The sequence below is a fragment of the Anopheles funestus genome, chromosome X (assembly GCF_943734845.2).
Source record: "Anopheles funestus chromosome X, idAnoFuneDA-416_04, whole genome shotgun sequence".
Taxonomy (NCBI): domain Eukaryota; kingdom Metazoa; phylum Arthropoda; class Insecta; order Diptera; family Culicidae; genus Anopheles; species Anopheles funestus.
In genome coordinates this window covers 16,755,286-16,894,670 of record NC_064597.1, presented here as the reverse complement: position 1 = coordinate 16,894,670, position 139,385 = coordinate 16,755,286, and the positions used below count along the sequence as shown (strand labels likewise).

At 40.8% G+C, this 139,385-nt stretch overlaps 17 protein-coding genes across 30 annotated transcripts in view; 9 read left to right on the top strand and 8 right to left on the bottom strand.

The window, feature by feature from the left end:
• Positions 1-9,114, top strand: part of LOC125771877 (segmentation protein Runt-like) — a 9,166-nt gene extending 52 nt beyond the window's left edge. Inside the window, exons 1-3 of the mRNA XM_049443008.1 lie at positions 1-6,026; positions 6,123-6,305; positions 7,583-9,114. The exon at positions 1-6,026 is cut by the window's left edge and continues 52 nt beyond it. Of these exons, the coding sequence (XP_049298965.1) occupies positions 5,558-6,026; positions 6,123-6,305; positions 7,583-8,745 (1,815 nt within the window). The 5' untranslated portion in view covers positions 1-5,557 and the 3' untranslated portion in view covers positions 8,746-9,114. The remainder of the gene's footprint in view (positions 6,027-6,122; positions 6,306-7,582) is intronic.
• A 29,572-nt stretch (positions 9,115-38,686) lies between these two features.
• On the bottom strand, positions 38,687-49,937 carry LOC125764669 (homeotic protein female sterile). 2 transcript variants are annotated; one of them, XM_049429176.1, is made up of 11 exons: positions 49,726-49,937; positions 49,464-49,647; positions 48,704-49,216; positions 48,383-48,623; positions 46,803-47,242; positions 46,197-46,689; positions 44,420-44,812; positions 42,556-42,940; positions 41,427-42,012; positions 40,486-40,691; positions 38,687-40,388 (listed from the first exon to the last, which is right to left on the bottom strand). In XM_049429176.1, the coding sequence occupies exons 1-11, from the start codon at positions 49,833-49,835 to the stop codon at positions 39,908-39,910; spliced, it is 4,032 nt and encodes a 1,343-aa protein (XP_049285133.1). In that variant the 5' UTR covers positions 49,836-49,937; the 3' UTR covers positions 38,687-39,907. The 2 variants fall into 2 exon arrangements, with proteins under 2 accessions (XP_049285133.1, XP_049285224.1); XM_049429267.1 differs by having other exon boundaries at positions 40,486-40,682.
• Positions 49,938-60,818: 10,881 nt separating this feature from the next.
• Positions 60,819-69,385, top strand: LOC125765311 (histone-lysine N-methyltransferase Suv4-20-like). 3 transcript variants are annotated; one of them, XM_049430423.1, is made up of 3 exons: positions 60,831-61,427; positions 64,593-65,273; positions 65,553-69,385. In XM_049430423.1, exons 2-3 carry the CDS (start codon positions 64,950-64,952, stop codon positions 67,965-67,967), a joined length of 2,739 nt encoding a protein of 912 aa, XP_049286380.1. In that variant the 5' UTR covers positions 60,831-61,427; positions 64,593-64,949; the 3' UTR covers positions 67,968-69,385. The 3 variants fall into 3 exon arrangements, with proteins under 3 accessions (XP_049286475.1, XP_049286380.1, XP_049286307.1); XM_049430350.1 differs by having other exon boundaries at positions 60,833-61,427; positions 64,584-65,273; XM_049430518.1 differs by lacking the exon at positions 64,593-65,273 and having other exon boundaries at positions 60,819-61,427.
• Positions 69,386-71,221: 1,836 nt separating this feature from the next.
• On the bottom strand, positions 71,222-74,055 carry LOC125766340 (surfeit locus protein 4 homolog). Of its 2 annotated transcripts, XM_049432234.1 has the most exons (4): positions 73,860-74,054; positions 73,657-73,763; positions 73,514-73,593; positions 71,222-72,634 (listed from the first exon to the last, which is right to left on the bottom strand). In XM_049432234.1, exons 3-4 carry the CDS (start codon positions 73,562-73,564, stop codon positions 71,873-71,875), a joined length of 813 nt encoding a protein of 270 aa, XP_049288191.1. In that variant the 5' UTR covers positions 73,565-73,593; positions 73,657-73,763; positions 73,860-74,054; the 3' UTR covers positions 71,222-71,872. The 2 variants fall into 2 exon arrangements, with proteins under 2 accessions (XP_049288191.1, XP_049288285.1); XM_049432328.1 differs by lacking the exon at positions 73,657-73,763 and having other exon boundaries at positions 73,860-74,055.
• A 117-nt stretch (positions 74,056-74,172) lies between these two features.
• Positions 74,173-80,071, top strand: LOC125765678 (dnaJ homolog subfamily C member 16-like). 2 transcript variants are annotated; one of them, XM_049431193.1, is made up of 7 exons: positions 74,173-74,832; positions 74,998-75,179; positions 75,277-76,642; positions 76,708-76,939; positions 77,390-77,564; positions 77,629-77,833; positions 78,161-80,071. In XM_049431193.1, exons 2-7 carry the CDS (start codon positions 75,010-75,012, stop codon positions 78,392-78,394), a joined length of 2,382 nt encoding a protein of 793 aa, XP_049287150.1. In that variant the 5' UTR covers positions 74,173-74,832; positions 74,998-75,009; the 3' UTR covers positions 78,395-80,071. The 2 variants fall into 2 exon arrangements, with proteins under 2 accessions (XP_049287150.1, XP_049287077.1); XM_049431120.1 differs by having other exon boundaries at positions 74,173-75,179.
• A 610-nt stretch (positions 80,072-80,681) lies between these two features.
• LOC125767224 (MICOS complex subunit Mic10-like) lies at positions 80,682-81,366 on the bottom strand. The gene is made up of 2 exons (XM_049433617.1): positions 81,109-81,366; positions 80,682-80,988 (listed from the first exon to the last, which is right to left on the bottom strand). The coding sequence occupies exons 1-2, from the start codon at positions 81,182-81,184 to the stop codon at positions 80,852-80,854; spliced, it is 213 nt and encodes a 70-aa protein (XP_049289574.1). The 5' UTR covers positions 81,185-81,366; the 3' UTR covers positions 80,682-80,851.
• Positions 81,367-81,665: 299 nt separating this feature from the next.
• LOC125766722 (ubiquitin-conjugating enzyme E2 H) lies at positions 81,666-85,729 on the top strand. 3 transcript variants are annotated; one of them, XM_049433013.1, is made up of 3 exons: positions 81,666-81,749; positions 81,873-81,975; positions 83,508-85,729. In XM_049433013.1, the coding sequence occupies exon 3, from the start codon at positions 83,588-83,590 to the stop codon at positions 84,134-84,136; it is 549 nt and encodes a 182-aa protein (XP_049288970.1). In that variant the 5' UTR covers positions 81,666-81,749; positions 81,873-81,975; positions 83,508-83,587; the 3' UTR covers positions 84,137-85,729. The 3 variants fall into 3 exon arrangements, with proteins under 3 accessions (XP_049288970.1, XP_049288889.1, XP_049288872.1); XM_049432932.1 differs by having other exon boundaries at positions 81,740-81,789; XM_049432915.1 differs by lacking the exon at positions 81,666-81,749 and having other exon boundaries at positions 81,756-81,975.
• A 3,185-nt stretch (positions 85,730-88,914) lies between these two features.
• On the top strand, positions 88,915-99,247 carry LOC125765055 (glutamate receptor ionotropic, NMDA 2B). Of its 2 annotated transcripts, none has more exons than XM_049429953.1 (5): positions 88,915-89,038; positions 91,404-91,921; positions 92,869-93,101; positions 93,185-93,304; positions 93,537-99,247. In XM_049429953.1, the coding sequence occupies exons 1-5, from the start codon at positions 89,019-89,021 to the stop codon at positions 95,973-95,975; spliced, it is 3,330 nt and encodes a 1,109-aa protein (XP_049285910.1). In that variant the 5' UTR covers positions 88,915-89,018; the 3' UTR covers positions 95,976-99,247. The 2 variants fall into 2 exon arrangements, with proteins under 2 accessions (XP_049285910.1, XP_049285990.1); XM_049430033.1 differs by lacking the exon at positions 88,915-89,038 and adding an exon at positions 89,046-89,207.
• On the top strand, positions 89,894-125,367 carry LOC125765799 (synaptic vesicle glycoprotein 2B-like). Of its 3 annotated transcripts, none has more exons than XM_049431476.1 (9): positions 89,894-89,905; positions 122,637-122,964; positions 123,041-123,203; positions 123,279-123,506; positions 123,576-123,714; positions 123,806-124,274; positions 124,381-124,540; positions 124,873-125,000; positions 125,067-125,367. In XM_049431476.1, the coding sequence occupies exons 2-9, from the start codon at positions 122,745-122,747 to the stop codon at positions 125,120-125,122; spliced, it is 1,563 nt and encodes a 520-aa protein (XP_049287433.1). In that variant the 5' UTR covers positions 89,894-89,905; positions 122,637-122,744; the 3' UTR covers positions 125,123-125,367. The 3 variants fall into 3 exon arrangements, with proteins under 3 accessions (XP_049287433.1, XP_049287348.1, XP_049287275.1); XM_049431391.1 differs by lacking the exon at positions 89,894-89,905 and adding an exon at positions 120,380-120,680 and having other exon boundaries at positions 122,666-122,964; XM_049431318.1 differs by lacking the exon at positions 89,894-89,905 and adding an exon at positions 120,380-120,680.
• On the bottom strand, positions 99,651-100,957 carry LOC125766580 (uncharacterized Golgi apparatus membrane protein-like protein CG5021). The gene is made up of 4 exons (XM_049432730.1): positions 100,783-100,957; positions 100,642-100,718; positions 100,217-100,574; positions 99,651-99,896 (listed from the first exon to the last, which is right to left on the bottom strand). The coding sequence occupies exons 1-4, from the start codon at positions 100,792-100,794 to the stop codon at positions 99,708-99,710; spliced, it is 636 nt and encodes a 211-aa protein (XP_049288687.1). The 5' UTR covers positions 100,795-100,957; the 3' UTR covers positions 99,651-99,707.
• On the top strand, positions 101,178-101,875 carry LOC125767162 (protein NATD1-like). The gene is made up of 2 exons (XM_049433507.1): positions 101,178-101,648; positions 101,715-101,875. The coding sequence occupies exons 1-2, from the start codon at positions 101,409-101,411 to the stop codon at positions 101,826-101,828; spliced, it is 354 nt and encodes a 117-aa protein (XP_049289464.1). The 5' UTR covers positions 101,178-101,408; the 3' UTR covers positions 101,829-101,875.
• On the bottom strand, positions 101,973-107,413 carry LOC125764906 (aminopeptidase N-like). Of its 3 annotated transcripts, none has more exons than XM_049429650.1 (7): positions 106,447-107,413; positions 105,616-106,040; positions 104,682-105,496; positions 103,972-104,617; positions 103,293-103,896; positions 102,948-103,225; positions 101,973-102,863 (listed from the first exon to the last, which is right to left on the bottom strand). In XM_049429650.1, exons 2-7 carry the CDS (start codon positions 105,904-105,906, stop codon positions 102,123-102,125), a joined length of 3,375 nt encoding a protein of 1,124 aa, XP_049285607.1. In that variant the 5' UTR covers positions 105,907-106,040; positions 106,447-107,413; the 3' UTR covers positions 101,973-102,122. The 3 variants fall into 3 exon arrangements, with proteins under 3 accessions (XP_049285607.1, XP_049285786.1, XP_049285694.1); XM_049429829.1 differs by having other exon boundaries at positions 106,352-106,451; XM_049429737.1 differs by lacking the exon at positions 106,447-107,413 and having other exon boundaries at positions 105,616-106,440.
• Positions 109,917-116,488, top strand: LOC125765197 (aminopeptidase N). 2 transcript variants are annotated; one of them, XM_049430140.1, is made up of 7 exons: positions 109,917-110,033; positions 112,854-113,953; positions 114,025-114,103; positions 114,183-114,946; positions 115,011-115,394; positions 115,466-115,780; positions 115,842-116,488. In XM_049430140.1, the coding sequence occupies exons 2-7, from the start codon at positions 112,905-112,907 to the stop codon at positions 116,104-116,106; spliced, it is 2,856 nt and encodes a 951-aa protein (XP_049286097.1). In that variant the 5' UTR covers positions 109,917-110,033; positions 112,854-112,904; the 3' UTR covers positions 116,107-116,488. The 2 variants fall into 2 exon arrangements, with proteins under 2 accessions (XP_049286097.1, XP_049286179.1); XM_049430222.1 differs by having other exon boundaries at positions 109,918-110,033; positions 112,857-113,953.
• Positions 110,027-119,749, bottom strand: LOC125764608 (uncharacterized). The gene is made up of 3 exons (XM_049429039.1): positions 116,481-119,749; positions 111,844-112,753; positions 110,027-111,773 (listed from the first exon to the last, which is right to left on the bottom strand). Exons 1-3 carry the CDS (start codon positions 118,177-118,179, stop codon positions 110,309-110,311), a joined length of 4,074 nt encoding a protein of 1,357 aa, XP_049284996.1. The 5' UTR covers positions 118,180-119,749; the 3' UTR covers positions 110,027-110,308.
• Positions 125,368-128,879: 3,512 nt separating the features above from the next.
• Positions 128,880-130,388, bottom strand: LOC125767091 (neuroparsin-A-like). Its single transcript, XM_049433384.1, has 3 exons — positions 129,733-130,388; positions 129,546-129,654; positions 128,880-129,449 (listed from the first exon to the last, which is right to left on the bottom strand). The coding sequence occupies exons 1-3, from the start codon at positions 129,801-129,803 to the stop codon at positions 129,210-129,212; spliced, it is 420 nt and encodes a 139-aa protein (XP_049289341.1). The 5' UTR covers positions 129,804-130,388; the 3' UTR covers positions 128,880-129,209.
• A 2,945-nt stretch (positions 130,389-133,333) lies between these two features.
• LOC125766961 (uncharacterized) lies at positions 133,334-135,639 on the top strand. The gene is made up of 2 exons (XM_049433137.1): positions 133,334-135,130; positions 135,213-135,639. Exons 1-2 carry the CDS (start codon positions 135,123-135,125, stop codon positions 135,637-135,639), a joined length of 435 nt encoding a protein of 144 aa, XP_049289094.1. The 5' UTR covers positions 133,334-135,122.
• Positions 135,640-136,210: 571 nt separating this feature from the next.
• Positions 136,211-137,197, bottom strand: LOC125766516 (homeobox protein rough-like). Its single transcript, XM_049432586.1, has one exon. It carries the CDS (start codon positions 136,961-136,963, stop codon positions 136,262-136,264), a length of 702 nt encoding a protein of 233 aa, XP_049288543.1. The 5' UTR covers positions 136,964-137,197; the 3' UTR covers positions 136,211-136,261.
• Between the last annotated feature and the right edge of the window lie 2,188 nt (positions 137,198-139,385).

Genomic DNA, 139,385 nt, shown 5'->3' with positions numbered 1-139,385 from the left:
TGACTAACACTAATCACGTTGGCAAAGAATCGCCCACAGTCTAGCAGTACCAACGAAAGGTGCTGTGTTGCTCTTTGTGTGTGTGAGTGTTTGTAACAAGGGAGGTTTTATCCAGAAGGGATGCTGTTAATGAGCGTACGGAGCGGCTTGAAACGTTTCGAGAGTAGTACACCGTTTGTAAATTAACAACCGAGCAGTGCCGAAGACAGTGCCTGTAATGTCATCTTGCGCTTAACAGCGAACCTTAGCCTGCCCATAGGCAAAACCTGCCCTGTGCCAGCCAGTTGTACACCCAAACACAGTTGCCAGAGCCAGTTGGTAAGCTCTTGGAATGGAACAAAACAAAAAAATGAAGAAAAAAAGGTCGCATAATTTTAGGCGCTCCTAATGTCCCTAACAAATGGGGTGCCGGAAGCGAGAAGCGACCGTACGAACAAAAAGGGGGAAATATTGCTCTTGTTAAGCTAAATAGTCACTGTTAGCACATGAAATATCACGCTTTCCTTCCCCACACGGAGGGTAATGTTGCTGTGCGGCGGTTGAGCAACTATGGGAACGGAGCGGAAAGCAGCGGAAACCATGGCGAGGGTTGAACTCGAGGGAGTGTTGGAGGGGGTAGAGGGGAGGAGAAAAAAACGAGCTGCAAGCCACTAGGCTGGGCTGGGCTGCGGTGTACGTTTTGGGGTTTGGTTAAGTTGGTTGGTCGTGGTGGTTTGGTGCGTTCCTGCTAAGGGTTGCTGCCGGGAGGGATGGTTCCGTCGTCCTGCGCTTGGAAGAAACGGACAGAGCGAATGCGAACGACTGCCGACAGCGGAGTCACAGAAGGAGTGAAAAGGAATACCACGACATAAAAATCCCGGTGACCGTGTGTTCATCGTGCGACTAGGAACGAAGAAGCGGTCCAGTCGACAGGGCCGTCCCTGTGCTGTTTTATTTTTTTTTTTCGTTAGTTCGTAAGAGGAAAGAAAGGTGGAAGTTGGGAAGAAAGGAAGGAAAACCCCTACTGTTAGGTTAGAATTGGGGTTACTGTTAGGGAACCGCCACGGCAAGAGGGATAACAAATGTTGGTTTTCCATCAAGACGAAGGCGCGTGCAGTCATAGTATATGGGTTTTTGTGTGCTCCTAGAATGACCCGAACCGAGGATGTGCGGAATGAAACATTTGGTAGTCGTGGATGACAATAAAAGCTGAGACGGAAGAAAAACCGCTAAACCAAAACGCGTGCGAGAACGAAAGCGCATGATTTTCCCCGCGTGACGGTTCTGTGGCAAAGTTGCTGGAAGGTAAGCGGTAAGCGGACCTGGCGGACCGTGCGGCAAACGTTGTGCACGGACGGTGACGCTTGGCTAAGGCGCGTACGAGAACGAAACGGTTGCAAATCGAAGTAACGAATGCAAGAAAAAACAGCACACAAAAAAGAAAACTGCTCGCGCAAAAAAAAAACCTCATTCACACATACACCAGGAAAAAAGGTGGGAAAAACAAGGGTAAAAAAACCCGAACCATCCACCCGCGCCATCCGAAGTGTGCGAACCGATGCGCGTAAAAGAGAACTCCCAAGCTGAAAGAACAAACACCATAAAGGGGCAGAGGAAAATCCGCAACCAAGACAGTGCGACAAAGAAACGCTGGCAAAAGAAAAGCGAATTCTCTGCGAGCGAAACGGGGAAAATGTGAGTGCGTGCGCTCTTCACACCCCACCTCCAACTCCCCCTCTTCCCCTGCCACCAACCCCGTCATTCACAATCGTACGAACCGAAGCGAGAAAGCCAGCTCGCTGTATGCGCCTGTACAGCAGCAAGCAGACGGCAGACGGTATGAGAAGGGTGCGCAGATTTTTTTCCCTGTTTCGCGCAATAGGAGTGTGAGGGTTGCGTGTAACGGTAAGGGATGAAACATCGGTAAAAGAAGGAAAAACGATACCCGTCCCTGTCGGGCGGATGGAACGAAACTCAGCAAAAAAAAATATAAAAAAATAAACGAAAAATAAAAAAAGGGGCAGGAAAAGCGCGTGCTGGGCGAAAAGCGAGCGAACTAAGCAGCGACATAAACGGGACACGGGTGTTGTGTTTGGCTGTGTGTGGCGGTTACCCGTTGCTGGTTGCCGATTGGAGAAATAAAAATGGAACTTTTGCACAAGCGTTCGTGTGCGTTTGTGTGTATACATCATAGCGTGCGCACATTTTTATGTACTGCAACAACCTTTTTCGTCCCAGCCGCTATTCCTTTCTTTCGTCCTTTTTCTCTTTATTTTTTTTATTTTGCTCACGTTCGCGGGTTCGACATTATTCGTTTCGTTTCTTACAATTTTTGTTGTTGTTGTTGTTGTATTTTCCTTTTATTTGGGGTACTACTAGTCTTTTTTTTGGCTCCGATTTTCCAGTTTGGGTTGTGCGCCGTTGATTTTTGATTCGCGAGAACTTTTCTTCCCGCTCGCGTTAATGTAATTTCAGTGTGTCGATTGCACTTTGCAGCTTCACGATCAGATCTCTCGTTCACGCGCGATCACACAAAACGCCTTCAATGTAGGCAGCGGAACTATGGTTCCGCGCGGATTTTTCCTTTCAGAACATTAGGGGGATCGGTGTGTGGAGATGAAAAACGTAAAGAGAAGGAAAAGAAACACGAGCACACACCTACACAGACGCATCCGGGCAAGGAAAAATTCATCTGTTTCGGTGCGTAGTCTAATATTGGCAAAACAAAAATAAATAAATGAATTTAAAAAAATGTCTCTCCTTAAGAAAATGGACTAACCGGGTAGGAAAAATGGAAAATGAGTTTAATAAATGGAAATACACACATAACATCGTCATCGTAACCTTTGCAGTTTTGTGGTACAATTCGATCTAGTGGCCAGGACGAGAGAGAAACAAAAAAAAATATTTTGATGCAGGATGCAAGCAATTGCATCCCCCCTAGTGGAAAGCAAAATGCGACGGGATTGTAGCACGTTATTGCTACCCATGCAGGGGTAAACGATACAAACATTGGAAGCGCTTTAGGGGTTGAAGGAGGGAAGAAAAAAAACGGCGCTGTACCGAAAATACACAAATGTACAGAAACAAACACACACACACACACACACTCAGTACACATGGTGGAAAAACAGGGCCACACTTTTACACACTGCCAGCGCACAGGGTCGTCAACGCCGTCGTCGTCGACGTCGTATTCGTTGGAGATCGACAACCGCTGTATGCCTTGCGCGTGAATGAGACTGCGAGCGCAAGAGAGAGAGAGAGAGGGAAAGAGCGAGCGAGCGAGAGCGTATAAGGGAAACGGTCGTTGTCGCTCTTCCCCTTTTTGCAGCAACCGTCAACCGTCAGACCCCTAGCTTTTCACTGGTTTTTCGTTCGGATCGTTTCATTTTCATGCTCCTTTGCCTCGAACCTACCTACCCAACCAATCTCCTTTATGTGGCACATTCTCACTCACACTTCAAAGCTACCCTCACGCTCTTCCCTTGCACCGCGGGGCAACCGACCTAACCAACCAACCAACCAACCGACCGACCGACCAACCGACCGACCGTCCAACCCGAAATATAGGGAGTCGAAAAGGAATCGAAAAATATTTTTTAAAAACAGTTTCGTTTGAGACATTAAGCTGGTTGCATGTCTTTTGGGAGACGAATTCAAGTCGTGTGCGGTTTTTTTGGTCAATGGCCGCTTCGTAAGCTTGGCCGGATGAAATATACGTGCGTGCCTGTGCGTGAATGTAAAGGCAAGTGAACTCCCAGTACAAAAGTACGTTCCCGCGCGTTTCCGATCAGCGAAAGCCACGCGGATTTGGGTTCCCGCTGCACCGGGTAAGGAACACGGTGGCTAGGTGTGATAGTTCATTTGTTTTTGGCAAAACTATTTGTTATAACTAATCTGCTCGCTACTAAGCAGCAAAGAAGAAAAAACAAACAAAAGAAAAGGGTAATCAACTATAACCTACATTAAGGCAACAGCAACGATCAAACTTCGGAGCACGAAGGACGAAGGTACACATCACATCCAGGAGACGTTTTTTTTTCATTTTCGGCTTGGTTAGGAAGCCTGTGTGTTTATTTGTTTACCTGGTTACGTCGTATTGCGCGAGTGTTACACGTGTGTGTGTGTGTGTTTGTTTGTGTGGAACGATATCAAACGTGCGTATGTATCTCTGCATGTGTCGTGCGTCATCGTTGGTAATGCAGCAGTAAAAGCGTACCACGATCGCGCATCAAACGCGTGTACTGCGCTCGATCAGGCTAGCAGGAAGCGTTACGCCTTTAGTAACGTCTCCCCCGGCACAACGACATCAACGTCGGAGAAGCATCAATCAAAATAAAAAAAAAGCCTCAGTGAGCCGGTTGATTGAATTAAACCAACACTCACACCCGGAATCCCGAACAACGGCGCAAAAACCCCTGTACGGACTACGTTAATTACTACGTTTCGGCAATTGTTTACCCAATCATATTGACAATCAAAATCAGCACAGCGCTACTAACAAAGCACATGTGTTTAGGATTGGCGCAGATGGTTGTGTGTCGGGCGGACGGGTTTTACCCATACGTGAGCGCTTGGCTTGATTTGCCAGGACACTATCAACTCGCAACTGCAGCAACCACGCTAGCGGTGTAAGTGTGTACGAGTGGGCTGTATATTTAGTGGTGTGTGCGTGTGCGTAGGCGCTCTTCCCTACATTGGTGTAGAACCTGTGAATGGTAATGTGTTCGATTTTAATTAGCTGCCGATTGTACGCATCGTATCCTGCCGGTGTACGGTTCGCCTTCAACCGTTATTAGCTAGCACCAGTATCAAACACCAATTTACGCCTTACGTTGTATGCGCGTGTGGGTGTGTGTGCCGTTTGCGGTGTGTATGTGTGCGTAAAAACGCGAGATCGCAAGGATTGCGGTGTGTAAGCGTGTTTCTGTGCGGATGTGCTGCTGTGTTTTTGATGGATATGTTCTACTAGCGGCTGGTTTGTTAAGCGTGAATGCATAGATTTAGATGTACATAGCCCCGGGAGCTAGCTTACCCGTTTGCCCGTGTGTATGTTGCAACAAAACGAACATTTGCCGTAAGGATTAAAAAAAAACAACACCCACGCACGCACACACACACACGCGTGCATACTGCAAATCTAGTGCGTGTGTGTGTGATGATCGTGAGCATAACGCACGGCAGCTGCAGTTTTTCACACGAGCGTGTGTTTGTGCGCGTGTCCTGCGCTTGTGTGTGTGTGTGTAAGCGCGCGCGTCGATGAATGTGTTGTGTGTGGGGTGGGTGTGTTGACTGTTGATCCCAGCATGCCCACATATCCTCGCGCATTCGATTAGTATTGGAGCGGTTAAGAAGAACGTCAGAAAAAAAGGAAGTGCACATTCACATACGTTCACGGCTTTTACTACTGCCTTGCCAATCAACCGGAACTTGTTATAAGCAACCATCAAACTCTTTTTTGCGCATTCCTCCCTTTGGGAAAAACAAGAAGCTCGAAGTATCAGCGGTAAAGCAGCATCACCACCATCTAATAACCATCACACGTGCATCACCAGCATCATATCAGCCTCATCCAATGCATCTACCGGCGGCGACTAGCAGCGACTGCCAAAGCCCATCGATGCCGACCACAATCAATGACATGTTTGCCAACCTGCACGAGATGCTGCAGGAGTATCATGGCGAGCTGGTGCAGACGGGATCGCCCGCCGTTCTTTGTTCCGCTTTGCCAACGCACTGGCGCTCGAACAAGAGCTTACCGTGCGCGTTCAAGGTGATCGCGCTGGACGACATCCAGGATGGTACGCTCGTGACGATTAAGGCCGGCAACGACGAGAACTACCATGCGGAGCTGCGGAACGCCACGGCGGTCATGAAGAACCAGGTGGCAAAGTTCAACGATTTGCGCTTCGTCGGACGGTCTGGGCGTGGCAAATCCTTCTCAATCACCATCACGATCAGTTCATATCCGTGCCAGATCGCAACCTACACCAAGGCGATCAAGGTGACAGTGGACGGGCCCCGCGAACCCCGATCTAAGCAAAGTAAGCACTAGCGCTAATATTCCTTAACTTTTACCAGGCCTCTAACGGTGCTAACGGTTACCTTACTTTCTTACTTTCAATTTTTCTTTCGACCAGATTTTGCCTACGGACATCCGGGTGCATTCAATCCTTTCATTTTAAACGCAGGCTGGCTTGATGCGGCCTACATGAACTATGCCTGGTCCGATTACTTCCGTCAACATCAGCAGCAACAAGCTATTCAGGTGCCACCCCCTTCAGCAGGTCCGCAACAGACTACGTTAGGATGCCACGACAAAGGTAGGATTCGAAAACGGTTAGATATTCTGTGTGCAATGTAATCGTTGCCAAATAATGTACAGTGCAGAATTCTCACAAACAATTCCTTTAGTAAAGCTATAATTTTTTGGGTGTCAGTAAGATGCACATGTTCGCTATAGCTGTTCACTAAATCGTCAGATTCCCTCCTTTTTAAGGCCTTTCCTCTTTGCATATCTCAAAAATCTTACGAATGTTGGTTAATTACCTCTTTTTGTTACAACATTTCAAAGCTATAATTTTAAATAACTATAATTATGGTTGTCAGTAAGGTGTCCTTGTTCGACTTTATTATGGCGAGCATTATGGCCTTTCCCCACATCGTTAACTCTACTTATGTGAAGTATTTCCTCCTATTCTAGTCTGAAAATTAAAAAAAAAATATTATTCATGAAGAACGATCGGGCCATATTGCTAATTCAAAGAATTCGTGTACTTATAATTATGTTGCCATATTTTAGCCACACAGGGCCTTTGCCCTCAATTTCTGGCTTTATTTAAACGATTACAATATTTTATATCGATACAGTTAACACGTGTTTCGCTCAAATGGCTAATCTCAAAGTACCTAATACATCTAACCAAAAACAACTCTCCTCTAGTCTTCTGCTCCTAGTTTTGGGTTATGTACAGTTGAAGCTTTAGATTGAACTACAGTGGAAAGCCGATTATCCCAGTTCCTTTTATTCGGCTGTCCCATCATCCTTGCTGCTCGGAAATGACAGTTCCAAAGGCGAATTGACATATTAATGGCAAAATCGATTAATGCCAAGTAAGAAAAGCCTCAATAGTGAAGGATACAATTTGCTCAAGTTCGACCAAACAGAACAGATTTATTTTGCAACGTGCACCTAAGAATATTATCTTGAAGCTTTAGAAAAAAAGTCCGCCCATTACCCACTAAACATTAATATTTATCAGTGAAAAGAGTTGTGCTTATTATCCGTGATATTCGCTTATTCAGCTAGGGCTGAGTCCCGACGAGCACGCATAATCGGCGTTCCACTTCAAGTTTAGCAAGACTTTTCTAGTTTTATCGAAAAAACAGTAGTGGATCAATGTAAGCATCAACTCTTTCGGAGACGACGAACATTTCACTTATCTATACATAAAGATGTAGTCTATCATGTCACGTCAGTAGAGAGTGTAGAAAATTTCGTCTGGCGTAAAGCGCAGTTTTTCTAATGTGTATGTTGAGATGGTTATTTATATTTTACATTAATCTGACTTGTATTCCAATTGTCTCTTTCGCCATTCAGTTAGCAGTGGTACAATAGGTAACGGACACATCCTTGGCAGTTCCACCACTACTGCGTCTGCTGCCGTTATAGCAGATCCGACGACCGATCTCGTGTCGCTCCGCTCGCCAACCAGCCAATCAGTGCCTGCCCCGACCGTGGCCCCAGGTGTCGTTCCGCCACCAAACGGTCTCCCTACACCGGCTCTGCTCGCCAGCCCTGCCTCCACATACCCGCCTGGAGCCATCTCCTCATTCGCGGTCCACGCGGACCAGCAGCTGGTCAAGTCACCCTTTTTGCCTTACGACATAGCCGCCTTTCGTTCGACGGCAGCAGCTGCGGCGGCTGCGGCCGCAGCCGCCAATAACGGAACACTGCGCCCTGCCCAGCTGTCTGCCACTATCACCCTGCATCAGTCGGCGAGTGTCGATTCGGCTTCGTCGCGCCTTTCGCCCGCCTCATCACGCAACTCCAACGCCAGTCCGCCTCCTGCCCTGTCGACGGCAGCAGCCGCGGCTGCTGTAGCGGCAGCCGCAGCTGCATCCCTTCCGCCTGGTCTGCTGCATGCGGCTCCGAAGGGAGGTAGTCATCCGGCGCATCACCACCACCATCAGCATCAACTACATCATCACAACCATCAACCACGGCTGACCGTGTTCGGAACGCAGCCAGGCGTGGGCCAGTCGCCACAACTGCCAGCAGGATCGATGCCCGGTGTCAGTAGCAGCAGTATCGGTAACGATACCAGCAATGGCGACCTTTCGTCCGCCAACGAGGATGAGTCGGACGACGAACAGATCGACGTGGTTAAGTCAGCCTTCATTCCGATCCTGCGGCCACCGGCTGCACCGTCTGCGGAGACGACCGCTTCCGGCAGCACCGGTACGCGGGAAAATTCGCCCGACATCTGCGATGCGGACGTGACGGTGATGCAAAAACCGGAAACGCCCGACTCCACTACGGCACCAACTACTGACGCAACGTCGCCGTCACGTTTCGGGCTCCGGTGCGATCTGAAAGCGCTCTCCACGAAAAAGCAGATCCTGCACGAATCTGCCCCCGGGCTCGTTTGCGTCAAACAACAGCAGCAACAAACTCCGCAGCTGGAATCACCGGAGCGTACCAAGCTTCGATCTCCCAATCTGATCAAACAGGCGCAAAAGACGGTATGGCGACCTTACTGAAGCCGGTGCGTAGGCGCTAAGGCGCAACTGTTGACCGGTTTAAGATTGATTTTAGGCGATCGATTGAAACCGGGCAATGAACGGTGCAGTTGGTTGCTATAACGCTGCCGAATGACTGGACCTACCGATACTCCCACTGAAAGGAAGCTTTTGTAAAATTAAAAATGGTGATATTAAAGTTAAAGAGAAGGAAGAAAATAGTATGTGGCAGGGAGATAGCAAAAAAACATGGAAGAAATTACAGGTATGAGGTGCAAGGTAAAGAGAGTTATGTATACACACAGCGAGAGAGAGAGAGAGAGAGAGAGAGAGAGAAAGAAAAAGATAGAGACAAAGAAAGAGGGATGGAGAGAAAAAGAGAGAGAGAGAGAGAGAGAGAGAGAGAGAGAGACCGAAAGAAAGATAGAGAGAGATATCTGTATTGGTGATTTAGATTTAACATATTTGTATGAACAAACAAGAAAATTATAGCAAAAACCAGAACGAGTCTTTTATGGGGATGATTGCAATCGAATCTAGTAGAAAGTGCAAAGGGATGAAATAACTGGAACGAAATCAAACACAAATCAGTACCGTGTCCAAGCGCACAGGAACACATCCTTCCCGGACCATACCCCAGCGTGACTGCAATTTGCTATAAAAGTAGCAAAAATGTACAACCTCAAATAAGCAAACCAACAGAAGAACAAAAAGAAACCAAACATCACTCCCTCTCTTTCCCTCTCTCTTTCTCTCTCTCTATCACTCCCACGCGCGCACATACACACACACACACGTACAAAGTCGTCCTATTTACATGCACACACACACACATACAGCTGTTGTGTGTCGGATAGTACAGACGGGAAAAAGGATATGGGGGATCTGTTGTACATACCGAAGTGTAGCTTACATTTTATTCAGCACCAAATGAGCACACTAGCGGCAACTGCAGCAAAACCCCAAAGCAAAATAAAGGAAAAAAAATTGACCTTAAGCTCAGCGAGTTGCAAGAATGTAAAACAGGACAATTTCTTCGGTACGCAGGTGATGTGAGGATTAGGTGATGTGAGGTGCGGGTGTGTGTGTGTGTGAAACCTGGCAGGAATGGGAAAATGCAGTGATGTGCCCACGTTGCAAACTAATCGCTTGTATGAGACAAACTGTAGCAGAAAACAAAAGTATCGCGATGTATAGAACAAATAGAAGGGATTAACGTGTTAGTAATGGAACAAGTAATTAATCTACTTAGAACAGGAATTCCAGGCATATATGATTATGAATATATTATATATACATATATATATATTATATCTAGTAAGCAAAAAAACTCGAATTATTGATCCAACGATGTGAAATGGAATGAGAAAATGGGGTTTTATGGTCGCACCAGGCGTTGTTTCGTCAAATCAAGAAAGTATTTCAAAGCAAGCGTTTGCCACCAGCGTTTTCAGTGACATCGGTACCGCATACTTACAAGGGTGTTCTGGTACTTGCCGTTGATTTATGCACATCTATATCCAAAGGTGCCCTTTTAAACGATTTCAGCCCTTTTGCCAGCAGCGGCCGCAGTAAATCATTAACACATGCAACAGCTTTCATTAAAAGGCATGCGCTATTTTCAAGTGTTGGGTGCAATATGGAACAGAATACCCGGAGCAAGGAAAGATTTCCTGTGTACGAGAGGTGAGAATTTTCATTTCTAAGATGAAAGGGGTGCACTAGCGGTATCAACATGTACAGACAGAGTTCTACCATGCTTTGACATCAGCGATGGTAACGAGGTGCCGAGAATTGCGTCGTGTTGTTTATCGACTAAGAAACCCCATTTGTTTGTCACCATTGGTGGTGATACGGTTCTGTTATTTCCCATCGTACTTTTCTACTGACAGGGGAATGGGTTGTGTTGCTAATAGTCTCATATTTATGAAAATGTGTTGTTCGTTTTTGAAAAGAAAAGCGAAGGGAACTGCTCATGGGAATACTTAAGATAATGGAAAGAAACGCTGTAGCATGATGGAAACGGTTAACCTTAGTAACGTCAACAATAAACGCGAGTACATCGCGAATTAAACGCGTTTGGGGATATAGAAATTCAAACTGATGTCACTTCAAACGTAACGTACGAATTGTAAAATGTTTTTTTTTCTCTTTGTTTCCTCGTTTCCATTTTGCAGCTTCCAAAATATGTCTTCAATACTTTTTTTTTAGTTTATTATCCCTAAAACATTTTTTTTAAATATTACTTTATGTTTTATAAATGATATAACATGGTTTGCTTTTATTTTATTCAGTTTTGCAACATTTTTTTTTTAATTTTGAATCTATCACCTTAAAAATGTGCTGTACATGCTATACTGGACGGCTATGGATGGTAGTGTAGCGTACTTTATTTCTAGGGATTTTTTTATTACGAAATTGTCTTTCTCGCTCCCCATCGACATCGAACGGACATGCGCATTTTTTCCATTTTGCCGTAGAAAAACAATCGTCCTTTTTTCCAAGTTTTTATTTTCTTCTAAGTGCTGCATCTTTTTGCTAATGTTTTTCTTTTTTTAAAGATGCAATGTTTTATGTTTTCATTTTTTTTTTGTTATTGTTAACTCGACTATTATCTTTCGTTTATTTCTCGCTACACCACCGTTCCACCGTCCATCACGCTGCCCGCACACACACCCACAGGCAAACCAAATCAAACGAATAAATGGATGGTGATTATAAAAATAGAAAATTCCTTTTACTTACAAACAGCAGACCGCGGATTTCTTCCAAGCATCACTTGATGGTTTATTTTCTTCTTTAATATCATTTTCGCATCTTCGTGACTTGCTCATACTTTTTTTAAGTAACATCTCTCTCTCTCTCTTTCCTTCTCTTTATCTCACACTTTCTTTATTTATTTAAATTTCCGCTCCGTCGCTCCACTTTTGCTGAACCCTGGTTTTTGGCGACTTGATGAAAATTGATCTTCTTTAGCTCCATTAGCTTTGCTCGGAAACCATTTTCTTAGTTGATTTCCATTTTCCACCTCACTCACGCAACTCCGTGTCCCAGATGTACCCAAATTTCATGAGATATTTTGCCCCCACTCTCACCCCCTCCGCCCTCTGGTCCCTTTCCTGCATCCGTTTTCTTTTCTTTTTTTTCGCCGAACAAGCTCACCATCTGGTACCGCTGAAATCAATACCGTAATTGTTGCAGGAAACGCCGTTGTAGGTGGGATTTATACATGGAGTGTTGGAATGGGTGGGTTGGAAGGAAAAAAAAGGAACCTAATAGCAGGACTGGTGTAACCGCGGTGGTAGCAAATTTTTAGTGAAAAAGGTCACAGCCAGGCGCTTTTGCAAACTTTGCTATTTGAATTTACAGCGAGCCAGGGTGAAAAGTATTGCCCGGGTTTCGGGCACGCCAAAAAATGCCACTCCTTTAGTCAGTCAAGCAGCACCGTAGCTGGAGGACAGAAGTAGTTACCCGTAAAAAAAAAGATAGAGAAATGTATAAAAGTAGGAAGGATACAATCTGTTTCTTCTGAGGGAGATTTAAGGATTTCGTTTTCTTTCTTGTATATGCCATCATTCGTCTCTTACCATCGGTGTCTATGTTATGTGCGAGCCTTTCCCGTTCTTTGTCGTCGAAAGGATCGTTTCTTGGGTTATTTCATCTTGTCCTCTGGTCGGGATTTTGGGAATCTAACAGATACAAAGAACATCTAGAAGTTTCCTGAATGTCCGGTTTTTTTGCGGGGTGAACCTTTTTGCATTCTGGTGCTGGTAAAATTTGATCAGATACAGTAGCGAAATGTATGTGAAGCAATGTGAACGATTCATAGTAGAAGCTGTACACTTAGCTATAGAAGTAGTTAGCATTTAGATCGTGGGGTCGGGCCAATAAGATTCGAAGCGATAATTAGCTAAATAAATTTTAAAAGCTAAATTCTGCATCCTTGTAAAAAAAGAGTTTTGTCATAGATATATGATATGCATCGTAATCGTATACTTCTCATAGCAAGAACTATTATTTCTTTTATTTTGTTTTAAATACTTGTATATTTTTATTTACATTTTGAGGGGGAGGGTCGTTCCATACGACAGAACCGGGGATTAAATCCCATCCGGATCTGTCCCTTCGTAGCAAGGACTGACTATCCGGATACGTGGTAAAAAAAGTCTAGTAAGCCGGAAATGGTCAACATGACCTTAGAAGTGTATTATCATTACGATAATATATAATGTATTGATCAACCTGGTATAGGTGGGATATATATGTATAGATATATATGTATATATTAAGTCTTACATTAGGTACAACCAAAAAATATTACAAAGTTTTATTATACTCAATATTTTGAATAAACGTGTTGAATATATTGATTGTTTCAATTTAATTGTAATTTCGAGCTGAAACAACTTTAAGCGAGAATTACGTAAATAGTATGGCGCGCATCATACTAACAGCAATACAATTAGAATTGTTTCAACTTGTCTTTTCTTAACAAAATTTTTTTGTTTGTCATCAGTTTTTTTAAAATTTTAAATATCACCAACGTGCTTGGATAAACATTTTACAGAATCATGTGATTTTTATTACCGAATAAGTAAAATTAAGGAAAGCGAGCAATAGCAGTTAATTTTCTGAGGTTGTAGTGTTATATAAGAAGACGAAATGGTTTTAAATGTTTATGTTGCCAAACATCATCAAACCCGAGCGAAGTTAAAGGAGAATAACAAACCTTTGAAATATATGTAGCTTCTTTCATGGAAACTCCCCTGGTATGTGATGTGAACCACACTTACATTTATGTACTGTGTCGTCCTGACCAAGGATCGGCAAGGCAACGAACGGCAAACTAGACAGCAATTGGAACAAGGATTGGTACCATTGTTTTGATTTTGTTGGTTTTCGTTAGCGTCCTGTCTGCTTGCGGCGGGATGGCAGTACGGTTCATATCCTTGTGCTTGACAACCACGGCGTACCGAAACCAATCGATTGATACGGGAGGCAGACGAAACATGGATAACGGGTGAATTGCAATTGTTGACTGTTGGAAAAATCAAATATCACACAACATGCAACCTATTTTTTTACGTTTTAGTGAGATGATGATGTGCTGTTTATCAGTTGCTACCGATTTTGCTACCAATGTGACGGTTGGTCCATCACCACTTCTTTCTAATGGAGCACAAGTACATAAATACATACAAAAAATACTCACAATCATGCCATCCCTTTCCATACCCTCTACACCCTCTCTCTTTCCTTCTCCACACACACACATTAAACACTCATCCTGATACAGCATTAAAAATCATTCCAGCTTGAATTGCCCTGCAATTGCTACCCCTCGTTCTGTCATGCACCCCCTTATTCTCTCTAGAAACGATCACAGACACATTCACGACACGGTTCCGACAACCTTTCACCAGGGTGTAAACCTTCGATGGTAGATAGATGAGAGTGTACATAATTTCGAATTCCCTATCCATATTTTCCGGAAAATTGTACAGTCTCTCTCTCGCTCTCTCTCTCTCCTCTCTTTTACTCTGCTTTTCGCTGTGTGTTTGTACTGAATGGGATGTGATTTCATGGCACCGAAGCAGCAGTATGAGTCCTGTGCACAATATCGCGCGAAAATACATCATTTAAAGCGCCGTTCCGATCACTTCCCTCCTGGTTACAGGGAACCACGGAAGGAAGGGAAAAACCAGTGGTGGCATAGTAATGAAGGTGGAGAAAGCTGACGAGGAGTGAACTGGGCAAGTGCCCGGACCCTGCTCTGCTTCATCCAGACTGACGCCCCCCCTTCCCCATGTCTGTTAGCGTTCTTGTAAAGGAATGAGTGGGAAAGGTGACAGACTAGGGTGACTAGTACCATGTCTACCATGCGAACAACGAGCGGTAGAAGAAGCATAGACAGGCTTATCAGTCCCGGCAACCCCCTCCAAAACAATTCTCTCTACGTCCAGGGATGGCAAACAGGATATGGTAGTTCATTTAACATATTGCCGCGGAGGTGAATGTGTGTTTGGATTCATCAAGCCTGGGGATGGACGACGAGGTTTTGCATGTACCGATGGGATGCTTTACGGGATGCTGTACGGGTAGTGACACAGACATCAGGATGACACAATTGTGCCGCGGATGACGTGATAGAAGGGGGGAGGGGGGGGGGAGGTTCGTCCTAGGATGGGGATAGATGGAGTAGTTGGCGGGGACTGTTTGCATGGTTTATGAATGCAGTAAAAGTCTCTCAGCCAGCGAAAATCAGAAATAGGGCTCCTTTCGACTAGGTCGACTAGGATTGCGTGATATAAAGGAGAAAAAAAAGATAAAATTTGTTTGCGTGTATGAGGGAAAGAGAAGATAAATAAAGTGAAATAGAAAGCTTGAGAAGCGGGGGAGAGAGTGAAAGAGAGAGAGAGAGAGAAAATATAAAGCGAAGAATAAGGCGAAGAACAAGGTAGAACGGGAATAAACTTTAATCATAGCCTGGGAAAATGACAGCATCGCCACACTAATCGCCACCGAGTGGAGTTTGGTGTATAAAAAAATACAAAAAACCTTCTTCTTGTTTCCTGTTCTGCAATTTCCTTGTTCCACACCCTTCTTTCAAAACGGTCAAAAACAAGGTGGCAATGAAAAGTGGTCGTATGCTGTGTGATGTTGCGAGGGATAGAATTGCGCTGGCGTATGAACAGTCGCTAAGGTAGTACAGCGGGTCGCAACCCTAGATACATTTTTCTGATTTTTTTTACGTATGATGGTTTTGTCATTTTGGATTCGGTGTCCTTTTTTTTATTTTTCACACCCACTACCCCCTGCTCATACAGACCCCTCCGGGAAGGCGTAAAGTTTTGATTGCTGCATACATCCAAACAAACCAGGGAGAGTTCACTAGCACAACTCGTCCCAATCCCACGTACAATATCTGAATTGCACACACGTACGTATGCTACACAACCAACGTATGACAAGCGGCATCTATCAACGCGAAACCCATCGTCGTTTGGTTTTTTTTCGGTAGCTTTTCGGTTGGTTTTTCGGGTAACCGCTTCTTTCGTGGCCTGCCTTTAATCCGTGGAAAACCGAAGCAATAGGGAGAACGTAAGGGATGATTCAACTATTACGTAACGCAAAAATTGCGAACTTTTGACCTCGTTCCACCTCCCTCCCCTGCACACTTTCGTAACAAAACGTAACGCGTTAAGCATCCCCTAAAATACCTAATAATGTGGTGAACCTTCCGTAAGTCGCTCACATCACAAGAATATAATAAAGAGTATTTTGAATAATATTTACTCCTTTAAGTCAGGGTTTTAGTTTAATTTTGATTCAAGTGGAACTTTGGTTTGACGGATTCTCTCCCTAAAAGAAAGTTAAAGCTGTTCTAAGAGTTCCCGCCAGACTGATGTTACACACGGATGCTGATTATTTAAATTTTTCTATCATTTGAAATATTTCTCATCCCATCGGTTTCAGCACTTTCTTCAGGGCCATATAGATTCCTGTTCCTCGATACTTACTAACACCAGTTCTCCCTCAGTAAATTCACGACAATTGTTTTATCTTGATGTCTGTAAGGCAACAATCGCAGCTAAACTTCACAAACTTGTCAAAGTTCTAATATAGTACAGTTTTTTTTGTTGACCTTTATCTGCCAGATCGGTTGCACCTTCTATTTACTCTTGAAATTTCATCTAAAGTTCATCTAAAATTAACTCATCTGATCTTCATTCCTTATGTTCTCGATAATGGATCTTTAGGAAGATTCTAAACTCCTGGTGTAACGCTGAAATAACTCTACCCATGGTGTGGCTGTTTACCAGTGCTTCCACTATCGAGAGGCTTCTGTTGGACGTCTCTTATCTTTCAACTGACGAAGTAATTTTTTTAAATGCTACATAAGCTATATATGAAGAACACAAAATGCATTACGATGCACTCGCTCCAATGTGGAGTTGAAAGTTCGTTATAAGAGCAATTGTCTGGCTGTTTTTGTAATATTTTTTACAAATTAACTGATATTCTGTGCGTTACAGGAAAGATATTATTTTACGATATTAGTATTCGTTTATACATTACAAATCAAGAATTTTAGAAGCACGTTATATTATGTTGTAACAAATAGTAACGCTGGCAGTAATCCTGGCGAAAGGGTTACTGCCAGCGTTGCTAATAGTTTTAGTAATAGTACTAACTTCCCTTCCCCATACTAGCGTTACGTACTAGTTGTATGATCCCTAGAGGGATTAAAAAAAAGGTACATTAGCTTTTGCTCTCGTTTTATCATACCAGAAAGCGATTTTGTAGTTTTGTTCTCGCGCGTAATGGGAAGTACGCGCTGTATAATATGACTACTTCATTCCGGAAGAGCAGAAGGCTAAGGGTGGAGGTGGGGTAGATTTATTTTCCCGTTTTGTGGGCACACCATGATAGGGACATGAACGTATGTGTGTGTTTTGGTTTTTGCCTATTTTATTTACGGGCAACCGTTTAATGCGCTTTATTCGCTGTAGTGGTATCAAAAATATGAAGCAACAAAAGCGTTTAATCTGCATGTTAGACCATCGACCGAAATCCTTCCAATCGGTTGTTTGGCTAATCCTTTCAATTACGCCTCTGCTTGGGAGTTTGGTATGCTTCGGGGTGAACGTAACGTTTGCGTTGGAAACAATGCTTTCGTCTACGGGGACAGCTCTGCACTTATATCTTTTTTTAGTACTTATATTGTTTTCAGTTTTGAAATATGTCGTCATTAGTTTATAATATCTTTATTATACTTCTTCTCTTTATTTTTGTTTGCTTTAACCCTGCTATATCCTGTTGGTTGACCCAGATAAGCATTCAAAACCGGTAAAAGAGTATCGATTTTCAAACATTAAAATAAACAATGCTAAAGTCTGGTGTTTTGCTATACCATACAACTTTTTCATTCAGTAGATGTTTTATTTATTCCAAAAATGCCCACACTCACAAATCCGAAAATCATTTATTGTTATGCTGACGAATCGAATACAAATAGTGGCAGTCGAACTGGAAATGTGATGTAAACCAAAAAGAAAAAAGAAAATTTGTCAGGTTTTAGATTTCCACCCTTTTTCCGCACTTTTTGGATTATTTTCTAGACCGATTTTTCCACTTTTTTTAAAGGTATTCATTACACCGTCTACAAAAGCAGGATCGGCATAAGCAGGGACAATTCATTCTTAACACTTGCCTTACATATCCCGTTTGGATCATTCCCCTGTAGCATGGATTGACTATCCGGCTACGTGGTATAAATAAGTCTAGAAATCGGCTCTTCTTTAGGGGGAGAAAAACGTGCCTGCAGTAGGCGTTAGGATATTCTCGATCCCTCAAGCAAACTAAACGTCCAGCTTTTGGCCGGGTGAGGAAAAATTCACATTTGCTACACATGCAGTTCACCCCAGCTAACCATGTGCTCCCCTACCTTTCCCACTCACCTTTTTCGGTATCACTTTCCACCTCGCTCTTTCTCGCCTGTATTGATACCCTTTTTTTACATTGCCGAAGGCCCAGCTGAACCGGTGAGAAACATTATCCGAAGCTAATCCTTTGCAGTAGCACTTTAGGGTACGTTTTCCACCCCCAACATCGTTCCGGGTATTGGTTGAGGAATTGATAATCTAAGGTGCGGCATACCAACTAAGCAACCGAGCAACCAACACTACACTACTATCCTACATTACGAGCACAATCAGAAGTCTCCTCAATTCCCTATTCCTTCATCGAACCATTTGCAAACGAAATACCCTTTCGTCGCATTACTAAACAAGAACTTGTTCTTCGTCTTTTTGTGTTCTTTCAGATGGAAACTTGTCCTTCTAATATCGAAATCGAATCTTATGGATTCGCTAGGATCGAAATATTACATCGAGAAGCCTCTCCGAAATGTAGCAATATAGTAGACTGCTAATTGTAGCGGAAATTAAAAAAAAAAATATTGACCCACTACATACAGGAGGAACTCTTAATATCTTCTGTCACTATCAACTGGGAGATTTTTTCCGGTCATTTCTGATTTACGTTTGTTTTCCTTTCTTTAATCCCGTGCATGGATAGTCTTGCTTACGGAAGAATGGAGCAAATGGGACAATCCATCCATCCATTTGCCCATCGAAAAAACTAAATTAAGTACAGCGATCAACAATATATTGGGAGAGTACATTTTCGTAACATTTATTTTTATTTTATAAAGGTTATAAACAAACTTTCTATGAGGCACCTTGTATGCAATGGTGAATCCAACGGTAGGTGGCCGCGTAGAGTTCCGGTGGTCAGGGGGATCTCGATGAAGGGCAATGTGAATGAATGTTGGTAGTAGAAGAAATCCTTTCTCCACACACACCAACATACACCAACTCCGTGGTATGGGGAAAGAGGTCCCCTTTCAAAATAATTCATTGCCACATGATTGAATGAACCAATGCAAATGCCCTTTTAATGCGTTTTACTACAACAATAGTATTATTAAATGTGATTAAAAATTATGTAATGTAAAAGTGTAAGATCAATTTTGATCGAGAGGAGCGAAGAGTTGTTGAATTGCTTTCTTACGGGCATTTTTTCATCCATTCCGCAAGTGTGTGCGAAAGAGCTAGATGCAAGAGATATATAAGATCGGGCGGCTGCTTCGCCACTTATAGTTGTGTTGGTGTGTCGTGATAACGAAACAGAAGATATCATGATCGTGAGATATGGAGAAATTGTGATCAGTAGCGATCGGACAGCGACGCGTTAGTGTTATGAAAAAAAACTCTCGGCATATAGAACATTCTGCAAGCGTTGTTTTTTGATGCTCAAAAAGTGATCCTCGAGGATCTTATTCCATACAAAGAATGGTTAGCACAGCAATTCATCTGTTGATGTGATGTTAAACAGTGAAGATTTTTGTTTTGTACGTCGGCTTGGGTTTGTGTCAGCGTATACTTTTCGTGATACTTGTTAGAAAGTGTAAGTGAAAGAAGAATGCCTCTGTGTAAAAGTAAGGGGGACAAAACTCACAAACAGTATAGGGTTATAAAAGTAAATACAAAATGTTCATCGCTCAATGCATTAAAAATCCGTCTGATATTTCTTTTGTAAGGAAAAGCTGGCTACAAAGCTTGAACAAACGATTAAGCAAAGAGAAGGACGTCAATCCAGAAGGTGTATTGAGGTAGTGTGTGTCGCATCCTTATTAACTCTTTTGACATTTCATAAGTCATCAACACGGCTTCGGTTCTAACGGTATCGTGTTGATCGTGGTTGAGAGATAACAAGAATTGTTCGAGGCAATGTACATACTTGCTTTCTTGCATCAACGTTAAAGTTATCATTGTGTTGACTGCGAAGCTGACTGTACGCTAACGCCGGAGAGTACGTGTGTGAGTGTAAGGAAATTAACAATCACCGCGTTTACTAAGCTTGCAAATTATTTGCATTTGTGTTGTACAGTTGTATTTTGCCATTTGGAATTAATAAAAAAAAACTTTTGGTACATGTTGTGCGAAGCGAGTCGCATCCTTTCTGCACAAAAAAAATGCAAGTGTTGGTTGTTATTTGGGGAAAAGAGTGTCTTTTGTGTAGATGTATACTTCTCAATGAGTTATTGCGTTATTGAGTTATACAATTTCGTATATTTTTAAAGTGGCCATTGTAACCGACTGTGGTGTTTTAAATGTGTGTAAAAGCAAAGGTGCCACGAAGAAGCAGTTTTGATCCGAAGAAAATGCTTTCCTGTGGTTTATGAAAGTAAAGTGTAATGCGTACAAACTATCGTTTACACGGTGTTGCTGACGGGAACAAATCGGACTGGTGTCCGCCGTATTAAGTTGACTACGCGAAGGATAGTCAACTGGAAACTTCTTGCGCAAGTTTCTTTTGCCGTTGATAGGCTATTTTCCGTAGATCGGCGATTGAGCAGTTCTGACAGTAGGCTGTGTATTGAAAACTCAATATCAATTCCTAATGTGGAGTGCCGCTCGAATCGCCTACAGAAAAGACTCGTAGGTTCCAAGTTCGGATAACAAGTGAAGTTTTATTGAAAATTATCCAGCTTATATACTAACAAAGTTTAATGGTATTAGTTCTTATTCTACACGCAGTAAGTGTGTGTTAGTTTCAAGAACGTAAGGGTAAATTCCTAGTTTACCTCCTAATGTTAGTTTAGGATTCTGTAATGCGATCCGATTCGGCCTTGTTTAGTTAATTGCACCGAGCGCATAGGCGCGTGTTTCCTTACCGCTACTGTGCGTACGTTACTCAGATGCAAGCGGCTACCCGATGGAATTGTTTTAAGGATCAAGTGCAAGTTTATTATTGCCTGCCATATGCTACGGCTTGCGGGCGTATGGCGCTTATCGCTATTTGTTTTCCTCTCGTTCGTAGATGGATGCCGTTTTACTCGCGTCGGAGCCTTACCGATATTAGCATTGCGAGATGCCCTATGCCTAACTATTTCGGGTAGTCGATTGTTTAAAATATCAAGGCTCGAACAAGCCAATCCTTGTGATGTGTTTATTACTTGCTTGCCTACCGCAACGCGGTGGCGTTAGATCGCGTTGATCTTTCCCTATTTTCTTTTGGTTTCATCCTAAATAAACACATGGCTAAGTTCTGTTTTGGTGCTCTATCCTAAACCTTTTTTGTTATTAAATGTTTATGCCATTGAAAGCAGGTCATTGTGCTGCACATGCGTTCCTTACCCTGAGTTGAACGCACTCGAGTCGGTTATTCTATTTTCCATTTTAGACCTCCTTCGCTTGACCTACGCAACGCGTGATTTAATTGCCGTAGAACAAACCTTTCCAATGTTCTTATCTATTTTGGTCTAATCCAAACCCTATGTAACATTTTTCAATGCCAGCTATTGATTAATCTTGCATGCCTCCTGCCTGGTGAAAGTGAATCTTTTTCTTTCTTACGATAGATCGAATTTTCTTACGCGTACGCTTGTGAATTTTGTCGCGTCCGTAACATTCCACCCCTGGTAAAACTACCTGTTAGTTTTACCAAATTTCGCGACATTATTCCTACTTAGTTTCACTCTTATTGAATTGATACCTGAATTGGACGCATGTTGCTGCTTTAGCTGATGAGTTGAAGAGTGGGCATACTTGTAGGATGTCGTTGCTATGATGACGCTGCTATTGAGGACTATCGATGGCGCATATGTTGGGGTATAGTTTGGTTTTGGTGTTTGGAAGACGTGGTACCTGAGTTTCTTCTTCGTCGTTCTCGTTGATTGTGACGACTTCTGGTGATTCGTTTTCATATCGCTTTTTCATCATATGGTTTCGATGCGATAACAGATTCGTCAACGAATCCCAAAATGCGGCTAAGAGCTGCCAGCCGATGCCATAGATGTCGTACAGGATTCTACCATGAATTACGGTGTCAATGATGAATTTAACGACTCGAGTGAACATGTAGATGCCAATTGCCGTAGACGTGACGTTGCCCAGCCACGTTGACCATGATACGAACTTAGACCAGTATTTATCGAACGCGCCGTGAATGATATTCTCAGGAATTAGAGTATCAAACGTGAAGCCTTGAAGGTTTGGATGCTGACCAGATATCATCTTGTGTATGACCGAAGAGGCGATCCTCTTATTGCTTTGTTCATACACCATGTCCTTCATTTGTTGTAGACTTTCATAGTCATATACACCACTTTTCATCAAACTTGGTAGTGGAGTGTAGGACCAGCTTGTTATGATGTCTGTCGTTAACTCTTGCGGTGCCGTCGTCTCTCGTAGCCCTTGATCTGTTGTATACCATCTTCCTCCGATGTTGAATTTCGCGGGAAGAATTGGCGAGCAAACTATTTGGGTGCCTTTCAGTTGTAACATTCTAGTTACTGGCGCTATGAACATCGAGCGATTGTTGTATTTTACCGGAACTTCCTGATAGCATTCATCTCTTTTCTCATAGGTGACGAACACCGGTTTGCATTCAATGATGTACAGTACCTCTGCTGCGACTACCGCCGTGTGACCTGGTCGTTTAATCAGATTGGAAACAAATTCGCTAGGGTTAAGACGTGCGAGCGTTAACTTAGTTTCCATTAAAGCCTTATCGACCTTGCACATTTCCGTCATTACTGTTGTATAGACGTCGTTTAGCTTTTGACCGAGGTAGCTTTCCACTAACGTTATTTTTGAGTTGAAATAGGTAAAGAGATCCAGGTTTCTCCCATTTACCGCCTTGCGTTTAAACGGCGATTGATAACCGTTTAACTCAAGTATAAAGATTCTCGGGTGATCTGTGTTATAGCTATCAAACCCGCAGATTTGATTAACGTCGCGAGCCCGTATGGAAAACATTTGCTCGTGTGTTATGAGAGTATACACGGCTCTTGTATCACTGCTTCCGTCGTTGTCGAAGGTCTTGTTAACTGTGCCTTCATAGATGATTTCGAAGTCGGTTCTTTCGCACAATCTTTGATGATCAACCTCCCAGGTGAGATAGCCATATTCACTATCCAAACACCAACCAACACTATATGGACATACGACGCCGTTTCGAAGCGTTACTAGATCTTCTTCGATGTCCGCTGTTGCTATGTAGTCAAACATGCTGATCTCGTACTCGTAGTACACCAAGGCGTCTTCCCATCTACCGGATGGCGTCGTGTAGAGTCCTCCGATGCAAGATGAGCCCTTGACGCTGCCGACGATTAACGCTTGCCCCCGGGTTGTTTGATTGCGACCAATTTCCCTAACCTTTCTATCAAAAGAGATTGAAACTTCGCCTACCGTTTGAGCATGTCTACATTCGTCTGACGTAAATTCCTTGATTGCATATGCAAATCCGTTTTCATATTCGGAAGTGTGAGACCAAGCTCCGCAATGCTTAATCGTGCGTTTAATTATTACTTTACATTGGTGAACGTGAGTTACTGTCTTTGGACTTCCTTGTAATACCTGTATTCTAGTCTCTACTGTTGTTATATTCTTGAATTGAGGCATACAAGAAGCTACTTTTGTGAGCGAATAACTCGTTATGTTGATATTATCGTTTGCACAGTCATATGCAATTAGACCGTTTGCCGGACTCCCGAAGGCTCTTGCTGAAATGAAAAGCAACATCATTATTACCAGGTTCCACGTATTATATTTTCCCCAACGAGGATTAGCAATATTCGATTGGTATATTTTTAAACGCTCGTTTGCTTCCTTTACAGCCGTGACATCTTTTGTGTTAGCCCTTAGGTTCTTAGCGTTCCTTGCGCAAGGTTTTATTTGACGTTTCTTTACCTTACGCTTTATTGGCAATTGATCACTTTTTTCAGTGATAGTGTCTTCTGCATGGAACCCTATGATATTTTTATCTAATGACATCGATTCTTTTTTCGACTCCTTGCCTTCTTGCTTTATAACCTCTTTTTCGTTATAAGCGCCCAAAAATGCTATCCCAGTAGCGGGTCTGCAGTATGTACCTATTGCAGTTTTTACTTGAGCGGATCTTATCTTTCCGCCTTTATGCATCGTTTCACGCATGCTATCTTTTTCTTGGACTATCATAGCATGTTCTTGCTGTAACATTTCATTGTTACCTAATTTTCCATAGACTAACCAACCTAATCTAGTTTTCATTCCAATTGGTTCCTCAGGTTTGCCATATCGATGTTTAATCCCCATTAATAAATGATTGTTGTTCAGTCCTATCAAAATTGTTGGACGAACGTTTTCAAAACTTTCTATTGGTAACCTTTTTAAGTGACGATATTTCTCACTCATCTCATCGTAACATAGCGATTGGACTGGCAATTTCAATTCTCTAATTGTTCTTACGTCCTTTAAACGAAAACCTCTTTTCGTTGCTCCTTTGATGACCAATTGGACCTTTTGGCTAGTTTCTTGAGTTGTTTCTATGCCTTGTGCCCATGTGAGCTGAAGCGGTGTTTTTGGCCCGGTTAAATTCAATTGTCGAGCGACATTCGCATCTATCATTGTCAATGATGATCCAGGGTCCAAAAATGCATAAGTATTAATGAATTTATTTCCATTAATCAATCTTACCGGTAATATTTGATAGTAAGTTTCACATGTTCCTTCCACCTCGTGGTGGTTATTTATCTGCTCCGGTTGGATTGGAACAACTTGTTTTACATGGAGCATCCTGTGATGCTTATCCTTGCACCCGGCGATCCCACATGACTTAGCTAATCTACAATTCTTGATTGTGTGTTTGTTTGTCGTCAAGCATCCAAAACACAATTGATTTTCATTTGCTATTTTCTCTCGCTGTGATGGAATTCGCTTTACCAGTGCGAAGCATTTAACCGTCTTATGCGGCTTGCTACATATCAGACAACTTCTAGTTATCTTTTTAGCCTGTTTGACAACCTTTCCTTTTTGAACAGAGGTTTGTTTCTGCGAAGTACCCTGATCATGTAAATTAACATGCCCCTTTTGAGTATGAAGACTAATCGTGCTCATCATTTCCGCCGTCTTGGCGTAGGGTTTGAGCCACCGACATAATTCTTCTAAGTTCTGCACGTCTAGTGATGACGATGCAGCCGCCATATGTTCCGCTCTTTTCACTTGAATGTGATGCGGTAACTTAGCCGTTAAATCCATAACTAATCTATGGTCATTTAGGTATGTCGGTCTTTCCATCAGGTGTACAATTTTGACGAGGTTCTCCAAAGCACTCGTCATTTCCGAGACCACGTTTCTGGATTCCTTTCGTATTTTTTGAAGATCGTTTAGCAACTCCAGGTATACTAAATCGGGTCTCCCGAAAGTCTCATTTAAACGTTTTATTATCTCGGGAACATTTTCGGCCTCCATCATTAATTGTTGAACACTTTTATAAGCTGTTCCTTGTAAAACTTGTTTGAGACGATTCAAGTTTTCTAGGTTAGAAAATTGTCCTTCTTTGGACGTGTCGTCAAACGTTTTCTTGAAGTTAGGCCATTCCTTAGGGTTGCCATCGAATTTGGGTAATTGCATCAAGGCCTGTCTCTTGATCAGGATCCCTATCTGGGTGGATTCACCACCGTTAGTTGCCAGTAGCTTAACGAACTCCTTCGTTTGCTGTTGTTGGCTAACTATTATTTGTGATACAATTTCTTCGAAGCTTTGTTTCTTCCCTAAACTTCCTTCTGGGTTATTTATTTCACTTTCTGCGAAAGTCTTGATCTCACCCTTTTGTCGATTAAGCTCGTACTTAATCTGTTGGCACTTGCCACATAGCCAGCATTCCTCTGGCAATGGTTTCTGTGTCAGTTTGACACATTTTAGGTGAAACCATCGGTCACACTCCGAACATGTGACCATTGTTTCTTCAGAGGTATCAACCTCATTACAAAGTCGGCACCTGCCGTTTGTATTTGTTGTGAACTTGTAAGGCATTTTGGACGAATCTATGATTTCCTTGCCGTGCTTATTAATAAGGATGGTTTAACTTACCCTCTTTTATCGGATCGTTTTTTACCTTCCTTTGATGCCCCGGCTGGAATCGTTGTGTGATGGTGAATGATAAAACCGCGAATGCTGAGTCTGAACTTGACACCTTTGCCCGTATATTGCTCACTTTTCACGATAGTAGAAGTTTAAGTATAGTGTTTATGAAACGATTTCTTTCGTTCGTTTAGTAACTAAATAATTGAAAACTTCTTATCAATTTTTCACCATCAGTTTTAACGTCACTTGTAACTGCATTACTGAAAGTTCTGCTTTTCTACTGACTTAGATTGTTGCGACGCTTAATCACTTTTAACCGTCTTCACTAGTCACTTGATACACAGAACTATATTGCTGTTCTTTTGGCGACAGCACACCTTTCTTGCGTGATTCGGTCACAGAGAATGCAATTTCGCGCAAGCTATTGCAAACTCCTCTCTGGAGCCACCATTTGTTGCTGACGGGAACAAATCGGACTGGTGTCCGCCGTATTAAGTTGACTACGCGAAGGATAGTCAACTGGAAACTTCTTGCGCAAGTTTCTTTTGCCGTTGATAGGCTATTTTCCGTAGATCGGCGATTGAGCAGTTCTGACAGTAGGCTGTGTATTGAAAACTCAATATCAATTCCTAATGTGGAGTGCCGCTCGAATCGCCTACAGAAAAGACTCGTAGGTTCCAAGTTCGGATAACAAGTGAAGTTTTATTGAAAATTATCCAGCTTATATACTAACAAAGTTTAATGGTATTAGTTCTTATTCTACACGCAGTAAGTGTGTGTTAGTTTCAAGAACGTAAGGGTAAATTCCTAGTTTACCTCCTAATGTTAGTTTAGGATTCTGTAATGCGATCCGATTCGGCCTTGTTTAGTTAATTGCACCGAGCGCATAGGCGCGTGTTTCCTTACCGCTACTGTGCGTACGTTACTCAGATGCAAGCGGCTACCCGATGGAATTGTTTTAAGGATCAAGTGCAAGTTTATTATTGCCTGCCATATGCTACGGCTTGCGGGCGTATGGCGCTTATCGCTATTTGTTTTCCTCTCGTTCGTAGATGGATGCCGTTTTACTCGCGTCGGAGCCTTACCGATATTAGCATTGCGAGATGCCCTATGCCTAACTATTTCGGGTAGTCGATTGTTTAAAATATCAAGGCTCGAACAAGCCAATCCTTGTGATGTGTTTATTACTTGCTTGCCTACCGCAACGCGGTGGCGTTAGATCGCGTTGATCTTTCCCTATTTTCTTTTGGTTTCATCCTAAATAAACACATGGCTAAGTTCTGTTTTGGTGCTCTATCCTAAACCTTTTTTGTTATTAAATGTTTATGCCATTGAAAGCAGGTCATTGTGCTGCACATGCGTTCCTTACCCTGAGTTGAACGCACTCGAGTCGGTTATTCTATTTTCCATTTTAGACCTCCTTCGCTTGACCTACGCAACGCGTGATTTAATTGCCGTAGAACAAACCTTTCCAATGTTCTTATCTATTTTGGTCTAATCCAAACCCTATGTAACATTTTTCAATGCCAGCTATTGATTAATCTTGCATGCCTCCTGCCTGGTGAAAGTGAATCTTTTTCTTTCTTACGATAGATCGAATTTTCTTACGCGTACGCTTGTGAATTTTGTCGCGTCCGTAACACACGGGTAAGTAAACCACATTCAACATTGAATTTATAACATTAGGCGGCGATGCAAAATGTTGTGTATTTCATTAACAAAAGTTTGTCTGAAACAAAAGTTTGTCTGAAAACTAAAGTAGAAAACTGAAAGTAAATTATTTCCCCTTACGGTCAGCAGTTTTGTATTGGTAGAGACCCCCCAATATCTATTGCGCCTAGGGCCTCCAAGGAGTTTGATCCACCACTGATTATATGCGTAGTAATCCGGTATGGAACGAATTATTTCATGTCTCATATTGAATGTTACGTCTTAGGATTAAATCACTGGAACGGATTACACTCGTTATGAGTAGGGTTAACGGCATTGTGTCAACGTTTATAAGTCGTATAAGCACAATCAAATAAAAAAGCTCTGTCAGGCTATTCATTGAACCTTACTAATTGGGATGTTTTGCTATTGCCTACTCCATCCTCAGTTTTGTTATTCGCTTAAGATGTTATTATTTTGCAATTAAATCTTGCAGCAAAGTTGTTGTTTAGTCTGGAAAACTGTTTATCCTCCGAAAACAGCCTTTATGAAGCCTATTAATTCTACATAAAATGGTTCAGTAGCCATTATTATGCCCCCCTCCCCGACCCACCCCCCTCCCCTCGAATCGCCCCCTGCCCTTTCTTTCCAAACTTCCAGAACATTGTTTATAATTGATTGCCATTTACTATACCGTAATGATTGTACAAAATCTTTGTGCCATTTCGCGATCTGGAACCGGGCAAAATTAGTATACACCGAGATATCCGATGCTATTAAGTATCAATTTCAGATAGATAGATAATCAATGGATGAAGGTGCTACACAGAGACAATAAATCTTTCCTGGTTTGGTGGACGTATTGACAATCGATGTTTGCCGATTCGCAACACGAAATGAAATATACTCCTCGTCGAGTGTTTTCTATAGGTCGAGAGGGAGGCGAAACCTAAAGAAAGGGGAAAACTTGAAGCAAAGCTATAACGAGAGCAAACGAACATAGGTCAATGGGGAAAGGTTCTCGAAAGGAAGCACTAAATTTGCCCAAATAAAAAGGACACGCGCCTCGACAAACCTCTACATACAATCCGGATGGATTGGTGTGTGGTAAAGGAAAGCGAGAGGCAGGAAATAGAAAATCAATCGCCATCCACTTCGGCCAGCGGCGGAATAGGACTACTGGCTGCGACTATGTTAAGTAGCGACCCGGTCGGCAGAGCTATCCAACTTTTATCCGATTAGGAGCCATTCGTGTTTTATGCTGTGGAGCTTTCCAGAGTTTTGTTCACCCCTCAAAACAGTGAACCGCATGCAAAAAGGGAATTGCGTAGCGCACCGTTCTGTCCCGAAATGGGAATGTGACTGAATGTTGGCACATTTTAATTGATCAATTTCATCTCTACCAACACCACGTCAGAGAGTTTAGATGTGCCATTCGCACATAGGAATTCCGCACACAGCATGCGTTGAAACATATGTTTCTTGTAATGGATATGGTGGTTCGCATGGAACTAATATAGGCGCCTATCAGTAGTGTACACACGACAGATCGTGGGTCGTCCACAAGTCACGAAGCCATACAAATTTTTTTTAAAAATAGGGCTCTATACCTGGCTGCGTCCACAAAATACCAAATGAAAGAGGAATCGGAAATTGTGCCTGACAGACGCATTTCCATTGCTTATGTTTCTATTACGATAATGCGTACGGTCTGGTCAGCAAAAGCGACAAAACGTTGTCTCACAAATCTTGGAGAATAGTATTTTTTTTTACTCGGTTAGAATGGCCTGGCCGTATCAAGCCTTATTTTACCACGTAGCAAAATAGTCAGTCCATGCTACGGGGGGACGGTCCGGATGGGATTTGAACGCGGTCCTGCCGTGTGGACGGGCGCCGTTTATCACATGCACCGCCGGGCCGCCCCTAATATTAAAATTTTTTCCCAATTGAAATAATAGTAGAATATGTTTTTGAAGATTTGCATAATACATTCATATACATGTACAATTTTTTAAATATGTTATTGTAACTCTCGATATTAGCAGATTTTCTGCTATTTGGTATCGCTAATTTTTTGTTCTCTGAGTGATATAACTCAGTTTTTAAAGGAAAAAACTCCCTCAAGAAGAAAGTTCATCTTATCTCTTATTACTTATTCTGTATGCCTAATGCTAACTTATAGTTAATCATAAAAAACAACAATCTTTAAAGTAACTTAAGATTAAACCAAACTTAAGCATAAGGTAACGTTAAGCAAAACTAACAACGATTAAATGGGAGAGATCCTGTGAGAAGAAAAAAAAGAAAATAGAACTTTAAAGAAGTGGGCAGTTAGAAGTAAACAGAGCGAAAGAGAGCAGAACGAAAAGAAGGAAAGGATATATTGAAATCGAAAGAACTCCTAAGACATTTAAGCCATGGATCGTTCTGACCATGTAGAGTGCAACGAGTGAGGATGTCAAGTGTAGGACGAGAACGAAGGGGACGAGAAGGGACATAAAAACACACAAGGGAGACGAGGCCGGTTGAGTCAATCTCACCAAGTAGAAGGCTGGTCACCAAACAGATTTGAAATCTAGCGCTGCATGAAGCCAAAGATACCAAACCCAAAAGATGCCAGCGAACCTGCAAAATACGGTGAATTGCAACTCTGGTAATGATATTTTGGATGCGTTAAAATCTCTCTCTTCTTGGCTTTTTAACGACCTCACAGGTCACGCCGGCCATTTCTGGGCTTACTAGACTTATTTTGCTACGTAGCCGGATAGTCAGTCCTTGCTACGGGGGGTCGGTCCGGATGGGATTTGAACCCGGTCCTGCCATGTGGACCGGTGCCGCTTATGCACATGCAGCACCGGGCCGCCCATTAAAATTTATTGATATTTAATTGGCTCGTAGGAGTCCAAATAACAGCACTGGACTCGATGATGGAGCGAACGAAAGAAAAACATAGAACACTCAGACAACGTGGGTAGTTAAATTCACAAGAAGTACGAATCAACAACCCGAGGATCAGCTAGCACTGTTGATGCAGTAATCAATGTGATGGACTAAGGCAAAATTTTGATTGAGAACGATCCTGGATCCCAAGGTCCCTCACACAAAAAGAAAAAATCAATGAGCGAGAAAAAGATATTACGGAATATTTATGAGTACAAATTGGTTTGATAAACACCAAGAACATAAGGAATCAAGGAACGATTATTGTTGAAAGACAATCAATTACAGCATAAATAGGAAGGAAATTTTAAATGTCGTAATTTTAATAAAAGGTGCCCATCAATAGGGAGGATATCACAGACATCATTGACAAACAAGAGAAACAAGAAAGGGGTAAGCACGCTGCTGCCGGATTCTTACCGGCTAAAACCACCACTAACCTTCACCATCATTCCAGGATCACCAATTAGGGTATTCTTTCAGAATGATAGTATAGATGTATAAGGGAGGAGTTTACAACCACCAATATTTGCCTTTCTGAGCTAATGAGACTCCAGCTAGTTTGGTGGCATACTGCCTGTAGGACTACTCGAGGAGAAGAGTATAAGAATTGCTACATTTTACTGCTGATGCAGCCGAGTCATACTGGTTGTGATTGTTTCTGCAATATTGCGCCAGCTACTGTCAGCTGCCAGCCGTGGTCTACTGTCTATAAAGTTAGTAGCGTTGAGCATCCAGATCAGTTCCTATTCCCACACGGAACCTCTTCTCTTGCGATTCGAATTCTTCTGGTGATTCCCTAACCTCTACAGTGAGCTTTTTGGAACAATATCGGTATAACAGGATGTTTTTTTTTGTTCGTTTAGCTCATTTATGCAAAATGTTCTATATTCTTCACGTAGGATGTACATTAAATGATTAAAATGTTCAAAATTCATTGCAATGTAGCGCAACTGTCGTTTGATGGTTGAGTGATTCAAACAAATGGCATTGCTTATTTAGTACCTATTATCATCTACTACCAGCAAACAAAACGTTGTTAAGCATAAGTATGAAGGCTGCCAAGTTACCTTGGCAGTATAAGTATAAAAAATGCCAGTTGCCGAGACTCAAAAAAAATTAACAACTGAAAAATGGAGTACCTAAACATGGCTGGAAAAGAAAAGATGCCTAAATATCGCAACCATACCACAATAAACTGGGTTCCGAGCGAAAGAAGACCTCAGGAACCATAAATGATGTAGACAGGATCCTGCAGATGTAGACAGGAAAAAAATCAAACCAAGACGTAATACGAAATCCAAAGCTTACACGGCTGAAAGGTTATTCTTAGAAGGCGAAATCCTAGATCTGAAGGGCGATGCGAAGGTTTTCATTTTTAGCAACAAAAAACCCATATGTCGCTAGAAACAATGGACAACATCACAGCGAAAAAATGTATGTTAGTGTTATGCTTCATCTTCAGTTACGTTTTCTTTCGTATCCTTATTGCGGTATGTGCTTACCGACTTTGCCTGCGGTGTGTAAAAAAAAAGAATAGGAGAAAAGGAATGCAGGATGTAAGTGAAAAATGAGAACACATTTCAAGAAGTGATGTGAAAACAAGATAAATTTAAATATAATCTCTACAACAAAACTGGAAAATAATAGTTATAAGTGAAAATATCATCGTTCTGCACTTTGGAACGACAATCATGTTGCTTCCCTGTGATTCCTTATCCTCACATAAACCATATCATCACGCCCAGGTAACCTCTTGATGAGGGTGTTGAAAAATACCAAATTATCATCAACGCCAATAGTGATAATGAGAGCGCGAAGTGACTAACGTACCAGCCCACAAGGGAACATTCTGTCAGTGTCGGGAAAAGTTTTCTCCTAACTCGAATTACTCCTCATAATTAATGCTTTCTTCGTAGCGTTGCTTGCAGTCAGGCATAACAGTTCGAACGAGTTCTAAAATGTTAAACCGTCCCTACGGTTTGGGAAGTAGGAACGGTTAACAGGTTCGGATGGATAAGATAAAAAATGAAATAATTTTTCTAGTTCTGGTCAGGTTTGATTTTTTTTAATTCACTATTTTTAAGGGACGGCCAGGTCGTATGACGTCGGTTTGATTTTATAATGTTGTAAAAAAATACTAATGGTTTTCCCTTTAGCTTTAGCTCTTCTTTTATATACAAAAGCATAATCCTGAAGAAATGCGTACAAAATAGAAATAACAAATAATAGAATAGGGCGTAATGTCCGCTAAACAATGAACTTGTATATAAGTTGCATACAAACTAGTTTTTGTGTAATATAATTGCATGCAATCTTGTATGCAAAAATTTGACCCAGGCAACATATCGCACACAGTGATGCCTGAACAAAACCTTATTTGGTGTTGTTTTCCTTAATTGAAAAGGATGCATATTACCTTTGCCCGCGTTAGGCAATTTGACAAATTGGCTGATTATTATTGTATAAACGGCTCGGTCGGAATGCTACGACGTGGTGTCGTAGACCCCATCTAACTCATCATCGAGAACCGACGGGACCGTTTCGTTATGGTCGAAATGCGTGGCATCGTTTTCTGCTCCGTATAAAGTTCGTCTCTCCTGAGGGAAAACAACTATGTCAACTGCCTACGACGCAACGATGCCGAGAATGCCTGCAGCACGAGGAGGACGGTGATCGGTGTACTGGGGGAACAACGAGATTGCCCAGTTACGCCGCTCATACATCGGGATGTGGAGTTGGTTCAGGAGAACCCGAATGGAGGAGCAGCGAGAGGAACGGGTTTCTTCCTACACAGCAGCGAAAGCAGCACTGGAACATGCTGGTAAAGCGGAGCAAGAAGGTGCACGGCGATGAGCTTCCTGCAACAACTGGGGGCCTGTATGTACAACTGGGGCGTCACAGATTAGGGCCCGGCTGCAAGATCAGAAAGCAGATGTTGGAAGGAATCCGCATACGGATGGAACGGAACCTAGTCAAGCTTCAGCATATCGTCGGCTAACTTTTTCCGGTGCAACCGCCTATGGCGTGGCCCACAGCAACAGGATTGGCGGACGAAGACACAACACTCACCGAGGGTGAGCTGGTAAGCATTGCAAAATCGCTCAATTCCCAGCGTTCCCCCCCCCCCCCCTTAACAACAACATTCCGAACGTGGCCTTGATAGCGGCGATGACGACCTTTCCACGCGTTTTGATGAGAACGTTCCAGCACTACATCCACTCCGGCTACTTCGCCGTCGAATGGAAGAGGCAACAATTGGTGCTGTTCTCCAAGGCCGGGATACCACCGGCCAAATCATCGTCGTACCGGCCAATCTGCATACTGAATGTCCTGGGAAAAGCATTGGAGCGACTCTTACAGTGCAGACTCTTACGCAGCATCTTGATGCAATGGGCGTTCTTGCTGTTGTCCAATGCGGTTTTCGGCAGCGACGCTCGTCTATGGATGTCATCAACAGGGTGATCGCCAACGGAAAGGTTGCGATCGAAAAGAAGCGCAAAAGCGACCGACTGCGTACGATGGTGACAATTGACGTGAAGAACGCCTTCAACACGGCCAACTGGAAAGCGATCGGAGCAGCTCTGCAGCGAAGGAATACACCACCGTACCTCCAGGCGTTGCAGCGAAATTACTTCATGAATCGCACGCTCCACTACGAGACGAATGAAGGAATGCTCTGGGTACCAGTAAAGGCAGATGTTTCCCAGGGTTCGGTTTTAGAACCAACACTATAGAGCGTCATGCACTACGACCTTCTCCGTCTGGAGTTATTGGGGACGCGTTCGGACATTATAGGGTTTGCCGATGACGTGGCGTTCCCCCTTATCGGGAGGGACCCAGAGGAAATCAGCACCCTTGCTACGAGGAATCTGGAGACGATTGAGCGTTGTATGGATGGTGTGAATCTGAAACTGGCCCATCAAAAGACCTGCTACATGATCTTCTGCACTCATCAAATCCCGCTAATAGGCCAACTACGAGCGTGGGGACACACGATCGTATCCACGGAGACGCTCTAGTAATTTGGGGTCGAGCTCGGCCGCAAACAGCAGCACGTCCGGCATCTGGAGATGGTCTGCACCAGGGCTTCACGTATCACGAACGCCTTGACCACTCTGATGCCGAATAAGTGTGGTCCAAAATGCAACAGAAGGAGATCCCTGGTTAATGTTGGGTACAGCATTGTCCGTTACGCGGCACCTGTGTGGGGACGGACGCTTCTTCAAAGAGACACTCATCGAACCACAGTTCAGACAATGCACCGCACAGGAGTTCTTCGAGTAGCCAGCAAGATCTAAACGGTCTCCTCCGACGCCGCTTGCGTGTGTGCGAGCACCATCCCGTTAGTTCTTCTAGGCAGCGAGGGGAGCTTCAGCACCATACATACGGAAGAGACCACGAGAGGAGACCATGGGACGCTGGCAACAACAGGGGACAGCCGGAGCGGAGCAGCAGAGATCGCTTAGGATGAAGACGAGAAGTCTTATGTCCTGGGATGACATTATGTCCTGGGTAAATCGTATGTACGGAGAAATTGATTTTCATTTTACTCAACTCTTTACTACAGGGCATGGGTTTCTCCGGAGCTACTTAATCGAGAAAGGCATGGTAGCATATTTATTTATTTCCTTTCAATAAAAATTCTTCTATTAAGTAAATAAAGAAGCAAATTTTTCATTTCAACTCGTCATTTTTATCAGACTATATAAAATTTGCTGATAGAGCACTAATATAGGTTATATGTCTAACCGTATCATGGCAGATTTGAAGCGCTCTGGAATTTCAACTCATTTCAGTCCCAACGATTCGGACGGTTCAGCCGGCTCCGACGGCTTCATCTGTCGACTAGCGGTTCCGGACGGCTCCGACGGCTGCGGCTGCCAACTAGCGGCTCCGGGCGGTTCCGACGACCCCGGACGGTTCCGACGGCTTCGGGCGGTTCCGACAGTTCCGACGGCTCTGGCGGCCGACTAGCGGCTCCGGACGGGTCCCTACGGCTCCAGGTGGATTCGTGGTTTTAACTTAGCCGGAATCAGAGCCCGAGTTGGTATGCTCGGAAGCGGTTCAGAGCCGTGGGTGCAATTCCGAGTACCCATCACTAGAAAACAGCATCAGCAGGAGCTAAGACCCACTCGAAGTTTCTACGTACGGGCGAAATGGCGCCGCGGCAGCAGAAGGGAGGCTCTAAGCAGCACATGCTGCAGCAGAGATAACTAGGAAGGATGACGCAGAAGCAGCCTGGAAAGCAGCAACGCCTCAACAGGATGAGCACCGCACATGCGATCCTACACGGACTACTACGTACATCAGCGCATCGGAAATGTTCGGATCAGGTCGAGGAGTGATTTAGTTAGGATCCCATTAGCTGCCGCGTCTGCTTCATGGGCCGGGTGTCACGATGAATCCCACATAACCCATCTTGGAGAGATTGGTTTGTAGCCGTAGGGCGCCCTTCTTGGTGGGTACCTTTTGAAGTTTCCCTCCCCATTAACAAAAAAAAGGTACTAAAACCGCAAGAGTTCTTGGCCTGCCATTTCTGGATATTCTTGACCTTTTTTACCGGTGACAAAATCACCAGTACTCTGTAAGTAGGTACGATCTTGAAGGAGTTTGGTATTGTTGCCGGTACATCATCACCACCTACATTGCCTTTATTATTATAGTGCCTATTAGAGATGAAAATAATCACTCTATTCAGATAATTGAAACAGAGTAAAAGAGTGGTTATAAGGAGAATAATATACTCACTCTTTTGAGATTCATAAAAAATAATACTCTAAAGTAATCCATTGATTACCCTTTTGCGTCTTAACTCACTCTCTGTACCGACTAGCGACTTTTTGTGTTTTGCGTTTCGAATCGCTCAATAAGAACGAAATCCAATTAGAGTAACAAAACACTTTTATTCATTATTTTTGAGTGATTTGAAACGCAAAAGTGTGAGTCGCTAGTCAGCGTAAAATGTGAGTGAGTTAAAACGCAAAAGAGTGAGTAAAAGATTCATACAAACACTTCATGCTGTGTTGACATCATAAATGAGATAGTGTCCTCAGCCCTTTGTTGATTGTTATTTTCATAAATGATGTCAGTGTTCTGTTTCCCAATGATTGTTTCGTGTGCTATGCAAATGATTTAAACATCTTTCATCCTGCGTACACTCGTGAAGATTGCAAATCTCTGCAAAACATCCTTGACCGTTTCTCCTTTTGGTGTGCTCGTGATTCTCTTACCCTGTCTCCCTGAAAAGTGTAGTGTTATTTCACTTAGCCGATCTCACACTCCCTTCGACCACCCCAAAGTTCTTGACGAATCAGATTGTCAATCGAGTCACGCATGTCGAAGACTTGGGAATCTGGTTGGACAAAGATCTCTCCTTTAATCTCCAAATTGATTCCGTGGTTGGGAGAGCCTGGTTTGATCAAACGTATTGCTCGCGACTTCTAAGAACCCCTTTGCTTGAAGGGGGTGATGCAGTACGCAAATCATTGTGTGGGCTTTCTTCCCCTCTCCTCTACCGCAATTAGTGCTCAGGTGTCAGTCTAGACTCGCTGGAAGCTCGCCGTTCCCAGGCGCAATCAGTCCTCATTGCCGCTCTCCTTCGCGGTCATACCGATGCTCCCGCTTTGTTATCATCAATTCCATTTCCCATCCCTTCCCGTGATCCCTTCGTAATTGTCCCCCTCTTGCGATCCCAACTCGACGGACCTATCTTTTTCCTCCCTGTCGAGGAAATAACAATGTTAGGTTTAGGTCTTAGTTAGTAAGCTATTTCTGTAAACCCGCGAGGAAATAAATTAATAATAATAACAATAATAATAATAATAAACATAACAATAATAATAATAAAAATAACATACATGATTTAACTCCCTCACGCTCTCTTACTCAGTGTTCACCCCTCTAGTACCTATACTAAAATAAAATTATATATTATAAAAGTAAAAAAACATCAATTTGTATTTGAACATTATTTTGAATACATAGAAATAATGCTAACTTTCTGTGTAGTTTTCAATAAATATAATCAATTAACATAAAAATAGATCAAGACCATAGAACAGGTCCATGGGTATTGCAAAACTTTATTACCTTTCCTAAGTCCTTTCCTTTCCTAAGTCCTTTTTCATTTTTTGTAAAAGGATGGGTAGTTGTGGCGAGGCACAACGCACCCTCTAATTCCCTTCACCAAACTATTACGTAAATAATATAGTGCTTCCAGTGTTTCATTTCGTTACGACAGGAAAAGAGGTCAACAATTTATCATTTTTACGTTACGGTATCATCGCTTGAAGGATCGCAGAAGTAAAACGAACAGCTGTATAAAGTTCTGAAATGCAGCAGTAGAGACGGAGTGTCTATGGATGATCTGTTGGTGTCCGAAATCATAAAACGAAACGGTTCGCGAAATCGATTTATTAAAATCGGTGAAGATTTCAACGCATGGCGAAGTGACGAAAATGATTTGTTCCTTCCCGCGATCAGTTGCCCCTTCGTTTTAATTTTGAGATAGTTACTCGGTTCGAGATTTTCCCAGAAATTTTACGTCTCCACTTACCCATTCCCCTTGCGTTTTCGAAAATCTGTAGAGGGTTGGCGATCTACGACAAAACGTTTATATTTAACAACGCACTTCACCAGTACTTCGATAGCCAAGAGACCAGAACTTGAGTTCTCTTAGTCGTTAAATTATTTTAGTTTTAATAATTAAATTATTTTAATGTGTCATTCACAATTGAAAGCTGTATTACTTTCCATCATTAGTGTTTCACTCCAAATGGCAAATCATCTTTGGAACTGTCATTTCCGTGCTACTCGGATAATCCCTCACCCAGTTAAATGGCAGACGGCGATTTTTTTTCATCTTTTTGATATTATATTGCGTTGTAGGAACCACCACTAGAGGAGCACACAATCTGCCAAGAACTCAGCACTCGCTAGAGCCGAAGTGTTAAAGGTAACAGCGTATACATGGAAAAAAAAGAGAAAACCCCCGAAAGTTGTGTAATTTGCATAGAGATTTATTAACTGTAGCGATATAAATTTACTATTGCCATTAAACGTAGCTAAAAGCTTTCTATAACTGATGCTTTCGCGACTATAAGTAAATATTCAGTTTTGTTGAGTATTACTTCCACCAAACAGTTTGTTTGTATTTTTTTTTTAAATATCTTTTCTCTGTTCTAACTTATCGCATCTTTACCCCAGCGTAAAGCATCCGTATCACCAAAGCATCAATCTTATCGCTCACAAATTGTACACCTTGAATTATAATTTCCACGAAAAATGGTCCGGTTTTCTACCATACGTTCTCGGTAGCTTAGTTACACAAAAAACAAAGTTGTCACCAATGCTAAACAGAACAGAAAAGTAAAGCCCAAGGCGTATATAGATTTTGCTAGCACAGGCATCGATAAACAATAAACGTGTCTGTAGTATGTTTGCAGGCGTATCATCATATAACCTCGGAAAGATTTCAACGAGCGAACAAAAAATAAATTTATGTAAAAAACAAGGAACAAAAGCAGTAACTATTCAGATGGTTTTTGTTTTTGCTTTTTTTTTCTTCTATAATATTTCCGGAGTATATCACTAAGGTAGCAATAATTATAACTGCTATTATGTTGATAGCCATACGCTTGCCATAAAACTATGTTCAGTTATTTCACGAGCTTAACACGTTCGCAACAATAGAACATCGAAAGAACCATTGTGAGTGTGCATAATCATAACAACAAATAATTAAAGTAATGATAATAGTAACAATTGTATTAATAAAAATAATATTGCAACGAAATCTTCGGCGTTTAGTTTCTCTCTTTATCTCTTTCTGTTCCCCTCTCTCTCTCATTCTTTTGTTTACTATTCTGATACTAGTTTTTGTCGTATGCATCCTTTTCACCATTTTTTTTTCTAATTCGTCTGAATGTTATACTATACAGATGAGGAGTTCGATTGTTTTTTTTATCTTCATTTTCAATTCGGTTCACAGTTTATAATGCTTTCATTGTCTTGTTGTGTGAGTTTTGTTGATGCACGCTAGAAGCAGATACTGATCAAGTGAAACATATGTGAAACCTACGATAGAATAATGTTTCCCGTACGATAACTGTCTATTCGTGTTTTGTTTTTGTTTTTGTTTCCTAGCTCTGCTCTATGTATAAATCATAGTTTAAGGCTCAGCCGATGAGAGACAGTCGGCTATTAGTTTTCCGCAGGTGGGCTCGCCACGGTATAATTTGTTCACTGTCCTCATCATCGTTGGCACACACAGATTCGCTCGGTGTGGAGGGTGCCATATCGGGCAGGTGGTAACCATGTGCCGTTCCACCTTCCAGCTTACCGTTGCTGATGTTTTCCATCGAACAGCGTGGTGCCATCGTACCGTTGCCGGACATTTGATGGCCACCGGTACCGCCCATCGGTCCGTTCGGTGTTTTGCCGGTTCCACCGTTTGTCTGCCCGAACTGAACGCCACCGGATCCATTGATGGATGGGTATTGGTACTGATTCTCCTTGTTGTAACGTAGCATACCCGGTTCCGTTTCCGACCCATACGAACTTATATTGTCGATGGACATGGCCCGTTGCGTGATCCGATTGCGCCATGTATCTGACCGACGTTGCGGTTCCTCTACTTTTGGTGTATATATGGACGATCTAAAGCGACGAAATAAAAACAGTTAAACAAACGTCATTCTTACCAAATAAAATTTCAATTATTGGGACGCTTCACAGCAGCAGCATCATGCCTTACTTTAATTTGTTTTCTGCCTCTTCCTTGCGTGCGATAAGGTCTCGTTTCCATTTCGGAATCGCGGACAGCCGACGGTCCTCCGCTTCACGAGCTAACCGCTCCTCGAACTCTTTTTTCGCCTTTTCAGCCGCCTTCTTCGCCAGCATCTGTCGCTTCCAGTCCGGTATAATATTGCCCGCGTTGTCCCGCTCCGGTACCTGAAAGATCTTATCAGCTGTATGATAAGGCTATCGAGAACAAAGACCAAAAAACACAAAATGGATGGATAGCGTGATGTGTGGATGTGCGATGGCGTGCGTATTTTGTGCATGAGAGCGATAAATGAAGACGGTGAGTGTGTTTGTGGTTAGGTATATAAAATGGACAACGATCTGGTTTGACTGCGTGTCTGCGTTATTAGACCATTTCCCGTGCGACGGTAAGGTATTGATATATAATACACTGTTCTGAAGCATTTACTAGCAGTTTTATTGCTTTCACGTGGAAAGGGTTTTTTTTTTGGAAATGGAAACTGGGTCAACGGCGTTGATTGAAAGATTGAAAGCCAATAAAAATTATACTACGAGTGATCTATTTGTAGCTATTATGAATGTTAATGAGTTCGGCATGTATTGTGTTTTAATACTGATTTTTTTTACCGTACAAAGGGGTGATAGTTTTACACGTGGAACTCATAAAAAAAACCTTAAAAAGAGAGCGTGGAAAAAAGTACCGCAAAAAAGGCAGTGAATCATTTTCCGTTAGATTTAATTCCCTGTCCAATCCAAAACTTCAACAAAAACCTCCACCATTTTCCGAAACAGATGCAAGCAAATAAATGGAAAACCATGACCAAACGATTGTTGTTTGTTTTTAGCTCAAATTTGCTTACTGCCTAAATTTAGCGTGGTGTAAAGTATGAAACAAAAACAAAAACACTTGCTAGATTCTTTTTCCCTTACCTGATCGACGTAATTCTGTGCGGTGAACTGACGCGTCACCTCCGAGTACACTTCGTTCGCCTGCCGGTCCTCGAGCTTTGCCCGTTCGACTTTCATCTTCTTCACACCGGCAATGTCTTTCGACAGCTTCAGCTCAGCTATTAGGTCGGTCTTCTGCGATAGGAACTGTTCGCTAGTGCTGGACAGACACTGCATGCTAATGCTGCGCGTCGGCGCTGAGTATGTTTTGGCGAGCATCTTATCGGTGCGACGCAGCTGCACACTGTTCAGGTCCTGTATGGAGATGGCCGACAGTGGCTGGTGCAGCTTGCGTATGTCCGTGTCCTGTGGTGGGGGTGGAGGTGGTGGATGTGCCCCACTATGCTGTCCCTTGTCGCTAGTGGACGCCGGTTCGCCCGGTCGTGTCCCACCGGCAGTGTTGTGGTGCGACAGCGCTGAATGTAGGGTTGCCGATCCCGAAAGGATCGCGTTATGCAGGTTAAGAAGTGGTGGTGCTGGTGGGGGTGGGGGCGGTTTCGGTGGTTCCGATCCCGCCTGCACAATCAAGGCCGTGTTCAATGGCATATAATCCTCCGTATCAGATGATCTGTTAACGTTAATAGTTAAAGCAAAATTTAAAAAAAAATATATTTGAGAAACTAACATCGATACACAAGATGTTGGAATGTGTTTTTTTCTTTTCTTATTATTATTATTGAAGTCTGCAAACTCTCTTGATTTATGTACTCTGTTACGCTTTCGTAATGATCGATTTTTTTTTCGACCGGTAGAAATCAGTGCATGGTATTGTAAAATCTAAATTGAAAAAGCGAGAAAAAAAACACCAAACCGAAAGAGAAGTTTTAAACTGTAAAGCTTTCTATGGCAATAAGTAAGTCGAACAAATTGGAGCACAACGAACGTCACAAAAAGCGTTGGGCGAAAGAAATATGAAATGAGGTGGGAGGCAGCAAAAGATGAAAATAACACCGAACGAAACGAAATGCGTAACGAATGCAACCACGTACGTTTGGACGTTTAGCTTTCGCATCACTAAACCAAACCGGACAAACGTTCTGGCAAGAATTTGAACTACAAACGCTAAACCGTACTACAATTTTTCACTGGTTTCGTACAACACAACACTAACCTTTGCGAGCCTGCATTGGATTTTTTGTCACTGATGCTTTTCAAATATTCCGACGGTTTGATCAGATGGTTGGAACCGTCGCCGGTACCGTTCGGGAAGCTCGGTGGGACAAACGGTAGTACGAGCTGCTTATTTACCAGATTCGGTCCGAGATGGGACTGCTGCTGCTGATGGTTGTTTGATGGTACCGGCTGGATGCTAACCAGCCGCGGTTGATGGTGATGTTGCTGATGGCAGTGCTGGTCGTCGACTGATGTTGCTGCACCGGTACCGGACGTCTTGGAGCCGTATGGTAAGCCAGTTTCCGTAGCGCACAGACTATGTAGGTTGCCGCTGCCGCCTCCAGCATTGCCGTTCGCTTGAATTAGTTTGGCTTTCTTATTCGCTGCTCGCGGAGGTTTTGCCGACACCGTTGCCAAGTCACGGTTCAGTAGACGTGCGAGAGGATGCATGCGAGTTGGTTGGTTGAACCGAGATGGTTGAAAAGCAAAGAAGAAAGTATGGATAAAGAGAGCAAAAGAAAAGCGTAAGCAATGTTTCATCCGTGCAGTTTTCTTCCAGCTTCTGTCTAGGCAAACCGTATGGGGCTGCTCTTTCCTTTCCCATATCGCACACTCACACACACTTTTCCGGCGGCACAGGAGGGATTGTTTTCATTTTACCTTCTTGCTATGGTTCCCTTCAAGAAAAGCGCCGCTCCACTGGCTTATACCTATACACACATTCGTTTATTCGATCGTTTTCTTTAATTCGTACCGTCGTCTTCGCCGTCTCATTTCTGCTCAATTCAGTGCGAAGACACGCAACGCTCGTATTCATTCGCACGCAACCAAAGTGCAGGCATGCCAATAAATTACACACACACACACACACCAAGTGTATGCATACGGATGTAAGAAAATTCAACCCATTCGTGAAAGGAACTGTATTATATACGTGGAAGCGTTACCGAGTGAAAAAACAGAAAAAAAAACAAAGGCGGAGAAAGAAACTTGTTTTCATCGATCAGCCAAGATAATAAGAAATAAGACGAGAAATATGAAAGATGAGTTTACCTTATAATTATATGAAAGAAAAATAAACATACGTAGAGTGTAAGTCCCACCGGATTATGCAGCACCGTACAACAGGCGGGGGCCGCCACCTATGTGCACATAATTTCACCAGCGCGATCTCCATCAAAGCCAATGAGTGATCAATGTTTGAAGATATGACAAGTGAAACTATAATAAATAACAAAATTAAAAAAAAAAAACAGCTCGAAACTGTACGTACATCATTTGTTGATTTGCTCCCAAAAGTGCGAGACGAGAGTGAAGAGCTTTTTTTTTTGCTGCAGAGACAATAATCTTCAACGCAGCACAATCTGCATTTCCTAATTGCGATTAAGTTGCTTCATTAAGCAAATTTGAAGCGATCGGCTCGAGTGAATGGTGCGAATCGTTCACTTTGTTTACGATATTTGTTAACAATATCCGCCATAAAGGTGAAGGAAGCGAAAATTTTCTCCCCGTTTAGCTGTTGCACTACAAATAACGCCAAAAAACATATTTTTTTACAATACCCCTGGATGGGAGTGCAGCTGATGCAAGACGTAATCGAAACTGGTTTTGCAAAAACTTGCATAAAATGGTTGTCTCAAACCAAAAATCATATAAAACCATAGAAACCATATAAATGATCCTTAGGAGACTTCAATGCTGGCAAATATTTTAGCAACTTTCAACATCGCTCAAAGACACTTCACACTTTATATGACTTGCAGGTCTACGATCAAATTCGCTATGCTTACGAAGATGTGGCTATTAAAACGTTATCCTTTAAAGAAAAACTTGTAAATCCTTCGTTCGGTGAAATGACTTACCAGAAATAATAGACATGCTGCGGTTGTGATTACCACGGATCAGATCGGACGGCTTCAGTGTGGACTCTTCCAACACCTCCAGCCCGGAGTCCGAATCCTGATGCTCGCCAGTGTTTTGCTCCACACCGTCCAAATGTCCAACGCCGTCGCGGTGCAACAGGCGCTTGTGTTGCACATTCAGGTACTGCTGCTGTTCGCCGTACGCCGTCACGGTCTGCTGATCGTACGCGTTGCGCGCATTCTTCGCGTAATCATAGCACTCGCGAGATCCACCGCTGCCAATTAGTGTTGCTGCGGCAGCGGCTGCTGCAGCCGCAGCTGGATGTGCCCCATGTCCGATATGACCGTAGTTGCTTGCCTTTAATGGTGGCGGAAGTGGTGGTGGCGGAGGACCTGCAATGAACGAATTGTTGTGCATTGTTGAAAATGATTTAAATGCTATATAAAATTGAAGCTTCTTCTTTTTATTTGAGATTGTTTACTTCATTTTTTTTTAGTTTGAAGTAATTTGAAGTTGTAATTAAACTTTTATTGAACTATCCACTTATCCGGCACTGGAGTAGCAATTAGTAGCAGAAAAGAAACAAAAAATCCCTGTATTTGGAGAAGATAGTTGTCTTCAATTTTTTCCATCTAGTCATTTAGTACATAGGAGGCAATATGTTTTTCTCTAAGAATATTGCACAAGAAATAAATGATAGAAAAACGCAAATGATAGGCGCGGCAGTTGACATCGAAACACCGAATCAGCGAATTAATATCGAACGGGCTGTTTACATATGGCCGGTTTGAAGAGTTGCTATAAAAAAATATCTTTTTACCAAAATTTTAAACAATTTTTATACAAAAATGGAACTAAAACTTCTTTTTTTAAATAACAATTATTAGTTTTTTTTCAGTTTGTTATCAAATTTAAGCTTGATGATTTGCTAACGTATTTGGTGTTTCAATATCAACTGCCATGTATGTCATATATGTTTTACGCCACTTACGACTTACGAAACAAAGAATACATTTTACACTAAAAATTTTAATTGTGATAGTAAAACTGAAATCGACCTGATAACTAGTTCATTTCTAATCACAACTCTGTAATGAGAAAGTTGATCTGATTGTTTTTTTTCTTTTTCTTTTCAGAGGTTAATTGATTGCAATAGGTGTAAAAATTTAAAAAAAAATCTGAAATACTCAAATAAAAACCAAAAATTACAAACAGACAACAGTTTAACCACCATCGACTAGTAATGCCTAATGTGAAAGGGGTTCACCCGAAGTAAATTATCAAGCTTAGTAGTGCACTAGTAGGAAAATGCATGGAAAGTAAACGGCGAAAAACAGAGATTGCATCAGTGTGCGTCGACGATAGACGAAGAGGATATTAACAACTATTCGAAATGGTTTGCGAAACAGTGGAAAAAGAAAGAATATCGTCGCCGCCCCCGTTTACATCGCAATGCTATGAGACTAGTTTAAAGTGATCCCTATACTTCTATTCCTTCTTCTCCGGCAAAACAACCCGCAACCACACTCATGCGGTTGTTCCAACAACAACAAAAAACACAAACCCCCCTCCCCCCCCACTCAGCTGGACAGGCTCATTAATATTATTTTTCGAGACGCGAGAAGCATCGGGCACGATCGCTGATGCCAGTGTGCGATTATTTCGAATCCACTTTTAATAGAGCATGAAAATCTCGTTTGGCGTGTTAAGGCTGCCGACCCCTAGCCGCCCATACCCCGTTCGGACGCAGGTATCTAGGGTAACAGCAATGCTTACCTGCATTTTCATTTTCTTCATTCAGCTGCGTCGACCCGTTTCGTTTGGCTGACGATGCCGACGTGGCTGCTGCATGAGCACCAGTACCGTTAGTGGCACCATTCGCGTTAACGGTTGTTCCATTTGCTCCCGTGGAGGTGTTGGATACGGTGCTACCACCGAGCGACTGATGCGACTTGGCGTGCGGATGCTGCTTGGCGCCAAGTCCCATCTCCGCCGTACGTTCGTACACGTCCTCGGGCGAGCAAACGCTCTCGTATGCGTTATCGACGGTGCAGGAGGAGCGTAACGTGTTACTAGAGTAGTCGTCGGCATGCTTGCGCTGCGAAACCATACCTGGATACGGCTGGTTTAAGCCTTTGGTGCCCTTGCTCATATTATAGCTAGATTTTGCCAAGGCCTTCGTTCCTTGCTGACCACGCTGCTGCTCGTATAGTAAATTGTTACGCTTCGCCAACAACATATGCTCCTTGTTGTTGTTCGCTAGCGAATGCTGACGATATAAAAACAGAGTAGTAGTAAAGTGAATATCATATGACCCAAATTAAATGATGAAAATGTTCCCTTGCACTCCCTTGCAATCGGAAGGTAATTCCCATACGTTACCTGATTGTGGCTGCTGCCAGTTAGTTGTAAAACTACGTCACTCCGGTTAGAGCTCGCGCTGGCGGAACGGCTGTGTGATCCACTGTCCCGCGAGCGACTCCGTCCGATTGCGCTTCGGTTTTGCATACCACCAACATACTGCGCTTCCTCGCGCATCAGATAGATATCCTCGTAATCATGCTCGTGGCTCGTAGTGCTACTATTCACGTTCGAGGTTTTCGTGTGGTTGCCATTGATCAGGTCGATCCCGCTTCCACCGGATCCTCCTACACCTCCACCAACTCCGTTACCACCGCCTCCACCACCACCACCACCACCACCGCCACCACCGCCGCCACCAACTCCTCCACCATCACCGCCGGAATGGGATGAAGACACAGAAAGATCCTCGTCCGAACCGCTAGCAGCTCCACTACTGCTCGAATGGACTTCAGCTTGCACTAGTTTTCAAGAGTTTGCATATAATTTGAAACGAAATAATTTATAAAGTGTCAGAAATTTTGAAGTATTTCATTAAAATTCTTTTTTAGAAAAATTCTTGTTTAGTCAGCAATAGCTAATGATCGACTCTCTTGTTGGCTTGTTGGACCACTAAGGTCACATTTCTGGCTTATTAGACTTATTTTACCAAGTAGCAGGATAGTCAGTTGCTAAGGGGGGACGGTCCGGATGGGGTTTGATCCCCGTACATCACATACACCACCGGACCGCCCCAAAATGATCGACTCTATGTGATTCGGATTGCGCATATCAAACGAATTAATTCGAAGGACGGTTGCATAATTCTGACTATCAAAAAAAACCTAATCAAACATGCTATTGTTTTCAAAGATCAAGTGACATTTCAGCCCAAACTGCGAGCGTCGAAGGAATTGGCGAATTGTTAACTTTTTTTTTGCCAATAGTTGTGTCATCGTTGGGAATGGTGCAGAAAGCCTTTGGTGATGCAGCAATGACGAAAAAAAAATACAAGTGGTATAGTGAGTTCCAAAATGGGTGTCCTGATTAACCTCAATCGACCAAGCGCACGTCCAAACAATTAAAGAATCGAAATTAAATAATCGTCGATTGAAGATTGGAGACCTAGCCGATAATATTGGAAAATCGAAAGGATCTGTAAACACAATTTTGAAGGATGTTTTTTACCTAAACCGCATGAAGTCTCGACTGGTACCAGTGAAACCACACTGCACTCGATCTCCGTGACCATTTCTACAACCTCCGTATTCTCTTGGTTTGGCACCACGCGACTTCTAGCTTTTCAACAAGCCTAAAAGACCCCATCGGGGATACCGTTTTGAGAGATCCAAACCTCAGCGAGGAAGGAACTTAAACCCAACGATGAAAAAGATTATAATAACTGTTTCGTAGATTGGAAAATTCGTTGGCAGAGGTGCATTACATCAGGATGCAATTACTTTGAAGGAGAATGCAATTGATGTACCCCAATAAATAGAGAGTTTTCTAAATAAATGCGCAATGTCACCATATTTTTTGGACACAGCAGTACATACGTCAAGAATTCGTATCTCGTTCAGGAACTTTTCATCAAAACTTTTGGATTGCTGGATTGTACCTACCTATTGATCGATTATTAACGATCTTATCATCCTTCGATGTGACATCAGCATCAAACAGATCCTTCACGCGATTGTATATAACCTCTTGTGGATCGTGCAGAAAGAAGGATTCGCCGGAAATACTACCGCTTGGACTCGGTGGTGTTGAAGAACCTCGGCGCATAGGATTGACATAGACACCATCATTCGGTAGTACCGGACCGTAGTAACTATCCGGCGACTGCCGCGCATACAAACCGTCCTATGATTTTGGAAAGAAATACCGTCAAAATCACCAGCACCAGCTCCCTTCAAACAGTGAGCACAACTTGTGACAATTACCTTCGTTTTGCGGATCGTCGGTGGATGCAAATAAAACGGTTCGGAGTCAGAACTGCCGGTGGACGATTTCGTCGACACCATTGTGTTGCTAAGGTGTGTATGGCCGTGACCACCGACGAGTGGTTTGCTGGGACGTCCATGATTTCCTGTTGAGCTTTTGCGCGAAACGCGTGCCTGTTTCGGCAATGATCCTGGCCCACCGGACAATACCTGCGTTTGATATGCGTCGTGCAGCTGATGCCGGTGCTGTTTCGGTGATGTTTGGTTTTCCGGCATCTCGCTACCACTCACTCCGTTCATGTTGCCATGCTGTACCAAAGCATTCAGACACTCCACCTGCTGGTTTTCGGCCGCATCGTTGATTGGGCTTTTGCCATACTTGTCGAGTGACAGCTTCGCACCGTGATTTAGTAACCATCGCACCACGCTAAGATGTCCTCGGGATGCTGCGAAATGCAACGGTGTTGCACCATCGCCATCACGCAGATTAGGATCTACTGCTTGATCTTCGATCTGAATTGAAAGAAAATATTTGTGACCAAATAACAACAACAAAAAACTCCTGGGGCGATTAAATATTAAAATAGAACGTGCAATCTCACTCTTACATTATACAATAATTTTTAATTGAAATTATTTCACAACATTGTATTTTACTAAAAAAAAAACAAAACCAAAGCAAGTCGTTGTAAAACTACGAAACGATACTTTCGGAATGTGGTAATATTTGTTTCATGAACTAACTACAACTACTGCTTACCATCCATTTCAGGCAATCGAGACATCCCATTTGCGAGGCTGCGTGTATTGGTGCCATACCATCGCGGGCCCGCACGTACAGCGATCCGCCCGCTTCTAGCACGAGAAACTTCAGCACCTCCAAATGACCTTCTTGCGCGGCCAAGTAAACTGGTGTCACATCGTTGTCCATTTGTGTGTTAGCGCTGAAGGTAAGTTCACATCCCCAGGTTAGCCGACAGTGGCTCAACGCAAGCATGTCGCAAAGCTCATACGCTACTTACCTAATGTCCGGTGCAGCTTCAGTGAGCAAGCGAACGCAATCGAGACAACCGCGGGCAGCCGCATAATGCAGCGCTAGAGCACCACCGGCTGGACGCTCAATCGAGGTCATCGTTTGAGCATGAGACGAATCCAGATGCAGCCGGTATCTGGATTCCTTGTAATCGACTGAGTACTCCACTTTTAGGCCGGATTTGAGCGTTTTGCCCTCGGTTTGCCAATTGCTAAAAAAAAAAAACTTTAACGTCACAATTAGTGTCGATTGCATGGTACGGGAAAGTTTCAATACTGCTCAGTTCACTAAGAAATCAAACAGTTTAGTTCAGTTCATCCTATCTAACCTCTAGTTTGTTCGAATCGTCAAATTAGAAATGATGTTTTTAGCATGCATTCATATGCAAAATATACTTCAACAACACTGATTTTTGACACTAACAATAAAAAAGAAATCTCCTTCAGAACTGAATTTCCAACAAAGAAACAAACAAAAAATGCAATTTTTAAAATGCTTTTTTATACAATTCAAAGCGCTTGCAGCAATAACAATTCAATTAAAGGCAAACACTTAAAAACTTTGACAAATAAAATCCCAATATATAATTCATCAAGGTTAAGCAAACCAACCAAACTAGCTGCACTTTGGAAGGTTTATATTAAATAGTTATTTAAACATGAAAAATATCAAGAAATATGTTTTTAATAATATAAAAAAACAAAAAAAAACTTCACATGAAATTTAGCGATCGGCGCCCCATTCATTCTGTAAATTCTCTAGTTAATGAGATCAATTGAATCGTGCTGAAATGATTGCAGTACAATTATGATATGCATGCGCTAACGTAAAATTAAAGCACCTTCCTGCTAGTACCTTTCACAACTAGCAATATACCGATGGAAAAATAAAGTTCACTTCCTTCCGTCGTTAGACTGCAGCAACGCAGCAAGCTAGCTGTATTTACTTCCCATTTTGTACGTTTTCAGTAGCTTTGCTTTCGTTCGGTGCATTTCATTATTTCCCGGAATGTTGCACATGTGCAACGGTGGTGGATGCAACCCTCACGAACCCAACGTAAGGGGATTTTGCTGCGGGGGTGAGGGGTAGGAAAATGGGCGATGGGGATGAAAAACCAAAACAAACAAACAAAAAATCGCATACCTTCAAACACTCAAGAAAAGGTGGCGAAGAACGGATTGCTTACGGAAAACATCCATGTGGCTGTTGTAACAGTAAGGAAGTAAGGTGCGCGTGGAGGCGGTAGTGAGTGGATTCATAATAAGTATGTTGTACTTTTACAAGGAAGGTAAAAAGCTCAAGGAAGACCCGGTAGTTTCGAGAAGGAGCACATTATTATTCAAAAGTGAAGCCAACGAATCCTGCTTTGTTTTTGTGAGTTTATAAACAACAATAGAAATTTAGTTATACTTATCCGTATTTTTTTAAAGTATGTTTTTAAAATTTTGTTTGGTTTGTTGTCGATTTATATCGTAATTTCGCATATTTGAAGTGTTTTTGTAATATTTAAAAAAACATTGGACTATTAGAAATCTCGTTTGGTTAAATTTATGTTGTTCGGTGTCATAGTTAGATTAGTGCAAACTGAGTAAGAGTGAGTGAGTGAGTTCAATCCCATTTGTGAATTTGTGGTTTCAACTCAGCATGAAGAATTTTCATGAATCTTTTCCTTACTCTTTTGCGCTTCAACTCACTCACTCGCTCTCTTGTGCCGACTAGCGGCTCACTCTTTTGCGCTTCAACTCACTCGCTCTCCTGCGTGGACTGACGACTCACTCTTTTGCGTTTAAAATCACTCTACAGCAGTTATTAAGTATGTTGTTACTCTATTTGGATTCTAAATCACTCTATAAGAATGAATGCTGTATTCATATCAAAATACTTACTCTTATTGAGTGATTTGAAACAAAAGAGTGAGTCATTAGTCGGCACACAGAATGTGTGAGGGAAAAACCCGAGAAGTGAGTCATTAGTAGGCATAGAGAGTGAGTGAATTAAAACGCAAAAAAATAGGCAAAGGATTATTTTAAAGTATTATTTTTTATGAATCTCAAAAGAGTGAGTAAAAAATTCAAAAATCCCTATAACCACTCATTCACTCTGTTTCACCTCTCGGAAAAAAACCGATTACTCTCATCTCTAGTAACGATACTAATTTTATTTACTAAAGTAATAATGTTAAATAATTCCTTTTTTCTACCTTCAAGTCAGTTGGACTATGGCATTTCTGCATTCTATTAATTCTCTATTAATTCATTTCTCTTGATTGTTAGATAAAACTTTTCTACTTGACAATTTTACATAAATATCAATCGTACCTATCGCCTTATTTCCTTCCACTAATTTTCCGTTTTTTATGATTTTTCCCGCCCCAACGGATACTTGTTGGGTACATTTCGCCAACGGATACTCATTTTCACTACACTCTTAAGTTACTCTTTTGCTTTGCATTTCCTCTGAGTGTGTTTATGTGTGTGTGAACGAAAGGAAAAAAAGAAGAGTGGGAGAGTTTGTTAAATTTTCTTTCACTTAAGGCCCTTGTTTCTTGGACGGTGTGTTAGCGCATATCCGTTTGTTGTTTTTTTTTCTTTCTCTTTTGGCGTCATAGCTAGTTTTCTCTTTTCATTTCTCTTTAATTGTTTCTGCGCTCCAAGGGGCGAAGTTGAAGTCAATGCACTATTAACTATCGACGAGAGCCTATTATAGCGAGCCCCATTTCCAACCCGTTCCAACTATCCGTACGCGTGGTCTACGCAAAAAACCTGCTAAATGCGCCATATAACCGCGTGTTTCGATTTTATCGCGATTAAGTTGCTGCTCGCTCGAGTATTAGCGGAGGTAAGGATAGGGAGCATAATTTGCTTTTTTATATTTTTTGACAAGTTTCAGTGCAGTTGCAAGCATTCAAGCGAGACAAAGCAAAACTGTTCGCAGCACAACCGAAATTAAAATCTTGTCGAAAGTCAATAAGTTTTGGTCAGGAACCACGAAACGAAATTAGCGTGCAGCAATTGTTTAAGGTCGTAATTCAATTTAGTGTCCGGTGGTGGCGTGAAACATTCTCTCTTTTTGTATGTTCGTTCGCATTGTTTCTGAACAGCATAATTCATTGCTTGCAGCCAATTTGTTTCCTGTTTCACGCAAACTTTTTGTCCATAACATTTAGTATTAAACTTTGTTTAACAAGATTTTCATTTTCTTTTTTCACCCACAGACACCAGTCGCCATTAAATTATTGACGTCTTTGGCAGCGCGTTATGACAAATTTCTGTAAGTATTATATTATTTTTTTGAACAAAAAAGCAATTTGACCTCTTAACGATTTTGGAGGTTCAAAAACATAATAATTATTGTCGAAAGTGTAAACTTCCTAACAAACCCACGTTTGACAATTAGCTTTGCTATAAAGTTGCTATAAAAATGATCCAATATATGTTAGCTTAAAAGATCAGATCCTTAAAGCGTGTAAATAGTTGGATATTTCATTTACCCAAAGGCGAATAATTAGTTCGGTGCAAACAGCCACATGATACACCCGAGGTTTGAAGCTTGAAGCCGGTTCAATCTGAAGCATAATGCTTTGTGTGTTTCATCATCAAACAGTACTATTTGGGCGTATTTAGCTCACACATATTTCAAGTTAGATAAACAAATGTGCGCTAAATGCGTGATGAGTGTATGAAAACCTCTCACAAACACGGTGTCAGATCTGATATTGTGCTCTTTCCATTTTAGCTAATAACGAATATGTTAACACAGTCGTCATTTATCTGAAAATTGCTCTTTCGTTATTTTGCTTGTTCCGTCTAATCGATTGCGTGGTAAGTGTACGTGAATCGTTCCGATGCCGTTCGTTCTATAAAAGCTAACCCAATAAGGAAAATCTAGCACAATTCTCATGCCGCTTCGTTTTCAGCTGCCCACAATCATCGCAGTTTACAGTTTTGCTACTTCATGTTTTGAAGAGATGAACTTCTTTCCGTTAGATGTATGTACCGTTTTCTCTCTTTTTTTTTTGCTATGTTGCTTTCCGGTTTACTCCTCGCTATTCGTACACAATTCGTGTGGTAGCGATGGTCTCACGGTGTGCTCGAAAAGATGCGATTTAACAGTTATTCACGGTCGGTTCGATGCATATGAATAAAACGCGAATCTTACTCGTTTGTGTGTGGAAGACCCGATTGCAGAAATGTAAACTTATTCTACCAGATCGCTGGACCAGTTTACTTGTTTGCAATTTATGAAGTGGTTCGAGCATAGTGGAACCATTGCGAGTTTAGGTGCAAAATTTAATACTTTCATATTGTACGTCCTTTTTTAAATACATGATTATCAATTGAACTATTTGATAAAATAGGTCGGTATTCCACTACTCAACAACTCAACGCTCAGACACAAATATTTATCCATTTTTAGAATAATACTTCTCCTTATTTCAATAACAGTTGACCGTAAAAGCAACTCAATCACAACTGTTTCAAAACTGTACGAAAGCAAAATATATTGAAAAAATATTGTATTTCTACATATTTCACTTATTATTTCAGCTCCTTAGTAAAACAAATAGTAACTAATATATTATTTAAATTTTAAATATTATAGCTAATTTTTTTATAGTAAACAAAAATTCACACGAAATAGTGCGAATCGAAATAAAATTGATAATATGTATTGTTGCACTATAGCTTCTTTCTAATTCTATGGGTTTTATTATATTTTGCTGTAAAATATGTATATACTTAAATTCACACAAAAAATATATGAACGCGAAATGCAAGTTCTTCTAAATTCTTTTTCATTGCATAATGATTATTGCCAAATTTATTTTAGCAAATTTTGCAAAAAAAACAGACAAAACACAGTGATTTTATAATTGAAGAAAAGTTTATCGCTTATTGTTTATCGCAAAGTTTATAAAGCTTATCGCATTCTTCATAACAATACTATTCAACCAAAAAACCCATTACTTCAATATTTTCTAAATATCGATTTAAAGTGTTCCAGAAAAATTCCTACAATGCTATTATTTAAAATTGTAAAAATATTTTTTGTTTATTTTTTATTCTTTGATATCGAAAACAACACACCTTATGATTCGATCGTTTAAGTCTCCAAGCTGGAGCGAAGAAGCGAATACGTTTAGCAACGTAGAAATGTTAGTTGTAAGCGGAATATTTATAAAACCTTCGCTCTTGAAAGTGTTCTCCTACTCGCCACAATACCTTCCCATACACGTTTTAAACCATTTACTCGTGTCTTTCTCGCGCAACACGCACGCACGGTACGCACCGAAAATTACCGAAACGAAAGCGAAAGCGAAGCAACCAGTAAGTTAAAATTCAACTTGTGTAGACTGTAGCGGAAAGGAGAGGTGCAAGCGGATAACAAATCACACCAAAAATTCACTTCTTCTTCCAAATGTAACTATGCATACTTTCACGAAGCAATGATATCGTTTTCGTTCAATTTTGCTGTGAGTGGGAATTTTGAAATATCAATTGGGAATAAAAAGTTTGATTAAAGTGTTTGCAATAACACGTAACGATTCTTCTCATATGTAATCTTTAAATATTGAAACCTTTATATTTGCATAATTAAATTTAGTAACCGCTGACGGAAGCCAAGCTGTCAACAGACAAGCTGTCAAAAGATAACAAACAAATTAGTGTACAGCAAAGCTAGCTTTAAAAGCAATCATGAATCTGTTGTAGAGCACGTCAATACATTCAAAAAATGTAACAGATAACAAAAATCCGAGCAGATATAGTAACGTCTAGAAGCACCAAATGATCGTTTGACAGGTTGACATTTGACAGAAAGTTTACATTTCTGGAGGAGGGAAAAGTTAAGTACACCTAATTAGATGAAAAATAAAACAAATAATAATAAATCCAGTTGTAGGCTCGAACCTAAGATGAATAATTATAAACTTATGACTGATAAGTCTGATCTGCAAGTCTAAATAGTTCGTGGTTAATGGATTTTTTCTATTTTACGTTACATCGCCTAGGTCGTTGTCGTATACTTTATAGCTGAAATGAGTATAGCTTGAAAATAGCTCACTGTTACTGAGTTTAGGGAAAACTTAAAATTTTATTTACGTAGCAAGTTAAGGTGCAAAAAGTGAACTGTATAAATTTCATTTGGAAGCTTTTTTATAAACATAAGTACTAAAAAGCTGTCTCAACATGGCATCAACAACGTTGTAAGGTATGAAAAAGATGTATAAAGATGTAACAAATCGTTAGGGATTTTTTTTCTTCTTCTTTCTATAGCATAAGCATAGTTTTTGTTACTGTTAAACAATCAACACTAAACATGTACGGATGCAATTTTCAAAACAAATTGTATTGGCCTCAGTGTTGGACCTTGTTGTGCTTGAAAATTTAGTAGTTCTGCACTTTCTTTTTTCCCCTCCCGACTCTTCTTTTCGTAATTTGGTTTTCTGTTATTCGTCTTTTTCGGTTCTTTCCTTCATTGCTTACACCACCGTCCCTGGCTTTGCACTTACATTGATCGTCCCAGCAGCGCTGCTTCCTGCTTTACAACTTTTGCCGAACAAGTTGATCTGTGCGTGATGATGTCCCTGAACACAACCAGTAGACGCTTTCTTCCACGTGTGCGATCTATCGTCACTTGATTGTTGTCATTGGTTTGTTGCTTGATGAAAACTTTGACCGAATCGAATCGTTAATACGCCATTGAATTTATCTGGTTTTGTCCACTTTCCGTTAATTCCTTTTTAATATCTGTGACCGTACACTAATCGTGAACTCACTGCATTTGAAGTTGATGCACTGCGTTCGGTATCGCAAACGAAATACCTGTTACTACGATTACGGTGTTTTTCTTTTGTCTCACGTCGGGAAAGTTGGAAACAGGTAACGGACGCGTTTCGGAAAATTGCCAACAGTACACACATACGCACACTCGAATACAAAGCAATCCACTCACGCCACTTTGCAATGCGCTTCCGAACACACACACACACAAGGCCGAATGGGAAACTCGTGCGACCACGCTACGCAATGCACTGCGTAGAGTTTTCTGCCCAAGCTTTCTTCAACATGCCACTGGATGCCTTTCCCTAATACGGAAGCACGCACCCTGAGTGTGAGGGAAACGAGCGAAGAAAACTACACTGTTACTTTGTTTCACCAATTTCCCTCGGCAAGCGATACTCTCGGGCACTGCACGCGCTTTCCAAGACTCCTACCGTTTCGGCGAACGGTCGAGACGGTTGTGAACAGTGCGCGATCTGCTACACGTTTGGGAAGCTGTCAAACGTGTAACATTCGTCGGCGGGCTTCGAGTGAAAGAGCGGGTTTCCATAAGACGCAGAGAGAAAGGTGCAATCGAATCGGGTACAGATGGTCTGCGCTGGAGCAAAATGTGGAGCTCTCTGAAGCGGATTACTTTCCCTAAATCAATCCGCTACTCTCGCGATCGCAAAGAGCGAGCTAGAAGTGTAGTGGATCATATCCAGTTCAGCACTAAGGGAATTTAGTAAACTGTTTCGTGCACTTTATGTCATAAACAATAAAAATTTATAGCTATATACTTCGTTAATTTAAAAGTTTTTTTCGGTAATATTTAAATATAATGAAAGAGTATATTCTCTTGAAAATTATTTTAAGCACAACCGAAACACAATAACTAATATGTTCAGAAAACTGATAATGATAGTTCTCTGAGTCTTAAAAATTATTTATTGATTTTATTGAACGGCCTCGAATAACACTAAGAAGTAAAACATGCCTTACTTATGGCACCTCTTTTGCTATATTAAACAACATTCACACTTCAGTTGATTTAAATTAATTGTTATGGAAAAAAAATTTAATTTCTTTCGATCAAATAAATTATTGAAGTGTTGTTTTTATTCAGGTAGAACGGCCTGGCCGTATTGATATGTTTTTTTTTTAATAATACTAAATAAGTAATAACATGACCCTGTCACAGTACAGAGTGGGAAATGTCTTTTAACTTGTTGTAACTTAGTAACTTGGAATTATTTCCTAGTTTAAGTCTCCAATAGTTGTAAGCAATAGCGCTTTGCAGTTCTTTACGAATAAAAAAAAGAGTAATAGAAAACAGTATAAAGCATAATAAATGATAGAAAACTGAATAGAACTACCAGACAAGCAATTACAAATTCATAAATATTTACTCTGAGTAAGAGTTTTGCTTGATACATATTATATCAAAGGGGTTGGAATATTATAAAACAACTTAAAAAATAATCAAACCCTAGCACCTGTAGCGTATGTATTCTCCTATAGTTCCGTAAAAATTGGATACGGCATCGAATTACTGCAGATAAGCTCCTATTTCTTTCAACTCGCACTGTTCGTCATAAATTTTCTCTCTCATTTTCTTGCGGTTTGCACGTCAAGCTAGGAGCGATCGCTAGTTTAATGTTTGACTTCATTTATCTTAAAGTTAACGAACATTCTCTTCCGTCCACTAACGGCATTGCAAAACAACCCTCTGCGTAAGGGCGTCGCAGAAGGGAAACCCACCCTAAACTTGCTGCTTGCGGGAGAAATTTTCACCACCGCAAAACTTTCTGTCCGCTCCAGTCAAAAGTGGAGTGAATCAGGTTTGTGATTGCTGATTCGTGAGTGTGAGAAGAAAGTTCCAGGAAAGTTTGCATTGTTGGGAGAGGTGTAAGAGGGAGAGATTAGTACCAACTGCGCCCGTAACATGAACGAGCAAGCAAGCGTGAGAAAGGCTTAAGTGAACGTAATACAATGTCGAAGTTCGATAGTGCTAGTGGGGTTTCTCCATTTGCAACATAGCCATTCATCTTTCTCATCCTCTTAAGCAGCCGATAAATTAGCATGAAACAAAATGAAAGTAAAGGAAATTAAGGAAAAGGAAGACAGGACGAAACAAAACTTAGCAGAACAGATAATTGTATACGAAGGCAGGAAATTTGCAACCATCTTAAGAATAACAATAACATTCCTATATTTTAATTGTTTACCAAAAACGGAATGAAGCATATACTAATTAGTACACGAACCACTGGATCGCTTTCATTATGTTGAGGAAATTTGCATATTCAAAATATTTCGTAGGATTTATCCACCACGCATCCAAAGCAGTTATTCGTCTCTGCCTCGCTTATTGTCAACGTGGACGGTTCAAAATGCAAATAGAGTAGGTGTAATTTTAAAACACGTGACCTGCTCGAAGTGATGTAATACAAAAAGGAAATCACTGCATCAATAGAGATCGTTATTTTAATCCCTGTAAACCGAATATACAATCAATCATCGGAAAACTAGTTAAAATGGGGTATCAATAACGTAGCTCGTATAGAAGCAATGGTACTTGAATTGCAAGATTGATTCGATAAGTGTTACGCGATCGTGCTAAATAATAAATGCAAAGGATATTTATCGCTTTAAGCAAAATTTTTATTATTTGACTTACGGATGCATCTACCTATGAATGATATTTTGTTGCATGACGTTCTTCTTCTTGTTGTAGTAACGATTCAACAGCCCATCATCATGCATACACGATTGACCAGTTTGGCTTACTTCTAACCACACAACTAAGTCCAGGGGTAGGCAATGTAAGTCGACAAAATCCACCACATGGGCTGAATATAAGACTATTGATCCGGTCAATTGGTATTGGTCAATTGATCCGGAATTATCCGACACAAGAACAAAATTTTGCGAGCTCAGGACCACCCGCGACCGTCTTAGTTTGCCGTTAAAGACGCCATTGCATCAAGCAATACGGCCGTTTTAAACAAATTTAAAAAAAAAACGACACTAAGCGGCATGGTAGTTGGGGCCAGAAAGCTAAAGATGGTCGCACTGTCGACAAACTAAAATTAGGAATATTTTTTAATGCATCGGTCCACTTTGACCGACCACGGGGACCAAATTTCGAAAAAAACTGACCGCTTCCTCTCTCTCTTTTTGGTTTTTAGCGACCTGTAAGGCAATGCCGGCCATTTCTGGCTTGCTAGATCTATTTTTTTACTACGTAGCCGAATAGTCAGTCTTTGCTACGGGAGGACGGTCCGGATGGGATTTGATCCTCGGTCCTGTCGTGTGAAACCGGCGCCTTTTATAACATGGTGGCAAACCGGTGCCGGTGGGGAGGGTAGGATTGGAGGGAGGGGATATGAGAGGGGGACGATTGGATGAGTGGAGCAGTGGTTGGGGGGTTGGGGATGGTGCGAAATATGCCAAATCTGTCTACACTTTTTTATCAAATTGTTCAATTGTCTCTTCCCAACTTATTGTGCTTGGTCGATCTAAAAAACTTGGTAAGGCTCATGGTCCTTTCTCGGACAAAAAACAATGTTTAAAAATTAGTATGAAAAATTTGGATTGCAGCTTTATTTTTTATGAAATGCATGCCGACCCCTGGAGTAGTCAAATCCTTGCTACGCAGAACTGTTCTTCAGGAGATTCGGTTTATAACTTTTGGTGACTTCATCGACATAGCATCACTCTTTATGATTACTAATCCGTTCTAGGTTCATTATGCTGCAACATTCATTGCAACATGCAAGTGTCATTAGTGATATTTCACTTTCGCAATTATGTTGGGAATGAGTGTAAACTCATTGGAGGTTCTAGGTCGATTGTGTATTTCAATAGATCATCTTTACAAATGTCCTACGATGCTACAAATCTTCTTACATACTATATTTCCGTATGATAAGCTGTACGGCCTTCAGCCGTTCGGACAAGATCAACAAAATGTTCGATGAAACGATGAAAAACGCAAATCAAAACTATCAATGAAAAATATTACAACATACACATTATCAAACGACCATTTTTTTAAAATATAAATACGAGTTCGATCGTGGCCATAAAATGTAATACACAGATTTCAAAACATATTATCACATAGGCCGCGCGGCGAGCAGTCACTAATTTGTCCCTTTTAATTTTGAGAGCGTGGAAAACGCACACATAAAACATGGTACACAATGGTAAACAACTTTAGAAAAAAAAGAGAAGGGATAGTTCATACACCTACACATCGATACAAATCTGCTAAGGAAATAACACCGGTGTGGCATAGCGAGATGACTGTGGATCCAGTATGTCGCTAGCAGCGTTTTGGCACTTCTGTCCGCTCTCACAACTACACTGATAGGTGAACGGCATCGCGTTGCCGTCGTTGGTACGGTGATGCATACGTACAACTGTTCAGTTTGCATGCATCGTGCTTCTCAGTCGGTGTGCAACTTGAAAGGGGAATGGCCAAGATAGAAAAAGCTGTCAAAAACGACCCCAAAAGCGATCGGTTTCATTGCAGAACGCATCTGCCTTTTACCAGCGCTTTACAAACAATTTAAAGTTGACCAGTTTCGTGAAAAAAAGCAACGGCTAGCGTCCGTGCGTGCGTAACGTGAATAAAGATAAAGTGCTCTCCGGTGGTGTGTGCGTTATATTCAGTGACACGAAACGTAGTGCGCGTGTGTATGTGTGTGTGTGTGTGTTCCGAATGGTATGGGCACAGAATTCCAGCATTCAGTATCGCCGATGTGAGATAGGGACGATCTGTATTTTACGGTAAAACGTTTCGCTGTGTGGTAACAATTCGATGAGAAATGTCCAATAAATTGTCGTGGGTGAAAACCAAGAGCCACAATCAAACTTCAGATACCACATAAGAAAATGCACCATCAAACTCAAGGACAAGTGGGTAAGTTTCAATATTTTTTTTCTCTTTCTAGTTTGTGCTACCCTCTAACAACATTCCTGTAATGATATAGAGACTTAGTTCGTAATACAAATATTATAGATACCCATAACAATATTAAGACCTAAGTGAAAAAGATATTTAAAGCAAAACAAGTCGGACGGGAAGGGATGATATTTGAGAGAAATAGAAAGAAAGAGAGAGAAAGAAGAAATTGAGAATCCAAATTGTGAAATAAGCGTGACAAAAGATAAACATTGTATTTAAAACATTAAAAAAGAAGAGGATCAAGAAGAGAGAGCAAGTGAGAGAGAAAGAAATTACAAAATATGCGAATAACCTTATTAAGTAGTAGAGGAAACATGAATCGATTCTAGCTGTCTATTGTTCCTGCTGGTGTAACCGTGCGTGGATGAAGAGCATTTTCACCCAGCTAGAGTTTTTCGTTCTTTAAAAATATTCGAACATTTTCCTAATGATCATATTAAGCTGAAAAGAATGCAATAAATTTCATTACATTCTTCAATACAATTCCCACAACGAGCAGAAACAAATTTCTTGTTTTAAGAAATTTCATTGTCTTTTGGCTTTTTTCTTCTTTTTAGCCGTACATATCTTGGACACAAATGTTGCTCGTCGTTCACAGCCAACCCTTACACAGTGAAGGGAATAAACGTGGAAAGGAAAAGCTGTGTTTGGCAAATAGCTTCCAATAAGCCACGGTTTTTTTTTTGCTGATTTACTGATGTATCTGACCAGTGAAATTTTCGCTATTACGCTTTGTTAATATAAATTAACTTAACAACATTCGGATGCTGTAACCAGTTTGTGGTTGACAGCAGATGAATTATGTTGGACAATGAATGTTTTTCCTCCCCTCCTACCCCCACACTTAACGCTTATGGATGTAAAATTGGAACCCAAAACATTAAATTATCACTGCAAGGGAGAAAGAAAAATGCGATACAAATAGAAAACGAAAAATTGAATGTGTCTCCTTTTGCCATTGCTCACAGTTAGTAAAATTGACGAACATGCACATACAGCGGAAGCATGTACACAAACAAAGAAATAATCCGCGGCACCAAGTCAATGCATTGGGCCCATTGCAGCACCTACACTTATACACGCTTTGTACACAGGCACCACACGTTCCAATTCACATTCTCGCTCCAAGCGGCAGAGACATTTTCGTTCTGTTTAGAGCATATCTGCAAGGGAAAGAATGCTGTGTAGAGCAGAAACATACATACGGATTTGCGAAAGGGGTGGTTTGGGTCCGGGCAACGTACACTAAAGTTCACTGGCGGCATCATGTGTCATAAGCTCAATTTTTTCCAATTCCCATCGCAAATGTGTGGCGGGTTTGTGTGGAATCGACAAACTATCCTGAAATGTGTGGCGGCGGTTTAGACTGGGTGACACGTGACGGTGGTGTGTGACACGGGGCACGTTGGTGCAGTATGCAAAATCCCCATATACACAGCGTAGCAGTTGCAATGGATCGTTTGCATGTATACACCTTTCCCTTTTTAACCTTCGATTGTCGTTAAGTGCATGTTTGCTCAAATGTGCGCACATCATGGAATTATTATATTTTTTTTTTCTTCTTTCCTTTTTGTGTCGTTGCATCTCTTTTTATATCTGAGTTTTTTTTCGTTTGGCATCGTTCGGGATGGAATTGGTTTTTTGCATTCCCTCTTCTTGTTTTTTCTCTTCTCTCCTTTTGTTTTAACGCTCGGTCGGTCCCCCTTACGGTTGAAGTTTTGCAACCCTAAGATTTTGTCCGACCGTTTTATGCAACTCTTGTCAGAAGGAGTTGAAGTAAAGCACAAGTCCCTTTCATCGTAATATTCGCACGAGAGGAAAAATAAAATAATTGTCCATGGAGTATTTTCATATAAAAGGGTTTCGCGCTTTCGCTAAAACTGCTAGATGAAGTTAATCAAACCAATATGACACGATCACCAACATTTTGCCGAGTGTAAATATATGTTAACGATCCTTGGATGCACGATGGAAAATGTGTGTGTGTGTGTGTGTGTGTGTGTTTTTTTTTTATCAAAGAAGCTGCCGCCACATGCTATTATCATCAGCGTATATCAGGCTGGGTGTCATTTAACAATTAAAAATGTAAAATATACAGTACAAATCCTCATTTGTATCCTCATTGGCTATGAGAGAGTGCTGTTTTTGATAATCTGGATTTCACGTAATTATTTAATAATACGACAATTTAATTGATTAATTTATTAAATAAGATCACACGTCTTTTCCCCCCGCTAGTTATTCATGAACGGCATTTTGGTATTCGTACTTTGTTTAACATAGTTTTGTCTCATAAAAACCCATAGTGTTTTGGCATTGTTGCAACGAGATCCCTGCTGTGTTACTCCTTGGGAATCTGTAGTAGTGTATATTGCACAGCACAGGAAGACAAAATTGTGAGGGAGCAAGTAAAGATAGCTATAGAACAGAATATGCACACACACAAAAACACAACACCATCGCATGCACACACGAATAACTGTGCGTGTGTGTGTGGTCTAAGGTAAGGTGGTGCGGGGAAGCGGATGCAATAATGAACCCAACGACTAATTTCGTCTCCTGAAGCCTTGTCAAAAGTACCGCCAAAGCAACCCAATCCTTCCTGCCTAAGTATAAGGGGTTCAAAAACAAAAAAGGAAGAAACCCAGGAAAACGATGCAGGAGCACAAGAAGTGATTGAAGAGCATCGTTGTACGACTATATTGGCAAATGATGGCATCGCGACAACAGTACTGTGTCCTGCCGGAGGGGAGCCACAGCCCTTTGCAATTTGGACTAACCCCTTTTGTTTTTGCGTGCGTTTTGGCTTTGTAATAATTGGCTTTTAATATTGCCTGGTTTGTTTTGTGCTTTACTCTTTAGCGATGGTGTATTTTCCTTGCTTATGTACCGCTTGCAATTAGTATTCACGCATCCAAAATATACGCGGGTTTACGAGTGTGGTTGCCTTCATATTCCTTGGGGTTTATTTAACCCTTTACTAATGTTCTTCTTTGTCTTCGTTTTGTTCCATTTGTTTTATGTTGTCGACATGAACAACTGTTCCCACGATCATTATTCTCGGCCATCGGTAATCAAACTATATCCTGTGCGTTCATCGCCAAATTAAAGGAAATATAGACTGAAACTAAAAGCCCAACACTACATGACGGGAAGTAAACCGGCAACCATGAAGATATGCATCAACGCGACGGTAAATGAAATGAATGATAATGTTATTGCACACCATTGGGAGGTCATATGGCCTCTTAGCACTAGGAACAGCGAAAAGGATTGGAAATAAAAACAAAAAGTCGATATTGTTGCAACCATCGTCGTCAAGCTACCTAGACAACAATATCGTTAGCCAATTTGTCAAAACAAGAGCACCAGTCTAAAGTACAGCAGCAGTAACAAGTAGCAATAACACTCGAAACCAGCATCAGTAGCAAAACCAAATTCCGTTGTTTTTAGTACCAATTATTGGAATCGGTAAACATGCAAAGACATCGGAAAAAAGAGCGTTCGGATCGTGTGCCGCCAACAATACAGAAGTATCTTCACAGTTCGGTTGGACTGCCCATCAGCAATAGTACTCCGGGTCCGGCTACAAACGAGAACTTGTATCAGTCTTGCGTGGGCGGAAATACGGCCAAGACCGGATTGGTTTGCTGTCGAAAAGACGATTTGATGTTTCATACTGCTTCAGCACCTGGGCGCGGATCCTATCCAGAAGATGATCCAGATTCCATTGAAGTTTATAAGGAGCATCAGCCGCAGAAGAATGACGACCAGCGTCGTATTGAAGGATCACATGCACAGGTACCTGTAATGCATAATTTGCGAGCATATTAATTATAGTTAGCAAGCATTAACAATAAAGTAGTGAAATTTTCCTTCAGCTCCTAGAACTGCCCACTATTGTTTATGTTGAATATATTAGATCAGAATATGTCAAGAGTAGCGGGTGTGACTAATAATTATTAATTCAGTTATTAAGTTATTTTTAATACGTATATGCTCCATACTTGCACTGAAACTATATTGCTTAAAACCTACCCTGTTGAAAGTGACAACTCATGGAATTTATCTGTTTTGTAGGAACAACATTTCGCCAGTAAGTTGTGTTCAGCAAACGTAACTCAGTTAGCACGGGAAGGAGGCGATATGAATATTCCACTAGGTGACGCACTGTTGCACCATCATCAGCAGGAACAGCAGCAGCAACTACTCGCCTGTCATCCAAATATTTTAGGGGGCGGAAGTGTGGAGTATTCATACGCCTATTGCGAACCGATGTTGTTGCAACGTTCCGGCGGTGATAACGCAGCCGAGCATCAGCTACACACACCGATGTCTACGTTATCGTCATCCGGATCGTCTTACTGCGTGCCTGTATATGCACATCGTCAGCTTCAACATCCACCATCACTGCCACTACTCCAGAAATCCTTCCGACAGTCATCGGCACGCAATCCATATCACCACACTTACGGACCAACGCAAGGCAGCGGAAGTGGTGGAAATAATACTACCACCACTACACTACACCACCACCACCATCACCATCATCACCATAGCAATTACACACTACCAAATGCAACGACGGGGTCAATCGCGACGACAACGACCGGTTCGTTACGTGCCTTATTTTCCAACATATTCCGTAAGTCCTCGTCGTCTGCGACACCTGCGGCAGCTGCACACTCGGCACCATTCCTAGATATGGGAGGCGGTGGTACGCTACAGCGAACCAGCTTCGGTGGTGGGACATCGCTGCTAGGTGCAGAACGTCACTCCTTTACAACCTGCTACGGGACGAAGGAAAATATTTATGAGGACATTGGCTCGCAGACCGGGCTCGGTGCACTTGGCGAAGAATCGGCAACGCGTGACCCACCCGTAACTGCTTGTGCGGGATCGCTAGCATCAGCTCCACCACCACTGCCACCAAGTGGAGCAGTTTCCCCAACCGCACCGGTGACGGGTCTTAGTGTGGCGGCTGAGTGGCGTCGTGTGCAAGTACAGCACGAGCGTGTTATCGGTGAGCTTAACCTTTCGGTTGAACGTTTAATCATGCCATCGTGCGATGATGAGTATTCGCAACAGAAAGATCAGTCACATCGCTACCATCAATATACGGAAGCTGAAAAACGTGACTGTAAACAAATGGGCCAGAAGACGTTCTGCCTTCCGTCGGTTGGATTCGATGGTGAAATTGCTGGCAGCGGTGGAACGAATGCAGCCTCGATTGGAGGTTTGCGAACAGGTTCGAAACGACTCTTTCCCGCACCAACCTCAACATCGTCGGCATCACCTACGCCACCGACTCTAGGGGTGGGTTCCGAACGTCACTCGCCTACCGTTTCTTACGGCAAGTCGTACGGTGATGTGGATAGTGGCATCAGCAGTAGCAGCACTAGCGGTACAAGCTACTCTAGCAGCATTTTGTACCGAAGCATTACCAACTACCAGCAGCAGCCGACAACAGGCAAAGAGGGGAATTTGGTTGCCAGTGGACAGCAGCATCCGCAACGGGCAAAGCATAGTTTGTTTAGTTTGCATATTGGATCAGCTGGTTCACCCGCCACCATGTTTGGCATCGGAAACAGAGCAACCTGTTGCCGTGGGCCGAAAGATCAGACGGTCGAAGCGAGACCGGAAGGATTTGAAGGTCCCGCTAGAGGTTCGACAAATGCTGCAGTGACAAATGCTCCCGATCCGCCTCCGCCACCGGATACCAGCTTGCTGACATACCGCTGTCCTACGTCCGATGCTAACTATGATCCAATGACACGTGTACCTCATTCGTCTGTGTCTTCACAAACGCTCACATCTTGTTGCTTTCTGTCGGATCATAATCTGTCGGAACGTGAACTAGCCATGCGCTCGTTCGCCTCCACGCATACATATCACCAGCAACGTAGTTCGCGTGCCGATCAGCTCGGTTCAGCACGTAATGGCAGTGGTAATTTCTGGACGCGCTTCCGAAAGTTGCGACTACCTACGGCCTCCAGCGGAAAGCTGTTTAGTGCTAACGACCGCCAGATTGATACCGAACTTCACTTGGAGGATTTCACTGGGGAGCCGATGTGGCCGGAACCGGGCCCGCGACCAGTTTATCACCATCATCTGCTTCATCCTACTGCACCTTCGCACCATCTAGCGCTATCACCACTAGATGCACACCAGATGCAATGTGCTCTGCCACCGACATCATTAAATGGGAATTTACCACTAACACCTCACCAACGCACACTGCATCCTTTCGTTGCTGCAGGGGAACCGAAAGGAGGACCAATCCATCTGCCAAATCGTGAAACCGGGGATGAAAACGACGGTTTAGCGATCCCTCAACAGCGCTCCTGCTCACCGTCAACGCCATCATCGGTTGCCTCGACCGCCTCATCCGGATCGTCATCCACTTCGTCTGCTTCACCATCTTCGCCAATGTCGCCGGTTTCAGCGTCCTCTTGCTCGTCTGGTGCGAAACACAGTAGCAATGAGAACGCCTAAGCAAATAGATTAACAGTGTAATAGAGCTAACAGATAAGGTTCTACAATTAATAGTTTCATTCCGTCCACTATAAACGGTATGCTATCGTCCAGCATAAGTTACACATTTCGGGACAACACTTTTGCAGTGATTAACTGGAATCTCGATCAATGTAAGCATTTAATGGAGCATCTAATATTCGGTGGGGTATGCTGAGAACAGGTAGCTTGTGCAAAATTGCGTTGTAAATCACAAGTTTTGTAACGGAAACGGAAATAACCATCTGTTACACATTCCATCATTTCCGGAAGAAACGTGCCAACATTTCAATTTGTATCCTCTCTGTGGCTCTCATTGTTTTATTTTATTTCTTTTTGACAAACATACGCAATACACCAAGCAACCGTAGGCATACACGTATAGAAAAGTGATTAGGAACAGCTAAACAATAGGTAAATTATGGTGTTTTTAAGAGGTGTGAGCGTATGTTTAATGTTGCTAGTAAATGCCACTCTTGCACTGCTTACTGTTAATTGATAGAAGGGATTCCGAGTTGGTGTTGGAACGTACCATGCGCGATGTCATTCGCTGCTGCTATCGTTTGAAAGGTTTTCTGCAACAGAAAATTCTCTTCGTACCTTTTAGCAGTCTTCCGAAATAAACGAGCATTCGCGGCAATTGAAGGCAGTTTGGGCCATTGACAGCTCTGAAACTCTTGTTTGGTTCTCTAGCACCATTATAATGTAGTGCACCCGTAACAGTAGAACTGAACTAGTGATAATGAAAAGAAGTGCGAAGATCTATAAAATGAATTAGCAATATGGAACGGCAAGAAATGAAATACGAATAAAACAAAACAACAAAATGTATGAAAACATATTACTGTGATCTGCGCAGCGTTTCGAATAACACATTATACTTAGCGTTTCTATTGCAGGAAGATTATGAAAGGAATTAATATTATTAATATTATTTTTATCAATATTGTCATAATGCGAATAATGCGATTATTAGAATTTACGTACTTGGAATTTACGTATGTGACGAAATAAAAGTATATAAAACCGTGTCCGGGAGGCAGTGAATAAACCGTTAATAGATTTTAAAGTCCCCTTTTTGTAAAGAAATCACAAGCGCGCCGCAGGAAAGTAGCCTTAGGGTTTAGTTCATTGCAACATGAGATATACACGATAGATAACTATGAGTTTTGAGAAAATTATTATATATAGTGAACCTGGTATAAACGAAAACATTGCAGACTGAAGAATATTTGTAAAGATGAAGGATTATAAAAAAAGGAAGAATAAATGAATATGGTGATGTACACCATACTTCAATGCGAAATTTAACGAATATGCAAAAGAAAAGAGTTAATGTTTAAGACGGTAAAATAAACGAAAGTTATGCGAGACCAGCTTGCCGAAGGTCGCTTACTTCATGTCTAACGTTTTCATTCGTTTCTTGTAGCAATAGTTTTAATTTAATGTATTGCTGCAATTAGAAAATGTTATGGATTTTTCTTTGCTTTCCTTTCTTTTATACTCTATCTCTTTCTCATTATGTATAAATCGCTTAATTTGGTGAATTTAATTCATCATTGCCTTTTGGGTATTTTTCTTTCAAAAGTTTCAAAACATGGAATTTTGTGGGTTTTATGTTCACCGACGACTAAAACAGATGTTCAACTCTCACATTGCCAAGTCAACGATCAGCTGGTGCAGCCGCGTTACATAACGGTTACCATCTGTGAAGATCATCAATCACTACAATCGATAGGATGGAACCGAACAAACGACGTATACAGAAACATCTCACGAACAGCTATACAGAGTCTTGTTAAAGCAACGTAAGGAAGGCGAGAAAGAGTTAAACGTGGAGGACGATTTGAGCAGCAATTTCCACCGGATCTATCCGATCGGAACATCTGATCTAGTACAGAGCGTTCAATACAGCAGTCCATTCACGAATAGGACAATCTGGCAATGTAAATTTGTGGCATTAAAAATGAAAGCAAAATTGATATCTTTTAAAGTAAGAATATTAAAAGGATCTTAATAACTTGCAAATTGATATTTACGTTACAGATGCAATTTGACACTAGATCTGCAGATACCTTCCCTACTTCTGGCATTGGGAATTAATCTCAAACAGATTCATTAAGCAGTATTTCGCGGAGGAGTATAGACGAGCTGTGAATTGTTCAACAATACATCACTCTTCGAGACTTAATAGTCATCGTTAAAAACCCATTAAACAACAAGTGCCATCAAAAGGAGGTTTGTGAACCTTTCAAGTGAAGCGTCCATTTAGAGAAGGAAATTAAAGAATTTACAGAATCTATACAGATATACGGGAAGTCAGTTGAACAAACGGAAAGGCTGCAGCTTGTACTGTCAGCTGTGAAGGGAATGTTTAAATGCCACATCAATGGTCTGCTTAAACGACAGCGTGGTCTAATTTGTTCTTTGCATCATCAGCCTTCACTAATGTAATAATTTGGAAATCATTGCAATCATTGCTATATTCGTTTATTTTTAATAGAATTTTGCTACTTCTGTACACACTGATACTATTTTATTGTATCTGTTTTGCCTATGGCGGTCTTACCTAAAATGTGTTAGAATCGGTTAGTTTATAACAATCCATATAAATCATTGTTTGAATTTAATTCACGAGTTTAATCTATAGGTTACAACCTTCATTAGGATGGAATATGCGTAATGTAAACTTCCACAATGTTTTGTTAATAAATTACAACTACAATATACATAAGGAAAAAAATCAAATTTTTTGTGTAATTTAATGTTCTTCTGTAATTGTTATGTACGCGTAAAATTTTGCTGTCTTACAAAGAATTGTGTTATGAATATTTATTTTCCATCAGTCTGCATTGTTTTGCTAAAAATATTAGCCCTGCACGGTATATTTCCATAAAATCAACGAAAGCTCGTAAATAGATTACTGACCATCATATTACTGATCACATATTAGGCCAGTTGTACTATTTTTAATTATAAACGCAATGCAAGATGTTGTTTAGCATACATTACATATTTATAAAAGTTAATTAATCCTTACTGTTTAGTACCCCGGCTTGGTTAAAACAATTTCCCACACCTAAAGCGAGATGCGTTCCTTTAGAACCCTTTTAGAAGTTAGAATATATAAAACATATTATCCAAGCCCTATAATCCATGGGTTCCATTGGTACTCATCGAAAGTGTACTGTTGTATTTAGGACCAACTAAATTAAAAATTACATTACATGTTACTGTTAGTATTTCATAAATTTCCCTTTATTTTTCGGAATCAAGTAAACAATCACATTCTTAGTTTGCATACTACACAGTATAAGAATAACGAAATTTCCGTTCTAGAAAAGTTTTATGCGTCATAAAAAATGAGTGTTGGTTTTACATTCCTTCGTTTTGTGCTTAGGAAAATACGTCACATATGTGAATTTTGAATTTTTTTTTGACTGCCTAGAAACCCCTGTTGTTGCACTGCTTAAGTTGCAAATTTTCTAGCGATGCAATTGGGAAGAGAATAATAGAAGATGGATATAAAAGTAATGTATAACTCAGAAACTGAAAATTACTATTGTTTGAAGATATGCCTTTACCGACGTTTAGAGAATTTAATAACTGTAAATGTAATTTAAAGGCCTATTTTCATTTACATATTGAATGTACTTCCTTTGCTATTTTGATGGTTTACAGGACATACGGTGTAAAATAACAGGAATGATTACAATCTAGAAAAAAAGGTATCGATTCTATTTTAGTGTTTCCTTGCGTTTCTTTTCGTCTACACCGAAATAATATTATTGTTCTGTACGGAGGTCTGTTTTACGAACAAAGGTATCAGAACTACGGAAGCTGTAATTTAAATTGATACTATTGCTTTCCTAGTATAATGCATCCGTTTACCATTTTTTCTTGTGTTCGTCCATTGAAACACCACCCGGCCCGAGGGAGACAATCATTAATAAGCCACCAATGACAGAGAGCGTCTGGAAGAAATCGTACTTAAGAAAATCACGGAGAGGCTTGTATGCTGGTATGGTCCACCATGCATTATGATAAAGATTTAGAACTGTTAGCAGCGCTACTAAAATAAGAGATGAGAGCTTAGTCTTATAGCCGATCGTGACTAATACCATTAATATGGATCCTACGATATCCTGAAGGATTTGCAAGAAACTTAGTTCGAAGCGGATCAGTGTGATGAACATGAATGCAAGAAGTACACGACCCGCCAGCTGCATGAAGTTCTTCGGTTTGTTCTCTCCAAGCGATGGAACGCCTGCAAAAAGTGATCGGGCTTCACCGCGTGATTCCGCAAGAACGAGTAATAGTGCGCCGATTAGGGCGAGATTACGCAACAGGAACTGTATATCCCACAAGACAGAATACGCGATCGTTTGCAGAACAACTATGCCAAACAAAACCCAGCAGGCGATGCTCACTTTCAGTCGTCCGAGTACCATCACACAACCTCCGATCTGTCCTATTAAGTTGATGAGAACGAAGGTCGTGGCCAAAAATTTGCCACATCCCCAGTTCATATCCATATATTCACGTTGCTCATTCCATTGCACCCACATTCGGATACCATCCTCAAGAAACGTTGCTATCAGACATAATCGGGCGACATGTGGTAAGACATATTTTCCCTTTCTTATTACCTGTAAAATGTAAAAAAAAAATTAATTAGTAAACATTTTTCGACCATTGACAAATCTTCAAATAATGTTCAATGTATTTTATCAAATTTTAAAATAGATTTATATATATACATCCACATCCGGATACAACATGTATATGGTTTTCCCATAATTAAACATGAATTTCAGTTGATTTTGTATATGATATTAAAATTGAATTCTGACTTTAAATACCGGGCTAAATATTTGTTGCTTTCTTTAAGTCTGTTGAATTTATCAGATTAATATACGCATTAAGGATCTTGCGTATTCTATGTATTTATTACCTCGATCCTACAATTTAATACATTTTGTTGAAGTGCTATTATTCAAAACTTTTCTACAAAATGTTTCGCAGCACGGGGTATCAAATCCCATCCAGACCTACGACTGACAATCCAGCTACGTGGTAAAAGTAAGCCAGAAATGGCCGTGATGCGCTTAAAGGTCATTAAGACAACTAATGCAGGGAACGAAATAAGATTCCGTGGACAAATTTCCGACGAAATAATATTTTAATACCACTATATGATGTGTACGTTAAACAGTATTTTCGTTGCTGTGGATATTTGACGCTATAACTGCAAAATAATTTTGTCCAATGTCCGAGGCAGACACATAGTACGATCGGTGATATACGAATCAACACAAGCCGGTTTAGGAATAAATATTTGTTTCAAACATTATCACACTAACATTTTTTCCAACCGGCTGAAAAGCAGGCCAAGAGGGACTACAAACTCATATTCGAAACCAGACTGAACGATTACAAGCAATAATTGATAGCTAACAGAAATGTAATGATGACGTAGTCAAAATATGTTATGTTTGACAATCCTTATAATATTATTTATAGCTTACCTGATCGGCAACTTCTTCTGTCTTTTCTAGATATTGATTGGGTATGTTCATAGTTGATGGTCGTTTAACAACAAGGATGCCTTCAATGGAACAGATATATTAGCATTAGATATCATTCATAGTTCAGGAATGTTAACAATTACTTTTGTGGTTGAAAGAACACGATGTACAGTCTAGGGGTTTGAAGTCAACACCTCCTTATGGAAAGACGCGATTGTGTTGAAATTGATCAGCATAAGGTTTTTTGTGACTTGTTTTAAAGGGAAGAATAGATAAAATATTGAAATGCGGTGGCAACATAAGGGAATATGGAAAAACCAGTGTTTCAAGTGCGGGTATTACTTACCAGGTAAAGTGCGAAGAATAATCAATGTAAACCAAGTCGTAGATCGGCTGTACGTTACATGGAAACCTTTTTTGTATACAAACCAAAAGATTCAAATGAAACTAAAGTGTGGTTTCAAGAAATCTTTTGCAATGTTTCTGTTGCACGAGCTTTAGAAAATAAATCAGTAATCTGGATAGGGATGTGTGGCCGAAAGAGTGTTGATGTGTAATTATTGCAGTTCTTGCAGTTCGTGACAGATGCCTGACGTTTGACGTAAACAGCTGTGAACTAAGGCCGCAATTACACTCTCGTACAAAACTACAGAGAACCCAAACAACATACATCATTAAAATGCTTAGATAGCTGTCAAATATTTCAACTCAAATAGCAACCTCAAATAGCTACCTCAAATCGACAATTACGACTCTGATTTATTATTCAAATCGTGTGCATCCAAGGTTTCGTTTCTACTCACTCATTTGCTTATTTTGCACTCGAGTCATCGCGACGACATGTATGTATGTATACTGAAGAATGAGTAAAATAAATAAGTTATTATTTATACGATTGTGTAAGTTTTCGTGCCTCCGAAATGAGCCGTTAAAGGAGTTGGCTCCGTATTACGACTCTTTCACTCTGAGTTAACTGACTGAAAAGAGTTGTTATTCTCATCGCTAGTTGGAACAAAATACGCAACCTCACCACCACCACAAGAGATCATGAATTGCAGACGCTGTAATGCTATTTTATACATCAAAATGAATTAAAATTCATTAGAAACAAACTTTTGGCCGTTATCCTATTCGGGTTTTACCGAAAACGGAAACATAAAATTTTCGTTTCATTTATTTTTCGGTTGTGTGTAGCCGCGGCCTGATATATTTTGGACCTGTCAACTTCAAATCGAACGTAGAATCTCATTGACGGAATTGAGCATATCCTTCTATTGTTTTTCTTCCATTCTATTCTATTGTCAAAATTGTGTGCATAGGTATGCTATCGTAAATTGTCTGTAGAAAAAAATCAGCGGAATTTTAGTTGTTTCTATTCGTAATGAGTGTGTTATTTTTATTAAAACAAGTCAATTCTGGTTCAGTACCGTGACAATAAACATAACATCATACAACATTCACAGTTCATTTGTAAGATTGTTTAGAATAAAGCAACGATGTGCCGTCGACAAAAAACCGTCATTTGTTGGATTGGTTTTGCTTTAATTTTTGGTACAATTGGCTTAAGTCTAAGCGCTGCAAACGATCCTTACACAATCCTTGGTGTACATAAACGAGCATCTGTGCAGGATATACGCCGTGCATACAAACAATTGGCCAAGGAATGGTGAGTAACATCATTGAAAAATCGATTCTTTTGTAAAATAATAATAATAATAAGAAGTTGATATTTTATTTGCTCCATTTATTTACTCTTTCTATAGGCATCCCGACAAATCTAAACATCCTGAAGCGGAAACCAAGTTTGTGGAAATTAAACAAGCCTACGAATTATTATCAGATACGGACCGTAGGCTTGCTTACGATCAGTACGGAATAACAAATGAAGATGCAGTGCTGGAACGAAATCGTCCAGATTATAGCAATTATGGCCGGTTTCAGGATCCATTCGAGCATTTTTACGGTGCACACAATTTCAACTTTCACGATCAAGATATAGGCTTGTATCATCGCCTTTCCATCACTACAAAGTATTATGAAACGAATATTTTGCCGAAAAGTCGGATCATACCGCAAATATTGATGTTTTACGCTGATTGGTGCTTTGCATGTATGAAAGCGGCAAATTCTTTTAAAAAATTAATTGACACACTCGAGCCATATGGAGTGGTTTTTGCAACTGTAAATGTCGGTCACGAAGAACAACTTGTACGGAAAGTCGGGGTACACTCACTACCATGTGTGATTATGGTGTTAGATGGCCATAATTACGTCTACAAAGACAGTGTTTTTAACGCACAACATGTTGTGGATTTTATACGTCAGAAGCTACCATACAAACTGTTGATGCCAATCACAGACAATACACTTGATACATTTTTGGGAGGATGGGCAGATAATCGTGTTCGTGCTCTCATTCTTGAACCGAGAGTTCAACCTCGATTGCGGTATTTAATAATTGCATATTACTTTCGCGAACGTGTTGCATTTGGTTTCGTGCAACTAAACTCGAGGGAAACAGCAAATATACAAGCAAAGTTTAAAGCTCATTCCAACCTTGACACGTTGCTCATATTCAATGAATATCCACCTCAACCGATCGCTACAGTCACCATGTCGGATATACCAACTACCACGTTGCACAACATTATATCGCATAACAAATATCTTATACTTCCACGTCTATCATCTCAAGACATGCTCGATAGCGTTTGTCCTGCAGAATGGAATCGACCACGGAAGAGATTGTGTGTGGTACTAGTCACGGAAAATACCAGTTTGCATGATGGAGCACGCACAGTTATGCGTAAAATAGCACACGAATCACTTTTTAGTCGAGAAAGAGTTCGATTTGCTTACATATACCAAGAAAAACAAAACGATTTTATCTGTGCACTTTCTAAGCACAATCAATCTAAAGAAACGCTTTTGCAAATTGTCATCTTCTGGCGTCGAGATACCAAACAAATTCGCTACGAGTGGGTCCAGGAAATTGTTCTACAAACAGATAAAACACTAGAAAATGATACACAAGAGCAATATTTTAATTATACGAAACAGAAAATGGATACTGTAATTCATCGATTGCTACGCTCTTCAGAAGCACTTAGCTATGAAACCGAAGTGAAGGTAATTAAAAACATTATATCTGAGAGCATTTCAGTTATACCAATTTTATATTTCTATTTCCATAGGCTCTGTTAGATGAGCATGCCGAAAATGCAGTGATGCGAATGTTAAATCGTATATTGCTGGCATTAGAATATATGGTGGACAATTTAGGACAGGAACACATTCTTCCAGCGATATCTGTTATCGGAACAGTGGCTTTTATTCTTATCATTGGCTATTTAATGTCCTATTTATTACATTTAGAGGAAGAAGACATTCAGCTAAAAAAAAGCAAACAGGTGGACAATTCTAATGGTAGGTGATTGTATGAACAATTGCTAATGTTTATCGTATTGTCTGTTAGTTGAAATTTCATTTGCTATTAAGTTATGTTGCACATTATTAAAATGGCAAGAAAGGAACATATATTGCATATGCAAATCATCTGTAATATTTGTTTTACGTCTAACACTAACATATTTGGTTCTCTTCGACTACCATGCCTAACGACGGACTGTGATTTGTGAGCCAGTCGTCGAATAATCCGGGCATAGGAGGGCATAGTCCAGTAGAAATTTAAGCTCAGATCGCATGTATTGTTGGAGCCTTGTGTTAGTGCTAGCTGCTTTGTTAATCTTGAATATTATTTTTATTTGAACTGAGCTTAGCAGTTTATATTCAATAAAAGCGTAGCATCGTGTATTGGCTAGAATACAGCCTGGCCTAGGAAAGTTATCCGTTTGCTAATTTCTATTTTATTTTTAGGAAAAACGTTAGGATATGTGCCGGAGCTCCGATTACATGAATTACGAGCTGAAAAATATAACGGGCTGGTTCGTCTTCTTAAGCCTGGCTGTCGTACAATAGTATTACTCACTGATTTGCAATCGAGATCGAAATTGATTCCTTCATTTCATAAAGCAGTGTGGCCCTATCGGAAGTATGATTCTCATAATTTTCCTTTTTTTGTTATTAGCTTTACTCTATTTTTTTGTATTCTGCAGGAACAAAACATTAATGTTTGCTCACATGCTAATTGAAAAAGGTATCGGATGGTACGCAGAGTTGTTGCGTTTGTCACTGTCAGAATCACGTGAGATGAAAATTAATCCTCGAAACTGTGTTGGTACGGTCATAGCTTTAAATGGACATCGGAAATATTTCTGCATGTATCATGCTAAGCACCCTGAATCGAATCGTGGAGCAAAGGTAAATTTAATACTAACAATTGTTATCGGGAAACATCGAACAAAACTTTTGTTTTGTTAAAATATTTTCAAGGCTATGAAAATGTAATTACGTGAAGAAACTCAGATACTGTCATATTTAAATGAAGTATTCTTTGATGGATTTAATGAAGTTATTTTTTTACTGAAAGGCTAATTATAATTTAATTGTATTCATCCATTTGTTATTCACCAAATGTTTGAATAATTTTGTATTCAACCAGTACTGTAATGTTAATTTGTTATATTCTACATGTACATGTTTTGAAATTAGCTAATTTTTGGATGAAATGAATTACTCTATTTCTAGCGCATGATAAAAATAACTCGACATCTCAGTTCCATGCCAACTGATCCCGAAGCTGGAGCATTCCTCGGTATGGATAGCTCTGATTCAGAAACTTCCATGTCGGACATATACGAACCAAAAATTCTTCTTGAAGAAAACCTTCTTGATGGTTTACCAAACTGGCTTGATCGCTTGTTTGAAGGAACTACGCATCGATATTACATCAACTATTGGCCAGATTTTACTTCGAAATGAGAGCAATGGAAAATATCTCACAAGCTATGTTTTCTTTAGTATCGCAGCTTTGTTTTCTCGATATTTTTTTCTCTCTTTACATTCATTTAGTTTATTTCTTATGTTCCGGTAGGTCTTAGCCTACCAGTACTTGCTTTCCTTGAATTTATTTTACCCGTTGCAGAACAACCAGTCCTGCGTACGGAGATATGGTCCCGATGGGATTCGCTAAGCCATCCAATACAGTACTAGTAATGTTGTTACAATTTTTCTCTAATAGTGTTTTGTCGTGTCTTATCATCATCATCGGTACAATCATCGGTACTAGTCTATGATAGCGTTTACCAAACTATAACAGATGTTGCCTATTATACAAATAAGCATGCTTTCTCGCTCTGACTAACAAACGATCAAATCTATCTAAGCGAAAGAGCATGTGGATTAATCCAATTGAGTTGCCTGTTAGAGTTTGGAAATCGTTATGTATGTAAATCTTAGAACCAGACTACTTTCGACTTTTGGATTTGTTCCTACTCGAATAGTTAGATCTCATTGCTCATTGTGTAACAGCTTTGTACGCTGTAACTCTCCGTATTTATCAGGGAAGACATCAAATCGTAATGTTAAAAGGCGATATTCATCATTTAATGCATCGTTTGTTGTTTTTCATTATTGATCTATTTTCTTTGTATAAAGATTTCAAGGTATTAAGCTTATCGTTCGGCCTAATACATTATAAGCTGTAGGATCGAATATTATTCAGATCATGCTTTTTTGTAAAACATTATTTATTTACTTATTTATTGCTTCACGATTTACCGTCTCAAAAGTTATTTTGATTTCATAAGGTAAAATGTCTTTAAGAATAAGATTGGAAATGCATAGTTTTTCCGATTTTGTTTAGTAAAAGGCGAAAAATTTATTCGACAACTGAAGAGCGATCAGATCAAGTTTTTCAGGTTTACTCGAGTAACAAATATTTCATATATTATGAGCAAAGTTTTCCTTTTTTTCATTTAAACTGTTGAGGCATTTAAGCTAATTATCGTTATACAAATATTAGCGCTAAACTTAACTTTGAGTCATTACATACTGATCTAGTCAATATTTTGTGCTATTTTTTAAAAGATACCGCTGTAAAGAAAAAGGTATCTGCCTACTATCGAAACTAACAACTCACTGACGAACCATTTCCTTGTAGAAATGAGTTACATAGTAGTAACTCATAAGTTAGAGATTATGAAGTAATAAAATGCTATGTAAAGCATATGAGCCAAAGCCAACATCAAGATATTAAGGTAAAAACCATAAGACATTACTAGGTTCATTGGAAAAAAAGATATTAAAGAAGATCACATGCCGGCCAACAATTTTGAACTTACCTGCAACTGCGTTGGAAGATAGCATTCAAGTATGTAATCTATTTTGGTTTGTGAACTTCATTACATCGATTTTTAAAGCGTGCATTACTTTTATTACTTGAATGCTATATTAGTACTGTACCTTAAATGTACTACATTTATGTTTTTAATGTAAACAATCCTTAAGCGTGAGACACATAAAGATCCATAGTAATATAGATTAATGACATCGATCCGTACATAGTTCGAAAACTAGTAGTCATTTGTAATTTTTCAAAACTCAATAAAAGACCAATGCAAATCAAAATGTTGATCAAATGGTGATTAAAACTAACAACTGAAGTTTTTTTAGCGTAATGCAAATTATTAAAACAATTATAAACTAAAATCTGATATTGTTGAACAAATTTTAAGTTTTTCTAAATTTCCAACAATTTCATGTATGTTAACAAAAGCGTAAACAATTATATCGATTTAATACCGTATTAAAATATCATTGCCTAATATATAAAACATCGGTACACGTATTTAAAACAAAGTTTACACAAAATAAACTAATTCACCGTAAGTTTTATATTTTAATTCAACACATCTAGATGCTACAACGCTTCCCTTATTCTGTAGTTTCAACATTACGCTGTATGTATCCGGAATGCAATGATATATTCTTAAAACTAATATGTGTTATGAAAGCAACGGGAAATTGTTTATTGTACTCGCTAAACGATCATTACAAGTAAAAGCCTACTTTTAAATAAAGTAGGTTTTTTACGAACAATGTTTTACCTTGGCCGTAAATCCATTGAAGTTTTTTCTATTCTGTGGGGATTAAAATTGCATACGTATAAAATATCTGTAAAAATAATGATTGATTCATGGTGTTAATCAAATTCGGATGTCAGAGATTGTACTGCAGTGCAGTAAACTTTAATCTACACGAAGAGAGCTAAATTATTTTTGATGAATGATTATTAATTGAATGTGTTTAGCATTAACAGTACCTCATAGAATCTCATTTTCGGATACATAATTGCATCATTGTAATAAAGAACGGCTTCCATCGTTTATAGTCGGCGAGTTCTAGGGCACCATGTCGTGTTATTTAATGCATAAATAGTTATTTGCTTGCATTCAAGGAACGTTCACAGTTGTTATATGCCACACCAATGCCGAAACCCGATCCTATAATGATCGGCCAGGTGCGGCGTTTGAAGAATATTATGGAAAAGACACTACCCAAAACCAATCCACCACCTGAAAAACAAAAACAAATTTGTTATGCCGTAAACAAGAAGTACATCCTCCACATCTGTTTAATAGTTATGTAATGCCATATTAAACATTTTCTATATTCCAAAACATTGTTTTGCTTACCAAATTTGAGGAGGGTGTCCGAAAGACAATGGTCGACTTTCTTTCCATATTGATCTTCTGCAAGTGTATGAACCATTTTGAACAGCAACTATGAACTCCAGGAATCGAAATTGTCTGTGTTCAGAAGGGATTTAAACCTCAAAGAAGATTGAAAAAGCGTCGTAGTCAAGACCTGTGGATACAGGTCTCATACGCAAGGATTTTGGCAGCCCTTGGAACAACAATGAAAAATAAAATGACAGATATTAGTCCGGTGTATACCCACTGGATCAACCCAACTAACCAAATCAATATACCCAACACTCTTTGACAGAAATGATTGTTGGCAAAAGCGGGTCATGTTGACATTATACGTGTCGTGTTCATTGTTGCATTTATAATATTCATAGACCTTCTCAGATTAGTGCAATTGAAAAAACGTTGCCGCAATATTATCATAGACTCGACTCCAACGTTCAAATCGCTCAGTTCATTACTACGTGTACACCAGCCTGTAATAACCTTGTCAACATTTACGAAACTATCATACTATAGCCCCTGCATTGTTTTGTTGATTCATGAATCGGCGTGATCCGTTGATATTCTATTATTCGGGCACGGATAAACGATTATTATATTAAATTTTTTGCTCCTGTAAATTGGTAGGTTTCATTGTGTATGCTCTAATGGCAAATATTCGTGGTGATGATTTTCTCATCATTATTCGAATTTTAACAGAGAATCTAGTTATTCAACTGTAATATTTGTGTTATTGCTATTTTTAGTGTTGCAGAGCAGAAAAAGTATCAGTAAGCTTTTATAGTTTACCTCCTGGTTCGTGCAAAGCGAGATTTAATGTACCCATTGATTAGTGGTAGTTCGTGAAAGGTAAAAAAATCAAACAGTAGTGATAATAATATATAGTAAAAACTGTTTCAAAACATCATTCATCTTGTTCTTTTTTTTATTTCTGTGATGGATTACAATAGATTACATATGTTTTTGACGTACTAGAGGAAAACAATTTGTGTATTCAAAACAAATAACTAATGCGTATTTGCAACACAAAACCCAGTCTGTTGAGCACGATAGATCATTGACAGTAAATAAACAGAATTCCTGCCTGAAACGAAATGTTGAGATTTCATTCGCTAATATCTTATTGTATAACGAAAGTTGTAGCTATCATTTGCATGTTTAAAAACGTCAGAGCCATTGATAGTGCCAATGAATTTGTATCGTACGGTAAGCCTTTGTTTGCATTGGACATAGCAGTGCATTGTTAGCAGATAGAATGCAACAATAGTCGCTATGGTTTAAAGATTTTAGGGATAGTTTACGATCATCTAATCACCCATTGCAATCTTGCTGAATGTGAAGGAAAATTCCGTTTTACTTAATACAAGTAAACGACCAACGTCTTATTCAGTGCAAATATGTATGAAATATTCCTGTCACTTGCAAAAAATAAAAAAAACTACTCTGTTTTGTATGCTTTTGCCACAGGTGTAGGTTTGTTTATCTAACTACGAAACGGTATTAACTGCATGAAAGTGTATCAATTATGAAAGCTTATTGGGTGCTAATAAGTTCCTGAATAATTCTATTGGTCGGCCTATTGTGTAGTGTTATCGGAGCCGATCTTATACACCATAGGATCAGTATAAGATCCTATTCGAAACGTTCTACCCTTAGCAGGACTGACGATGTAGGTAAAAACGATAGGGGAAGCCTGCAAGTCCTGCACGGTTGGAGTGCAAACTACAATAACAACAAAATAAAGTAATCAATCCTCATGTATCATTGCATGTATTTTTCAATCAGTATGACTTTATGCGGTTCCTTACAAAAAAAGCTGAGCTTGTCGATAAGAACAGAAACCTGTATGAAACTGCACCTTGTTCAGCCTGTGGATTAATGGGGAACCTAGCTCTTGTACATGTTCGTTCCACGGCATTGATGTTTTATGTCGCTAAACACGTACACCGTCTGAGATGGATGTTTCAATCACTTGTAATAGTTGAAATATTTAATTGCATTCAAAAATGTGTTGCCCTTGTGCTTGTGCCCTTGTGTGAAATTGTTCTACTGCTACATTAGCAGGTCATACTAATTCACTAAATTGCCCACCTCCCCACGCCCGGTAGGAGATGCATAGTCATGTATACATAGTATTACATTGCTTATTTATAAGTATTTGATTTTAATGACTGAATGAATGATGAAGCAATTCAAGGCTCAAGCACATCAAAATCGCTAATCGAAAGATGTTTTCGAAAATAATCGATACACTCTAACGAAATATACTTTTAGTTCTATTTATGTATTTTTCCTTGGTCATATGTCCAATCGTCAACTGTCGATCGTGAAGATGAACACTAAAACTAACATTTATTATTTTGTTTTTCTTTAAATTTCAGGTATAGCAGAACACAACGATTCGGATTATCGAAACTACCTTATCTGAACAATCGTTATTTACAACTATTAGTGAAATAAAATGTCTTCTCCAAGCGCAGGCAAGCGCCGTATGGATACGGATGTAATAAAATTGATTGAAAGCAAACATGAAGTCACAATTCTCGGTGGATTAAACGAGTTTTGTGTAAAATTTTTTGGTCCATCAGGCACACCATACGAAGGTGGTGTATGGAAAGTGCGTGTTCATCTACCGGAGCATTACCCGTTCAAATCACCTAGCATTGGATTTATCAACAAAATTTATCATCCAAATATCGATGAAGTATCTGGCACAGTTTGTCTTGATGTGATAAATCAGGCCTGGACGGCTTTGTATGATCTATCGAACATATTTGAGTCTTTCCTGCCTCAGCTACTCACTTATCCAAATCCAGTAGATCCGCTTAATGGTGACGCAGCTGCCATGTATCTACACAAACCGGAAGAGTATCGTAAGAAAGTGGCTGATTATGTTCGTAGATATGCAACAGAAGAAGCACTCCGAGAACAAGAACCAGCCGAAAGTTCTGATAGTGAAAGCAGCATGTCCGATTTCAGCGAAGACGAGGCGCAGGATATGGAATTATAACGACGGCTCTATCTACAGCAGACGAGTAGAAGTGTTAGTAATGTAAATTGTCTTGAGAAGTCGCTATTTTTTCAAATCAGGCAATCATACAGCTTTGTGTGAAAGGGTTCTATGTTCTGATATTATATTTACCTCAAGTTTGAATTGTGTTTCGATCAAGCAATGCTGGAAATTTGTCAAAACTGAAATTCATTTCGATGTTCAGTTCGATAGACTTGCGTAAAATTCCAAACCATCAAAAAAACAAATTTCCATACGATTGTGTTATCTCCTAATTAGCTTAAATGTCAAATTCATAGTTATTTCCCAGCAATATTGCAGTATATACTGCGCTTTTGGTAATAAAAAATAAATCTAGCAGAGCGTTGAAATTATAAATGAAGATCTGTGGTTCAATAAGTAATCACAACAAGGACAACATAAAAAACTTTCTTTTTTAAACATTAATTATAATATCAATTATTACAGCAGAGATAAGTCATAGTTTTGAGATAGGATTTCATATATGTGTGCATTAATTTGTTTTGATATCATTTTCTTATTGAATAATCAACAGTAAATTTGATCTTTTTGTGTTTTGGACTAATATTCCAAAAAAAAACGTATTTAAGCTGGTAAAACTGTCATGTATATATATGTATGGTTCAATATTTCAAAGTTTCAGAAATCTCATTATTTTCATTGAAACTTAGTTTATGCCACGTATTTTGTAATTTGCTAACTTGACTTTTAACAATAACGTATTGTGTTGTTTCACTGATGTTGATTGTTGGTTTAAAAAAGCTTTGGGCATATGTGAACTCTTTCGTTTACCGATAGGGCAGTTATTTAATTTCTTTATTGCCTCATACTTTTTTAAGTGATTGTCCTATTGCTTTCTTGGCGCTTACGAAAGATCTTCATATATCTTTTTATAGTTCTGGCCCTATTTGTATTTCACTGTCCCATTGATTATTTGATGTTACTAAGATTGATTACCAATCAATTTGACTTCCATTTTCTCAAAATTACAGTCACTGTTCTAAGCCTAGGCAGTCCTATCGATACAGTCAGTCTTATCGTTATCATGCGCGGTACCGACTGTACTCTGTATGATTATACAATTTTCTAATCATTCGTAAATGTTGCTTCAATAACTTCGAAAGACGATTGTGGTATGATTCCAATGAGATGAAAATTTATTTGTAATTAACAGTTTAATGAAACCATCAGATAAATACCTTTTTTTGCTTCTTAAGAACGCTCAGGCCGTATCAAGACTTATTTTACCACGTAGCAGGATAGTCAGTCCTTGCTCCCAAAAAACATCTTAAATGATTAAATTAAATGGCACATGACACAATTAAATGCTACTTACGCAAAGCTTCAAATATTGCAGGTTTTCACTCCGCACCAACCGGTAAGAACTTTGATATCTAGCAGTGTGAGTTTGTTTATTACTTACAAAACTCGTGTTTCCATATAACAGTTACATGTAAAAAGTGCTAGTATTTAACAAATAAGTAATTTAGTATTATGTGCTTAATCGAGGGACAGGAAATTTTCCAAGTTTATTAAATTGATTTAATAAATAACCTTTTTTAATTAAGCCAACTCAATGCTTTACCTTTAAAATGCATATAATCAAGATGCTGAGTGAAAAATGAAACCTTGAAATATTCCATGACATAAAAGCCAGGCGGTCGCTCTCCAACGACATAAAATAGAGCGTACCACATTTGGCGAAAAGCGATTAAAAATGTTAAGAGCACATATATTGGCGCTCTTTGATCGCGAGATTTTTTTGTTTTTATTCCTTCCTGGTTATCGCTCCCTAGGAAAAAAAACGTTTCAGCGCACACGACGTACATCTATTTTGTACACACTTGTCCTGTGTTGTAAGTTTTACCACTGATTTTCATCAATGTTTCGGTTTAACAAATTATTGTTGTCATTTAAAAAAAAGTTAAACAAATAATTGTTGTCATTTCTTTCAATTACTGTTGCTGTTGCAGGTTTATTATTCACTATTTTTCTGTAAACCATAAAACAATTATTGTAACTCTAATAGTGCTTTTCATTGTTATGATTATTCAAATTAAAAAATTTCGATTAGTTGTATCTTTGCATCTGAATGACCAAATGGAATGGTCAATTATATAAAATATGGAAATAAAACAAAATCTTGTTTAACAATACTACGCGTAATGTTGATAGACGTGACACAACTTAAAGATCATGTTTATAGCCGTACATTTATATCCTATTTTACCATTTACTACAGTAGTTTTAAGAAAAGAAGTTAATTTGTGTTTAGTTCTATTCACCCCGTTTAGTTCTTGTTTCGAAACAGTAATTTACGTGTGTAACTGTGTTCGTTTTTTGTTTTAAAGAAAGTGAATAAACTTTGTTATTAAATGTATTTTGTATATCGATAAACAAAACAACTTTCAGAATCCGATTTTTACTATAAATAAAGTATTTCGTAAGTGGTGGTGCAGTGCCATACTCATTGTCGGACTGTTCCTTCATAGCCAAAACTGACTGACCCGCTATCACTTACACCACCGGGCAATGAACTGAATATCGAAATACGGGTAAATTAAAGATAAGAACAGCTTAAAATGGATGGCCATAGCATCTAACTTACAGAGTCACAAAAAGGAAATACAACACATTTAGCTGACGAAAAAATCGTTCCAGAAATGCTTCGTTCACGTTGTTTTTATTACAACATGGCTTATCAACATCATTATGTGGCTTAGTTGCAACTTGTATCCGGCTTAGACCACATTTGCCGGCAGTAATCTTGTCGTTTTCTGATATTAATTCCTCTTTTTGTTTTGTCTTTAATTAAGATTTTAATTTCACTTCTTAAGATGCTTCAAGACTGCCGTTTACAACAGAAACTTATAAGATAATACAATTATTAGTGTTGGTCGAATGGATTGAAAAAAAAGAAGGATTATTTCCCCTTCATCCGATCAACCCGTTCTATCGATCACCAAAACTAGATCATATCTAATCCTGATCGATGATTTTTTTTATTTCAAACAATGCCGTATAACTAAATTATGATCGATGATAACATGCGGAAAAAGACGAGCTATACGATATACTAGAATAGTGGCTAGAAGGTAGAAGAGAGTTTTACCTTCCTCCATCGATGCTCTCTTAGTTTCGAAGAATAATTTTTTTTGGATGGTTTTTTATCGGACGATCCGAGGGAAATTTACGAAAGGAAAGAGACGAACAATATTTCACTTTTTATACTACTTACTCACACTATTAATCATCAGTTCTAAAGCTGGCTCACGCATACATTAAAAATCCAGAATTTTAGTATCTTATTTTATGTTACGTAACATACATTTAAATTCCCTCTCCCTTCTGTGTAACAAATAGTAACGTTGGCTGTACCCCTGATCATCTTCTTCTTTATGGCGTAACGACATATAAATTAACGCGTGCCATTTATGGCTCACTAGACTTATTTTTATCACGTAGTCGGATAGTCAGTCCTTGCTACGGGGGTCGGTTCGGATGAGATTTAATACCCGGTCCTGACGTGTGAAATCGGCGCCGTTTATCACATACACCATCATATTAGTATTTAGTATAAACGCTTTGTACTTTATGCTTATTGAATCTTTTTAAAAGAGACATTCATATGAATCTCGAACGACGTGTGGTATTGGCGAGAGTTATTACTGTACAGTAGATGTTATTAGTCTACTGCAACGAATAGGAATTGTGTTCTTCGATAGTTTTTGTAACAACTGCACGAGGAATCCGGTCGGTAATATGCGTTTCACCTACTCGTTAGGATTTACTAACCATTACCATTGTAATGCAAAATTACAATGTATATTTGGTTCAGTCTATTATTTTTGGCGTAATATCAAAGGTTATACAGGCCATTGCCGTCATACCAGACTTATTTTTACCACGTAGTCAAGTAGTCAAACTATTGGCTACGAAAGAACGGTTCAGATTGGATTTTTTATACACCTGCCTCGAAAGGATGAAGTTACTTTACGATCAGTCGCTCTCGCCTTACTCTGCTACCCTGCTACCTTTGTGTAATAGGTACAAACATCCTGTGCGTTACGTATCTGATTTTTTTTACGCAAACAAGGTTACAAAAAATTTAGTTAAGAGATCTAATGGCTACACGTTACTGAAATTTGTGAGAATTATCTCTCCTATGGCGAATTTAATATTTAATTAACAAATACTAAATGAGAATGATGCTTTGTTCCATTTACGAGTATAATTTTTTATTTGACAAAAACAGCAAAATCTCCTCCAGCTCCGCTCACGTACACTATCTATTCAGCTAAAGTAAAAAATAAAATCAACGAAATCCAGAAGAAAGAATGAATTGCATTAAACATTTTCTATGAGACTTTAAAAAAATGAGCATCAAGGTTAGTCAGTCGCAAATACATATGAAAAGAAACAAATTTTTCTTAAAACGTGCATAGTTCATCATCATTAGAAAATTAATATTATCCAATTTTTATGTTGTTAGTGTACAAGAAAAACTTATGTTGAAATAGCAAACAAATACAGCTGACACACATAAATTATGGAACAGTTAAAATTGTTAATGTGAGCATTCGTTCAATAGTGTTTCATATGAAATTCTGCTGCTGCTGCTAAGATTGATCTGGATTTTCTCCAATAAATAGGTCTCTCTTATTCCATCTATTACTCTTTTCTTTTCCCTATCTCTCTCTTTCACTAGCTGTCACGTTCTGGTACTATCACTAGTAGTTAATGCTCTCTGTTCTCTGTTGCCGGAGTTATGAAACAGGACGAAAGGAAATCCAACGCTGCATATTAGGAAAATAATGCGTGCGCACACTCATACCATGATAGGTTAGGCAGTGGCTGTGGCATGATAAGCAAAAGCAAACAGTAAGTATATGTATTTGTGGCCAAATAAGCACATATTCGCGAAAGTTAGTTTGTAGCATCTGGGCAACCTAAACTCAAAACTAAGATATCGTCGGTCCAAAGCCTTTAACCTGTTAGTGAATCAGACGCGAGTTTGCATTGTGTAGAGTTATGACTGGGGAATATACAAGTAATTCTTTTGTGCATTATGTTTGACGCTAAATATGTGTGCTTACTGTTAATTGAATAACATCTAACGATGATTGCGTTATTAGCTAATGAAATATGTGCAAACATTTACGACCAGATAAACACTCACGTGAATTGAATGAAAAGTGTACAATTAGACAATAACCAAACGTAGAAAAGCTCGAGTAGTTGTGATGGTTTAGTGATTTGCAGTTTTAAAATAATCCATGCAAACCAGAAGAGCATTTGAAAGTATCAAGGATCCGCCCTACTGACGATAACATCATATAAGCAACTGAGCAACTGTCCGAGTCTGCGAAATGGAAAAATAAAATTACATTCATGGTTGTCATCTATCAGCAACTTTCAAAAATCAATCAAATATGAATGCAAATATTCAGAATTTCAGCTTCATTTACAGTATTTAAGTATTGTAGCAAGAAAAAAAAACAAACAAACCAAAACAAACCAAAAAGGTGCAACATTTATAACGTGAGAGTGAGGTGCATATTTTGTTTGAAGCTGATATTGGTAGAGAGAGGGTATAAATACCAAAAGGGAAAATAACAGAATAGTGGTTTAGACAGTGTTGCCTTGATCAGGCTATGAATTTTATTTGGAATGTGCATCATATGTAAACTTTTGCTAAACCGGTTCAGTTCATTGTGTATTTCTTTATTTTCTACAGAAAAACTACAAGTGTCACAAAAAGTGTGACAAAAACTAAGTGTCAACTACAATTTGTTGTATTTCTAGTTTAAATCTTAAATTATTTAATTTTTACCGATATCAACATTGGTAGTAAATTTTCAAAATAGATATACAACAGTTTTTATGGAACTGAATTTTTGATTAGTAGAAAGATTTTATGGATTAAGTTGTCTGGTGTCATTTGAATGACATGAGCGGCTCATCAACGCCTGACCAATCCCATTCGATTGCACGATAATATAACTCACCAACTTCGTCAAAATCCTTCATTTCCTCTCGAGCGAGGCGAAGATGATGATTAAGTTCAGAAAGGAATCCCCCCGAGATCATGCCAGTGGCCAAAAAGGGTTCCATAATGATAGCCCTTCTTAGATGTTTAATGCAGAATGTCGTCTAAAATGCACAGATTTCGATGAAAATGGGATGAATTAGTAATCAGTACGTCTTTCTTGACGACTCTTCACTTCCATAAAATTATTTAGACACACTTTTCAGACAGCAACTTCCCCATCTTCGTTTGACCAGTTGATCTTATATTCCTCAAATAATTCTCTATGATATTAAGGACTGCTGAAGCAGTTGACCAGATCATTATGTTGGTTATGCTCTTACAGGCGCAAACGGAACCGTTATACTGCTGTATGAAAAGTTGCAGATAACTTGTTGACATCTACACTGGCTCTTCAGGAGGGTTGAAAGCCCAATTATCTCCATAATCTCCATCAAGCGTAATTTAATTAAAGCTCGCTAATGTTGTGTTATTGGCAGAAAAAACTTTATTAATATAACGATAAAGAATGCTTTTTGAGAGATCCTAGACCTCCTATTCAAGTACAATTGTTTTAGCAGCATTAGTTAAATCGGTGTGCTTTTGTCATTCGAAGATTGATATGCAATATCTAATCCTTATCATTCATAATAATGCCTATTAAATTAAAAAAGTTTTAATAAATTCACCCCATATTAGTTTTCGTTGATCCATCACGTATTCTTTTAGATCTTCGCAGTTTAGGAGACGATGATTGGTTTCGTTTCCTTTATGATACCCACTGCGTCGTCAAACTGTGTTGTAGGCAGTGATCTTACTTTATTGAGTTAACGTTGAGGATCTTTGAGAGACGCTTAAATAGCTTTATAAGCCAATCATCACATTTATTAAGGTTAAACTTATTTCATCGCTGTTGACTTTGCTAGCTTGTAGCTAGCTTGCTAGCTTCCCGTAAATTTTGTTTACGTTAAAGTGCTAATCTTTATTCTTATTCCGGTGAAAAAATGTTGATGAATTTGATGCAGATCTTGATAGTTTTTTTTTGTAATCACAAAAGGAAAGTTTCGGTAGATGACATCAATGGAAATCTCCATCTTGTTTTTTGTTCTTATTTAGTTTGTTCATAATTGCCTTTATGTTATCTTTTTTTAAATCTTTGTGTAAAATTGTCTTTGTATTAATTTTTTTGTCTTAATGTTTCTTACTTCCTTCACACAGGGTGCTCGCAAAAATGTTCTTATTGACTGCCCGTTATATCGCCATCATATATTTGCTATTATTTTGCTATATTGATTTGGTGGCATCGAAAAGCTATAAGGCAAACAGTGGACGAAGTGGCAGTGGTATAAGTGTTGGAAACTCGCAAACCAATGCAGTCGGCACAAACAGTGGATCGATAGGAAGTGCAAGTGCAAATGCAGCCGGACCTGGCGGAGGTGGTACCAATAGCAGAGTTAGCATCAATAGTGGTACGGCTAGTGGTGTAGGTGGCGGTACGTCAAGTCGATTATCGGGAAATGGTCCCGGAATACGTAACTCAGCGGAACATCAACTAAATATTGGGCTATTGGTACCTCACACAAACTTCGGTAGAAGAGAATATCTACGATCAATAAATTCAGCTGTTCAAGGGCTGCAAAAAGGACGCGGCTCTAAGCTGACCTTCCTCAAGGATCATGAATTTCAAACTTCCAACATACATTTCGACATGATGTCGTTGACTCCTAGCCCAACAGGTAATTTCATACCAATCTAGAATCATCAAGAAGAGTTGTACCACAAATGGACACGAGAGAATGATTGGCTTACAATCGACTAAAAATACAAGTAATATTTCTCTGGCATCGAGAGATAAAATTCTCTCATAAACAAAAAAAAGGCTTGACTCTATTGCAAATTTTTCATCTTATTCGAAATTCTTCAAATTTTAATTCTAAGATTTGAAACAGATTTCGATTGATGGCTGAAGAAACATTTATTTACTTATTTTGTCTGTTAATTATGAAATATCCATTTACGACCAGGACAGAAACAATTAAATTTATTAATTCTCTATGATTGAAATGTAACAGGTTTGCAATTTCGCGTACTAAGCAACTTAGGTTTTGACACATCCTCACAAAAATTACATTGTTACAAGACCAAATTAAAATGAATTTCTATGATAAATTCTTTTCTCACTCTATATCCTCAAGATGTTATAGCCTTATAGAATGCAAATTCTGACTTTCCATAAATGATAACAATCAGTAAAAGTGGATAATTACGCCTTTTAAAAGAACTCCAGCGTTTTTTCTGTTCTTTATATCGACCACTACATGTGGAGTTGGCTTTAAGGCAAAAAAATCCAACCTTGCATTGAAATGTTAAAAAATATTTGCGAATTAATGACTTTTCCTAATGACAAATTAAATTGTCATTTAAGCACTGTAAAGTACTAACATGTTCTTTGCTTTACAACCACACTGTTCATAGACTGAACCATAGCAAGGACTAACTGCATAGCATGGTACAAATTATTCCACGAAGTTATTTATAGATGCCATTAATTAACAGGTCGTTACGTTCGAACATGAAGAACAATAGTTTGAATAATGAATGAAAAATAAAATAAAAGAATTCATTACATTTTCAATACTTTCACACAATATTTTACTTACAAGAACTTTCTTATATCTTACAGCTATTCTTAATACTCTGTGTAAAGAGTTTCTGCATGCTAATGTAACTGCCATCCTTTACATGATGAATTATGAATCGTACGGCCGGAGTACCGCTTCTGCACAATACTTCTTACAACTGGCTGGGTATCTAGGCATTCCGGTAATTTCATGGAATGCTGATAACTCTGGACTTGAACGTCGTGCTTCACAATCAGCATTGCAGCTTCAACTTGCCCCTAGCATAGAGCATCAAGTAAATATTACATTTTTCCTTTTCTTCTATTCAGTGTTAATAATATTCACTGATCTGGATGTTCTCTCTCTCTCTCTCTCTAGAGTGCTGCTATGCTAAGTATATTGGAACGTTACAAATGGCATCAGTTTTCCGTTGTAACGTCACAAATTGCTGGTCACGATGATTTCGTTCAGGCTGTTCGTGAACAAGTAGCGGCAATGGTGAGTGCAATTTGAAAAATTCTTATTAAACGAAACGAAACAAAATAACATAAATTATGCGCAGTAGCAGCTGTGCAATGAAGATTGCAATTTACAATTTCCATAAAAACTCCACAAAATTTTTCCAGCGATAAATGAGAAAAAATTAAATTGATAGTTATGGCCATCCTTTTTTTCATGCAAATAAAACCATGTACTAATTATCTTACATTTCTTTTGTCTCTTTGAAAAGGATCATTTTAAGTTTACAATACTTAATTCGATAATCGTAACACGGCCAAGTGATCTACTGGAGTTGGTAAATAGTGAGGCACGCGTTATGCTGCTTTACTGCACTAAAAGTGAAGCGATAGAAATTCTACACGCCGCCGAGGAGCTGCAAATAACTGGTGAAAATTATGTATGGGTTGTCACGCAAAGCGTGATCGAAAATACCCAAACGCATCCTCAGTTCCCTGTCGGTATGCTAGGCGTTCACTTTGACACGTCCTCTGGAGCACTGGTCAACGAAATAGCGACTGCTATTCGTGTGTACGCTTACGGTGTGGAGTACTACTTAAATGACGTGAAAAATACTGGACGACGATTGGATACGCATCAGCTTTCCTGTGAAGATCAAGGTCGGGGTCGGTGGGACAGTGGTGAAGTATTTTTCAAATATCTACGTAACGTTTCGCTGGAAAGTGAATCCAACAAACCTAACATCGAGTTTACCGCTGATGGTGACTTAAAGTCTGCCGAGTTGAAGATAATGAATCTGCGACCGAGCGTCAACAGCAAAGGATTAGTATGGGAAGAAATCGGTGTGTGGAAATCATGGCAACAGCAAAAACTGGATATTCGTGATATCGCATGGCCCGGCAATTCGCATACACCACCGCAAGGTGTGCCAGAAAAGTTTCATTTGAAAATAACGTTCTTGGAAGAGGCACCCTACATCAATCTATCTCCAGCTGATCCTGTTAGCGGCAAGTGCTTGATGGATCGTGGTGTCCTATGCCGCGTGGCAGCAGACCATGAGATGACTGATATCGATATGGGCCAGGCACACAAGAATGGTTCGTTTTACCAATGCTGTAGTGGTTTTTGTATAGATCTGTTGGAGAAATTTGCAGAAGAGCTCGGGTTCACCTACGAGTTGGTACGCGTTGAGGATGGCAAATGGGGGACATTGGAAAACGGTAAGTGGAATGGTTTGATACATGAGTTAGTCAATCGTAAAACGGACATGGTTCTAACTTCGTTAATGATCAATGCGGAACGTGAAGCGGTCGTGGATTTTAGCGAACCATTTATGGAAACAGGAATTGCTATTGTAGTGGCGAAACGTACTGGTATCATATCGCCCACTGCTTTTCTCGAACCGTTCGATACTGCTTCTTGGATGTTGGTGGGAATTTTCGCCATTCAGGCTGCTACATTTATGATATTTCTCTTCGAATGGCTGTCACCCAGTGGTTACGATATGAAAACCGTTTTACAAAACGGACAATCCACTCCGTACCGCTTTTCATTGTTCCGTACATATTGGTTAGTGTGGGCCGTTCTTTTCCAAGCGGCGGTACATGTAGATTCACCGCGTGGATTTACCTCACGCTTTATGACTAATGTATGGGCTATGTTTGCAGTAGTGTTTCTCGCTATCTATACTGCTAATTTGGCAGCGTTCATGATAACGCGGGAAGAGTTTCACGAATTTACGGGTTTGGATGACTCGCGTCTCTCGCATCCATTCTCACATAAGCCAACAATCAAGTTTGGTACTATTCCATGGAGTCACACTGATTCAACGATATCGAAATATTTTAAAGAAATGCACTATTACATGAAACAGTACAATCGATCGAGTGTGGCAGATGGTGTGACGGCCGTACTCAGCGGCGTACTTGATGCGTTCATTTATGATGGAACTGTTCTCGATTACCTCGTGCAGCAAGATGAGGATTGCAGATTACTCACTGTTGGCCAATGGTATGCAATGACTGGCTATGGTTTGGCATTTAGTCGGAACTCCAAGTATGTCGGCATGTTTAACAAAAGGCTTTTAGAGTTCCGTGCAAACGGTGATCTTGAACGGCTTCGCCGCTTCTGGATGACTGGTACCTGTCGACCAGGGAAGCAGGAACACAAATCTTCCGATCCGCTAGCACTTGAGCAGTTTTTATCCGCATTTCTCTTGCTGATGGCTGGCATTTTGCTTGCCGCATTGCTACTTTTGCTAGAACATCTTTACTTTAAATATTTCCGCAAACGGTTGGCAAAAAAAGATCGTGGAGGTTGCTGTGCTCTAATATCGCTTAGTATGGGCAAATCGCTCACGTTTCGTGGTGCAGTGTATGAAGCAACGGAAATACTACGCCGTCACAGATGTAATGATCCGATTTGCGATACACATCTTTGGAAAGTAAAGCATGAGCTCGATATGAGTCGGTTGCGCAACCAGCATCTTGAGAAAACGATGCAGGCTCACGGTATAAAACCTCCGCAGCTGAAAATGGGATCCACCAGCGATATAATTGGCATCACGGGATCGGCTAGCACGCGTGGGCAAATTATTGACGTTTGTCAACAATCACATCTGTTCGGCAATTTAAGCCTCGGTGGAAGCGCACAAGATCTTTATCGTTGGTCATATAAGACGGAGATTGCCGAGATGGAAACGGTATTGTAAACTGAAAAAGAAAGTTAGATCTCTTTAAAGCCCATAAAAGAGATCTTTAATGCATTGAGTTAGAAAGCTAACATTTTAAACCACTTTGTGTACCTAAAGTGTTTTGTAGCTCTTATTTCTTCAACTTTCCTATATGTTATATGTGATTTAGTTTGATGAATATCATGAGAAGCCTTACGATTGTTTTTCTTTTCTTCTTTTGTGATACTAAACCCCTGATTTAATCTGGAATATTCTTTTCAGATTCCTATAGCATTTAAGCATTTATTAAATGCTTTTTTATTTATAACAAAATTATGCAACCGATATACACTAACTATAAAGCTGTATAGTCGTATAGCTATGGCGAAGAATGTATGTAAATTCTTAAACATATTTAATTTTGCAGACAGTTTAATGAATTCATCCCCTGCAGGTCATTCAGTTATTGTAAGGTTGTTCTCTAACAGAAATTATTTCAAAACAAAACAAAAACGATGAACCAATAAGATGAGATGTATTACCTCGTCTGTTGTTTACGACCAGGAGTGTAAAGTGTAAGTTCAGTACAGTCTCGTATAAGCGTAACAAGAATTTTAAAGTAAATCGAGTATCGTGTGATACGTTGTTTATAATTCCTACCAATGGTTTGTTGATCAAATTATTTTTTTTTTAGTTAAACACTCAAACTAGTATTCACGCTTGTCACTTTATTGTACATACATTAATTATATTGCATTAAAAAATCATGCGAGCCGTTCTCATGCATGAAATATAAAAATGGCGTAAATTTTTACACAATCGTGCCATTTACAATTTTTTTCTCGCGAGTTAACACGTTTTTAACTTTGTAGTCTTGTTTGTGAAGAAGGTATCATTGTTTAGTTGAATATACATTAAAGTAAAGAGGTAAAAAATTATCGTGTCTTCCCGCGTATAACCACTTTTTGCTCAATTTGTTTGCTCATATGCAAGGGAGTAAGCCGTTCTGATTCATCACAATAACGAAATCGGGAATGATTTTCGGCTTTTATTATTTATCTATTATTTACCTTTTTTCAACATTATTCTTTGTCTAAAAATGCAAACGATCTCTTGTACAACTTGTAAGAGTTTCTTATACATGGGAAAATACGATAATCAAGAACTGATGAAAAAGAGTAACATACATTAATGGCAAATCATGATTTTTGTTACTTAAAGGAGTTTGTGTAGCGATGACTTTCAACAACATGAAGTGCATGGTATATAAATCCTCCTGTCTAAAAAATAGTAAAGAAAATAAATGTATGCAGTACTTTTGAGGAAAAACAGTTGAATTAACACAGTAGTTTGGTTATCTAACTGTGTATATAATTTCGTTTCAACATTTGATTTAAAGAATGCTTGAAAGTTGTTATTATTGCTCATTATTGTTATTGTTATTATTGCTCAAAATTCTAATATGCTCGTCCTGACTGATACTGTTTATAAACAGAATAAACATTATGCCAAATAATTCTGGTCTCGATGCCATCATCCAGTTTTAAACATATTATCGAAAAAAACACCGTGAATATTTGGAATTACAATCCACAACATTAAAACATTAAAAAGTATTCAAAAGCACGACTTAAAGCAAACCAAGGAACTGGTCAATGAAAGATTTCAAACAATAGATTTATAAGCGATTAGTATGGAAAATTTATATCCTTAAATGAATTACGAAGTATAATAAGCAATGGCCTAATTGTAGCAAAAGTAAGTTGGTAAAGTAAGTGTGGTACGTAAAATATGGTGAATTTGTAATATATGGCTTGTTTCAATGCGAAAACATAAATGTAAAACCATAACACATTTTTGAACACGTAAACAAGCACAAATGTAACGAAGGAATTTTGTTTTCTCAAACTTTATGTATTTAATTTAACGTTAAGTGATTTAAAAAAAAGAAAAATAATTAAACAACCAATAATTAACCTCGAACAGTAAAAATAACACTATTAAACAAAACTTATATATAATATGTTGTTGGAGTAAAATATCAAGAACAAATAATAACTACAAATTGTATACATCTAAAACAGAACTATAACTTACAGTAACGTAATATATGAAACATAGAGGATATTTCAATATATTTTAAGAACGATAACAAATCTACATAACTGCCTTGAAAACAGATAGCATTTGCTTTATTGATACGTGAAAAACGGTACCGAAATTGGCGAAGCAAATATAAGAAATGAAATCAAAAGAAAGATTTGCAAATGATAGGCCACCATCAACAGAAAATGTCAATCAACTGTCTCAACACAAAAATCATATGATTTCCTCTATTAAAACAGACTACATTCCTTAACCCCGGAATGAGTGAATGCGATATTAACCCTTTTTTCACTTATATTGCAGATTAGTTCAACAGATGGAAGTTTAAATATAACTTTAAACTATCCTTAACGTTAGTTTAATATAACTTTAAACTTTAAATGCCAAACCTTAAATGCCAAAAATCTCATTTAGTATAATAAATTGAAATAATCGTTTCAGCAGGCACTTGAAGTGAGCAGCAAACGTTCGTTAAAATCAGCATTAAAAATGAACTATTATTTAGATTGCACTAATTACTATTCAGAATGACTTATGTTCATTTGAGCAATTGTAACATTAAAAGGACTAGCCACGTAAGCGATATATAAATGTTTGTAATTAGGAATAGATCTCCTAACATCCGGATTATTCCTGCCTGTTCCTCAAAAAATAATTTCTTCAAAATATTCGAATATTACAAAAATGTAGTTATCATTTAAAAACGGGCAAGTGTATGTATTTAATTGGTTGTTCATTTTAGTATGAAGGCTTAAGCCGTATTGCCAGCACGACACGTTCTGAATTGAATACATTGCTTACAAGCCAATTTCGTCTTAGGCAAGTGTGTGTATTTGGAAATTTTTTTTCATGCAATTTGCCAAAGTATAACTATCGACTATTTTATACAATTCTGTTGATAGAAGCAAAAATGTATCGTATTTTAACATCAATATGGTATTCAAGCAAAATGTGTAAGGATCATATTTATGGTACTGCATTTGTTTTAATCTTGCAAAAAAAAACAATACTGTTTTTAAACATTTTAATTTTAAGGCGCTCACGTGGAAGATGTGCGGGTAAGAATTAGCAATATATGGTTATCTTTTATAGATTTAATTGCCGGAATGGTTTAAGATTTTATTTAGATTAAGTCCATTATTTGTAATGATAATTGTTGATATGTGGAATAAAACTGTTATGACAATGGTTGTTATTTTTTGAAACGATGTCTAGCTGTTACAAAGTCTTTGAATCGTACTATCCATTCTGCTGACGAAAGTTACAAGCACATATTCTGCTTTTGACTTGAAATGAGAAAACAATATTGTATAGAGATATGCATTTAACGTATTCATAAAGCAAACATTAATTTAATCACGTCCGTATTCGTTTCATAACGTATTCGATCCATTCATTTATGATCCAATAGTTAGTTTATTTAAAATTCTACAGGAAAGATCTCATGATCAAGTCAAGATTATACAATTATACAAATTATACAATTAATTTAGAAACAAATTCTTCGTTGCGTAATGGTTTACTATCTTTATTGGAACATATTGGTAATTTATAACATTAATATGACAGTTGAACAAAATAATGTTTCATATTAAATGTGTAGTTTGCGACAATTTATCATGTTACTTATACAGTGTTTTTTTTTTACTTGGTAGTAGCTGAATGTTAAATTTTAACGTTGCTAGCAACATCTTTTTTGTTTGAAGAAGCCATGAAATTTACTGCGTTTTTCAAAACTTGACTTTTTACGAAATCAGTTGTACTGGTGCTTATGTTAGCTGTAGATCCAAAGTTACATTTTATATATCCATAAAGATTTGCTCCATTCAGAACAAGTGCTATAAGAACTAGAAGCTGTAATGGGAAAACATTAGACAAATAGAGATTAGATGGATATTTAAATTAATTTTACTTTGGAAATTATATTCGGGTTCTTAATATAATATAATTTAAGACATTCAACTATAAAATCGTAAGCAGTCTTTGTCACATAAAAGCTATTCTGATTATGTTCCTATCATACTAGATATTCAACTTCCGAGATTCAACATTCGACTTCAAGACAACCATTGCGAAGGACTTGTTATAAGTAGAGATTGGCAATAAAGCACTAACATAAACCTTAACCCTTGACCCATAGCATGCATCATAATATATTGTTAACATATACGTACCAACCACTTGAATTTGAGCCCAAACAAAGCAACAATGAAGAAAAACGCCCATATGATTGGACTTGCCATGAGCGCGATCCAGAATACTCGTTTCTCAAGGCTATTAATTTTCGAATGAGTTTCATCTTTTGATTCGAATATCCAATGCGAAACTCCATTATCGTCCACGTAGTTCCACCAACGTAGGCCAACTAGTAGGCGGCCGGTAATGTTTTTCACTGTCCAAAAATCGGCCGACAACAAGAGAACCACGAAAACAAAGCTTGTTATAAAACTGTCACTAAACCAACCACAAAACAAGTATGTTATTACTGCAGCCGACCGGAAAGCGATGTGGAAAAATGTTACGTAGGGATGGCTGAGGGAGAGAACAAAACATTAGAGATGAACCTTTAAGTTATCATGTGAAATTAGTTATAACTTACACAACTCGATTTGCCAACCTTTCTTCATAATTACCGTCATCTTCATCGAATGGAACAGTTTCTTCCAGCAAAGGAGCCTGTCAAAAGCAATATCATGTTAACAATATAATAACTGGAACAGTAGTAAAAGAAAAGGTTTACCGAAGCAGCCATGAAATGCAAACAATTGTTTTAGTATTAAGCGATAACTAAAACACGGCTAAAAGTCTCACAAATTCAATAATCGAACGAACGATGGCTTATACTGCACGTAAACATACAGATTTTTTAACGCGAAATCTGCCTTCGTGCTATTTGACAATTGTTTATCACGATTCAGCTTGACAGTTTGATCAAGGTATACAGCGCAACATGTGACACTGCTGGCCAAGTTAAATATACATATAAATATAAAATAAAATTATTATTTATTAATTTTTTTTATTCAGGTAGAACAGCCGTATTGATGTAAAATAAAATTATATTGAGTACAAAGTCTTTTAATTTAGAAATCCAACCTATTGAAGTAATAAAAATTAAATAACTTCAAAATAATATTCAAAATAATTTTTAAACAAATACACACGCAAACCCAAATATGCCGATTTATACAAGTAATTTGCATATGTCAACACGTACTCGATATACGCAAAATCCTTCGGTCCCAAACATTAGCGCATATCGGGAAGCAGCTGTTTTCTATTGACATTGTTTGTATACCGGTTCTGGCGGTATTCCTATTAACACCTCTTGTTCTCGTGCGAAACATTAACTAAACCTCAATAATTATGTCCTGTTTGCTATCTGCCAGGCTAATAGCATCGGGTATTAGTGCGAACCGCATGTACTGTACAGTGGCAGCGGTTAAAAATGATTTCAAGCGAAAGAAATTTGTGATTGATCTGGGCAAGAATGATGAGGCATATCTTCAATATTCCGAGGACCGTAATGGTAACATTATCAGCCTGGAGCATACCTATGTGCCGGACGCTGGCAAAGGCAAAGGATTGGGTAAAAAGCTAGTAGAGGTAAGCAAAAAGATCTTGCACCAAGCATATATGATGGTAATTTTCTTATTCTCTTCCACGCTATAGACGGCTTTTCAATATGCCATAGAGAAGCGGATGATGGTCAAGCTGGAATGTGACTTTGCGGTCAAATATTTCAAAGACAATGAGTCAACGTATAAGCCTTACGTAACGAAATGAATTGCTTTATGCAGTAGCAGTGCAGAATAAAAGAATGAAATGATTTACATCGGTCGTTTATGTACTCGAAAGACATGGACGAAACGAGCTGATTATTCTATTGGATTCATTCGGGGTAAGTTTGAAACAACCATTGTCTCTTCATTTCCTATACTGCTACCCTTTATTGGCACAGACCGTTTCACATATGCATATGCTAAGTCTCACATAATACGCGCATTTAATACCAAACGACGTTCAACAAATGTAACGAATAGTATACTATTAGCTAACCTACAACTACGGCGCAACCTGTCACAGGTACATGGCGTCCCGGTTTGCTGCTTCCTTGCTAAAGTCAAACGGCTCGAACTCAATGACTGGTGCTATCTCATTCCGCCATACCATTAGCTTGATGATAATGTCACGCATTCGCTTGAGAATTTCCTTATCCATCGTCTGGAACGTGTACGAGTAGCGGAAGAAGATCTGCTCGTACATCTTAAACTCGTTCATGTTCGAGATGCTGCGCAGCAAAATCGAAATATCGTACAGCGTCAGATACTGACGCACATCGATCCACTCGTTGAAGAGAAAGTCTAGCGTGTACTTCAATGCGACCTTGTTCTCGCTCACCGAGGTGAGAATTTCTTTGCTGTACATGCTGAAATGGGGATGCTTCAGCAGCTCTAGGTAACGTTTGATCATGCTTATCTCCCTGGTGCAACCGAGGCTTTTAATGAGGATACGCTGATAGTTGATGTCGGTTGTCTCGAGGTACTGCTGCTCAACCTTCTTCCACTCGGACAGACCACTGTACTTGATGGTGGTGCACAAAATACGAAGAAGTTTCTCCTCCCGTAGCACGAACGGCGACAAGGTTTGATTGTAGAAAATTGCTTGAAACAGAACTTTGTGCTGTTCGATGCAGGAAGTGACACCGAGTTTACAGGCCCACTGAACGATCAGCTCTTTGATCAAGGGATTGTAATAGGTAGTATCGTTATTGTGCTGAATCTCTTCATATTTCTCCAGTATGAGGTACTCCAAGAACCGCTGGGAAATGATATAAGATACAATAGAATAGTTTGACGTAAAGTGAAAAGAGAATATAAAATGGTAGTGACACGTGTTTGTTACCTCAATATGCCGGAAGCTGGGCAGATCCTCCGTGGCATGATATACAAATTCCAAATTATTTAGTGCTAGCTTCCACGGTTGATAGTGTTCGTTGTTTTGCTTCAAAAACGAAACCACATTAAATGCAATCGAGTAGTTCAGTAAACCCAATCGGGCCAGATTGAGTGCATCGTCCACTATAATTGCAAGCGTCGTGTACGGCAGATAGTGGAAGTTACCATTTAGCACGAGGGCCAGCTTAATCCAATGGGACGGTTCATAATTAACTCGATAATAACCTGCAACGAGTGATAACGAGCCACTTTTTAACACCTACTCCGCACGTCTCCAATTAACAAAACCTACCGATGCCGCTCGGGTTCACTATGATCCAAGAGCTACTGTTGGGTGCTTTACAATCCGACTTGACCGTAAGCAGATTTTCACCATCCGTCAACCAGCGTACCTTTTCCACGAACAGGCGCTGGTTTGTGTCGTTTATAAACGTTACTGGCACGGTCCACAGCTGTTCTGCCGGCTCTTCCTCGAACGGTAGCGGAATCTGGCGCAGCTCAAATACGCCCGTCGCATTGTTTCGTTTGATATTGATAATTGGATACTTCTCCAGGCTGCTCCAACTGTGCAGGAAGCTGTGGAACACACTGTCCGTACGACTTACACCCTCACCACCATTGTTCAGTATATCGATCACATCGATCGATTCACTCTCCATCCGGTATCGGAAATATTCCCGTATAAAGTGATCAAACGTTCGCTGTCCGAGCGTGTAGTTCATCATGCGCAACACACTTAATCCTTTGTACTTGACCAGCTCGAAGTGTGTATCCTCCTCCCAGTGGTTGGTGAAGATGTTCAGTGCGGATGTTTTGGTGTTCATTTCCTCGCGCATCGAACGCAACCGACCTTCCAACAGGAAATCATCCAGTGTCGTCGAATTCGTGGTAGTCATCTGGAAAGTTAACAAGCAAAGATAAACTCATTAGAACGGAAAACTCATTCGTCCTCGATCGATACCATCACGTACATTGCGCAATGCCAATGCCTCCAGATACAGCGGTATCGATTCATGCAACCAGTACGTTTCCTTATTTTTGTAATCCGCTAGCTTGTGGATAAACAGCTTGGCAAGCTCGTTCGCCACCTCCCGGCTGATGCTCTTATCCAACGGTGGAAAATAATCGGACGATTTAATCAAGCGCTTCTCACTCGACAACACCATACCCTCCTTAATCTCGTACGTCGTATGGTCAATGTTCGGGATCGTCACGTACCGGATCACCTCGTACGGAAACGGTACGCCCAGATACTGTTCGTAGATCTGTAACACACGCGAAAAGACGCTCGTCGCGTTCTTGATGTTTTCGTCGTATCGCGTGCGAGTGAATGCCAGCAGGCTCACCCTGCTCGTTATTCGGTACTGCTCCGGTACCATATCCGTCACAACGAAACCAATCTCAGACGCCCGCACCATATCGGTGGTATTGTACGTATCCACCACAATGTCACCTGTTTCCATCGGCTCGGACATTTCCAGGTTCATACTCGATGCCGTGTTCATGTCACTTTTCCGCGCAATGTTCAACTCGAACGGTGACCGGAAGTTGTGATCGTCCATGCATGGGTACAACCGTCGGGCATTGTTCGGTTCCAGTACGGTCGCTGCAAAGTGTCTGAACAAGAAACGGATTACTAACCCCGCGTAGCGTCACTTGTCTGAATGTTTGTTAAACCTACCTGTGGTTAGGTGCATCATCCTCATAATGCGTGTAGTAGAGCCCCTTATCATTGGTCATATTGCCGAAAAAGTTCACCTTCACGATATAGTAGATGTCCTTCTTCATTTCCGTACCAAGAAAGATGATCATCTTTTCGTTGGACTCGTCGAACTCGATATCCAATATTTTAATCGTGACAAAATCATCAGCCGGAAATACTGGATGATGATAGAATTTGGATTTATCGATAATGGTAGCATTTTCCACGCTACTACTATTCGGACCACCCTCATCGATAACCGTACCGTTGGGGCCAACCCGTCCGATCCTTTCCGTCACCTCGTCCTCGGACTCATCTTCCTTCTCATCGCCTTCGTTTTCCTTTCCGTCCAACAACTCTTCGCGTACGTCATGTGAAGGATGATGAGTCGGTAGTAGCGTTACAGGATCTTCTGGATCTTGCCCAACTTGACGCCTCTTTCGACGTCGGTTTAACCTCGGCAACGAGTACAAATCTTCCTCGCTCAGGTCCCAATCAAGATCCTCGTCAAAGTCGTTATTGGTGAGACGGATACTCTTCAGTACGGTTACGTTTTCTAACCGTATCTTCAGGTTCTTCACATTCAGCTCGATGCGTTTGTTGTTCGGCTTTTTGGACGTTACCGTCACCCAGACGATACCGGTGTAGCTGAACGGGTGATCCGTTTCATTGAACACGGGATGTATGAACAGCCTGTAATGCTTCGGTATTACGTGCTTCGGAATGCGAGCCCGCTTGTCGATTAAATACGCCCGGTGATTGAGGAAGTCCTCCAGTGTCAGATTTGGCTTGTGCTGTCGAAAATAACGTAAGCAGCTATTTTAAATCCGCCACAAATACACACGCACAAAACGTCCTCCTCACACAACCAAATGCGAAGAAGGAGGTTGTGGCACCTTCATAAAAAACCCACCTCATAAGCATATTTTGTGCTGAAAAATATCGTAAACGCCATGAAGAAGATAAACACAAATATCAGCACGGCGATACTGATGCCGCGGCAGATCGACACGAAACATCCGCCTTTACGCTCATACTCGATGTTCCCGTCTTCAACCGGTGACCCAGCGGTAAATGCATACTCGGACGCGTCTCCCTGATGATGATGGTGCGGTTGACCGTACGGGCTGTACAGGTGTTGCGTCGGAGGTTGATGGCTGGCGTGGCGGTAGATCTTCTTGCGATCCCACTCGTTAAGATTCATGGCAGTTATTCTACTTCTGCTTTGTACGATATTTGGCCAGTACGAAACTGGAAAGATGCAAGAACAACAACAACAACTGGAATCCGTCGATAGAGAGCGTTAGTGTTGATGGTGTGCTGTTGGAATGGGTGCCACTTTAAAAGCCAGAGAAGAAAAAAAAGAGTAAGATAAAAAAACACGGAAAAACAAATGTAACAAAAAAAAACAGTAATAACACGTGATATGGTGGGGCGCGTGGGTTAATTCAGATTCTGAATTTTTATGTTTTGCGCTAACTCGTTTTACAAGATTTCAAAACGCGCCCGATATTATTGTTCCCGTCAACATGGTTCAAGATCACACTACTATATCATTTTTTTTTTACAAATAACACTTTGCCGTTGATTTTTAAGTTGCTTCGCTCGCCTAGTGTAAACTATACCGGTTACAGATTGTTTTGGCGTACCATCCTTTGTTTACACTCGATTGCTATTGCAGCAGGACACGGAAGATCTCCATTCTGCTCGCAAACTAACGATAATTCCAGCACCACTCACTTACCATGTGGCATCCGTTTGTCCGACACAAGTGCGCAGTCGGCAACGTCCTAAAGCGTTACTAAACTCCGAAACCGAAAACGTGTGCACACACGAAGGTAGCAGCAACCGTATACCGGGTTCGACACAGAGACTAGCCACCAGTGCTGCGATCACTTCATTCTAGATAGATGACAATCCGCGCTTGCCACGCTTCGTTTCGCTTCATTTCGTGTCTTTTGTCATCGGCGTTCAATGGTATTGCCGCTCCTGCTTGCTCCTGTTGCGAGTTTCGGTCGCGCTGCGTCTCTTCGTTACGGCTCAGATGACCACCTTGCACACTTGCTAGATGGAGGGGCAGGTGTTGCCGTAAGCACTACAATGAAGTATTGTTCTTTTTGTTACCCTGTCCCCTCCCGATTATAAAAGCGAGAGCTGCAGTGGCTTATCACAATGCAAATATCATTACACTTGTGCGACAGACCCTAAAGTATATGCGTCGCCAAATCTGTTGATCTCGGATCGAATGAGATAGAGGCGGGTTAGGGATGGTTGGGTTTGTGTCGGGCACGACCCAACACGCAGCATCACCGTGACCCGGGACCGGATCGTGTATCGTGTATGCACTGCTTTTTTTATCAACAAGAGATTTTCAACAACGTCAGCACTTATTGATGTTTTGTGTGCTTTCTCTGAACATTAGCTCTTTTGTAACTTCTTTCATTTCACCATTCATTAAGATTGGATTAGTGCCACGATCCACAACAACCTTCACTGTTTAATTCATTAGTCTCATGTGTTGGTAGTATGAAATAATCTGCAGATATTAAAAGCTTTCGCGATGATGCGTATTTTATAATGACCCAATTAAACACACGCTATAGAGGCCATGCTCTACTAGGGGAACAGCGATGGACGATCAACTAAAAGTAGCCCTTCTGCTTTACACAAAGTTGCCTCTTCTAACATTTTTTTTTTTGGCTGTTAAATCATTTTGATACCTGTTGCTTCCCATCTGCAAGGTTAACACTGGTGAATATATGCACAGATTCACCTCACCCTCACCTGTCTAACAATCGTACCGGATGCAACGTTATAGATCCACAGCTGAATGGGGAGTGTCCAACAAAATTAGAGATCTGATCGATTCCGATTGTATATGGTTTCCTGCGAAAGCACGTTGGTGGCGCAAGGTTTTTGTGTGTTCGTGTAGGCCTGTGGGACTGTATGGAATATTGCGTACATTTCTAACACGACATCATAGTGTAGAAGATGTCATAGTGAACATAGAAAAACAGCATTGGTGCGCTTATCGTTATTTCCACAGAACTTTATTTTATTTTTATTACTCCCGCAATTCACTGCAAAACCTGCCTTTCAGGTAACTGCCAGGTGTGTTGCTTTGTTTGAGATCACAATGTGCTATTAATGAAATATGTTTGTTATTTTCAGGCATTCGTCTTAGTTTATACGATCTTGTATAGCACCTAGACTGATCAAAAGACATCTGACCAGTAGAAGGAGATGTAGCAAGGCTCAAAAACACATACTATGCTTTAGGTAAAATTATTAGGTAGATCGTATTGACAATACTCATGACAAACTTGACTACCACGGGTGGTACGTAGATAGGAGCACATCACGTCACTGATAGTTTTTGTAATGTATTCTTGCAAAATGGTATTGTATTGCAATTGTATTCCTGGATAGTTTACAAGCGTATCCAAGCAATTTTAGTGTACCATATAACATGGTTCTGCAAACATTATAAGACATAAAATTGTAAGAATTCCGGATAATTGATGCTGTATGGAAATTCTACTCACGCTTTTAATTCAGATTTAACAATCGTCTTATAATGTCTATCGTGGTTATATTCTATCATCTTGATATCTTAATCAATCAATTTGATATTTGATTCATAGTATATCATTCGTAGTATAATCGCAAACGATTAATTAATTCGGCAATCAATTTATATTTTTATATCGATATTCTTGCTGTTTGAGGATCACTGATATCACCTAAAAAAAGGGCTAAATTCGTTTTTTGCGATACATAAAACGTCATTTATTTGTTATATTTAATACAATACAATATTGACACAATGTTATATTGAATTTTTACATATCGAAACTATTTATTCGTTGATTAATGATAGATAAATAAGCTTGATGTGTTCTACTAAAATAAAAACATAATTGTTAAATGCTGTTCCACAATGCCGATACTAGCGTACAAATATTTACACAATCTTTTATCGCAATCGTTCATTCATATATATAATATCAAAATATAGTTTCTTTGTTTTATTTCTGTTACTCGCTATATATCTCTTTATCTCGCACCCAGCCAAAAGTGAATCGGCATTCCATCTCGATATAATCACTCAACATTCACACCTCATTTGCACCTGTTTGTTTGGAATAAATATTGACAAGTGAAGTGTGGCGAGGTTTTCTTTTTTCTCGTGCCACTTACTATCCCTAATTTATTGACCGGTGGAAGGTTGATACTAATTGAGGGTTTCCATTTCCAACGCATCGTCGTCACGTATGCTATGTACACGACGACACCAAAACCAAACAGTCAGGCTTCTAGCAATCGGCAATCGCATTGTTTTTTTGATTGTGCGTATTTTTTGTTTCTGCCATTTGTGTATATATATTTTTGTTACTTATTTGCTTTGCTAATGGCATAGCGGGAAGCGAGGAATAGGTGGCAAGTATGGTGAAGACAGGTATTTAGCTTCATGTTGTAATCTTAGGTATCTGTCATCAGGGTCGCATCTAATCAATCCATTAGGCGGAATGACTTTGGATGTGTTGTCACAGTTCTGTTACAAGCACATTCTATCGATTTGTTTTTTTGACGAGAAGCAGAAAAGTAAGACGTATGGTTTCGATTGCTGCAGCTTGCCTACATCCGTTCCAACTTCTCCGTCCATAAGTGCGATGCTCCGAGTAAATTCCTCAACAGGACAAATCAATCCCAAACAGGGAAAAGGACGGGTGTGACATCTTCAAATTTACCTTAGGGCTCACGGGATTCCGGTCCTATGGATGTAAGTTAATGAGCATAAACACACATCTTCGGAGACGGTACCGGGACCACCAGCTGCAATTGGACTGGAATGGCGACGGGCAGTGCGAAGATGCGAGCGAACAGTGCAAACCAAAACGCACAACGTCACACAATGCCCACACTTCCGTTAAATTGAATAATGCGAGCAATCCATTTCGGAATCCTTCAAGTGGTTGGCTGTTTTGTAGCTTGATTGGATAATGGTATTTTACTTTTGCGCTCCTAAGCAAGTTAATAGGCAATGCGGATCTTGATCCGCTCGTAGTAATGCTGCGCGTACAGCGGGTGGTGTGTTACACCTCGGACCCCAGACACCAAGCTAGTAGCTCATGCGTGACCTGTGGCGACTTTTAGTCTCTCGGTTGATCTTAAGACGGGAGGACGCGCAAGAAAGCGCACCAGCTAACAGTGTCCTGTGTGCAACGGAGTACATTATTGGTGACTGTTTTTTGTTTAATTTTTTTGTCTTATCTGATGCCAAGTTGTCACCGACACGTTTCAGCCGGTGACAGACAGCTATAGTAAAAGGTAAGACTATCATGGAGATTTTACTACCGACTGAAAGTCAAGGAACTATACCTGCTAGGTGTTGTTGGTTATGAAAAAAAGGAATGTTACAATAAATATGGTACGATGTGCAGTGTTTGCGTGACATACCGTTGGAATGAAGTAGGATGAGGCGTAAGTCATTAGTGACCGAAGCTACTATCAAAATGCTGAATAAAACTCAGAACCGCCATCTACCGGTATATCGGAGCAGTGTGAGTACACCTGCATTACGGTGTGTCACCGTAGGATCCCGATCAAAGATATGTATTGAACGAAGTGTTTGGTGATGTCGTATGTTCACCATCCATCTGCTTGTCTGTGTGTGCAACGCATGGTAGACGATGCAACTTGCGGTACCAAAACCGTCGGGCAGTCGGGTCCATAATAACGAAGTACACGAACAGCACAAATCCCTGTATCGGTGCGGTTAGACAGAACAGATAGGCAAACAGTTTATCCTCCGTGCCCGTGGTCAGCATGCCGAATATCCACGGTAGCCCGAGCAGAAAGAATAGAAACACGGACAGGCGTAGCTGGGCCATCGTCATTGCGTGGTCAGCTGTCTTGGTTAGGTTGTTCGGTATGGTGAAAATGTGGTACATCACTATCACGAAGCTGATGAGATTAACAAAGATAATCAGCCCGATCGGTAGCAGCAAACCGTACCAGAGGGCTGTACCGTGCGGATAGCATATGTCCGACAAGTTGTCACGTTTCAGATATAGCGTGTAGTCTATGCTGAGAAACAAAGCGACTACCAGCAATGGGCCACCCCAGCAGCAAATCGTTGCTTTCAAGATGAAATGGGCCGGCCGTAAACGACCGAGCACCTTAACGTAGCGCATAAACTGCAAGTACGCAGTGATCAGCATCCACATGAACGTCACCAGAATGATGTAGTGGAAGATGACACCGAGTAAGGCACATTCGATCTGGCTGATCCGGTGTTGATCAATATCCGGACCCTCGAGAAAGATGATAATCATTTCGACCGCGATCGCGCACGATAGCTGCAGCAGAATCTTGCTGCTCGCCTTAACACGCCAGCTCGGAAATAGTAAGGCGGTAGCAAATATTCCCACCACCCCGAGCAGCGATAGCGAACAACCAATTGCGGTGATAATGTCCAGCGCAAGCGTACCCTTGTCCGCGATAAGCTTTTGCGAAACGCCTACCGTTTCCACCACCTGTATATCCTGCGTGAGCCGGGAAAAGGACGTTAGGTGAAAACAACCGCACAGTGAGAGGGTGCCGGAACTATTTAGCAGACGGCATTCATCGTACGACCAGTGCCCAAACTCAGATGAATTGTCCGCTTCGAACGACCAGTAACCGCAACGTCCTGGACGATCCCGGGCATACTCACGGGTGTAGATCGGTATCTCGTCCGGCATCCGGGAACCGTACCCCGGCATATTAACGCTAATGATCTTTGAGTTTGGCCGTGCGATGGTACCATTTTTCGTTTCCCGAAAAGCATGATCATTGTAGTAGATGGTGATGATAATGCGCAGCGGTATTGAGGGTAAAGGGTCCTGCGGCTCACTAGCCGGTGTAGTATTAACCTCATCAGTATCGGGATCTTCCTCCTCATCATTCGTTGCGATTGCTTCGTTCAGCTCATCCAAACCTTCGATAACGTGCTGCGGAATGAACGATCCTATTTCAAGTTCGCTTTCCGCTAGCAGTGACTCGATCGATTGATTCATGTACAAATACCTAAGATAAAACGAACAAAACAATGGGTATGAAGAAATGGGGGCTTTGTGTTACTAATCTTAATACTCACCGCAGTCTATAATCACTAAAGTCTTCCTGGTCGTCCGCTTCCAAACCATCCGAAAGACTGTCAATTGCTAAGCTACGGAACAAAGCTAGTCCTGTGACGTTTGCCACAGCAGGATCTGCTATCAACACAATCAACCGCGAGGTACGAAACAATACCGTACCATCATTTGATCGGAGCTGCTGTACCGCACCCGGTGCCTGACAATCGTGCTGTTCACCTTTCATCAATGCCAGCGTATCGTTGGATATTGCCATCTGGTTCACAATGGTTTCGGTCGCATCCAACAAAATGTTGGTAGTGTTCAGAGCCCTCTGTGATAACATAACGGTCGTTTCGTTTAGATACATTATCCGACTCAAGATATTGCTAATGTTGCAGAAATATTGTCGGCTAGGTCCATCCTGCACATCATCAACCGTCACATTTGAGTCGAATAGTGTTGGTAGGTTTTCGAGCGTTTTTGAGATGTAAAATAGATCGGCAGGAATGACGTTCTCCGGGATGGATAATACATCGCCCGCCTTGTTGAGTACATCCCCCAGTACACTTTGATTCAGCTGACTAACGCTGTACTGATACAGGAGGTTAGTTGTTGGACGTTTTTGATTGGAGCAAAGATCACTGCCAGGGTTCCAGTCCCATGCGCATCCGTACAGGTAGTCACCGACACACCTTCTTGTGACGGGAAGGCCACTCTGCTCGATCAGGCACAGATTTCTCGGTGCAACCGTTTCACCTAACCGTGCAGGCCACCATACATTTTTCCCCGGCAATAGCTGAAGACTTTCAGGCAGACAGTACTCTGTACTGTTGGTTCCAAGGAATCGAAATCCGTCACCATTAAGCGACTCGAGTGCGCGCGTTAAGCTTTTGTGCATTTGATAGTAGTCCAAATATTTCGAAGGCATTGCTGTGAATAGAAAATAAGATTAAAAAGATCCTGGATCAACACAACACTGCTAAGCAAAAAATGTATAAATGTGTTATTGTTTTTTTTCTTTATTTTTTAGCAGCTTTCGTTGGGGTGTACTAAACATTGCAAAAGTAAATCTGCTCACAAGATGGGACGACATCCTCTTTCGTTGCTGATAGTGGTACTATCGTTAATGCTGTTACCATATGGATACACCTGGAAGGAATATCGGATACGTAGAAGCATCGACCTGTCTGCTGCGAACCCACTCATATCCGATACTAAACTGCCCACCGATCTAGTCCCGTCGGGTTACAGTCTCTTCCTACACCCAATGATCGAAAAATCAACGTTTGCCGGGCACGTTAACATTACCATGGTGTGTGCCAAATCTACCAATCAAATTACGCTGCATGCTCACCACGATCTAAATGTGGATGAGTTGGACCTGTCGGTGGTCAAGATGGACGATAACAGTAAGGTCTCCATCCGACGCGTGGATCGAGTTCCGAAAAAACCACTGCTAGTCATTTACTTCCACGATCTGTTGACCGTCGGGGTAGCGTATGAGGTGCGCCTCAAGTTCAACGGTAACATTTGGGAGAACGTGGAAGGCATCTTCGAGGGAAGGTACAAACAGCAGTCCAACAGTGGTGGATCGGATGGTGTCGGTACAGAATCCGAGGGTGTGATAGAAGCCGAAGATCACACTTACGTTGGTACATACTTCCGACCCCATAACGCCCGTCGCGTATTCCCCTGCTTCGACGAGCCCGCGTACAAGGTACCGTTCAACGTCAGCATCGTACGACCGAGAAGTCACCACGTACTGTTCAACACCGAGCTAGAGCGCACAGAAGAGCTTAGCCCCACCGATTCAAAGCACGTGATCGATGTGTTCAAGCGTACACCACCGATGTCGACCTTTACGTTTGGCTTTCTGGTGTCGGACCTGCAGGAAGTACCATCCATGTCAGACGAGAAAGATGATGAACGTATGAAGCCAGCGATCCGTATATGGGCTCGGCGCGACTTCCAGAAAAATGTAGCCGATGTACAGCAGCGGGTAAAGCTTGCACTCAACAAGCTGCAGGAATATTGGGGCGTAGAGCTGCCGCTCGAGAAGCTAGATGTGGTGGCACTGCCAGGATTCTCTTACGTTAAACCAGCAGATAACTGGGGTTTGATTGTATTCAAGTAGGTGAAAGCAGCGTTTTGAAACCATCTATTTTATGAGTAATCGTTTTCCTTTACTTTTAATCTTTCAGAGAAAGTGAGCTGATGAGAGGATACTATAATCTTGCACAGGAACTCGTCTACCAATGGCTCGGCTCGTGGATCACTCCGGTAATAATTATAGAAAAAGATTTAAATAAATATTCCTCTATTCAATATAACGCATGTACTACGGTTTTCCTCTCAACAGCACTGGTGGAGCGATGCACACGTAAACAAAGCCATCGCAGGATTCCTTTCAGCGGACACCGCCATCAAAATTGATGGTGGCGATGAGTTCGAGGGCAAATACCCAATGACCATCCTGTATTCGATCTACTACGAGTTTAGTAAACGCTACCCACATTCACGCATCACCGCTATGAAGCAGGAAACGACGTGCAGCAAAACCGAGCTAGTATTGCGTATGCTCAACTACACACTCGGTGAGGATACCTTCCGACGTGGTTTGCAGAAATTTATCCAACATCGCGAGTACAAAACATTCTACGGTGACGACGTGTGGGAGGCGCTAACCAAGCAGGCCCATCTCGATCAGCGTCTGTGTGAATCGGTTACGGTAAACGATGTCGTTAATTCGTGGATTACCAAGGATCGCATTCCGATGGTAAAGGTGGTACGGTCGTACGAAAACCATTCTGCCACCATCACGCAGCGGCTATATTTGCGTGAGCGTCCCCACGATGTGCCGGAACAGGATAAGATGCTTTGGTGGATCCCTATCGTGGTTGTCACGCAGGACCGTTTGAACTTTGCCAATATCAGTACGGTGAAATGGATGAAGCAGGTGCGCGAGGTAAAGCTGGAGGAGCTGCCTGGACCGGATGAGTTTATTATTGTCAATCCGGAGGAGATTGGACCGTTCCCGGTGAACTACGATGAGCGTAATTGGAATTTGCTTGCTACTTTCCTACAGAAAGAGGAAAGCCGAACTATGATACCCGTCTACACTCGGTAGGATTGCACGTCATTCGAGACCATTTTCCAATATTCTCAAATTGCAACATCCTTTTTTCAGAGCAAAACTACTTCACGATGCATGGAATTTGGCTTATGCGGGTGACCTTAGCTTCGGTACCGCCTTCAATATGACACTGTTCATGAAGTATGAACGTAACCATCTGGTATGGAATCCTGTCTTCACGCTGATCGATCACATTGGGCGACACATTGATATGTCTGCGGTGCACAAAAAGTTCGAGATGTACGTTCGCACCCTGTTGACGCCATTGTACGAAGAGCTGGTTATCAACCAACAGGAAAACGAAGAGATGTGGAAGGCAAATTTGCGCTCTCTGGCCAAAAATTTCCTCTGTCGTGCCGGTTACAAGCCTTGCATCGAGGAAGCGCAACGAGCGTTCAAGAAGTGGATGGACAGCCCGGATCCAGATGCAGGAAACCCGTACGTATCATCAGTAACAGTTCTAATGTTGCTAATGTAACTAATCTGTTTCTCTTTTTCGACTCTTGTAGAGTTGCTAACCAGTTCATATGTCCAGTGTTTAAGTGGGGTACGCGCGAGGAATGGGAGTTCGGACTACAGCGAGTCATCAATTTCCCGGAGTCACGTGTTAAGAGTGAGCGCACGTATCTGCTCAAAACGCTTGCCGGCTGCCCAAGCCAACCGTTCAAGATTGATCGTCTGCTGAATATTATGGTACTGGAGGATAATGGTAACTTTACTGACAACGATATCAGTCTCATCTTTAAGATGCTTTCCGGTGGTTCAAGTGGCTACTCGACGCTGTTTAACTTCCTGAAGAATAATTGGGATGCAATCAAGCTACGGTAAGGCATAATGTGCACTATGCAATTCAAAACACACGTTTAACTGTACGCTTTCATACAGATTCAAGGACCGGGAATCGCTGTGGGACAATATGATTAATTCCGCGACTGGATTGTTTACTACGCAGGAGGGTTACGATATGGTATCGCAACTGTACGTACAGCATCAAGGAGAGTTTGGTACGGCGGAACATATAATAGAGAAATCATTGAAAAACATCAAGGAAGAAACGAAATGGAGCGACGAAAATTTGCCAGTCATAGAGAAGTGGCTTGACGGTTTCCTCGCTAGTAATGGTGTCGCGGATCAGAAGTTTCTTGGTTGATATCGTATCAAGTAGAAGTAGTTATATTTTAAAGCAATGTTAACTGGTTCAAACAGACAGAACAGACACATTCAAAAGCGAACGAGGGTGGTAGAGATTAGGGAAAGAAAAATGTTGCAATGGTGTGCAAGATATACAGGTAGCTTCAGAAGAGTAACATTATGTATATGGTGGCTTTTTAATGATGTGTTTTTTTAAAGATTCTTGATGTAGAGCTAACGTAGATGGTAAGTGTTCGTGTCAATTTGTTTGAATGTTTCACGGCAGAATGGTGTAGCACCTTATGGCAGTGTCTGAAAAGTCATTGCTACGCTTGGCAGCCTAATTACAACTACCCGGAATGAAACTTGCCGAAACAATAAACGACAACTTACCGATTTCATTGCTTTCGGGTTCCAGTAGTTCTGCTTTGTTCCACTTCTTCGCACACTTCGCTACGATGTGCAGCAACAGCCGTACGGTGTACCAATCGTTGCTAGCCGAAGTCCAGAAATTCTCCACCCGTTTTGTGTTGATCGTTTTGATTGCTGCAAAGATGTGTTTTAGATTTGGTAGCTGTTTGCGACGATTTTTAATGTACTCGTCGATTCGTTCATCGTAGTCCTTCAGGCGCAATGTGTCCGGCGCCCGCGTACAGGAGCGATTCAGCACCAGTTCGATCGTAGCTGAAAAGTATCGTCTACAGTCCGGTTTCCGCTGGGCCAGTACGATATCGGTCTTGATGAGGGTAAAATTTGGCACCAAGTGGGCTTCACACCAGTACGGTCTTGGCGGACCGTACTCTTCCAGCTTTACCTTGTACATTACCCGGTTCTCGGGCTCTTCCGTCTTGACATGTGATGCACTCAATTTTTTCACCTTCAGACTGTGCAGCTGTTCATCGTTAATGTTGGTGAAACATACGAATCCATTATTGGAAGTATCCTCCCGCCAGAACCATCGGCCACCGTACACGGTAAGGAAGAGTTTATGACGAGCCTTATCGAAGTACAGATACATACCGGGGCACGTACCATCTAACGTGACTAAACTGTCGCTGTCAATCTGAACCCGCTGCTTTGCAATACAGGCAAAATCCCTCGGATCCGAAGAAATGATTGGTATGAGATCTCTGATCTCTGAGATGTCTCTACTGGACATGCTGTTAATATCGCTCGCATCTCGTCTGTGTGCATGATGCGTATTATCTTTCTGATCAGCGTAGATCACGTTGGAGCCATCGCTACAATCCTTCGAGGCATCGTACATTTCTATCAATAACTGACCCTTTCGATTATTATCAATCACAAAGCTGCTGTTCGTCTTCATCGCTAGTCGTAGAATTCTAATAGTGTTCAAACTAGTCTTTCTAATGCTGAAACAGTAACGCTGGTGGCTCGAGTATCGCGTAGTAAACTCGTTCGCCTCGCAGTGCAACTGAAGAAGGCTACCTTCCCGATATACGCACAGCTGAGGCAGGATAGCTGAGCAATTCTGGTACGACAGCTGTACGGATTGTTGATCGATCCGTACAGCAGCACAGTCACGATCGTTGCTGTAGTCCGCCCCAGGTAGCTTTAGCACCTCTACAGGGGCATTCCATCTAGCGCCAGGCAATCTTCGCACCAGCTCGCCATATTTCAGTAGTCGCCGCGCAGATATCCAACATTCGGACACGTTCATGCGAAGCAGAAGCTTCCGCACTTTACCAAGCTCGTTCACATCCAGATCATAATAGTCAGTAGCGGTGCCGGACTGGACACAACCATCTTGCCAAGGTCCTGCCGCCCGAATACCGACACACAACGCTTTGTTCGTTTGCTCGTGTGGATGTACTGCAATGTACCCATTTGGACATCGACAGTCGAGCGGTATCTTTGAGCGTTCTACAAAGTTTAGCTGCGGAACGGGATATTCTTCACACTGGTTTACTGTCAAGAAGGTGGCTGATGGTGGCACACTTGTACTGCTAAGTAACGGTGAGATTGCGGTTGATGGTGACGTAAAAAAAACGGACTGTACTACTACGCCAACTGCCAGAAGCTTAAGCACCCTTGCCATCCCGACGGAGGATGACGTGCATGGAAGCGACATTGCACACTACCGCACCCAGGCGTGCACTTGGTGATATTGAACTTCCGCCTCGGTCGTTGGGCACGTTTGCTTTCCAATCCCTTCTTATCTAAAAGCACGGATGCACCGGTACAACACAGTACACAGTGATCTATTCACGTTGCACAGCGTGTACACTAAGTATACAAATATACGACACACACACACTCCCAGCAAGGTCAAAATCCGCACCCGTTCGGTTCGGCGGCTTGCCAGCGAATGAACGGAATGCGAAAACGTCACACGCATCGAACCCCGGACAGTTTTGTGCAGTTTTCTGAGGGCATGGTGAAGTAGCGAATGTTGTTTGTGTAGCTTAGTGATACCATGTCTAAGCTTTTCTTTCTGAGTAATGCTCCAAAAAAAACATGTTCGAAACCAGAACGTAGACAAAGAGAGAGAAAGAGAAATGAAACAATTCAGCCGGAAAGCAAACTGTTTAATAAACCCCTTTTTAGTACATTCAGTGTCAACACGTACACCGACACTGTTGATACTACGGTTTTTGTTTACCATGACCATTAGTGAGAAGAGTTTGTAATGATCCACAGTATTGGTTTGTGAACGGGGTACAGTCATACTATTCGATTCACCTTGCACTGGTAGCTGTGGGGAATTGATCTTCTTAGAATGAGTACGAATGTTTTTTTTAATCTAGCTTGCATGCAGTATTATCTACTAATCTGCATATGAATACTCCACTCATCTGATCATGATCATCTTCAACCGTACGCAAAGATGTTCTACCGCAAATGGCGAAATACGGTTAGATTGTTTATGGTAAAACGTGACTTTTTCGTAAAGCTTCACCAGGTTCGGTGACATGCGACATGTCTACAAATAGTTTACTATACTGTCTGTAATCTGGTACACTCGACTCATCTCATCACATGCAAAGTATTAACGAGCTCCGACATAAAAAATACCCTTGCTTTTGCTTCCACTCACAAAACTAGTAAATAACATTGAACTCATTTAGACACTTGCTTTACCAAAAAGAAGACACTTCTTTCGTATGTGCTCATCTCGTATGATATCAACAACAACAATTACAACAAGAAACACAAAAACCGCAACAAAAAAGAACATAAATTTGTAAATAATTAGGCAGCAAGCGTTTGTATCAACCCGCTTCTACTGGTCGCTAGTATCACCGAAAGCAACAGTACCCGCTGTTCTAATAATATCAAGATGATACGATTCGCCGTGGGTGTAACAGGAAAGGGTGGTACAGAGCGTTTAGGGTGCGGACATACATGCAGCGGAAGCGAAAACACTTGCACTTGCACTTGTGCACGGCAACACAAATTACACTGGTAAAGTTCAACCTGTGGGCGCAGTTCGTCCACCATTTCACCGATATACACCGGATGCCATTTTATGGTGGAAAAGGGAACAAGTTGGGGAGCAAAGAAACGAAAGGAAATAGTTAATCGAAGAAAGTTACAGGGGAGCATGAAGGTGCAGCTACAGCAACAGGATGATCGTGATCTTGATTTGTCGGGTTTTGTTGGTTGTTGTTGCGACGCCTTCTTGAAACGGATTAGCATCGCTGCAAGAAGAAAGTAATAGCCGCTCATTGTTTTTTGTTCACTGTTCACCGCCAGTCGCCCAGCTCCCGTGTCCCGGTTTGGCACGCTAGCTTTACGGAAAAGCTGCTCCTCCCATACACATTACTTGCGACCACCTTAAACCACTGATCATCGTCAGGCTACCTTGCGTTGCATATCTCGTCCACCTTCAGCTACAACGGTCAACGCCTGCAGTCGCCTGCACCTACATACGGGTGAAAAGTATTTATTTTTACAGCTCATTATTTCAAAACTTTGATAGTGTCAAGTGCGCATTGGCTCGAATGTACTGTCGGATGTACCTATTCTTGGGACGGGTGAGCCGTTTGGTCTTAACCGAGTCCGGATTCCTACATGTGCCGTCTTTTGACAGCAGTTGTCTGCGGCCAGTCGGTGTGAACTGCATTCTAGCATGTCCATTTCCACCATGTCTGCACGAGTTGTAGTGCTTTCGCGTTGAGTGAAACAACTGTACCCAGTGAAGTGCGTACGAACAGCAAGGATACACAGCGAGGGAATTGGGTTGATGCACGACTGAATGTACCGCAGTATGCGGCAGTGACTGCTAGCAGGATCGCACAAAAGTCCTGTTGCTCCGGAAATATTGCCTTGCTGGCACATACCGAAGACGCTGCAGCGCGTGTGTATAAAACGTGACGTACATGATCGTGATCGTTGGTTAAGTGTCCTTGAGCTCTTGTTTCGACTCAATAACCCAAAGACGGGTGTCGGATAATACGTACCCGTGATAAAGTTACAGTGATTCAGCAACAATAGAAAACAAAGTGTTCGATGTATGGATTCGTAACTCAACGAGAGAAGTTGTAGCAGGGCAGTTAATTGAAAAGCGCATGCATTCGATCTTCAATCAAAGTATCATTCAATCAGTAGCTGACAAGTGAAAAACTACAAGTGAGTGCAATGATCCTACGGATGAAGCTATATTTACATAACCTCTCGTGTAGGCTAGGTTCCTGAACTGTACGTAATCGTTGTTGGGATTTAAACAAAACGATTCGATATTTTAAGCCTTGGATTGTGTTTTTTTTCTAAATCATGGAATAATCTTGCTTAATCTTTAAAAAAGAATCAGTGCACTGCTGCTATATGATTCGAACTTTTAAGTCTTACATTTGAATGTTTCTTCCACTGGTGACCACAAGTTTTAAATTTGCTGAGGCCATTAGCCTCTGTATTTCTGGACCCTGAATGGCTGATCAGTATACTACTGCAATGACAAACGATCATGATGCTGATTGGGCAATCACGATACATCTTGACAGTTGTAGTAACGAAAGTAGTCATAGTATTAGTAGCTGAAATATATTTAGATAGTAGTAGTAATCGAGTAAAGGACAGGTAATCATCTCGTTTTTCAAAACCAATAACATTGGTGTAGTGAATAATTTATGATTATCTCACCTCGGTTCCTCACTACGGTAGCTCTGTCGGCGAGAGTGAACGAAGATGTCATTTACAGTTCACTATTCGGCAACTCATACTTTGCCGATTGCCATACCGATGACCTTTGCGTGATTTAGATTTAATAGCTAAAGAAATTTTTCGATTAGTTAGAACAGCTTTTCTTCTGAAAGCATCCGCTTCCGCCATTATTTTTCTTTTATGCATTATGTTTTGAAAACAAAGAAATACCAATAGTATAGATTCAGTTAAGCGTATTCGGTAATGCCCAGTACGCATGTAGTATGAGCTTTTTTCAAATACGAAACGGAATGGGAAAAATAATTGTAATATTAATTTTGAAAAATACGTTTACAAAGCTAGAATTCAGTGCTTCACATTACGCATTGCCAATGTCCTGTTTTACGAATTTGAACAGTAGCCTGTTTAAAACAGTAGCCTGCTCGCAAGTAGCATGGTTACTAAGCAACGGCCACCGGTAGCTGGTAGATTTTTACACATGAAATCATACACTGTTGTCTGCTGGTAAAGCTAGTACAGTTTGGGAGCTTGTTAGTGAAATTAAAGTATTTTCATAAAAAAGCAATCAGAAACGATCAAACATGTTGAACTTGAAGAAAATTCGGTACCAGGGCGAAATGTGGAAAACCCACACGATCGGCACATTTGTAATAACGCCGAAATTGCGCGAAATTGGTGCCGTGGTCGGTTGGATGGGTATGTTTACGCTTGTTATCTTGCCGGATGGTACAATCAAGATGTGTAAGAATGAATCCTGTCGACCCGTGAGCCCCCCCGTCGATCCGTATAATCGGTCGATGGTGCCGAAAACGCTGGTTTACATCATGGAAGGCAGATACAAGGGTACTTACGGACGAATCGCTGGCAGTATTTACGGCAAAGTGTTTTTGAAGCCCGAGCCGAAAACGTTGTGTACGTTTTTGCAAGTCGCTGGTCCGTACGAAAGACACGTCTTCATTGTAAACTGTGGAGACGTGCATATTGTATGAATTGCAACGGGCCGAGAAGAACTGGAGGATGCTAAACGGTGGAAGAAAAGATAAGATATCGTTGTCCCATGGATAAGCAGCAAATGTCCTGGAAGATATAGCTTGAAGGAAATGGTTATTTAGTGAACATCTCAAGATCTGCAAGCCAATTATAATACTTACGCTGTAATCGATTTGTTTTCGTCTGCTTTCAACGGCTCCTCGTACAAATATAATATTGTTCCGTTTTATTTGTTAAATATTGTCTTCTTCTCAGCTTGTCTTCCTTCTTCATGTCACGGCATATATTAGTAGTCAGACAGGTTTATCTAGCTAGGGCACAAACTATCAGTGATAGTGAATGTTGATAGGAGTGTTTTCCATCACCTGCTAGCTAAACTGTTAAAGATCCTCTCCTACGGGACTACGATCTCTTTACTTCCATTATGCTTAACAGGTTTACAACATATCTTACACCTTACCCAGGGTACGTTTCAGTCAGCAAGCATCCTTTATTTTGACTTCTTCAGCAACGTAGCCGGATAATGTAGAGGACGCTTCCGCAATGTCCGACATTAACAGTAGCTTTGAATTTGATTACGAACAAGCGCTAACGCTTACCGGGTTCGGCTGGTTTCACTATCGTTTGCTGGCACTATGTGGGCTTATATACGCCAACACGGCCATCGGCATTACCGTCATGTCGTTCGTGCTGCCCTCAGCTACCTGTGACTTTCGCATGACTTCGGAGGATAAAGGATGGTTAACAGCGGCCCCAATGCTCGGTAAGTCCGGAATCGGCAGATGAGCAATCGTTGATAAGCTTCTGCTAATGGTTGATTTTCTTCCACTCTTCCATAGGTATGGTCGTCGGGTCTTACTTCTGGGGTTGCCTGGCAGACACGAAAGGACGACGGATCGTACTGATCGCCGCACTGCTGCTGGACGGTACCATCGGTTTACTATCAACTGCAGCACAAATTTTTCCCATATTTATGTTTCTACGATTCATCAATGGTTTTGCGTAAGTGTGCAAGCGATACGGATTCTTTTTTTTGCGTTGGGTTGAAGCACTTACAGCACGTTATACTATTTGCAGCATTACCGGTGCAATGGGCATTTGCTTTCCGTACCTGGGCGAGTTTCAGCCGACAGCGTACCGTGAAAAAATCCTCTGCTGGATGGAGCTGTTTTGGACGCTGGGTATCATTGTGCTGCCCTGTATTGCCTGGCTCATTATACCGCTGCCGTTGCAGGTTGGTACAGCAGACGCCGGTATCATGTTCGGCAGTTGGAATTTGTTCGTTGCACTCTGTTCCATTCCAAGGTATAGTATGCTTTGTTGCCGTAACACAACACAATCAACTAACTTGATCACATTGATGTTTGCTTATAGCTTGCTACTAGGACTGTGGCTGTTGTATTTTCCCGAGAGTCCAAAGTTTCTGATCGAATGCGGTGAACCTGCGCTTGCGCTAGAGATACTGAAGGATATCTACCAGACAAACACTGGTCGTGACCGTAATGAATGTCCGGTAAGTGTCGCACCTGTAACAAACAAGCAGATCATATGTACATACAAGATGGTTGATGCTAACATTCATTACATTTCATTTCCAACCACAGGTCGGCCGACTCAAGGAATCGGACCGGAGCAACACGATCATGGAAACGCACAATCGCTCGATCCGCACGTTCAACATACATGATCCAAAGCATATGAAGATTTTGCTGCCAGAAATATGGGAACAAACGAAAGCACTCTGCAGTGCGGAGTTTCGGCGCAACACTGCACTCGCCTGTATGATCCAGTTCGGTATTACCACCAGCTACTACACGCTGATGATCTGGTTTCCGGAGCTATTCGGGCGTTTCGAGGAGTACGAGAAGCGGTACCCGAACGCAACCGTATCCGTCTGTGACGTTTCGTCGATCGTGCTGGAGAACGTGAACGATACACTTGTTGACGACTTTTGTGGTACGCCCATCGACACGAAGGTGTACTGGCATACGCTTCTGCTGGGTATAGCCTGCATCCCGACGAGCCTCTGGTTGCCGCTGTGTGTGCATCGGCTTGGAGCAAAGTTTTTTCTCAGTGAGTAGAACGCACACAGCAATGTTTCAACCATTTTCATCATACAACTTTGTAGTTGTACTTACGCCAAACTTTTGTTTTGTTTTTCACTTCCAAATCAACCCAGTATTCAGTCTGACGGTGGCCGGGCTCGTAACTGTTGGACTCGCGTACGTTGGCAACTCGACGCAAAATCTCATTCTTTCCTGCATTTTCGAAGCACTTACCTCCATGGGGATCAGCACCGTCTACTGCGTAATGGTGGATCTATTTCCAACCAACCTACGGTGAGTTTGCATGTCATCACATGTGTTGCATCGCGGTTATATTTTAAGCATATATTTGCAATTATACCAAACAGATCTCGTAAAAAGACCCATTAAGACCCGTAAAAAGAGCTTTTGGAATAATGTAAAACTAAATGATAGTAAGCTATCCATCATTGACACTTGATGCTATGCTGCTTATGGATAAAACGTGGCTTATGGATAAAAAAAATTGTTTTGGATAAACAAATAGCAAATATACCGCCAAAAACATTTATCACCATCGACCTTTACCAGTTCTTTATACTCTATAGCCCATTACTTTAATTACAAAATGTATCTCCATATCACAGAGTAATGGCGGCTGCATTTTCTCTTACATTTGGCCGCTGTGGAGCGTTACTAGGAAACCTTCTGTTCGGATTTCTCGTTGACTTGAACTGTTTCGTTCCGATAGTGCTGTTTTCGATTATGCTCTTTGGTAAGTTACATTAATACCTTGATCACCTTTATATCTTCAATAGTGTTCTTCCTCTTACATTTACAGGTAGTGCAATATTGTGCTTTTTTCTACCCAATACCGGAACTACGGCTCTTCAATAGTAAAGCGAAAACAAAAAAAAACGTTACTTTAGACATTAGTATTCAGTTTAGTGTAATGTAACAATAATCCACCCAAAAACAATATATTTTACCTTTGTATAAACATGCAGTATTTTACAGTAGTTTAAGTGAAAGCTGTCTGATTATCACGCAAAGTGGCAATCAGATAGGAAATAATGTAAAAAAATAATAACTATGAACCAATGTGAAGCGAAACGAGAACCAAAGAAATGTGAGATAAAGCCCATAAAATGAAGTCATAATAAAACACCTAAAAGAAAAAACCGTCCAACATATATCTTACGTTCCGCTCACAGGTAATTATTGTTTAACTGTGTCTAGTTAACAGTAGCGGATCTAACGGTGGGCGGAGTAGGCGGCCGCCAAGGGCCCCGTCGTTTGGAGGGGCCCCGAAAGACGACAGAACATTTCATACGTAACGGAGCCCGAGCAGAAGCTCCCCCCCCCCCCCCCCACGGTCGTCTACTACCTGATCGAACTTGATCACTAGAGGCCCCTGTAAAACCATGAACGAACGTTTTTCAAGGAATCATATGGATAACCGGGGCTCGAAAATAACGACAATGCGATTTTTTTCTGTGTCACCCAAGTTCGGCGATGACGAGGTTGCGAATTTGTTAACCCTCTCGCTGAATCGTACAGAGCAAGGGGCCCCTTTAAATCGAGAACGAACGTTTTCCAAGGAATGATATGGACAGCCGAAGCACCAGCATTATCAATGGGTTGTTCTTCCTTGAAAACCATATGCACAGGTTTGCGAGTCTGTCTAACGGTATTTCCCTGAGCCCCCCCCCCCCCCCCTCTCCGCAACCGTCATCGCTTGCATAGTTCAAGGGGCCCCGAGCAGGTGCAATAGGGGCCTTCAAAAATGACTCCCCGCCCCGGTCAACACTTTTGAAAACAGTTAACTCAACGGTCAGTTTTTTTCAAAATTCGGTTAATCGACAGTGCGATCATACTTTTTGGGCCCCAATTACCATTCCGCCTAGGGCCTCCACCAAGCTTGACCCGCCACTGCTAGTTAATAGAGAACATGTATAGTTTGTCTTAATTTTGAAACTAACATTGGCATTGTTGTACATCTTTTTTTCCTTTTACCTATGATTCCTTTTTTATGACATGTGATCTCTTAAGGTTTCCGCAATATTTGATGATCAATAACCAAATCAAGTTTATTACTAATAATTGTCACGATTTACTACTACATGTCGTATGCTCCAATTCTTCTGATTACACGTTGAGTTTATTTAAATATACCGCTTCCTCCTACCGATGGTATAATCGGGCTTGTTACAATTCATATAAACTTAAAATTTCTTATTCACTAGGCCCTGATGGCTTTCCTGCGCCTGTATTGAAAAATTGTCGAGATTCCCTTGCTGCAGTCCTACTAAGACTTTTTTACTTGTCTCTCTTGACTGGGACTTTTCCTACCCTTTAGAAATCCTGCTGGCTTTTTCCAATTCATAAAAGAGGCTGTCGATCGTCCATACCAAATTACCGTGGAATAACAAAAAACATGTGCTACGGCAAAAACTATTGAACTATCTATTTACCCCAGTATCCTTTGCAGCGCTAGTTCTTTCATCAGCGTTCAACAACATGGATTTATGCCGGACCGTTCTACTTCCTCTAGCCTTATGTGTTTTGTAGCCAATATCTTCCGAAATTTTGAAGCCGGTTTACAAGGGCACACCATTTATACTGATTTCCATGCAGCATTCGATAGCCTTTGGCATGAGCTTTGTTAGCCTAACTATTCAAACTGGGCTTTGGTAATGCCATAACTGTCTGGTTATCATCTATCTAGATGTATCTAGATGTTTCAACTGTACTGCTGGTGTTCCTCAAGGTAGTGTACTCAATCCCCTCCTTGCTTTGTTTATAATGTTTTGCATCCTGATGGTTATCTCCTTTATGCTGATGACATCAAAAAATACTAGTAAAGTATAGTAAAAAAATTTATACTGTTTCTTCTTCGGATGACTGCTATCTTCCCCAGCAATATCTTAATTCCTTCGCTTACTGGTGTTCGCCGAATTTTCTTTCGTTATGTCACAATAAATGTTCTATTATTTCTTTCACCCTTTCTCGTAACCCTATTCCTTATCGTACATTTCATGTGTTGATGGAGCCTTCTGGATCGCAGGAGTTTGTGGAGTCCGTAGTAGGCACGATTTCCCTGAACAATGCGCCTTCGGATTTTGCTGCTCATGTTGTTGTCCGAAGTTACGATCGTACCAAGGTAGCAGAACTACTCTACCTCCTCGAGATCGTCGCCGTCAACTAATACTCTGCTTCCGAGTCGGCTTCTATCACGATCAGAGCTTCCGGAAAGCAGATATTTTGTCTTCGTCGCATTGATCCTCGATGCAATCCTATAGGCCTCGGGTTTCAGTCGGGTGTACGCGTCGCACACCGCCGCAGATGTCCGTCCGATGATGTCGATGTCATCCGCGAAGCCAAGAAATTGGAGAGAACGGGTGAAAATTGTGCCCCGGATGTCGAAACCCACGTGTCATACCCAGGTTTCCACTCGTCTGGTAGTTCTTCCTGGTCCTAAATCCTTACGATCAGCCGATGTATAATCGTGGCCAGTCTCTCCGGACCCATCTTGAATAGCTCGGTCACCAGACCTTCGCTGCCAGCTGACTTTTTGCTTTTCAGCTGTTTGATGGCACTGATGACTTCGTCCAAGGATGGCGGGGGCACTTCGTCATCCTGCTGGCTGACTTAATACTGCTCTCCTCTGCTTCCTGCTCCTGGTTTAGTCTCTCCTGCATTTTCTCCATTCAGGTATCTGTCGAAGTAGCACTTCCACCTGCTGCATCAGTTGCTCCTCCGACTCTTCGAATCTGCGCTTTTTGTCCTGGATAAGACGGGTCTGTCGCCTGCTCAGTCGTCTGAAATTTTCCACCTTCTGCCGGGTCCAGCGCTACAGCATACGCGTACATTGGTCATTGAGGGACATCGCCTCGCAGTTGGTGTCCTCCGGCAGCGCTTCGCTAATCGCGAACGCGAAGTCACTCATCACATAAACTTGCCTCTGCCGATCTATGTTGAGCCTTGGTTTGGACTGATAGTGCTGCTTATTGGTTACGCACAGTTTCTGGCCTAATTTAACCATAACCAGGAAATTGTCTGAGTCGACGTTTGCTCCCCTGTACGTACGTACGTCGATAATATCCGAGAAGTGCCTTCCATCGATGGTGATCTCCAGCTGTAGCTAAAGCGGGGTGCGTGCTGGAAGAAGGCGCTGAGAATGGTCATGTGCTTGGAGGAGGCGAAGTTTACTAGGCGAAGCCCATTGTCGTTCGTCAGTTGGTGGGCGCTGAAACTTCCTATCGTGGGTTTGTATGCCTCCTCCCGTCCGACCTAAGCGTTAAAGTCTCCAATGACAATCTTGACGTCGTGTTGTGTTCAGCAGCCATACTTCCTCTCCAACTGCGTATAGAACTTATCCTTATGGCCATCGGTGCTTCCAAGGTGCGGACTATGCACATTAACATTACTCAGGTTGAAGAACCTTCCTGATGATACTATTTCAGAGTATTATTTTTCCAAATTTCCAGACATTCGAGATACATTTTCGGTGGATAAGAAAAGAAAGATTCTAGTGGGTTTATTTGAAGTTCTAGAAGATCAATGCTGGAAGGAGGAAGTACGCGAAGTGGGCGTCTTTCACCCCAATTTGAATTTCTCAGATAAATGATATGAGTGTAAGTTGGAAACCGAGTTCACTGGGCTGTAGATGTAACTTTATTGAAGGCTGTCTTCCTATTCCATGTTAGCGAAAGCGCACTGCTGGAACGGTAACACTGGGGCTAGAATATTAAATGCATCGTGGCACAACTGACCTGAAATGAGCTAGTTCTGACAGTGGGCGAAGGAACTGAGCTTACTCATTTCAGAGCTTAACACCGTTTGAAGTGGCTACCATTGCTGTGACAAGCAGTTAGTTTTCTATGTTATGATATTGTGCGGGCGGGATGCAAAACATGCGATGAGAGAAGACATCATCCTTCCACATCGAGATGTCTGGTGTTTGTGTGTATGAGTGTGGACTTTATTCGTCCCAATTACTTGTTGTGTAGTGATCGAAGATCCTGTACAGTGGGTCCATGCGGCGTTCCATCATATGAGGATCTGAGCGCAACTGGTAGGAGTGGGGTGGATGACATGGTTCACTGTTACAGATGCCGTTGATACAACCCTTGCATTCACCGTTACAACATATCAACCCAGAAGCACACTGGCCATAGCGGATATAGGCGGACATATTGTCACCGCACTCTTCTCCCGGACCCTGGTAAGTGATAGGTCAACAAGGCCAAGATTAGTTGGAGAACTTTTTTGTGAACTCTGCACAGGTCGGATATGTGATCTACACCTGGTACCTTACCTTCCAGCATTCCAACTTTTGGCAGATGTTAGTAAAAAATCCAAATTTACACTCGTTCGGGTTATCTACTGCTTGTCTCAACGTACAAAGCATCTCATATACAGTCATCCTGTTTAAAAGAAAGACACAGAATGTTTAGCACGGACGATAGTATACAGACGGGCAGATACAGTTAGTAATTACTGACGGTTGGGCTAAACTCCAGTAGAGGTATCCCATCAACAGCACGCTTAGAAGCAGAATATTTCTGGAGGACATCTTGATTTGAATTTAAATTGAAACACACATACACAGAAAGGCACTCCGAATAAATACACCGAGCGACAAGAAACTGGCTCGATTCAACGGACACCGTAAAACGATTAAAAGCACAAACACGCCCGTTAGATTTCGGCCCGAGCAACACACTGCCTCATCCGGTGCCGTAAAAACGAAATCCTACCTACACTTATAATGATAAAACCGCTCCCGGAAGCTAGAACACTGCTCAACACGGTACACCGGATGTGTCTGCCTATCTTCAAGGATTCGTCCACAGCCTTTTATACTTCCTTGATGTTTCATTTTTCTACCAAGCAATCGTCCATTACCGCTTGGCCAAATCCTAACCTTCTTTATTGTTTTCCTGGTTCAGCTGAATGGCCAATCTTCATAACCATCATCTTCCTTGCATACATCCATTCATCAAAAACTGTCCCGGACCATACACCACGCAGGATGGCGTTTCTTGACGTGCTACGGTGTCATCTCCACACGTTCACTTACTTCTCCCATTTGGTGCTGATCTGGGATTGGATGCACGCAGGCGGTGATGGAGTTAAAAATGCAAAATGGCGGCTGTAGTCTGGCTGTTGCTTACTCATTAGCATCTTTGCGTGGTGGCCATCCACAAGAATGGAACCATCCGTTCAGTGATGCACTAATTAAAGTGCATTTTTGGCTTTGCGATCCATCGAAACGTGGTTAGATTGTTCTTTTTCCATTTGTCCGTTTTCTCAAATGAGGATGGAGGAATAAATATGTTATTTTAATCGTAATTTTTGCATCAATTGCTTGCATAATTATACCACCGCTCAGTAGGGTACTTAAAATGCACGAATCAACGCGTGGCTGAGGTTAGTTGGTTGGTCCACTTGGGTGTAATAAGAAGTTATTCTTCGGATACAGACGCAAAGCTAGACGAATGAGGGATAAAAATTAAAACACTGATATAATAGTTTCTGACGGGTTTGAAGATTGCCGAATAACTCAAGACGTTGGCACGTGGAAAGGCGATTGAAAGGCACAGCTTGTCTGCTGGTGAGTTTAATTCAATTCGAAAATCTATCAAACGTTTTCCGAAACAAACGTGAACAGCAATCAAACCCATTGGCCACTTCAAGCAACCGCATCGGGTGATTCTTCTGATCAAATTATCCTTCGCTGCAAATGAATATACAACAAGCACATTGCCTTTCGCTTCCGGCGCCGCTGTTTTCTGTTTCGGATGTGCATCGGATTCACGTGCGTTCCAGCAACGATTCGGCGTTAGTATTGATCAAAACACATATTTATTTGCTGATAAATGCAAGAGTAAATGTGTACCGTCGTACGTAATGAAATCATGCGGTTCGTTTCCGTTTTTGCATCCCGTGTAGATTGAACGATTCCGACAGCATGTTAGACACTTTCACCTTGCACTGCATCCCGTCCCGGCTTTCGACAGTCGTACCAGCTTCCCTGGGAATCCGTACTGCTTCATGGTGTGCCACAGTTCGGTCCGATCCATGGTTTCGTTGGCCACCTTAAAGTCAATGAATAGGTGGTGCTCAAGGGTCTGGTATGTCGGTATTTCTGGAAGATTTACTATATTGGTCGGTACTCGATGTGCCTCCGATAAATCAATCGTTCCTACCGTGTGACCGGAGATCAAATCCCATCCGGACCGTCCCCCCTTAGCAAGGACTGACTATCCGGTTACGCGGTAAAAATAAGTCTAGTAAGCCAGCAATGGCCTGCGTGACTTTAGAGGTCGTTAAAGCCAACAAGAGAGAGAGAGAGAGAGAGAGAGAGAGAGAGAGAGAGAGAGAGAGAGAGAGAGAGAGAGAGAAATCAACCTGGTAGCTTCTGACGAAATCTGTGGCAAGGGGCGCAAGTCTGCAGAAGAGTATTCGGGACAGGATTTTATAGGCAGCAGTATAATCGCGGCCAGCCTCTCCGGACCCATCTTGAATAGCTCGGTCACCAGACCATCGCTGCCAGTTGACTTTTTGCTTTTCAGCTGTTTGATGGCACTGATGACTTTGTCCAAAGATGACACATCCTCATCCTGCTGGTTGACGTAACACTACTCTCATGGGAGTAACCGCCTCATTTCGCATTCAAAATCCCGTAGAACGTACGAGTTTCCCCCGACTGGGATAGCTGCTGCATCAGTAGCTCCTCCGACTCTTCGAATCTGCGCTTTTTGTCCTGGATAAGACGGGTCTGTCGCCTGCTCAGTCGTCTGAAGTTTTCCACCTTCTGCCGGGTCTAGCGCTGCAGCATACGGGTACATTGGTCATTGAGGGACATCGCCTCGAAGTTGGTGTCCTCCGGCAGCGCTTCCCTAAGCGCGGTCGCGAAGTCCTTCGTTTACGATTTGCGCTTACGATTGTTAACTTCAATATTACTATTTAGTATTAGTTTTAGGTATAACATATATTAGGGATCATTGTTAAATCAAATGGCAGATATATGAATTAATAAATAAATAAATACGGTAAGTGCTCAAATTTTTGGCTGCGTACCTATTTTCGGCAGGTGTGTAATTAAAGCCAAATTATAGATCAATGCTTAATAAAATAAGGCCAAACGTTCTTTTCAAATATCTTGGGATTTATTGTATCAGTTGTATCACTCTCGTTAATTCAATATTTACAGGTGTTAAATCTGCCATTATTTGCAGAATATTTATGTACAAAATTACCGATATCTCGTATAATAATAAGACACTGAATGAAAACTATTTCACGTTTTGTTTCCGAATCTGTCCCCGAAAAATTGGAAACGTCTCCTAAGAAATTCCGGTACCGACATAATATCAATTATCCAATTTTTTATGAACGAATAACCGTTTTGCATGGCCCAAAGCTAACGAAAGGAGTAACCATGATAAGTGATCTTAGTTCGAATCAGAATGATTTTAAAGATCGAATTGTGAAAAAAGTGGAGAAAATATTCCGATTACAATACTAGCTTCCTCCTCCTCACTTAAGTGCAATGTTCCAATCGCTTGAAATCATATCGAAACGATCATTTTACTCAGAATTAAAGTAAGCTCTGCCGTTTTTACGCTCACTCACACAGGTTCAGAAACGGCTATGTATGCATATGTGTGCAATACACATGTAATGCTTATGCGTTCACCGCACAACTGCTTCACATTTTGCAATGATTCATCCCTAAGCCATTCGAGCTGAGTTGCGTACAGGACTGGTATGCGCTCCGCGTTACAGCAATAGTTTATTGCTTTGTGCTAGAGCCCTATACTGTCGAATCGTGGAAATCGCATATTTAAACATTGTACATTACTTTGGAAACGAGTTTTGTTATACAAAATATTATCACAGCAGAACAGAAGATAAACTACTAGAACAGAAGAGACAAAGCGTCAATAGAAACAAACACAAAACACCGAAAACATGGAAGAATGGTACGAGAATATTTATCAACAGACTGGCATTTTCGTAACCACACCTGGCGTTCCACTTGGCATTACCGTCGGCAAGTTCAACACCATCCACACGTTTCTGATGGTTCCGAGCGGGGATGTGATACGTCGCCCAATCTTATGGTGCAAAATACTTAGACCTCCGGAAGACCTAAACATCGACTTGCCTATGAATGTTCGAGTGATTGTATTCCGTGGACGACTGAAGGGAATGTTTGGCAAGGTGGTTGGCAGTTACAATGGACGAGTTTTCATACAGACTTTGGATGGGTCCATGCCGCGATACCACCCGGCGATTAATAAGTTCGAGTGGAAATATTTCGTCGAAGATGCGGAATGCCTGTACATATGGCGAATGCATCAAACCCCGGAACAAGTATACCCCGAAGGATTTTACGAAAAATTAACGTCTCGAGGCTGCTGAAGGTGGCGAATCTATTCGTAAGCTGGAGACCGCACCGACTTTGGAGAACATCGAAATGGGCCTAGTGAAAGGGGAAAGCAATATCGAATCGAAACGATAGACGGAAACTTTCAACATCAACACAAACGTGTTTTTATTTTTCCTGCGTGTGACCACTCAAATTGTGTGCATGGTTCTGTTTGTTTTCGTTTTTATGTATTATTATTTATTTGATGCATTAAACTGCAATAGTTTATCCGATTATGTTATTTTCTTTAGCGTACGAAAGAAATGTTCCCTGCTACACCACAGCATTTAACGCATTTGCTAGAAGATCTAGTGATATCGCCTCTAAAACTCTCGCATTTTTTAATGTGCTATCGTTATGCATTTTATACATTTTCATTCTGCAATATATTGTTTTATTATCCGGGTACCTTTTATCCGATTATCCCATTATCCGTGCAGCTCGGACCAGTACCAATGATAGCAAGAAATAAAAGCCACAACAGGCAATTATACTATTTGCTCAAGTTATGCTCAAACAGAACAGATTTATTTTGCAAAGGGCAAAGAAAATTAACATCTTGCTTAACACACTAAACACTAATATTTATCAATAAACAGATTTGTTTGATCCGATGATCCGTGATATTCGTTTATCCGGCAATGGCTGTGTCCCGATGAAGACGGATAATCGGCGTTCCACTGTATATGGTTCCATGCGGCTCACGAAAATATCGTTTCTAAGTTTCAAGCCAATGTCTCACCGTGTTTATTAAATAAATCTGACATTACATTACAAAAAAAAACAGATTCAGATGGATAAACAACATTCAAAAATAAAAGAAAAAAAATTTGGCGTTCATCTTTCCGGTTACATAACTGACTGCTGAAATTTGGTCGTTTTTTCATGAAGATAGAGTATGAAGAGATTGATCGTGAATGAGGTGTGAACGAGACAGTTTGAAAAATTTCCTTAGTTTGACATAATTAAAATTAAAAAACATAATTAAAAAGATGTCTCCAGCCCATGTCTACACGACGTGCTCGACCGTGAGCAGGCCAGATAAGAATTAAAAAGAGAACATGCTTCCTTAATCCATACTGTTTTATTTTTGTGTGTGTGAATTTGCACACATATGACAAGAAAGTCAACCCGTAAATCTTGCGTTTATATATGTAGGTGTTGAATTCCATGTAACCATGGTTACATTCTAAGCAACCAATGACATATTCAGAACATTTTTTGGCTAGCTGCCGCTAGGAGCAAATTGTCATGTTTTTTCTCGTTCTATCAAACTAACCAAAGCGAAACAGCATGATGATTTTGCTAGTTGTCTCGTTGAGTTGCGTCCAACAATCGCAGTAGCATGCGCATATCCGGTTATTCAGGCCAGTGTACAAGAGGCATTACCTTAAAAGTAAAGACGTCAATTATTAACGGCCGAGTACAGAGTGGAGCAGCAGCACTTTTGGGAACATGGCAAGGTAAGAGTCTGTTTCTAAATTGCGTTTATCTTCATTTCAATATATTTTCGATAATGCCTATTAACGATCGTGTTAATTGCAGTAACAAACGAAACACGTTCCAGCTGACCAATAGCAACTTCCGAATTGGGATGTTTGTGAGTGCTCCCGGACATCCAGTTGCTCTCGTTCTTGGTGAATGTAACAACGGTCCGACACATAAGATCCTGTTGCTGTCCAGTGGGCAACTCGTAACGCAGCCCGTGGGGTTGTGTCGCATCATTGAGCCACCAGCAAATCCCAATCGCTCCATTTTCATGAATAGACGGGTGCGTATCACGAGCGGAGAAATGGAGGGCGTGTACGGCGTGGTGCTTGGAATCCACAATGACCTAGCTTATGTATGTGCCTTGGAGGGTTTAGAATTGGTCGGTAACACTCCAAGGAATCCTACCAACGACGTCTGCTACTTCTTTGAAAATGTGTCATACCTGAAAATTGTGTCAGACGAAAACCCGCCACGAATGTGAATGTCGGCATGTGTAATTTTACCATTGTAATGTATTATGCACTAAAGCACAATTAGAAAAAGTTGAACGATCTGCGTACAGTGTTTTTAATTCTAATGCCAACACATGGTGTAATACTTTCGCATGAAGTTTTGCGAACGCCAGTTACCAGGTAAGCAGTAGAATCCTTTTCCTGCAAGTGTACAGAGGCAGTGAATAAAAGTTTTAACTTTATATTTACCTCTATATTCAAACGAATTATTAGTAATAATTGTGCAATACGAACCGTGCGAGCGTGTGAGGAAACTAACCTTTACATCTTCTCTACCGACGTATCACAAATTGATTAATTCTTTCATTTTAGAAATATTACTTACTAGCGCCTATAAAGTGTGCTAGTGAATCCGCGAAACGCGTCTATCCGACTTTTAGAAATGAAAAATGAATTGTTAATTTATTTCTTTTCAGCTGTTTACTTTAAAAACATTTAGTTGAAAATGCGTTAACCCTTCCTAGCGTTAAAACAATTGCTTTCTTTTACGTGTTCACTTAAAAGGCTTTAAAGCTCAAAATGTTACGATGGAAACTTAAATACTGGGTACCATTTTACTAGTTTGGCGATAAAACAAATTGATCGATTCAACTAGCATTGCACGCTATCCTTCTCATCCGGCGCTATCGTTTCCGGTGAACCTTTGGCAGATATTTCACCCGGTTCCTTACCGTTAGCGGTACCCAACGGTACCATGCATGTTGCAAATGGCACTCGGGAGGGATACACTGGTGCACCGTTTGGTGAGCGCACCGTATAGACCGGTGCAACAATGCGAGATCCTTTCTCCAGGGCACGCTGCTGTTGCGACTGTTGCAACGGTACCGTCAATGGTGCGGCAGGAGGTAACAGATGGTACGGTGCCATCAGTGCCGACTGGAGCGTACTTTGTGCGAGCGCCAGGGATGACCGGTGTGCGGGAAGCACGGGCAACCGGGCCAGCGGTTGAAACTGACCGTCCAGCGGAATCGTACCGACTTGCTGTGGCTGAAACAACCATTGTGCGATCAGCTGTGCCTGCTGTCGCTGTTCGCGCTTGTTGCGTGAGTCTTGCTGCTTCTTAAACTTGGTGCGCCGGTTCTGGAACCAGGTTTTGATCTGGGTTTCGGTAAGCCCGAGACATTGCGCCAACTCGAAGCGCTTGTTTACGTTCAGGTAGATGTTACGCTGGAACTCGTCCTCGAGACGTTCGAGCTGCATCGCGCTGTACGCTTGACGCGGTTTCCTTTCCCGGTTCTGTTTCCGATAACGCTTCACCAGTGAGGATGCTACAAGAGAGAACAAATTATACATCAATCATGTGTGTACGGAATTGCTTGAACTCGTAAAATATGAGTTCGATTAAAATAGGTGGATTTTTGTATTATGCTTTTAAAACAACACTAGCAAAGGTAAGTAAAACAATGTAGTCCTTTGTTATCTATACATGATTATATAAAATTCTACTGTCGCGGTGTTTGTTTTCAAACTCCTCCGAAACAGCTGCACCGATTTGCATGAAATGTTCGTTGAACATTGCTTAGGTATGAGAATAGGTTTTTACGTTCTTTTCGTTTCGCTGGATGACCTGTAGCCAATGCTATTTGTTCGGATTTTTGGTTTTTTCTTCTTTTTTTAATTTTTTCATTGTTTCATTGTACGAGTATTTCTTAACACAACAGAAACGAATAAATCATTCAAAGTATACATGACGATTTTTTTGTGCTTTTTTATTGAATAAAACCTAGTCTTTTCTTCATTCAATAAAACCTAACGTGTGGCGGCTCGGTGGTGTATGTGATAAACGGCGCCGGCCCACACGGCAGGACTGTGGTTCAAATCCCATCCGGACCGTCTCTCCCATCCGGACGGCCAGGCCATTCTAACCAAGCAAAAAAAAACCTAAAGTGTGTGGTAAATATAAAGCAAGTGCAGTGTACATTCTATGAAAAAAATGGTGTGTTGTGATTTGCGACCTGGTGGTACATGTGGAAGCGGTGCTGGTCTTAGTCTTAATATAGTCAACGAAACCCAATATTCGTCTCATTCGTAAAGTGGTCATCGGTGCGATGGACAATGAATATCCTCTTTGATATCAAATTTAAACTAGAATCAATTAGGATACGTTAAACCTCAGGAGAATTACCTCTACCACTACAGACTACGAAGAATGGTCCTACCGACACAGATTCAGAATTCAAATGTTTTCCGATAATCTATTTTAAAAAATCACAGAGTGTTTCTAATGAATTCTTCTGCAGCAAATGTAAAGAGTTGTTAAGGAAACGTTTGTTATTTGAAGACTAAAAGACTTGAACATAAAAAATGTAAACTGGAAAACATTCATTAAAAAGCATATTTTGAAAGGCAACGCTAGGTTTGAGGAATAAGGGGGTTACATGTGGGGTGCTTTTGTTACTATTATTGCGTAATATTATAGTTTGGTACTACAAGTAAGAGATGAGAATACTCACTCTTCGCAGAGAGCTGAAACAGAGTGAAAGCTTGGTTATAAGGATAATAAGGAAACTTTTACTCACTCTTTTGAGAGTCATAAAAATATTACTCTAAACTAGTGCTTTAATTACACCTTGACATTTTTACTCACTCACTCAGTCTCTCTGCCGACTAATGACTCACTCCTTTTTTTTTACTCACTCACTCTCTGTGCCGACTAATTACTCACTCTTTTGCGCTTCAACTCATACAATACATAAGAGTGAGTAAGTATAATCCAAAAATAAATAATATTTCATAAATTGTAACATACGTTTTGTTTAAATTCATCATCATTTTTGGCCTGCTCATAGTCGAGCACATCGCGAAGACATGGCCTGGTCGCCAATCCGTTTCCAGAAAACTCGGTCCAGGGTTGCAGTCCTCCATCCACGACTGCATCCGATCTCCGACAGGTTTAACTCCACCTGATCCAGCCAACGAGCTCGCTGTGCTCCTCTCCGCCTCGTGCCGAACGGATCGCTGACGAGCACCTTCCTGGTGGGGCATGAGTCCGGCATCCTCATCAAGTGCCCCAACCATCGTATCCTTCCGGCTTTGACAACTGTCGGGATATCTGCACCGCCAAATAGCTCAGCTAGCTCGCCGCCGTTCGAAAATAGCGAGTGCATTGGTGTCCTTGTAGTAGGCACGATTTCCCTGAACAATGCGCCTTTGTATTTCACTGCTCATATTGTTGTCCGAACAATATCGCCGTCAACTAATACTCTGCTTCCGAGTCGGCTTCTATCACGATCAGAGCTTCCGGAAAGCAGATATTTTGTCTTCGTCGCATTGATCCTCGATGCAATCCTATAGGCCTCGGGTTTCAGTCGGGTATACGCGTCGCACACCGCCGCAGATGTCCGTCCGATGAGGTCGATGTCATCCGCGAAGCCAAGAAATTGGAGAGAACGGGTGAAAATTGTGCCCCGGATGTCGAAACCCACGTGTCATACCCAGGTTTCCACTCGTCGTGTAGTTCTTCCTGGTCCTAAATCCTTACGATCAGCCGATGTATAATGGCAGCCAGCCTCTTCGGACCCATCTTGAACAGCTCTGCCACCAGACCATCGCTGCCAACTGACTTCTTGCGTTTCAGCTGTTTGATGGCACTGATTTTTGTGTCTTAAGGGTAAAACTTAAGTTTATTGTTTGTTCAATAAATAAAACACATATAAAACGTAATTTTCACAATTAAAATGATACAGCAAGCCACGTCCGTTCGGCTTGACGACTA

What these genes read in the sequence shown, in the direction of transcription:
- LOC125764669 (XM_049429176.1), bottom strand. Translation starts at nt 49,835, where the DNA reads ATGACCTCGATTGAGCGTCCAGCCGGTGGTGCTCTAGCGCTGCATTAT. An exon ending in TGAAGAAAATGAAAATGCAG is followed by an intron (nt 44,813 to 46,196) that starts GTAAGCATTGCT and finishes CGTTCATTGCAG; the next exon opens with GTCCTCCGCCACCACCACTT. An exon ending in GAGGCAGAAAACAAATTAAA is followed by an intron (nt 40,389 to 40,485) that starts GTAAGGCATGAT and finishes TCGTCGCTTTAG; the next exon opens with ATCGTCCATATATACACCAA.
- LOC125765311 (XM_049430423.1), top strand. Translation starts at nt 64,950, where the DNA reads ATGCAAAGACATCGGAAAAAAGAGCGTTCGGATCGTGTGCCGCCAACA. An exon ending in TTGAAGGATCACATGCACAG is followed by an intron (nt 65,274 to 65,552) that starts GTACCTGTAATG and finishes TCTGTTTTGTAG; the next exon opens with GAACAACATTTCGCCAGTAA.
- LOC125766340 (XM_049432328.1), bottom strand. Translation starts at nt 73,564, where the DNA reads ATGAACATACCCAATCAATATCTAGAAAAGACAGAAGAAGTTGCCGAT. An exon ending in CAGAAGAAGTTGCCGATCAG is followed by an intron (nt 72,635 to 73,513) that starts GTAAGCTATAAA and finishes TACATTTTACAG; the next exon opens with GTAATAAGAAAGGGAAAATA.
- LOC125765678 (XM_049431193.1), top strand. Translation starts at nt 75,010, where the DNA reads ATGTGCCGTCGACAAAAAACCGTCATTTGTTGGATTGGTTTTGCTTTA. An exon ending in AAACAATTGGCCAAGGAATG is followed by an intron (nt 75,180 to 75,276) that starts GTGAGTAACATC and finishes CTCTTTCTATAG; the next exon opens with GCATCCCGACAAATCTAAAC. An exon ending in GCTATGAAACCGAAGTGAAG is followed by an intron (nt 76,643 to 76,707) that starts GTAATTAAAAAC and finishes CTATTTCCATAG; the next exon opens with GCTCTGTTAGATGAGCATGC.
- LOC125767224 (XM_049433617.1), bottom strand. Translation starts at nt 81,184, where the DNA reads ATGGTTCATACACTTGCAGAAGATCAATATGGAAAGAAAGTCGACCAT. An exon ending in GGACACCCTCCTCAAATTTG is followed by an intron (nt 80,989 to 81,108) that starts GTAAGCAAAACA and finishes TTTGTTTTTCAG; the next exon opens with GTGGTGGATTGGTTTTGGGT.
- LOC125766722 (XM_049433013.1), top strand. Translation starts at nt 83,588, where the DNA reads ATGTCTTCTCCAAGCGCAGGCAAGCGCCGTATGGATACGGATGTAATA.
- LOC125765055 (XM_049429953.1), top strand. Translation starts at nt 89,019, where the DNA reads ATGATAAGCAAAAGCAAACA. An exon ending in GTTGACTCCTAGCCCAACAG is followed by an intron (nt 91,922 to 92,868) that starts GTAATTTCATAC and finishes TATATCTTACAG; the next exon opens with CTATTCTTAATACTCTGTGT. An exon ending in GTGAACAAGTAGCGGCAATG is followed by an intron (nt 93,305 to 93,536) that starts GTGAGTGCAATT and finishes CTCTTTGAAAAG; the next exon opens with GATCATTTTAAGTTTACAAT.
- LOC125766580 (XM_049432730.1), bottom strand. An exon ending in AGGTTGGCAAATCGAGTTGT is followed by an intron (nt 100,575 to 100,641) that starts GTAAGTTATAAC and finishes TCTCTCCCTCAG; the next exon opens with CCATCCCTACGTAACATTTT. An exon ending in GGCTCAAATTCAAGTGGTTG is followed by an intron (nt 99,897 to 100,216) that starts GTACGTATATGT and finishes TTCCCATTACAG; the next exon opens with CTTCTAGTTCTTATAGCACT.
- LOC125767162 (XM_049433507.1), top strand. Translation starts at nt 101,409, where the DNA reads ATGTCCTGTTTGCTATCTGCCAGGCTAATAGCATCGGGTATTAGTGCG. An exon ending in TGGGTAAAAAGCTAGTAGAG is followed by an intron (nt 101,649 to 101,714) that starts GTAAGCAAAAAG and finishes TCCACGCTATAG; the next exon opens with ACGGCTTTTCAATATGCCAT.
- LOC125764906 (XM_049429650.1), bottom strand. Translation starts at nt 105,906, where the DNA reads ATGAATCTTAACGAGTGGGATCGCAAGAAGATCTACCGCCACGCCAGC. An exon ending in GCACAAAATATGCTTATGAG is followed by an intron (nt 105,497 to 105,615) that starts GTGGGTTTTTTA and finishes TATTTTCGACAG; the next exon opens with CACAAGCCAAATCTGACACT. An exon ending in AGTGAACCCGAGCGGCATCG is followed by an intron (nt 103,226 to 103,292) that starts GTAGGTTTTGTT and finishes CACTCGTTGCAG; the next exon opens with GTTATTATCGAGTTAATTAT.
- LOC125765197 (XM_049430140.1), top strand. Translation starts at nt 112,905, where the DNA reads ATGGGACGACATCCTCTTTCGTTGCTGATAGTGGTACTATCGTTAATG. An exon ending in TCGGCTCGTGGATCACTCCG is followed by an intron (nt 114,104 to 114,182) that starts GTAATAATTATA and finishes TCCTCTCAACAG; the next exon opens with CACTGGTGGAGCGATGCACA. An exon ending in GATCCAGATGCAGGAAACCC is followed by an intron (nt 115,395 to 115,465) that starts GTACGTATCATC and finishes CGACTCTTGTAG; the next exon opens with AGTTGCTAACCAGTTCATAT.
- LOC125764608 (XM_049429039.1), bottom strand. Translation starts at nt 118,179, where the DNA reads ATGTCGCTTCCATGCACGTCATCCTCCGTCGGGATGGCAAGGGTGCTT. An exon ending in ACCCGAAAGCAATGAAATCG is followed by an intron (nt 112,754 to 116,480) that starts GTAAGTTGTCGT and finishes TTCTATTCACAG; the next exon opens with CAATGCCTTCGAAATATTTG. An exon ending in TTTAGTGATTATAGACTGCG is followed by an intron (nt 111,774 to 111,843) that starts GTGAGTATTAAG and finishes GTTTTATCTTAG; the next exon opens with GTATTTGTACATGAATCAAT.
- LOC125765799 (XM_049431476.1), top strand. Translation starts at nt 122,745, where the DNA reads ATGTCCGACATTAACAGTAGCTTTGAATTTGATTACGAACAAGCGCTA. An exon ending in GTGACCGTAATGAATGTCCG is followed by an intron (nt 123,715 to 123,805) that starts GTAAGTGTCGCA and finishes TTCCAACCACAG; the next exon opens with GTCGGCCGACTCAAGGAATC. An exon ending in CTATTTCCAACCAACCTACG is followed by an intron (nt 124,541 to 124,872) that starts GTGAGTTTGCAT and finishes TCCATATCACAG; the next exon opens with AGTAATGGCGGCTGCATTTT.
- LOC125767091 (XM_049433384.1), bottom strand. Translation starts at nt 129,803, where the DNA reads ATGTCCTCCAGAAATATTCTGCTTCTAAGCGTGCTGTTGATGGGATAC. An exon ending in TACTGGAGTTTAGCCCAACC is followed by an intron (nt 129,655 to 129,732) that starts GTCAGTAATTAC and finishes TCTTTTAAACAG; the next exon opens with GATGACTGTATATGAGATGC. An exon ending in AAAAGTTGGAATGCTGGAAG is followed by an intron (nt 129,450 to 129,545) that starts GTAAGGTACCAG and finishes ATCACTTACCAG; the next exon opens with GGTCCGGGAGAAGAGTGCGG.
- LOC125766516 (XM_049432586.1), bottom strand. Translation starts at nt 136,963, where the DNA reads ATGTATAATTTGTTCTCTCTTGTAGCATCCTCACTGGTGAAGCGTTAT.